This window comes from Juglans regia, chromosome 14 (genome assembly GCF_001411555.2).
Source record: "Juglans regia cultivar Chandler chromosome 14, Walnut 2.0, whole genome shotgun sequence".
Lineage (NCBI taxonomy): Eukaryota > Viridiplantae > Streptophyta > Magnoliopsida > Fagales > Juglandaceae > Juglans > Juglans regia.
Genome location: NC_049914.1, coordinates 23,516,237 through 23,638,506, shown reverse-complemented (window position 1 = coordinate 23,638,506; position 122,270 = coordinate 23,516,237). Strand labels below are relative to the sequence as shown.

At 36.6% G+C, this 122,270-nt stretch overlaps 6 protein-coding genes across 14 annotated transcripts; 3 read left to right on the top strand and 3 right to left on the bottom strand.

Moving 5' to 3' along the window:
• Positions 1-6,035: 6,035 nt before the first annotated feature.
• On the top strand, positions 6,036-10,431 carry LOC109000596 (F-box protein At2g32560-like). The gene is made up of 5 exons (XM_018977528.2): positions 6,036-7,668; positions 7,770-7,849; positions 8,038-8,216; positions 8,620-8,694; positions 9,872-10,431. The coding sequence occupies exons 1-5, from the start codon at positions 6,997-6,999 to the stop codon at positions 10,057-10,059; spliced, it is 1,194 nt and encodes a 397-aa protein (XP_018833073.1). The 5' UTR covers positions 6,036-6,996; the 3' UTR covers positions 10,060-10,431.
• A 5,414-nt stretch (positions 10,432-15,845) lies between these two features.
• LOC109000597 (Holliday junction resolvase MOC1, chloroplastic-like) lies at positions 15,846-25,181 on the top strand. 4 transcript variants are annotated; one of them, XM_018977529.2, is made up of 6 exons: positions 15,846-16,351; positions 17,356-17,461; positions 21,074-21,126; positions 22,763-22,894; positions 23,787-23,859; positions 24,660-25,181. In XM_018977529.2, exons 1-6 carry the CDS (start codon positions 15,926-15,928, stop codon positions 24,764-24,766), a joined length of 897 nt encoding a protein of 298 aa, XP_018833074.1. In that variant the 5' UTR covers positions 15,846-15,925; the 3' UTR covers positions 24,767-25,181. The 4 variants fall into 4 exon arrangements, with proteins under 4 accessions (XP_018833074.1, XP_035541416.1, XP_018833077.1 ...); XM_035685523.1 differs by having other exon boundaries at positions 15,858-16,351; positions 22,839-22,894; positions 23,765-23,859; positions 24,660-25,163; XM_018977532.2 differs by lacking the exon at positions 23,787-23,859 and having other exon boundaries at positions 15,858-16,351; positions 24,660-24,737.
• Positions 25,182-30,062: 4,881 nt separating this feature from the next.
• LOC109000598 (hydroxymethylglutaryl-CoA lyase, mitochondrial) lies at positions 30,063-37,395 on the top strand. 2 transcript variants are annotated; one of them, XM_018977533.2, is made up of 9 exons: positions 30,063-30,253; positions 31,282-31,505; positions 31,949-32,156; positions 32,371-32,550; positions 34,385-34,465; positions 34,550-34,713; positions 35,391-35,527; positions 36,615-36,730; positions 36,923-37,395. In XM_018977533.2, exons 2-9 carry the CDS (start codon positions 31,339-31,341, stop codon positions 37,169-37,171), a joined length of 1,302 nt encoding a protein of 433 aa, XP_018833078.1. In that variant the 5' UTR covers positions 30,063-30,253; positions 31,282-31,338; the 3' UTR covers positions 37,172-37,395. The 2 variants fall into 2 exon arrangements, with proteins under 2 accessions (XP_018833078.1, XP_035541276.1); XM_035685383.1 differs by lacking the exon at positions 30,063-30,253 and adding an exon at positions 30,327-30,902.
• A 2,339-nt stretch (positions 37,396-39,734) lies between these two features.
• LOC109000600 lies at positions 39,735-41,895 on the bottom strand. Of its 3 annotated transcripts, none has more exons than XM_018977537.2 (3): positions 41,879-41,895; positions 41,724-41,784; positions 39,742-41,586 (listed from the first exon to the last, which is right to left on the bottom strand). In XM_018977537.2, the coding sequence occupies exon 3, from the start codon at positions 41,576-41,578 to the stop codon at positions 39,905-39,907; it is 1,674 nt and encodes a 557-aa protein (XP_018833082.1). In that variant the 5' UTR covers positions 41,579-41,586; positions 41,724-41,784; positions 41,879-41,895; the 3' UTR covers positions 39,742-39,904. The 3 variants fall into 3 exon arrangements, with proteins under 3 accessions (XP_035540947.1, XP_018833082.1, XP_035540946.1); XM_035685053.1 differs by having other exon boundaries at positions 39,742-41,580; positions 41,879-41,893; XM_035685054.1 differs by lacking the exon at positions 41,879-41,895 and having other exon boundaries at positions 39,735-41,586.
• A 1,865-nt stretch (positions 41,896-43,760) lies between these two features.
• LOC109018034 lies at positions 43,761-48,519 on the bottom strand. 3 transcript variants are annotated; one of them, XM_019000224.2, is made up of 4 exons: positions 48,199-48,519; positions 44,677-44,747; positions 44,486-44,563; positions 43,761-44,397 (listed from the first exon to the last, which is right to left on the bottom strand). In XM_019000224.2, exons 1-4 carry the CDS (start codon positions 48,308-48,310, stop codon positions 44,341-44,343), a joined length of 318 nt encoding a protein of 105 aa, XP_018855769.2. In that variant the 5' UTR covers positions 48,311-48,519; the 3' UTR covers positions 43,761-44,340. The 3 variants fall into 3 exon arrangements, with proteins under 3 accessions (XP_018855769.2, XP_018855768.2, XP_018855770.2); XM_019000223.2 differs by having other exon boundaries at positions 43,762-44,397; positions 44,486-44,572; XM_019000225.2 differs by having other exon boundaries at positions 43,762-44,397; positions 44,486-44,557.
• Positions 48,520-50,698: 2,179 nt separating this feature from the next.
• On the bottom strand, positions 50,699-121,644 carry LOC109000602 (proteasome adapter and scaffold protein ECM29). Its single transcript, XM_035685382.1, has 35 exons — positions 121,362-121,644; positions 111,853-112,020; positions 111,639-111,728; positions 108,845-108,981; positions 108,627-108,717; positions 107,663-107,745; positions 107,444-107,550; positions 104,689-104,841; positions 103,155-103,219; positions 92,980-93,067; positions 92,802-92,880; positions 92,605-92,713; positions 91,173-91,232; positions 90,914-91,032; positions 90,142-90,523; positions 89,881-90,065; positions 89,709-89,781; positions 82,551-82,701; positions 82,278-82,447; positions 81,256-81,606; positions 77,835-78,002; positions 77,452-77,745; positions 77,022-77,198; positions 64,345-64,608; positions 61,563-61,661; positions 61,297-61,481; positions 57,047-57,382; positions 55,881-56,034; positions 55,548-55,658; positions 55,136-55,303; positions 54,595-54,721; positions 52,262-52,420; positions 52,078-52,190; positions 51,945-52,004; positions 50,699-50,986 (listed from the first exon to the last, which is right to left on the bottom strand). The coding sequence occupies exons 1-35, from the start codon at positions 121,554-121,556 to the stop codon at positions 50,804-50,806; spliced, it is 5,454 nt and encodes a 1,817-aa protein (XP_035541275.1). The 5' UTR covers positions 121,557-121,644; the 3' UTR covers positions 50,699-50,803.
• Between the last annotated feature and the right edge of the window lie 626 nt (positions 121,645-122,270).

Genomic DNA, 122,270 nt, shown 5'->3' with positions numbered 1-122,270 from the left:
GTACCATAAATTGGTTCGAGTTTGCTGCAGAATATTTGGATATCAATTTTACAGCCATACATTTGCTGCAGAAGATAAGGAGAATGGTACAAAATCTGCAGACTGCTGGAAAAACTGTCTTCTGAAAGCTCAAGCAGATCACTCTAACAATGACCAAACACAATGTCCTTGTTCAATGCACATGAATTTGGACAAGCAACATGCTCGAGGCCTAAATCCTGTCTGGTCTCTTATGGATGCAATCCATTCATTAATGGTGTTGAAATCATATGAATGCTAGCTCCTCTTATTAGGTGGTGGGGCACAATAAATTATAATTATAATTATAATTTTTTTTTTCTAATAAATTTAATTTGGTGCTCTTCTTTTTATATTTTTAAAGTTTTAGGCAAAAAGTACAAAAGCTTTGGTCCCTCAAATTCCTATACTCATGTTGAACTGCACACTCAACTTAAAACAAAGGTTACTATCATGATTTGATTATAATTTTTGTCCACTGATTACAGTACTTGAGAGAGATTTTCTATACTTAGAATCATGAACTTCAATCAAGTCCCACCGAAGTTGAGATAAATAATGACATTAGTTAATAATGTAGCTAGAAAAAAAAGATCTTCAATAATGCTTCACTTACTTCATTCATATTATATTCAAAAGAATAATCATTTACTCTTTATCTCTCTCTCTCTCTCTTTCCAGTCACATGTTATATATTCTTGTTGCTTTCAAGTTAAATTATCACTAATTAGCACTCCATAGGCTATGTTTGTACTTGATGGGTATACCAAGTCCTTTCCTTTTCAGCATAAAGCTAGTCATGTTGCATGTTAATGGAGTCTTTAGACTTGTCAGAAGCTTTATCAAAGCATTACGGATGAAAACTCTGGAAAAGCATTTGGAAAACCCCAAAAAGAAGTAATAATAATAATAATAACAAACACACACCTAAAGAGAAAAAGAAATATGTGATTTGTCCATTTTCGAGTCTCAAAATGCATTTTTGGATCAAAAGATGGTAAACTTATTTTTTTGCCTGCTCATAAGAAAAAGAAAGCAAGAAATAGGTTAAGCACCAAAAGGAAAAAAAAAAGGGTCCTATGCCATTGCAAGTTCCCTTAGCAGGTAGGCAGTCGGCCACCTCGCCCTCAGTATCCATATGGACAGGTGGGCAGTTGATCATCCTGCCCCCCACACCCACACCCACATGGGCAAGAGGCCACATATGAACCTCGACGCTCAACCCCGTTGGCTCAGTATAGAGAACCACGACTAATCATGGTTGTAGGTTTAAGCAAAAGAACCATAGCCACAACTGGCAGCAAGTTTGCATAGAGACCCATGACTTGTCATGGTTGTGGTTCTCTTTGTAAACCTACGGCCAGTCTTGGTGAGGAGGAAAAGAGAAAAGGAAGAGAGAAGGGAAAAATGAAAAAGTTAAGATTTTTTTTTTTTTTCCATATATACTTAGGCAGGCGAGCGGGTGGGACTACCCTCTCGCACCCCACCCGCTTCTAACATTTTAATAAAATCGTGTCCACCCGACCACTTGGGTCGAGTGGATTGCCCACTCAGGTCGAGTGGGCAGAATGTTGGGCCTGTCCAATAGGCCTAATCGCAAGAGCCTTTTGTAGTTTACACCAAATAAAATTTGCCTGGTCATCTTTATTTGGGTATGCCCACAATATAATTTTTTACAATTGCTTTAAAATTGGACTAGTGGGACATGATATCGAATGTCATAAAATACTTGTGAATGTTTTTCTTAACACTAATTAATTTTAGATAGATTAGTAGCTCAATAGTCCGACAACCTTTGCAAGCTATTCTTAAAGCTCTATAACAACATGTTGGCTCATTGCATGCATTGTGTTACCTATCCTGTTTTAGATTTCAGTAAAAAGTTACAAACAAGAAACTCAACAACTTTTACAAAATATTAAAAATATATCTTAGAAAACATATTTAAGCAATATTTTCAATTCTTCTCATTTACTTCCCCAACTTCCAATACAATATATTTTTAAAAAATTATTCAAAAGTTTTCAAATTAAAATTCAATAAAAAATACGTATAAAAATTTTTTTTAAAAATTCTCAAAATTCTTAAAATCTCCTTATCAAACATGGCACTAGCGTTTGTCACTACCATGGATTTAAAGTATGCAGCTCCGAGCAAAAGTGAGGGCCACTCTTTAAATTTAGATCTTATTGTTGAATTAAATTGAGATAAATTGAATTCTTTATGAATAATAGTGAGTTAAGATGAGTTTAGATATGGTTAGATGTTAATATGAGTTTATATGTATTTATAAGAAATTAAAAAAATTTGTGAGTCTCACATATAAAAAAGTGTTGAGTTAAAAAAAATTATAGGTTTCATTTATAAAAAAAATTTAAATTAAGATAAATTTAATAATTTAAGAATTAAATATTTAAATATTAAATTCAGTTTAAAATTAAACTAACTTAAACTAAGTTCAAATTCTAAACGAGCGTTAATAAGAATGACTGAATGAGTGAGATCCAAACGCCCAATGATGGGCGGTGCTCGAGACCCTCAATAATTTGTGAATTTAATATAAAGAAGGATCCTTTTCTCTTTTCTGACAAAAATAAAATATATAAATTAGGTATATGCTTTGAACATACAGCTAGAAAACTACCCACATCTAAAAAAAAATATTATAGTTATAAAGAAATTATATAAAAATAATTTCACAAATTGACATAATTTGATGTATAAGATTATAAATTTACTTTTATTATAAAATAGATCTAACGGATCAGATGAAACTACATTAATTTATGAGATTATTTTTATGTAATTCTTTTGTAGATGTAGCAATACTAAAAAAAAACTACCCTCATCTAGCTATAACCAATATCCTTCAAGAGTCGGACTACTTTACTTCCCAGAGCAATCCACTCTAGATGATTGCTAGTTGCTTTTGTAAATTTTTTATTTTATTTTTTTATTTATATTTTTTAAATATTTTTAAAAAATAAAAAAAAATACATCAATACACTTAAAATTAGTTTCTTAATTACTAATTAAAAAAATAAAAAAAATAAAATTTTATCAAATGGTCAAAAAAAACGGTACAACTTGAGAAGCATAGTAGTTTTTTCCGATCCTTCAATTTTGACTGAAAATTGCAAGGGCTGCAATTATTTTTAAAGCAGCCCATTCATGTGAAAGCAATCTAATGATGAGATTCTATTCCCCCACAAAGATTAGAGGACACATACAATATTCAATAACAAAAATGTTTAATAAGATTAAAAAACCTATTAAGCAGAAGAAGAAGAAGAAACTAATCCATGGTTGGTTTCATGTCGAAAGAGTTTGATTTGGACCTGAGTAGCCAACCTTAGTTGAACCATTTGATTATTGAGTTGAAATCAAACTTCAATTCCCTTGTAAATTGGTTGACCCAAGCACCTTTATTTATTTTAACCTAATAATTTGGCTACTAATTAATGAGACTGGCTTTATTAGTTTTCTAAATTTTAATTTGTTTATAGCCACATAAATAATCTTTTATCCATCAAAATAGGTTATATCGTTGGCTAGAAAATATCCTCAAAACTTCTAATTAATCATTGCATGCCGAAGTATGTCAAGGAGAGAGACCTTTGTGATTTGAATAGGAGAAAATGACTAATTACAGAGCTTGAATTATGATGAGTTGCATCTTTTTTTTTTTTTTTATATATATATATTCCCATTAAAAATTTGGAAGGAAAATAAAAACTATGAAAGTCAAGTACTATTATTCTTTTCTTGATTTCTTTATTCTTGCATAATTACTTTACATAGTTTTGATGTCTCCTTTTGAAAATCATTGAGACATTGAGTAGTGCTACATATATTTACTATTATATTTATAAGACTTATTTTATTAATTTTTTTTTAAAAATTTAAATTTAAAATTTTATAATTTTTAACTTATCAATAATTGACATATGAAAAAATAAATTTTTTTATAAATTTTTTTTAAAAAAATATATCTAATATTTTCGAACTTGCTTAAAAATAAAAATGTAGATGACACTTGGAACTCGAAGTAGCTCACATTGCTCTTGAGGGAGATTGGTGTGGAAAGTCTCACAAATTCCATAGTCTATTTAAGTTGTGAAAGCTTCAAAATGGAAATGCTTGGTTCATATCTAACACAAATGTAACATCAATCATAATCTTTATAACAAAGCATATAGGGACTACCGAGAGATTATTTCAATGCCAATTTGGTGGTGTCGTTGTGAAAGATGGCATGATAATTTTATTTTATTTTATTTTTTGTTCTAATGAACTCATGAGTCCATGACCACATAGAAAAGAAAAAAGAAAAAGAAAATAAGAATAAAAAATAGGACTGCCTTGGAAATTGGAACTGAATATTGAAAAAAGAGAAAGGGACATGAAAGCAATGGGCACGTGAAGATCACGTGTGGATAAAAAGCTTGGCCAGATTATTGGTGGATCCCCTCAAAGCTTTCATAGGTTAGTGTTGAACAACGTTGCAGTTCCCAATAACTGTCCAACGCAAAAATCACAAAGACTTTTTATGGGGGGGGTGGCCATTTTTTGTCTCCTCTGTCCCAGGAGCTTTCTGTCCTCTGCAGTCGGCACGATTTCACTCACTTCAACTTGTTTTTTTTTTCTCTCTCTCTACACACTTTGAAGAAGAATGCAATTTCCTTCCGATCTATCATTTAAGCAGTGGTTTAGATTAGTACATGTTTGGATTCGAAAATGATTTGAGATAATTTGAAATGAATTGATATGAATTGATATGAATTGTGAATAATAATGAGATGAGTTATGAATAGTAGTAAGATTTGTAAGTTAAAGTTGCTGAATAGTAATGAATAGTAATGAGATGAGTTGAGATGAGCTGATATAAGCTGAGATGACTTGCGAATCTAAACAAAATAAAATAATTTATAAATAATAAAATAAAAATTAAATTATTTATTATATTTTATATAAAAATTTAAAAAAATTATTTTAAAATTTTAAAAAATTGAATTGTTTATTATATTTTATATAAAAATTTAAAAAAGTTATAATGATGAGATGAGATGAATTAAGGTGGGTTGAGATGAGTTACGAATACAAACGAAGTTACATCCCATGGATTTCATCAAATTTATTTTTAAAATTTGATAAAAAGCACTTATTTTTAATAAATTCAAACTCTTTCTAGTCATTACTCTACATCAAATTAATTATTGAATTAGTTAAAATAATAATATAATTTTTTTTAATTTTTTTTATATTTTACAATTACACTAAATATATGTTAATTAATAATTTAATTTAATACTTAAATTATTATTTCTCAATTTAAATATATTATGGCTCAAAATTGAGAAACGATAATTTAATTAAATAAAATAATAGTTATAGAGTGTGAATAGTTAGTCTTCAAATTTGGAGATGAACTTAAATAAATTGTAGCTCAAAGTTAAAGATTTTAGTATATGCTGAATCAAATGCAGTGATTTTAAACATAAATTTATCAAATTTTGAAGATGATACTTAGTTGATGAATCCAATGACAATACTCTATGGTCCGTTTGATTACACATTTTAAATGAAATGAGATATTTTATTGAAAATTGAATAAAATATTATTATAATATAATTTTTATTTTAAAATTTGAAAAAATCAAAATGTTTATTATATTTTGTTTAAAAATTTAAAAAAATTATAATGATTATATGAGATAAGATGAAATAGTTTGATTTTATGTAATCAAATCAATCCTAAAGTTGTTATTTGATAAAAAAGGAAATCTCGACTTAAATTAATAATATGCATGGATCAACGTTATTTTTTCCAAAATTGTAAGAGAATTAAAAGTGAAGAGAGATAGATTGCCATTGGATTCTCTAAAATCTGGAACAATCTTATTGGCGTCGACACGTAGATCCACTCCAGCAGCATGTTCAACTAATCTGATCTAACCGACCATGGTCCATTTCAATAACATAATAAACGTTCGGTCTCGTTTTCCCTGCCTCGATCTCTTTGTCCACCACTGCTAGCTATTTCGCCCGAGAGAGAGACAGAGAGAGAGAGAGAGGTCTGTGGCTGGAGTAGGATTTGTTGGACTGAGGTGAGAGGGACCCCACACTTCACGTCCACCATCGTCTTCATCAGCCTCTTATCTCCTCTTCCTGCTCACTAATCACCACCACCAACTCCCTCGAGATCCTCTGTCTTTGCTTCTGCAGTATTTTCCATTAGTTTATACGGATCTTGAGGTGTCGGGGGTGTACCTAATTGTGCTTCAAATCCCAACATATACCAGGCCAGATCTGCTTCCACCTTATTATTTCTAAAAAAAGAAGAATTTGTTTGTTTCAGTAGAAATTCAAAGATTTTGGAGATATGGGTCTTTGTATCTAGACTGTAACTCTTACCATTCTATTGGGATTCAAAGTTTCCCAAGTGTCATAAAAAGGCCATATCAGATCTGAGTGCCCCACCTTCACTACCTTCCTGGGTTCATCCAATACACCCCATTAACTCTTTCTCCCTATCTTTGTATGACAGCTGTTGAGCTTGTCTGTACGGTTGGGTTCCTTACTTGGATCGCCATTTTTAAAGCAAAAAAGAGGGAGAGGGAACTCGTAGCTTCTTTTGTTTTCTAGATTGGATTGGCTAAGGGGACTTTCCATTCCACCAAAGTTCGTTCCTTTGAGGTGTCTCTATAGCTGCTCCTCTTTCCTTCTGATTAAACTTTGACAGGGAGGCCCACCGTTAGGTTTGGTGGGCTTTCGTTCAGCCACTAAAAACCCATATGCTGAAAGTGGTAGGAAGATCATTCTTTGCTTATTTGTTAAGGTGGTTGAGAAAGAAGTGAAAGAGAATTCAGTTTCCTCTTTATTTTACCATTGTTTTTAAAGTCGATTGGTTCGTCCTTTGATATTGCCATATTCATTGACGAGCAACCCGTTTACCCTTAATAGGACATCCCTTTCCTAATGTTACTTTACTTCTTGATCACTTGCTTCTCCTTCATCCTCTTTATAAAGTCCCTCCCTCTCAAACCGCTCCCACCATGGGCGGATGAGTTGAGATTGTTGCCCTTCAGGTTTTGGAAAGACTTATCACTCTTCCACATATCTGTGTTGATAAAGAATACTCTACCTAGTTGTTATCTTCCTCTAGTTCCCTACAATATGTCCCTGATAAAGAAGAGTCTAAGTTCCAAGGTGGAAAATGTCGAGGAGACTGAAGAGATGTCGGTGTTAGACTTGCCAGAACTGGCCTTGGAATGCATTCTTGAGAGGCTACCTCCGGCTGCACTTTGTAGCACGGCTGCTGTTTGTAGTTCTTTGAGGGAAAGATGTCTGAGTGACCACCTTTGGGAGAAGCACATGAAACGGAAATGGGATAGTATTATCGGTCCAGCTGCATACAGGGAGTGGCAATGGTATATTGCTTTGAAAAGGGATTCGAACAATCTAAAGCAAGGCAAGCACAAGGGCCTCATGAGGCTTCTATCTCTTAGTTGGCCTTTTTCATGGTTTAGATCGAAGATCAATGATACTGGCAAGCAAAGAAGTTCTTTGCCCGTGGATTCGATCATGGCTTGGTATCTTGCTCTTGAGACTGGCAGGTTCCGGTTCCCTGCTCAGGTCTACAACCGCGAGGTACTTACCATATTCACATAACTCGGCTATAGTTAAGCTTCTTTGAGCTTGAAGTTTATATTGGCTTATTGGTTTTGTTAACCAATTAAGCTGTTTTGTAGAATGGCAATGTTGGGTTCATGTTGTCATGCTATGATGCTGAGGTTAGCTATGACTGCCGCACAGACACCTTCCAAGCCAGGTAACTGGACAAATAGCCTCCTTAGAACATTACTTTCGGTGATTTTATCCTTTTTATCACGTTTTTCCTACGTTACTCTGGATACTTTAATCAGTTGCTTTTGCTTCAAAGAAAAAATTAGGTATTTTTTGAATCAGGAATTAGGAGATATGGTTATTTGATCTGAGCGGTTTACTTTTCCATTGCAGGTACCCACCTCATGGAAGAAGAGCAGCTGCTCCTGAAAATGGCGTGCCGTGGGAAAGGCTAAGAGCACCACCTGTTGATACTCCTCCACACGATCTTCATATCTCTGACAGTCTACATGAGTTACACCCCGGGAATCACATCGAGATTCAGTGGAGAAGAAACAAAGAGTTCCCTTATGGTTTGTTCCATACCTTGCAATGAAACATGGATATACTTACTTTTTGTAAATTTTATCTCGGCAATCATTGGTGGCTACTTGTTTGAATTTTTTATAGATTCCTTTTCTTTGTTTCATTTATTTATTTTGTTATGGTTTATGAGAGATGAGTATAATTAGAAGGAAGTCTTTTGAAGAAACTTCAAGGAAGAATGGATAAACCGGCTTGATATAGAAATCAACTTCTTGTCAATAAGAGCCTTAACAGTGCACAATTAATAGATTATTTAAGTTATTTTTTTGTTGATTTGCTTATACCCTTATCTAAACTCTATTCTAATACTATTTGTGAACCATTCTTAATAAGCAACATCATTTGTGAAGATTGTCCACTACTTAATAAGGTATGCCTTGTATACCGCAGGTTGGTGGTATGGTGTAGTTGGTCACTTGGAATCATGCGATGGGAATGAAAATTACTGCCGTTGTCAGAATAGTGGTAAGTTGATCTCATCGTTTTTCCTTGCATCTACAACTTTATACTCCCCGATACTTCCTGCAACATAAATGAAAAAGGGTGAAGAAAAGAAAGGGGGAGGGGGGGGAAAACTGTAGCTTTTGTTTGTAAGAATCCAAGCTTTCCTATAATTTCCATATGCTAGTTGGACTGAGAGTGTGTTTGAAGATGAAATGTTTCCCTTGCATAAAACTATCTCGGGAGAAAAAAAATACAGAGCGTGAGCAGAGAAAGTTGGTAGGAGAGTTAAAATTGTGTGGAGTTTCAGATGATAACCATCTTGCAAGAAGAAATAACATCTGTAAAAATGTGAAGTTTACTTTCACAGATCACTAGAGTTTTGGCAAATTACCTTTCTTGCCTTCATTTATGCTATATTTGTTTGGTCCACGAGACAGATCGTTGTCAGCATGTCATAATTTCCACCAACGTTGTGATAACTTGAGTCTCACTGGAATATTTATGGCAACTACACTGAAAGAACTCAATGTTTCCAGGAAGCTGTCTTTCGTCAAGTTGTATTTTTTTTCTTTAATCTTGTTATGCGGGCTATGATGGTTGTTGAAAGCTTCCAAACTTGTTTGATTTTTTTGACTTCTTAGCTATCAAACTGTGCAACTTGATAGATTTGCACCTCAAAGTCACATGCTTCTACCGTTCTTTCACAAGAAATTTCTGTACTTTTTCTCAACCACAAAAGAGTAATTCTACAGATCAGTCACAAAAGAGTAATTCCACAAATGAGTTCACTTTAAGCAGGCAAAATATTTTTTGGGCAAGTGAGCAAGTGAACCCATTTTGTGACCGACTTCTGATATAGACAACTTATTTATATAGCTGGTCCCAGTTTCAGTTGTTTTAACCTTACCAACTTCTGCCTGAGGATTATTTGGGTCCATGCTTTTGCATCTGTGGCACTATTCATTAGGCTCTTAAGGTGTTTTGAAAGAGCATGGCAATGGAATAAGGAATTTTGATTTCCCTGCTGTGTTCAAATGGCCATTATAATTCTCTGCTAATTTCAGAAAAAGTTAGGGGAGTTACATAGGTCCTTTTTATCTCTTTTACCTCAATTGCCTCAGTTTGCTGTGATGTTTTGATATGTAATGAGGCCAAATCAGTTTGCAATGCTAATCACAACCTTCAATTTCTGCAACAGATACTTTAGTGCTGGAATTTAACCATTACACCCCTGGTTCGCGGTGGAGACGCACAATTATCAACAGGAAAGACCACAGGGAAGAGGGGAATGAGGCAGATGGGTTTTATGGAGGAATCAGAAAGCTTAAGAATGAGAACGAGATTTCCACATGGAAGCGACTTTGGCCAGCTGAAGTCTTGGAATAGCATGCATTCTATGGAAAAAAGGGGCTTGGAAAACATCACCATGCAATGAACATAGAAAGACTATTCTTTGGGATCAAGTGAAGTAATGGATTTTGAAATTTTAAAATCGGCTTCTTATTCAGTTGCATGGAGATGTGGAGACCATACTACCTTTCATTCCCCTCCCCCTTTTTCTTTTCCACAATTTTTTTTTTCCTGGTAGATATCAGCTTGATTTCATGTAGTCCCAGTCCATGAAAATGGTCTCCCATTTATGCCAAATTAATGTACAAAAGTTACCCCAACAATATGTTGTAATCAGTATAAAATCTCTTCAGGTTTTGCTTGAGATTATGTTAGAAGAATGATAGCTTTGAAGTCATACGGCATCCATTCCATTTCTTCAGATTTCAGATTATCTATTTTTTTCCTGTCTTATTGACAATCAAATGGACATCTTTCTCCTTTTTTTCTTTTTCCTTGAAGTTTCGAAGTCAGAGATGCACGCCTTTCAGACAAGTTTCTTCTACATGGATGAATTTAATTTAAGTATCTTTTTGACAGAGAGATAAGATAATATCAAAATATCATAAACAATTGATAGAACTTGAAAAATAGTGACACGCAAGTGCCTGAACGGGCAGTAAGCTCTTGGCTATGGTGGGAAAATCTCAGAGTCAGGACTTTCAGAATAAGGATGAAGTATCACAAAAAGAGAATGGTAAAGCACCCTTCAATTTTCATACATTTGTGTTTTCTGTATTGGTTTCTGAACAATGTTTTGTGTAAGCAAAAATAGCAAGCCCAAATCTTGTAATCTTGCCCTTTTTATTCTTCTTGATTTTGTTTATGTTTCATTTCAATCACATGGAAACACATTCGTACGTGTTTTGCTGTGAAACTATCAAGCCAACCCAAATTGAGTGCATTTGGATGCTGAGTTGAGATGATAAAATATTATTAGAATATTATTTTTTAATATTATTATTATTTTGAGATTTGAAAAAGTTGAATTGTTTATTATATTTTATGTTGGAATTTGAAAAAATTGTAATGATAAATTCAGATGAGTTTGGGATCCAAACCTACCAGCTTAAGTTTGAATTGTATTGGAATTAGAACCATTGGATGGAGTGATTTGGATTCAGAGATGGGTTGAGATGGTTTGTGAATAGTAGAATAAAAATTGAATTATTTATTATATTTTGTGTGAAAATTTTAAAAAGTTATAATGATGAGATAAGATGAGTTGATATGAGTTTTGAATACAAACGAGGCCGTTTACAGCACACTACATTGCAACTCATCAATGGATTTCATTAAAAATACACGTGTGGTGATAAACTCTAGGTTTTGTGTCAAGAAAATATGCGACTGCATGGCTACAAAAATATGCGACTGCATGGCCTTTTGTAGCCATTTCTCCTTTAGTCGTTTTTATCTTTTGTTCTGTATTAACTTATTGGGATCCTCTCCCACATCGTTTGTATTTCTTTTTAATTTTAGTAAAATTTTTATCTTGCCCATGAAAAAATGAAGAGATGTATTCAAATGAGCTGATATTAGTTTGTTTCTATAAAAAGAATTGCTGACTTGGTGTTACTGTCGTGATCCCGATGTCAAGCTAGTATTTAGAAGGATTGCTAAGAGATTATAGGTGTATCATTACCCATGAATCAGCATTGGCATTCATTAAAATACCAAATTTCTATAACATATATAATTCGGATTGCACAAGTTCTGAGGAATTTTATAGTCAAATGATAGAAAACATTTTGAATCACATCTAAAACATAGTTCAAATGGGTCCAACATCCCTACCAGAGGCCTAAAACTATATCATGGCAGCTATTGAACAATTCCTCTTTCCCTTCCTGAGAGACTGCTGTTTGACTTGCTAGTAACTCCTATAAGAGAAATGTTTTTAATCGCAAAGAGATTACACAAAAATAAACTCATAAACTGACATTGTTTGATGTGATACGTTAGATTGTAAAAATACTATTATTGTAAAGTAGATCTAACGTACCATATTAAGCCATGTTAGTTTATGACTTTATTTTTATGTGACCTCTTCGTGGACGTAGCACTTCTCTTGCTATAAATAGGACACTTATAATCGAACTAATCCGGTTCTAACAAAACATGCACACACCTACAGCTTAATTGTGTTTGTATAATGGAAAATGTTAAGCGCACGGATGCCAGCCTTGTATAATTGTATCCACTTTACAGCCTATTAGACATTAATTTGGTTACAAAATAGAAATTAAGCTTACTGTGAATTGCATTGTTACATAATCATAATGCATTTCCAAAGTGAAACCCCACTTGATTGGCACAAGTTTGCTCCCACAAGAATAATAATAAAAGCACAACATAATAATATTTTTCTCACACAAAGGTTCACACTAATGTTCTAAAACCTTAGTGCCACTTGGTCTGCTTGCACATTCACTGCACATAGTTTGCCCCAAAACCCATGCACATAAGAAGCCTGGGCTTGTATGGTATCACTGCCATCTTGGGAACTTTAGCCAGCGTTTTATCCCCTGCGTTGTCTTGGTCTGACCCAGCAGGCTTGAAGCTGAGTTTCCTAAAAAAGAGTAGCTTCCAAGATGCTGCTGCTGCTGCTGCATTTTGCTCTCTCTTTTTGCCTTCACTTGCTTTGCTCATTGATGCACTCCTGAAAAGGAAGTTTTTGATTTTCTGTCTCTTACTTTCCCTTGTAGAAGAAGACCCAACACCACTTTCAAGCTGTTTGGCAGTCTCTCCTGCTTCCACAGCGTCTGATCCTGAAGATGTGGGAGAATTGGTCTTGCTGGGAAGCTCATTGCCTATTTTCGCAAGTCTCACCTTTCTCGCAAATGACAAACCCTTGGGCTCCGCCAGCTTTATTGGGCTCCCTTCAACTTGTTTCACCTGCAACCCATTTGGGTTCGGACTCGATTCATCCACTGCTATTGGATGGTCCAAGTAATTGTCATTGTGGTTGTTCAAGTCTTCTGCTAGGTCATTGGACCTGATCTGTGGTCTTGGGGCCCTGAATGGGGAAAGCGACCGAGTCCGTCTATAGTTTTTTCCTTGTGCTTTCCCTCTCTTTTCTTCCCTAACATTATCTAATGCCACCGTGAATGGATCAAAGTCATCGTTCCACATGCGCCGGGGAGAAAACGGGAGTCTGAGAACCGAACTCGGAGACGATGAAAAGGTGGAGCTATAATTGCCACTTTTGCTGCCATTTTGAAGACGTGGTGGAAGTTTGAGAGGAGGTGTAAGTGGAAGAACCTTGCCATTACAAAACAGCTCATCAGCAAACGCCATGTTAGCAGTAGGAAGAGAATCCCCACGCTGTCTAAATTGTTGATTCTGTTGCTCTTGATGATCAAATATTGACTTCTCGAAATCCCGGATAACGATCATGTCCTTGGCGTCGAAACGGCAACTAGTTTCGAATTCAAACTCATCAAAAGTGGAATTGGCATCTTCATATGTTCTTGGAGATGGAGGCTCAGTTTCAAATCCAAAGAGAACATGATTGCTTGAAACACCTCTTGTAGGACTAGCTGGCACACTGTAGAAGTCCATGTTCTCCTGCAGATTCCATCTACTTGGGCTGGTGGGTGCACTCACATAGTAAAAACCATTTGGGTTCTCCATTAATGATTGGATAGAAGAAGAGATGGGAAACTGTGGATTTAAGTATATTCGGTACCTTGGAAAGAGGATTGAGTGCAGAGCCTTTTACTCCTGAATTTGAGTGAAACCTGGCCTGCCATCCATATATATGAAGAGCTGGTTCCCATCATACAAGATAATATTCAAAGCTTTAAAACAGGAAAAAAAACACCTAAAAGAATAATCCATGGGAGTTTGATGTCCCTTTCTATACACAAGCTTTCATTCGTTGGATAAAAGTTGTTTGTATATTGTAAATGCATGATTACTTTTTTCTTTCAGCAGTCTATAAAATTATGCTTAATCTTGGTGCTTTTCTATTCATCCATGACCAAATGTTTGTCTTTTTGTGTGTTAAATATTCACAGCATATATGCCACTCGCTAATCATGGTGCTTAGCCTTGTGATGTATACCAGGCCATCTATGTTTTTTGATCTTGCTTCTGAGCAATATATGGTGAGCAAAACAACCAAGAGAATCAATTAAGCATCCCAACCTTGATGTGGCAAATATTTTCAAGTCACGGAGCTGGATTTTGGCGAAACCATGAATATTTTGAACACTTGTAGAACAGTTAGTCCAGCCCTTTATGTTGGCTCGTGACATTCCATTGCAGGCAGCAGCAAGCTAGGCGAGAAGATCAAACATTCACGTACAGTATATAAAGAGATTATACAAAAATAAACTCCATAAATTAATATAGTATGATGTGGTACGTCAGATTGTAAAGTTACTTTTATTGTAAATTAGATTTAAAAAATTTTATGAAACCGCGTTAATTTATGAGTTTACTTTTATATAATCTGTTTGCATATGTAGCAGTTTTCTTGTTCAAAAAGCCATCAACCAACTATATCTAGGATTTGAATGGCAAATCTCAGTTAAGTTTAAATCCATCCACAACTCATAAAGCTCAAAATTGTCAAAACAAATCATATATATTCTCTTCCGTGATTGGAAATACTCTAGACATATTGTTATTCATTGTGAATTTTGTCATCAGCATAGATATAAACTCATATTTCATACTTTGGCTTATCATATTTTATTTATCCTTAATTTCTATCTTAATTTATAGATTAAAAAAATTCCACATCTTTGATAATGTATGGAATGAAAAGTTATATTTGTAAATTAGTGTGGAAGATAAACTCGATATTCTTAATATAACAAAACTTAATACGTTAAAACTAATTTTAAAATTATTTTATAAATCATATTTTATTACGTGAACAATATAGAAAATATATCTTTCATATTGAACCTCAAATGCTTTTTATATGAAGAGTGGCTTTTGTATTATACAAAAAATGAAAATAATTTAAAGAATTGTTTCAAAAAGAAGCTCCATTCAATTATGTAAAATGAATTGTAAAATACATTTAGCTACAGTACCTCGCTACATGTAGCGGATACACTCTCATCCTGTAAATTTTTTTTTATTGTTGATATTTCATTTGCTCCCTCATTTTTATTTACTTTAATTTTTATCATATAAGCAAATTCTTTTTATTGTTCATCATTTAAAACACATATATTTCATTTTCTTCTAAAAATATCTTGGAATTATTTTTAAACCAAAATTTCATATTTGATTTTATTTTTAATTTTTATTTGGCTTATATATTTTTGTTTTACGTATATAAGACTGAATTATTTTACATTGTATATTAATATAAATTGCAAATATAAAAAAATATATGGATATTGTAAATTTATTGTTAGAAATGAATATTTAAAAAAAATAAAAAAATATTTAAATGGTATAGAGAAAAAATAGATAAGCTAATGGATGACATATTGTAAAAATCAATATGTAAAATAGAAAAAGTAAATTTTGATGATGTATTTTAAAGAATAAGATAAATAATCTATTGGGAGTGCTCAAGAATTAAAAATGATGCTACTGTAATGTATTGATAAGTATAAATATATTCTTTTTATTTATTTTTCTTTTAACTACTTTTTAAATATATTTTCATATTATGTATTGATAATTTTTTTAACCATTAAAAAAACAACAAAAATCACAATCAGTCATTTTATCGGTTAAGTAGCATTTCCCTTTACTAGAACTTAAAAAAGAAAACTCCACAAAATGAAATAAATTTAAGATTTCAGACAAATTACATCCCCCGCCCAGTGTCTGCCATTTCGTTCGAACTGTTTCTGTGTCTGTGTGGTAACTTGAGTGTGCTTTTGATGGAATGGAAGCCCTCCAAATGAGACAAGGGCAGCAACTGAACCAACCCTTTTACATGAACTCACCCTCCTCCAAACTCAAACAAAGCTTCTCCTCTTTCAAGCTCAGAGCCTTTTTCTGTACATCTTTGCTATCTCCATTAAATTCAGACCAAGCCCAAAACCTTCTAACCCAACCTCCAATTCTTACCCGAAGAAAATCAAAGAACACTCTTTCAAGTAACGGTGTTGCGGGTAGGGCCGTTAAGTTCTCCGATGCCCAACTTAAGGAGAACTGGTTGGATTCCCTCACCTGCCCTTTCCCCGATATTCCCAACCCTTTCAATGGCAGTTGGACCCATCCGGCTTCAGATTGGGTTCTTGGTATCGACCCGGACATTCATGGTGCATTGGCGCTCTTGAAAAGCGTCGAGTCCGGTTCTTCTGCCCAGGCAAGTAAATGGATTCGCTTCAATTTGCACTTTTTCTTGAAGAATATGTTTCTTTCATTTACTTGTAGTATGTGATACATTTTAGGTAAGTCAATATCTTTTAGCATTAAGAGGTGGATATGATATATTACGCTTAGTGTTTAATATGGCAGGTTGATCCTCAATGGAGTTCTTTTTTGAAAGTGTATGCTTAAATTTTAAAAGGGCATTAGGTAGACGACGCATGTTATTATGGTGCTGTTGCGGAACCGAAAAGTCATAACCAGTATCATAACAATTAAAAACATAATATGTTCGGCGTTTAAAAAAAAAATTGTTAAAAGGGATTCAAGGGAAAAAAGAGAGGTCATGTGTAGAAAAAAGAAAATAACAGAGAATTAGGAAAAGCTTGAAGGAGAGTCGAGATACATTACATGTTACGATTATATATGTATGTATATATATGCACAACATATATATATATATATATATGTACCTATTGACTTTTAAAGAACTTACGGGGAAAGACCTTTATACATCCATTTTTTATTTCATGATGTATGTTATGTAGTGTGCTACAGTTGCACTCTCTCTGTTTTTTTTTTTAAGTAAACTTGCGCTGTCTTTTTAAGGATATTACATTATTTCTAAAAATAAAAAATCTTAGGGCCAACCTTTTAAGTTTTTAAGAAGAAATCAGCCTAGCATTTGGTGCAAAATGCAACCTAGCATCATGGAGACTAGTGGCAAAACTGCAATAATGTGATTTTGATTATATTTAGATTAGCCATATTGTGCTTAGTCTTTATTCCTAAAATCATTGGATGATTGGCTTAAAGCCTTTGGAATCCTCTACACTCATTAGATGATTGCATTTAATCTTGGAGTTTTATTACTTGTTGCTTTATCTGTTTCCATAAGTCTACTTATCCAACAAGTTCTAGGGGCCTAATGGACAAGAAGCTTCTCAAACTTTAAAAATATACTTCTCTGATTATATCATCATAATTGGTCCCATGCTACAGGTATTTGATTCTCCGCACTTGCAAGTACTGGTTGGGAAACGAGTTCGACGACGTTTAGATGCCAAGTCTATTGTTCAGTTGCTTCGCAGTCTTGATGCTCCTAGTGGTATCATCATTTTTTTCTTTACTCTGTTTGTGCATGCTCTCACATGCACCTGTGTATTTGTGTATGTTGTGAAAACATTTTGAAACTGCTCTATTATCTAAATGCTCTATCCTCTATTCATGATTTATGGTGGATTAATATAGCCTTAAAGGCTGGAACATCTGGTTGCTTTCTTCTTGAAATATGTTACTACAAGTGTGGAGATTGGTTATTGATCGGAAGTATGGTTGTGATTGGGGGGGTTGGTGTTCCTAGGAGGGTAGGGGTAACTATGGGGTGAGCCTCTGGAAATTTATTAGAAAAGGGTGGAAGGTGTTCATAAAACATACTGTTTTTGAGGTGGGAGAGGGTACAAAAATCAGCTTTTGGTTCGATGTATGCTGTGGTGAGAGAGTCTTATGTTTTTCCTGGAGTATTCAGATTGGCTGCAAATCAGCAAGCCGCTGTTTCGGATGTAATGAGTCGAGCTAACAGTAATGTACATTGGAATACAATCTTATCCAGAAACGCGCAGGATTGGGAGGTGGATGAAATAGCGAGTTTTTACAGCTTTCTTTATTCCAAGAAGATAGGTGGAAATGGGTGAGATAGCATGTTGTGGAAACGCTTGGGGAGCAGAAAATTCTCAGTTAAATCTTTCTATAAGGTGCTGGCAGCACACCAGCCCAGTGGGTTTCCTTGGAAGGGTATTTGGAGAGTCCCCGTACCCCCTAGAGTTGCCTTTTTTACTTGGACCGCAGCATTAGGAAAGATTTTGGCGGTTGAAAATTTAAGGAAACATTGTGTGATTGTGATGGAGTGGTGCTACATGTGTAAAAGCAATGGCGAATCGATTGAGCATCTTTTTTGCATTGTGAGGTGGCAAGGGAATTATGGGCGGGTATTTTCAGCCGAGCTGGGTTGTCTTGGGTCATGCCCAAGAGTGTGGTGGATCTCTTAGCATGTTGGAATAGGAAGCATCGTTGCCCCCAACTAGCAGCAACGTGGAGGATGGTTCATTTGTGTCTATTGTGGTGTATTTGGATGGAGTGCAATGAGAGGTGCTTCAACAACAAGGAGAGAATTGTGGGGGAATTATGGAATTTTTTTGTATTTTCTTTAGTCCAATGGTTTGCTGCTATTGTATTAAAGGGAGGGAATGCCCATGAGTTCTTGCTTCCTTTTCAACTTTCTAGAATGTAATTAGGTGTCTCTTTTGTATACTTCCTGTGTACGTGGGCTATGCTTAGTTTCGTTTCATCAATAAAGTTTCTTACTTATCAAAAACAAAATGTTACTACAAGTGGACTAGCATTAACTTGCCAATAAACCTATTACAATATATAATTTGGAAGCATGGAGCTTTGCTCCTATAAAGCCACTTCAACTTCTTTCAACTCACAAATTTTGGAAGCCTAAGTACTTATTTTTTCAAGTAGTTGTCTTAAATGTGTGTGCAGATTGTGAGAACCATGACCTGGCTGGTTATCTTTTTCATTTAAACATGAACCGTTCTACCTAATTATAGCTTTCTTGGTTCGGTATTGTTCTTTGCATCCCACTACTTTCTTTGTTTTTAATTATCGAACACATGCTCAGAAAAAAATAATTACCGAAGATATATAGGAGATTATAAAAAAATTAAATTTGGACAGCTTACTATCACCATTTTTAACAATCAAAAGAAGCTTTTGGTTTGTGAGATCTGAGGAATGGTTGGACAGCTGCTTCTCCATTAAATAACTTTAACTATTCCTGCGCATCGCCCGAGTCTGCAAGACTGCGACCAGTTTGCATTACTTTTCAAGCCTTCCTTTTTTGGTTTTCTGGGTTAACATACTCTTGGCGATCTGGCTTAGCCGAGAGGAAAGGTGTCAATTCTTCCTTTTTGGGGAAATATCGATGCCTTATTGAGGTAAATGAGTTCCCTTTATTTTAGAAAAACTTGGATGTGAAACTTGGGTAAGATTTTGTAAAAACAGGGGCTAGAGTGATCATTTTTGTATCCCGAATTTCTATTCTATTTGCTACTCTTTACTCCATCGTTCTAAACCTCACTTTTGTCATATCTGATAAATTGTTACTATTTTATATGCATGATATCTATAGGAATGCATGAAACACGAACTTGATCTCTCGATATTTTTAGCTTGAAGGGCTCGTTTGGACACTTGGGCTGTGTTTGGAAGATGAAATCACCCCAACCCATCTCAAACCAATCATTGATGGAACCCACTACTTTTTCAACTTTCCATAAAAAGTTAAAACTTATTTCAACCTACTTCATACATTCAAATACATATCTCAACCTATTTACATTCAAACACATCTCAATGAGACCCACAAAATACTGTTATTCACATATCAACTCATATCATCTGAGATAACCTCAGCATCCAAACGCAGCCTTAGAGTGTTTCAGAATTCTGTGAATAGTAGTGAAATGATTTGAGTTAAGATGTTTTATTGGGTCTTGGGAAATGAGAGAGAAAATATTGAATAAAAATATTATAAAGTTAAAAAATTGTATGAATATAATTTTTTAATATACTTTTTATTTTGAAGTTTGAAAAAGTTATTGATTTTTATGTTTTGTTTTGAAGCTTGTAAAAGTTGTAATGATTAGGTAATGATTAGATGAAAAAGTTGAAGATTTGAAATTGAAAAGTGTTTTGTATTAGAGTAATGTTTGGGAAGGAAATTGTGAGAAGTTTTGAGAATTTTTCATCTCATCTCATTACCCAAACAAGGTCTAAGGTCTTGTTTGGTTACACAGATGAGATGATAAATCTATGAATAATATTGAGATAATTTGTGAATTGTAGTGAAATGGTTTGAGTTAAGATTTTTATGGAGTTTTAAGAAAGGAGAGAGAAAAAGTTGAATAAAAAAATTATAAATTTAAAAGAGGGTTAAAATATAATTTTTTAATATAATTTTTGTTTTGAGATTTAAAAAAGTTGAATTATTTTTTGTGTTTTGTTTGGAAGTCTGGAAAAGTTGTAATGATTAGATAATGATTAGATGAAAAAATTGAAAAGTTGAAATTAAAAAATGCTTGTGTTTAAATGGTGTTTGGATGTTGAGATGAGATGAAATGAGATGGTTTGAAAGGTTTGTGAAACCAAATCAGCCCTAAGACCTCGTTTGTTTTCACAAGTATTCTCAACTCATCTCATCTCATTTAATCATTACAAAATTTTCAAATTCTCACACAAAATAAAATAAACAATTCAAAATTTTCAAATTTCAAAACAAAATAATATTAAAAAAGTATATTCTAATAATATTTTATTCAACTTTTAACTTTGATCTCAAATCAACTCATCTCATATGTGAAAACAAACCAGGCCTTTAAGTCTTGGAAGTTAGTCAGCTTTTCAGACCTTTTGGGAAATCATAAAGAAAAGATAAACTACAACTTATAGAAAATACAGAACATGCATATATGCTTTTCTCTTTCCTGTTGTTTCATTTAGGATCTTTCTGTGAAGTGCAAACATATGACTGGTAGATGTCTTGTTATCATTGATTTGTTATTGGAGCAATCTTCTTGAAATCATACTTTTATGGGTGCTGTATTTCTTTGAAAGCTCAAGCATCTGTCTAATAAACGGACTGATTCATTGTCAGGAACTACGGCATATATAGAACAATCAATCCCTTTTCCACAAGATGGAAAACAGGTTTTCCTTGTCCTTATCAATAGAAGCTATCTTTTCGCCTTTCCCAGTGCTGTCTTATACCTTTAATCACTTGTAATTTTTTAGTCACCACTGACACTTCCATTGATACAGGTGATTATAAATTTTGTTAATAGAAGTACAAGTGATTAATAAAATTTCAAGATTTTTGAAAATTATAGATGCTAATGTTGAAAAACTCAACTTTTTTACTTTTGGAAGTAACTGAGGTAATTTAAGAATTCTACATGGTGGAATACCCTAAGAATCCTATGTTTCTAGTCGTTGTGGACCGTCTCCAATTTATTTGTTTGTACTTATTCATGTTATTTCTTACAGAAGTCGGGAGGAAAATGATTCACCTCACAGTATATCTCGTTGTGTTTTGTTGTACTCTATCAAATTGTGTAACGTCCCAATAGAAGATTCAAACCACATGGCCTATACTCCAAAAGGACTAGTCAATGATACAATTAGAGCCCCATTGGAACCTTATAAAGAGCAAGAACTTCTCCTTCCCAAGCAATGTGGGATCCCATACACCACCTACCCTTATCCATATCATATGGGGTATCACAATCTACCCCCCTTAAATTCCCGACGTCCTCGTCGGGCCTGTCCATTGTAGGTGGCACGGCTCAAGTCCCACATTTCTGGTTGGGATAGGCTCTGATACCATTTGTAACGTCCCAATAGAAGACCCAAACCACATGGCCTATACTCCAAAAAGACTAGTCAATAATACAATTAGAGCCCCATTGGAACCTTATAAAGAGCAAGAACTTCTCCTTTCCAAGCAATGTGGGATCCCATACACCACCTACCCTTATCCATATCATATGGGGTATCACAAATTGTGAAAAGAAAATTCACTCCTTGTGTAGCAGATGATTCAAGTATGATTTTCTATCTTTTTGGAGGGAAGAGGAGAAAAAATAGAACTTTGGAAATTGAAGTGTAGAGGGAAGACACTGACAAAACTGTAATTGAATGGGGGAAAGAGGAAAATGAAAAGGCAAAGTGTCTCTTTTGCTAAAGAACATATGAAACAACATGCACCATTGATTTATTTGATTAGGCCATTACTCAGAAGATGCTGATCCGACAGATCTTTACTGATACAGATTAGGAGAAGATTCATATATTTTTGTTTATTGAAAATTCTAGATGGAACTGAGGGTGGGAAATATTGGCAGTTTTGGTGCTGCAACTATATTTATCAGCTGTCATGTAGAAGCTTCAAAAGTTTTACACGCATACGTTTCAAATCAGTTTTTTAAACTACATTTTTATGTAGAAGCTTCAAAAGTTTTACACGCTTAATACGTTTCAAATCAACTTTTTAAACAACATTTTTTCTTTCAAAATGGAGTTTGTTAAGTGGAGACATCTTATTCATTTGCAATTAATATTCAAGAAACCAGTACTTCTCTTATTCAAAAAGACCTTATTTTTCTTATTTTCAAATGGTAGTGCTTCAACTTTGTTAACTCACTAATCTGTTCCTGCTTTACCAATTTTGTTCTCTAGAACCTTCTTAGATTGTTTATAGATATTTAGTTTTGCCTGCATTTAATTTTAGCAATCTGTACCAAATTCTCATGCTTTATGCTTATAATATTTTCTTTTCTGAGCTAAGGGGTGGTGGAGTGGAGGATTTGGGTATGGGCTATGGATTGGGATCTTAGTTGCCTCAGGATTTTCTGTTGTTCCAGTGCCTTCTATGCTATGGAAAAAACAATTTGCACCATCCGGAGGGAGGTCTACAAAGGTTTGATCCTAGCTTTACGCACTAGCTCGGGCCTTTTTCATCCTTATCTAATGCAAGTACGCCCCTCTTTAAAAAGTTGGCTCATTCATCATTGTGGACCGTGGTAATCATTATAGGCCGCCTGAATCTTTATTTTTATTTGCTTTCTTGTTATGCCTTCATTTTTTCTCTGAAATTGTGTATTTGCTTTACACTCAAGAGAACACTAGTATGTTATAGTCTCTCCAGTTAAGAATGAAGCAAATCAAATTGGCCAAGAAACCAGAGAGGATACAGCCATTTGAACCACTGCTTTTGCTCTACCATCAAAGACCACTTTACAATTGAAACAAAAAGAAAAACATCTGACCTGAGTGTTTTTTTTTTTTTTTTCCTTTTTTTGGAATTAAAAGTGAAACAAAACTGAACTCCAAGTGAAGTTGGAGCCTCAAGCGTTCCCAGTGTACATATGTGTATTTGTGTATGAATTGTTGTATTTCATCATACACTGACTTTTGCTCCTGCACCTGACCCGTCTATGCCGCAATCAAGAATTCAAGATAGGTGCGGTTCACTATTTCTTTACTGATTAAAGATGGAAATTACACCTCTTACAACGTAGATTGATTGAGTTACAGGCTTGCAATGAACTCATAGCTTACTGCTGACAGATTAGAGCAGACTGTTACCCCCCTAAAAGAAGACTGCACCAACTACCTGCTGCTTACTTCAGTTTTTTCAGTTAGTAGTCTAGGCTAGTGCTCTGGATATGTAAAATTCATGGATTCTTCTTGCATTATATATTACTTTCAATCACTTGTTTTAAATTATTCGGTGATATTTATTTGTGTATTAAGTATAACATTATCAGCTTCCTTTCACTCAATATAGATGGTGGATTTTGACTCAACAGGATGATAGCCGGAGACTTGCATCCACATTATTTCCATCATTAAGTCCCCTACTGAAAAGAAAAAAGGATCATGGTAGTCATACTGTCTCCGTTACTGAATAAAAGCTTTCTTTGTCATATTATTGCTTAATGAATGGAACTCTGGCCATACCTGTGTATTGCCTTGGAATTAGTATTTTGGGGCTCTTTGGAAAGCCTTATATTCATTCATCTGCACAATGGTCTACTGCTTTTAGATAAAAAAGAGGTTCACTGTTGAAATCATGTTTTTTACCTTTTTAATTCACTTTTCTTTTCATAATCATAGAGAAAGGTACTGGAATCCATTGTATCATGGAGTTAGTTGCAGAGAATTATGTAAATAGCTTTTGTGCTTGCTTAACTTGTGTTTGTGTCTAGCCAAGCAGAACTGCCCAAGCCTTTTGGAGAGTCCAAGTTGAAAAGTAAGAAAAAAGAATTTTTTGTCTTTGGATGTCAATCAAAAACTACCAAGCTACAACTCCCTTGTGTATTTAGCGTAGCCAACGGTAACCATCTTGTCCATGATGGCAAGAGAGATCACTTGCGAGTCCTCGGTGACAGCATGTTGAAGAACCTAATACACTCTGTCGGCAGTTTGCATGCATATCCATTGTTTTGTTCATGGTCTATGCTAAATGGTTAGGACATTAGCCTACAGTCAATAGAATACATTTTGCCTTATATTGTACTGTAGCACCAAATGACTTCACAAGTAAATGCCCATTGTTCTGGAAAGAGAAAAATGTCTGAAGATTATTTCTATCAACTGAGCTAATGAAAATTGTTCTTGTGCTAACTTATCTTGGATTATTTTCCCACTTCTGTTTTCAACTGATTTCCCGAAATTTGCAGGAAGGGCCGAGGCTCTACTCATTGCTGCCTATGGCCAGGGCCTGAAGAAGCTAAACTCTTCATGCATTTCAGAAGAATTGGAGCTTAACAATGGCAAGTTGCCCTAGCATCTCTCGTTAACTACATCTAGATGTTGATGTGCCAGATGTGCTGTGACTGCTTATTGAATGAGAAGTGGAGGACTGACTAACAGAGCAGCACAAAAAGACTTCTGTTAGAGCTTTGGTGTTTCTCGCACATTCATGATACCTGGTAGAGGACATATTAACCATTTTTTTCACTCACTTTGCAGTATTTTCATGGGATTGAAGTTCCAGCATCTACATCCCATTGTAAGTTTGCATATTCGAGTCATTAAAAGAAGATTATCTATTCCAACGGCTAAAGTCTCTCCCTTTGGAGGACTCGAACACTGCTGCATAAAAGCATGTTTAGAGAAATCGCGTGTTGAGGCATACATACATGCTAATGTTGATGAAATGTTTAAAGCAAGTATTTCATAGTACTCCCTGTTCGATGTTTTGTAGAATTCATCTTAAAATTATCTCTACGTGATCAGTAATATGTGGATCGAAAATAATGACGACACACCCAAAAAAGATTTTTCATTTTAAAAGACAAAAAATTGAAAGGAAAAATAGGCTCATGGCCAAAAATTTAAAAAAATAAGTACTATAGCGATAAAAATAAACTTATATATTAGTATATATTTATGTAATACGTTAGATCTATTTTATAAGAGAAGTGCTGTAGCAACAAAGAAAATAATGTTAATGTAAAATACAATAGAAAAAAAAAAAGAAAAAAAGCAGCTTACTTCCCCCAAAAAAATATGGATAAAAATAGTGTTCATTAGATAAAGTATATATTCACGGCCAAAAATAAAATAGACATTTTAGAATGACCAAAACTCACAAAACAAAAGGAAAATGTTGGTATGTCTCATGAGTTTGTCTCTTCATTTTGTCCGTTCATGTATTTAATTATTTTTTATTTTTTTAAAATGTTAAGAAAGTGATTTTTAGTGTATTGATGTATTTTTTTAATTTTTTAAAAATATTTAAAGATGTTTAAAAAATATGAAAAATAAAATAAAATGTAAAATTTGTACTAGTGAGCACGTCTAGTGGTCAAAATTGGGTGGCACACTAGCACCACTCTTAAACAAAATCCCTTAATCCACATAAATAAGAAAAATATTTTAACTACAAAGGAATTATACAAAAACAATCTAACAAATTGATTTGGCTTAATATAATTCGTCAAATTATAAAATTATAAATCTAATAGATCAGATAAAATCACGTCAATTTGTGATATTATTTTTTATAATTTTTTTTTTTATAGATGTACCAATAATCCATAAATAAAGCACATCCACATAATCAATTAGAGACAAACTAGTAAGAAAAAATTTAAAAAAATTTTAGTTGAAATGTCAATAATAGTGTCCCCTCCGCACGAATTAAAAATATAAACTTTTGTTGCCAAATTAATTAATTAAAGACGGGTACAATTACATTCACCGCCAAAAATTAAAATAAAATTTTTATAATTTCTTATTATTCATACAATCTCTACACATCATATTTTTTTTAATTATTATTATTTTTTATTAAATATTTAATATATAAATAATAAATAGAAAAATTGAATTAGTTTAAAAAGAATAAATTTAAAAAAAAAATTTAAAAAAATATTAAAAAATTAAAAATTTTTTAAAAAAATATGATATATGAAAATTAAGAAATTGTGTAGGGTTGCTCAAAATAAAAATCAGGCATCTCCACTGGTTCGCTACATTCTTGCTATTTATGTGAAGATCTGATCTCAATGTTGTAGAGCCACTGATTCTTGATTTTCACGTGGGATCTTGTGACCAAGTATTCCCACCGGCCCATTAAAATACAGCCACGTGGAGGGCTTAACAGCCACATGTTTGGAAACGTGGGTGTCTGTCTATTTGTGCTTTTTGTCAATGAAATGAAGGCTTGTGTCATTTGTGGTTGCGGAAACTCGGCACCCACCACCTACGCGCTCATTTTTTAATATATATATATTTTTTATAAACAAATTTTTAATAATTAAAATCCCAACAAAAATGCAAAACGCGTAGAATCCGTCCGCACAGGTTCTGTGCTCTTAAAAGAATAGAGATTGGAATAAAATAAAATGAAATAAATGTTTTTCTTACGGAAAAAATGAGATAAGATGAAATAAATTAAGATTAAAATTAAAAAATTAAATAAAATATTATTAAAATATATTTTTTAATATTATTTTTATTTTAAAATTTAAAGAAATTAAATTATTTATTTTATTTTATATTGAAGATTAAAAAAATTGTAATAATTAAATAAGATAAGATGAAATGAGATGTTTTCTAAAAATAAACAAAGTCTTAGATATTGTTTTGTCTACTTTAAGAGAGGTTTAGATTCAAAACTCACTTCAATTTATTTCATTTCATTATTATAATTTTTTTAAATTTTTATATAAAATATAATAAATAATTTAATTTTTTTAAAAAGATTAAAAGGAAAAGATATGGAATAAATTTTAGGAATATACAGGTGACGTGACGAGGAATCAAAGAAGTTGACTTGAAGCTTGAAGAGAGATGGCATGGTTGTGGCAAATGGGACTGACATGCCTAGTGAAATGGGAAAGGTAATGGGGTCAAGACTCAAGATAGGGAGATCAATAGTTAGGAGGAATATCAAACATGGAAGGTGAATCGCGTCTGCTGTATCATGATGATCATAATTAAATGCTACGACTGAAAATGGTATGGTTGGTTCCTCTCCTAGCTTGTTTCTTTCTCTCCGTACGTAGATGGTCATGATGATCTGTATATAGTTTTCTAACACAAATATATATATATATATATATAACTAAGGATATACATATTATGTACTTTAGAATATTAGGTTTAACTTTACATACCATTATTACATGTTACATGTTCAATCTATATATATATATATATATAAATAGTTGACAAATGAAGACCATATGATAGACATGTATTATTGATCGTTATTGTATTAGTGTCTATAAAAATGGAATTTGTAAACAAATGAAGGCATTTAGAAAAATCTGATCTAAAGCCTTTTTCTTCTCCCCGTCCTCGTTTCCAAAATACTCTCTCTGCAAAATTTTTTTCATATCTTTTGCTTCTAATCCTTTTAAGAATTAATCTCTTATTTGGATTTAGAGTTATATTGGTGAGACTCATTGTCTGTTTAGTTGCCCTAACCTTTTCCAAACAATCCCATCCAACAAACTACGCATTTTGGACCATCGTTACATGTTATACTAAAGAAAAAACTTGAATTGCTACTTCTCTTGCTTCGTGACCAAATTACTTTATAGATAAATGTTTTATATAGACATAAATAAACCTTACACAATAAAAATTATATATTGATATGGTTTAATATGATTCATCAGATTGTAAAATTATTTTTAATATAAAATAGATCTAACGTATCACGTTAAACTATGCCAGTACGTCACATAAATTTTCTTGTATAATAAGATTTGTGTGTAGACTTGATACTTCTCTACTATATATAATCTGCATGAATATCACAGCTGTCAATTTGTGACATTAGAAACAAGTTCTGTGTGTGTGTGTTATATATGGACCTAATGTTTTTGTCATGATATATTCCATATTCACGGAAAACATGCATGATTCAATAACCAAGGGATGTGTGTGTGTGTGTGTGTGGAGGACGTTCAACTTTCACTTGTTAATTAGTTAGATCTGTGTATGTATTGGATTATACGCGTGGCATAATTGAGACCATGAGATTGAATTTTTTTTTTTTGTTCCATTTATTCATCCTCATTAATTCTGGAGAACAGGTGGATGGAATGTCATGGTTCATTGCCAACCCCATGCTCTGTCCATCTCTAGAATTGACCTAACACCTTTTTCGAACTACTACGCGTGCAAATTAAGATGCCTACCCCAAGCTATAACATAAAAGTAAGCAACCTAATTCATTTTCATATCTATACCTATATTTCATTTTAGGATTTGAAATGGAAAATAATAAGAAAAGTGCTGATACAATCATTAAAAAAATCTCATAAAAATAAATTCATAAATTGATGAGTATTTATATGATACGTTAGATTTATTTTATATTTAAAATAATTTTATAATTTAATTTATCACATCAGGCCGCATCAAATTTTTTGAGTTTATTTTGATAATTTTTTTTGGGATTAAAATATTTTTCAAATAATAAACATAATTATAAAATATATCGTAAAAAATATTATAACTCGAAATTTCATTATCATTAAAGAATTGATTTTGAGTGTCATGTTGATTTGTTAAAAAGGAGCTAGCTAGGTAGGCTGAATTGATGGTCAAGACTTTCTAAAAGGGAAGCCTATATATGTGCTTAATATTTCAATGCTCAAGAAGTAGAGTACATGGATTATTGCCTCATAATATTAATTAAAAAAGTTCAAAATATTTATTATAAGTCTATACCTTAAAGTAGTAGGTCATCAGGTGAAAATGGCTGAGTAATTTCACTTGATTCCAATCTTTCTTAGAAGCATTCCACCAATATTCTTTCTCTATAAAAAAATATAAAAAAGCTAAATGAAAAATAAAAAAATTTATTGTCGAAATATAAATATATGTAAAAGTATTAGTGATTGAAATAGATTAAAATTTTATAGATCGAATTTTTGAAGGCATAAAGAGTTAGAGAAAGTGTTTTTCAATATTTTAATATTTAACAAAAAATTATATAAAAAATTTATTTATACGTGTAGTTCTATTATAAATGCCCATAAACAAAATTATAGTAAATATTGTCATTAGAATATTTTTTTTTCTCAATTGAAAAATTTTCCACTTTGTCATGAATTAAAGGAGAACAATAAAAAGAAAAAAATTAAAAAGCTCTTTTGGATAGTAAAAATATTTCATCTCATCTTATCTTATTTCATTATTATAATTTTTTTTTAAATTTATACACAAAATAAAATAAATAATTCAATTTTTTCAAATTTTAAAATAATAATAATAATCTTAAAAAATAATAATTTAATTAATTTTCAACTTATATCTTTATCTCCTTTTTAAAAGTGGTATAGAACAAATTGTAAATTAGAGATAGAGCAATTGAGAGAAAAAAAATTAAAAAGACAAAAATAAAGAGGTACAGAAGAACGGTCGAACAGTGAAGCAGGACAAACTTCCAACTGAAAACTACCTACCTCCTTCCTCTCCCCCACACACACACTCTCTCTCTCTCTCTCTCAAAGAAGAGAATTAAAACCTTCCAACAAGAAATAAATGACCACAAAAATATAGAGATAAAAAGAAAAATAAAATTGGTTTTAAAAAGAAAAGAAAGAGCAAAACATCTTCCACCAAACAAACTCACGTCACGTTTCCTTCACCTTCTCTTCCCCCTTCCGTCTTCTTCGTCTAACTCCACCTAAACCAATTTCTCCCTTTATTTAGATTTTTTTTTTTTTGAAAAAAAAATCCCAATTTATAAACCCCAAATTTTAATATTCTAGGGTTCTCTACCCAACCTGAAATCTTGATTTTTCAGGTCCGTCTCTCTTTTCTCTCTTGGGTATCTCTGATTCTTGTTATCCTATTTTTGGTTTCCCGGAAAGTGGAGGGCTTTAAAAGTTAAAGAAGGAATCTTCATTGAGTTGGGAGTTGGTTTTCCTTTTGAGAATTGGATATTTTGGGTTCTTTTGTTTTGCTCTGTTTTCTTGGCAACCGGGCAGAGGGGGTTTGGGTAGTCTTGTTCGAATATCTGAATTGTAATTGAATTATTTGAATGCCATTGTTTTGGAGCTGAATTGATGTTTTCTATTTGTCGCTTGTTGTTGCGCTTTTGATTGGATTTTGTGTCGATATCTTGCTTTCGGGAGAAATAAATTTTTTTTGGCTTCTTTTTATTTCACGCAAATGGCAAATTACGCTAGCCTACCCTGGTTTTTTATAATTTCTCGTTTAACTCAATGTCCATGAAAGCTATTTGATTATATGTTTCTCTTTTCTTGTTTCTGTGGCATTTTGAAGCTTTGCACTTTGCACCTTGCACCACCCATTTACAATATATGGCTTTTTGTTTGACGTGGTTCGTTACCATTCATTTTCAGCCAGTACCTTCTTCTTATGCATTTACCAAAGATTTGTATCCTTGGATTTCTGATGCTGTTAGGAGAACTTATATGTAGAAATTTGTGGTAATGCATTATCAATCTCACACTAGATGATTGAAATTAAAAATGGCTCTTTGCTATTAGTGGTCACTGATGTTCCCCTGATTTGATGTATCTTATTTTACTTCTCTTCTTTCTGTGGAGACTTGAGAGTAATGCTCCTAATTGGTTTCACTAGCATGTTCAGATGTTAAATTATTTTTCTTGTCCCTATTGAAATCGTGTACTCAAGTTGTTAGAGTACATGATTGAGTGCAAGAAAAAAATGTTTTCATTCATCTTTTACCGTACTACATAAGGTCCTTGATTTTTTTAAATGATCTTTGTCAAGGTGAGTGATCTTTCGTGGTCTGCTGTTGATCTATGCTAACCAGCCAAGGTCTTATTTGAATTTTGCTTGCAGGGCACTTGCTTGTGGTGTGCATTAATTCCAGTTTCTCTTTCTTCTTCTACTTCAACCATGTCGAGTTTGGAGGAACCACTTGGTCTTGACAAGTTGCCAAGTATGAGTACTATCGATATGATTCAGAGGTTCTCTTCGGGTGCTTGCCGGCCAAGAGTAGATGATATGGGAATGGGGAACTGCTTTATTGAAGGAAGGAGTTGCAGCTCATCCAACAGTTGCACGTAAGTAACATTTCATACATTTGTATTTTGTCTTTGCAATCCTTAAACTGTCTTCATTGCATGAGTAACATCCAACAGAGTGCCCTGTTCTTGTTCACTTTTTTTTTTTGTGTGTGTGTGTGTAAAAGAAGTGGCCGCTACCACAGCTTTCTTCTTTCTAGTTGATCTCTTCGGCCAACAACTGAAATGTACTGTATAAACATTTAAGAGTGAAATCAAGAGATCATGGAACTTTTGTCTCTATATACGGAGCAGAATAACAGTTTCATTCAATGACTTTTAGGGCTAATAGTTGTAACTCTGACATTTCTTTCTGTTGTTTTACCTCCATTGCATAGTTATAATTGTCTGATACATCCACCAGCTAGTTTATTAACTTAATAAGAATTAAGTTAACTTAATGTGCTACTTTTAAGCTCTTCTAAACCTCTATCTACTTGCAGTGAAGATTATCAAGAGTATTCGAAGGAAGCATTCCCGTGGAGAAGGCATACAAGAGACATGTCCCAAGGTGATTTTCTTAGTAGAAGGTCTTTGAGCTTAGGCCGAAACACCAAGGTATTTGGAAAGGTTTGTGATACACGGCATGTTCCAGACCATCAATACAACTCCAATTGCAATGGCCACGGCATACGGGAGATGCCAAATAAGGTGATTTAATGTGTAATAATATCTTGTTGAAGATAGCTGTCTCTGATCTGTCATCACATGTAGAATGCTGTAACAATCTCTTGTTGAAGATCTAGGATTCTCTTTATTGAGAAGAAATGTTTATCGTTTTTTCATGGCATCTTTTTTTAATCTTCTCCTTTCACATTTCTTTTAGTTCACATGTTCATTTGATGATGCTTATTGGTTAATGCAGTATTTGAAAGGTATACCAAAGTTTGTAAAGATAGTAGAAGTTGGTCCAAGAGATGGATTACAGAACGAGAAGAATATTGTCCCTACCTCTGTAAAGGTTGAGTTGATCCATAGGCTAGTATCTTCTGGATTGTCAGTGGTTGAGGCTACAAGTTTTGTGTCACCTAAATGGGTTCCTCAGGTAACATGGTTCGCTATGTTAAGTTGACATTGTAACTTTAGTTATATCTTGTTGTAGTTTCATTCTTGTCAGGCCACTTAATTGGCACCAAAATTCGTAAATCTTTCATCGGTGATATCCTCTCTAGAAATTCTTTTATCAGTGCGTTCCCAAAAATATGATTCTTGTAAAGACATGAGGATTCATCTCTATTTTTGAAGGCCGGCAAGTGAACTCTGAATAATTGTGATGCAAGTTATAGAGTTTGACCGCTTACAATGTTTCTCTTCTGAAACTCATGGAGGGGTATATAGTTGCGTAGACCATATGGGTTATTTATGTTTTTGATAGGCGATCTAGGAGTTTTATTGATGGGTTATATAGTTGCATTGACCACTTATTATTGTTTTTATTGTTGTTGTTGTTTTCATAAACTTTATTTCAATATTAGGTATCAAGGGGAAACTCTCTCTTAAGAGACTTTTTACCTTTGTGGATTTGACAGTTAAGTCTAGAAGTGACCATGCATTGGGAGTAGAAAATGAAAAGGATAAGGAAAGGAAATTAGTAAATATTAGACTTTAGCTTTTGGCAACATCTGCTTTTAAAAAACAAGAAACTTTTGGCAACATTCTCTGACTGCTGATGATGCAAGTTCGAGAAATAAAACAAGCTTAAAACTATCTTCAACACTGGTACCCAGTCAATCTGGGGCCAGCCTGGGAGCTGTGACATCCTTTTCTGGCTGAGACAAAGTATTGATTTTGGGTTGCTATTTTTTTTTGGAAGTTTTATAATATCAGTAACCGTTTTCTTGTTTTAGTTTTGGGAGTCAGGTATTTGGTAAGAGTTTTGAGAAGCTCATACTCTTATCTTTAATTGCGTGAACTTTCAAGTGAATAAATTTTATGCTGATTGAGTTTTGCTGCAACTATGTTCCTCGAGGTTGTATGTTACAGTTAGAGTGAAGCATATGGACAGTTGAAGTTTACTCTGGCTACATTCTATTTTAATGAAGTAGAAACATTAAGATGAACAAAAGATACTGATAATGGATAATGATGGGAATTCCCACACTCCTTATCATGCCAGAACCGAATGCAAGAAGCATCACCTGTCTACACGTGATGAAGCCTGAAAATATTTCTACCATGCTCTTGATGAATTCTGAAAATGGTTCCCATCCACACTTAATTCCTTTACACAAGCTTTATCCATGCGAACCCCTCTGTACTTTCATCTCAGAGATTAGCATTTCTTGCCTCTGCTCAATAAGTCATATTCTCAGGGAGAATTTTCCCATTGCTTTCCATTGGAGAGTAAGGATGTAAAATGAAAGGCCAAGTAAAAATCCCTTTTCACTGGCTGTATTTCCAAGAGCACTCTGTATTAGTTACCTTAAATTGCTTTGATTGTTATGATTTGATTGGTTCTGAAAAATGTTTAGCTGTTTTAGAATGACACATGAATGCTACAAAATTATTAGGAAATCTGTTGCTTAGGGCTTGATATATGATATCGTGGCGTGTTCCTTTAGGCTTGTTTATTGCATTCCAGAATTTTGACCAGGCACAATGATTGATCCTTGTGGTTCGTGAACCATTACACATTCTTTTATAGAATGCTTATAAATTTTTGGTGTTTAATTTTTTGTCAAGCATCTTTGATATTTAATGGATTTTTAGTAACTATTGTTTCTAACACATATATTACATCAATAACACAAAGGTCTACTCTCCCTCTCTGTGTGTGGTTACATTGGTTGCATAGTGGTTTTACAATTGAATATAATAAACTTACTCCTCTTGTAACTCACGTTATTATATTCTTTTATAATATTCCATCACCTTTCCAGCTGGCAGATGCGAAGGATGTAATGCGAGGAGTTTGTAATTTGGAGGGTGCTAGATTGCCTGTCTTGACACCTAACTTAAAAGTGGGTAATCTGGAAAACACTGTTTAAAGATTGTCATAATATTTTGATTGTATTTATTTGAACTAATTCATTTACTTCTTCCAGGGCTTTGAAGCAGCTGTTGCAGCTGGTGCTAAGGAGATAGCAGTCTTTGCATCAGCTTCTGAGTCATTTTCAAAGTCAAACATCAATTGTACCATTGAAGAGAGTCTTGCTCGTTACCGTGCTGTTACTCGTGCTGCTAAAAAGCTCTCAATTCCTGTTCGAGGGTATGTCTTATTTTCTATTTACATTGTATATCTCTGTGTGTGTCGTGTTAAATATCGTTCTCCTGTTGCTTCCACATCTTCCAGCACATAAGCCACAAATAGCTTGAGTTGGTTATTTTTATTGCCAATGTATTTTCGAAAAATGGCATCTCATCCCATAAATAAATGGCAATAAGGGTGCTTGAGTTGTGCTTGCTAATCAAAAGAGTCTTTTATTTATTTATAATGATCCCTCCTGCAAGGAGGAGTTCAATTACATGCTCTGCAGGTTCACCATGGACTTGAGCCAGCTCTTTTTGGCTTTTCTCAATATATGATATTATTTATAAAAATATAGTTTTCTTCAGTGTCAATCACTCTATTAAAACACGTGTTTCTGTTTTATGAGAAATCTCCAATCGAGGACATAATATTGTAGGAACTTTATTTTTCATTAGATCCTCAATTGTCATTTCCACTTGCTCTTTTGTTGAAATTTGCATTCTTTTATTGCTTGGTCTTTAGTGAGTAAATTGTGACATCAAATGTATATTTAGCATCAGGGATTTCAGATATTGTTAATCATGATTCTTTTACATGGATTTCATGTGTTAAATGCTTCTATTGAAAATAAATGGTATGCATTATGATCCTTTAAGCAGCTCTGAGATGAATGAGTTGGAATTGAACTTTGATAGGTATGTATCGTGTGTAGTTGGCTGCCCAGTGGAAGGAGCAATTCCTCCTTCAAGAGTGGCATATGTTGCAAAGGAACTGCATGACATGGGTTGCTTTGAGATTTCCCTGGGTGACACCATTGGAGTTGCTACACCAGGTAAATGTTTTGATGGACTTCTGTTCTAAGCAGAAGTCTTTGGTTCTACTTGAACTGATAACTGAGTTGGTTTACTCCTTTTGATTTGCTACGATTGGACAAAAACCTTTTCTCCGCCCAGATTTGTCTATTAACAAGCATCTGATAATTTTCTTTCCTTGTCAAAATGCTGTTTATCCCATATGTCCCATATTTTGGGCTTCTGTAATCATATTGCTTATATTTTACTCTTTTAGTAAAGAATATTTTTTTGTTATAACTTGGCCATTTTTCTTAATTGGATTACATCTCATTCTCTGTTTCAATGAAGCTTTCTAATTACTTTTAGAATAATATTTTGAAGGAAAGAAAAAAATTCATGGAATACAGGGTTTTGGCTCCAATTTTTGGCAGTGAAAAAATTGAGATCACTTAAAGTTTCATCTAACTTGATAACTCTTGTAGTTAGAGATTATTGAATTTTTAGAATTTTCCAAAAGGGATTTGTTCTCAATAGCTAGAACCAATGCTTGAGAACTCTTTCCAAATTCTACCTATAGCTTGCAAGTCAGTTTGTATTTTTAACAACTATCCGCAGGCTCCTGCATGCTTGTCAGTTCACAACAATGGAAGGTTCTATAAATAGCTGATGTTACTTTACATGGAATTATTTTCTTCTTTTAAAATTTCGCCTTCTTTCATTAGAGTTTAATTTTCCACTTACTGTGAAAAATCACTGTTCGTTCTTTCTTATTTTCTTTATACATCAGTTCAAGACCTTATATGGCATTGTCTCTCTTCTTTTCCCACCCCACACCAAAGTTAGTAACAGTATGTTTGCACTTTAACCTTATTATTGCTGTTTTTCAATGCTTTGATGGTGTGCTAATAAGAGGTGTTTAGTGCAGCATTGTTGCACTGTGGAGTGAACTTGCTCTCCATAGGCCCATAATGTTATTAGTTAATGTCCAGGGACAGTACTGTTTTGCTTTCTTTCTTCATATTTTTTTTATTGTGGACGACTATGTAATATGTTTCTAACCTTTGGCTCTGTACTTATCTACTGTCAATTTCGTTTGATCTGTTGTTTTTTTTTTTTTTGGGATAGGGGCTGTTGTTCCTATGCTTGAAGCTGTAATGGCTGTTGTTCCTGGTGAAAAGCTTGCCGTTCACTTCCATGACACTTACGGACAATCTCTTCCAAACATTCTTATATCCCTCCAAGTAAGCCATCAAACAAGGGGAACCTAATCATTCCTGATATTCATATTGTAATGGCGAATCCTTGTTTTAACTGATAAGTAGTAAAATCAACCAGCTGCTATTTTTGTCCTTGAAACCTGGACAATTTTCTTGCTTTTGCAAATCTTTATAATTTCTGCAATGAGCGTACTATTTTTTTCTTTTTCTCTACAGATGGGGATTAGCACAGTGGATTCCTCTGTTGCTGGTTTAGGTGGGTGCCCATATGCTAAGGGAGCTTCAGGGAACGTTGCTACTGAGGATGTTGTGTACATGCTTAATGGTCTTGGTGTAAACACAAATGTGGATTTGGCAAAGCTTATGCTAGCTGGGGATTTCATCAGCAAGCATTTGGGTCGCCCGTCTGGTTCAAAGACTGCCATCGCACTGAACCGAATGACAGACGATGCCTCTAAAATATAAGAAATTTCAGGTAGATATATAAGTTTATATTTATATATTTGAAGCAAGGTCGAGAAGGAGATCTCAAGCTTACATGGCATGACTACTTTCTGTATGCTGCCCCATAATAATAAAAACAAACATACATATTCTGGGGGTAAAGAATCATTGTTGTCCAAATCTGCCAATTATTACATGCAGAATTTGCCAATTTTAGTAAATAGATAGATTACCATATTTAGTTACTATTTTTTCGAACTCATTCGGAAAAGGGGAACAAGTATATTCATATCAAATGATAGATACCTTCTATCATTTGGAGTTATGAATATCAAATTACAATACAACTCTAGCTATGGTTTGGGATGGTCATTACTGTAGCAGGATTTGAATCCAAGCAATGTGAACGGGTATTTACCACACAACTCACCCTCTTTTTGTTGTTAATGTAAAATCAATGTTGGAGAATGAATCGTGGCAGATGTGATGCGACTTTAGAAGATATATGAACTTGAAGATGGTCATTTGGAATGAAATCCTTGAACAAACTGGTAAAACTGGACAAACGTAGATGTCAAACTAAGCCTGAGTCCCACCTCTTCGTACTTCTATGCTGACTAAATTCACAGATATTTTCTAACAAAACGTATGATTTTAGTCACTGCTTTTTTTTAATATTGAAGACTCCTAACAACCTATCAGATTGATCCGTGAATTTCTTCTCAGAAACAATAATATCAAGTAATTTTTTGTAAACCAAAAACTACTCCTTGGAGTTGGAGTGGACTCAACAAGTCACATTAATACATAGGACCCTCCAATTTTGAACCGATGTAATAAAACTCTTTCAAAGAACATGAGACATTCCTCATTCTAGGCGCTTCAAACGTCACCCGTTAAAACTACCGTAGCGGAGCGGAGGCAAATCTATCTATTGCGTACGAAAGACCAATCGGAACAGAAAGCAATGAATATTTTTCTAATAACAAGGAAGCTCTTTGTAAAAAATGTCTCTAATTATTTCTAATACATACCTAAAACATGAAATTGACATGCAAGATCATGAGTAGGGTAAAAATGAACTCAACGGTGTCACAATTCATGGAAGTGGTTGATATCCCAATGATGGCAGAGCTACGTGACTTTGACTAGAGCAAAAATGAATTATGGGGGGAGATGGAAGAGGAGGACTAGGGAAAAAAGTGAGAATGTTATGGCTGGAATACAGAAGATGACAAAGGGAAAGCTGCAAGGTGAGAGGGTTTGAAAGAGGATGTGAATATAGGAGGTCTAAAAAAAATAAAAGTAGAGAAATGGGGGAGTCATGAGGAAGCAACCTATATATTGGCGGAGGCTGTGAGGCAGCCTGCCAGCAGCCATGAAAATCTTAAGCTGGAACTGTCGGGGGCTTGGCAACCCCTGAACAGTTCAATCCCTTTATGTAACAGTAAGGGACATGTGGCCAGACATTATATTTTTAATGGAAATTAAAATGACAGTGAATAAATGTGCATTGACACTGAGAAAGATGGGATTTGAAGGTTGTGTGGAAGTGGACTCGAGGGGTCAAAGTGGAGGTCTTTGAGTTAGTGGAGTAAAATGATTTTTAAGGGAAGGACCCAAGAGCTGAAAGAAAAAATGGAAGAATTAAAAAAGCTGCAGGAGGGTGAAGACTTTTCACAGATGACTCTAATAAAAGCAAAGGGTAAGGAAGTGGAGGGATTGTTGGAACAAGAAAAATCTGAAATGGAAGGTTTGAGCAAAGAAACATTGGCTGCAACAGGGAGACAGAAACACTAGGTATTTTCATACTTGTGCTTCTCAGAGGAGGAGAAAAAATGCTATCGTGCAGATTAAAGATGAGGAAGGGAGAGAGGTACAGAGTGAGGAGCAGATTGAGGGGGTTCTTAGTGGGTATTTCAGAGGGATTTATAGTTCCTCTAATCCTACAATTGAGCATATGGGAAACTGTGTGCAGGGGTTAGAGCAGAAAATTGATGAAGAAAAGAGGAGGAAGTTGGAAAAACAATTTCTACCAAAAGAGGTGGAGAGGGCTTTGAAACAGATGTCAGCTTGAAAGTCGCCAAGAGCAGATGTGTGGTATATGGATGATGAGTAGAAGAATTTAATTAGTTTAAGAAGTATAAAAATAAAAAAGAATTTAAAAAAAATAAAAAAATATATGTGGTGTGTGGTGTGTGTGAGAATAATAAATAGCAAAACTTCTAGATTTTAATACTGATGATGCGGTTAGACTCAAATTATTTGATAGTCTCTAGAGATAGAAAATATATAATCATGTCAGAATACCCCAAATAAATTTACGCCTGAGCAAGTACACTACGTAACAGCTTATATATAGAAGTCCAAGCTGCTAGTTCCAAACATATTTAATCATTACTTTCAAATTAATTGGTTTCAATTAGTTTATCACCTCAACTTTTCCGTTTTTATTATTTTCGATTCATATAAATATTACCTATATATCAATTTTTTTAATTAATTAATAATTTGAACTAACTAGCTAGGCTTTTAGAAAATATAACGACAAATATATATATATATATATATAATAACAAAAGCCTTGGAAATCAATCCTATTATATATAGAAAATAAAAAGATGATCAATCCAAATCATGAAGCCACAGCTTATAATTACGTACATTATACAACTATATATAATATTGCTAGCCATTTTACAAATAATATCACTAGCTAGCTAATTAATAGTCACTTCATCAAATTTTTCCGATCTATATTTCCCCCACACACTTCTTGTACGTGTGAACGGTAAGCTCGCACTGCTTACATTCTATGCCCATACCTTCAAAAGGTTCGTTGCAAATGTCACACGGAGGGGAGAACTGAGTCTTCCGAACAAAAGTGAGGGGATGTTGGTGGCGCTCGTCTACAAAAGTGGTTCCATATTTAATGTAAGGATAGTTTCCGAGAATGCAGTGGGTATGAGCTGCAAAATCGCATTCCCTACAATAATAAAACCATTGCTTTGGGTTTCTTTCTTTCTCGCAAATAAAACAATAATATTCTCCAGAATCGTCTTCTACACTATAAGTAAGTTTGAGGACATGTCTGTCATATTCTTCATACTTAACTTCGACCGGAAGAATTGCACATTCAAAACCCAACGCAAAATTGCATTTAGATTCAATGCATACAAATGCACCGTTGCTATTCTTCGCGCTATCGCAACCATTGCATTTTTCATCAAAAGGCCTTATAGCAAGGTGAAGGGGGTGTTGATGATGACCTTCATGTTTTATGATGTCGGGGATCGAAGAGCACTGAATGTCAAGATCGTAGTCACACTCATCACACCTGTACTGGAAGCCATGGCAAAGATGCTTACAAACGTCACAAATGAAGGTCCTACCAATGTATTTGTTAGTAAACGAGTAGAGAGCGAGCGGGTGTTTGTGAAGTAAATGTTGCTTCTTTATGGGTAGATTACCGCATTTATCATGGACGAGTATGTTGCATTTCCCACTACATGTAGCACAAGTGTAAAATATTGAGCCCGAGATTAATTGCATACACACCTCACAAAACTTGTCATCCTCGAGTTTCTTATCAGTACTGAGGATGAATTTATGTTCCCCTTCAAAGGGTTGTTCATCTTCGAGAATGTCCCAAGTCCCAGCTTCATCCTCTTCTGGGGTAACATTAGTTGCAGAATCAACCGACAAGAACTGGAGATTTACACTCGAGTCTAAGTTGTCAAATTGCTGAAGCACATTCTGTCTCGCACAATTCAAGTGGGCCACGAAACCACATTCTTTACAATAATAAGCCCCATACTTCGTGTTGACCGTTTTACGACAGAGTTGACAGAGTACTTGATCATCTTGCTCCTTCACTTGATGATGAAGATTATATATAAGAGTGAGGAAGTGATCTTTGTGTGCTCCAATTTTAATGGTGCATGCTAATCGAGCACAGAATATATCAACCAAGAGTTGACAGATGCTACATACACGGGCGCGGCGTTTGTGATCCTCACCGCAGATATCACAAGTGAACTGAATCCGCTTCAAGATAGGAACGAATACGTGTTGGTGACCGTCCTCAGCACTGGATTGCCAGTTAGAAGCGCATTTGATGTCAAGGTCGAAATGGCACTCCTTGCAATGGTAAAAGAAACAACTTTTGGAAGATTCCTTACAGCAGCCATCACAAATTCTATTCCCCGAATATATGAGAACGAGAGGGTGGTTTGGGTGTACTGGGTGCTGTATCTTCGGTTGTAGTTCAGTACAAGATTTATGAAGGAAAAAGCTACACTGAGAGCATTTGTAGGCGGCATCCGAGATGGGTTCTTCACACCCTCTGCAAACAATTACTTCATTCTCGCCAACACCTTCTATAAATACTAAGGGATGCTCCATGTGGCTGAAATGTTGGATCTCCATCCCTTTCTCTTATAAGGGTTGGACACGATCAGATAAAAATAAAAGGGATAAATATAAATGTCTTCGGTTTAACGATTACAGGAAGATATTCTTCAGAAAAGGGAAAGAGATAGAGATAGTAAAGTTGGAGGAGATGGTCTCTTACCTCAAGTTGTATGAATCCCAACGTAGATACCAAAGATCAAAAGAATCCTTTTCAAACTACCCTGAAATTCAGAGTACTAACTCAGCAATCAACTATTCCACAAAACAAAGGAGATTATCTTAGAAATTAAAGAAGGTGCAGATGTAGAGTCTTACAGAGAGAAACTCAAATCCTCAAGCACCATTAGATTTGGGTGGGTCAATTAGTCAAATCATATTCTCTGTGCAACGTGCAGGATTAATTATTTAACATTTATGCATTAGTATTTTATGTTTTCATCACAGAGAATCTTAAATGCAATAATACTTTATACCATTGACGAATGGATGATTTTAATCCTCGATCCCCTCTCTGGTCACGTGGGAAGATAAGAAAGATGCTTATATCGTAATACGTAAAAAGATTATAAAAGAGTTCTTAATTCCTTCAACTGTATAGATCTTAGCGATGGAAAAATTAAGTAATAATTTTTTGGTTTATCTTATATTAACTATTTATTATTTTTATTTTAGAAACTTATCTTGTGGCAAAACCTGTCTTCTAGTCAGCTTCCTGTTTGAGGAAGTCAGTCGGTCCCATCCATTAATGAATTACACTTGTATCCATATTTTAACAAACATTAAAATTATTTGGGAATTAAGAGTGTGAGAGTACAAAGAACACAAAGATATTTAAGAGGCCGAAAGAAAGTTAAAGGGGGTACATACCCAAGAATTAATAGCTGCAATAAGATGAATAGTAATTTTTGTTTTCTTGTTTTGAAAAAATAATTATAAAATAAGTGGTTAGCAAATAAAAGAGACAAGTAATGAGAAATCGCAGCACTGAAGCAGCTATCTGTAGAGTCCATGATGGGTCACCAAAATTTGTGGTGTCTAAATTCACATGCAACAACAACCCGAATCAAGGAGATCAAGCACTAGCAGCATTCATTGGAGTTCACGAGGCTCATCTACATCAATATAAGAAGATAAGCATTGAAGGAGACTCCCAAGTTGCCATAAGACTGGACTATTGAAGGCATAACAAAAGACACAAACTTCTTGCTCCAAGATTTTGAAAGTTGGATAGCAATCAAAATACATCGGTCTCAAAATGGATGCATACGCACATTTTATTGTGCAATGAACAGTTTCAAACAACTTCTATGGAAGCATCCCCTTAATAAAAAGGGTAATGCTAGGCTGCCGCCCAGCAATGACCGCTGGGCGTGCCCGCCTAGGCAAGACCCATCCTTTTTATTTTTTTCATTTTATCTTTTTATATTTTTTTAACATCTTTAAACATTTTTAAAAAATAAAAAAAATATCAAATATACTAATAGTCACTTTCTTAATCAGTAAGTAAAAAAAAGAATTAAATATTTGAGCGGTCAAAATGAGAGGACAAAGTAGTATTATTCTAATAAAAATACCAAGTACTTATTGGAATTTCATAGTGGGAACGATCTATCTGTATAATGTGTTTTAAATTTCAGACTCTAAGTATGTATTACTATTTACTTTTCAATGAAAATACTACTTGCCAGAGAAGAAAAAAGGTAACGAGAAACCATTAACAAACTATAAGATGAGTTTCTTTTTTTCACATAATCATAATCGTCAACTATTTTTCATTTGTAACAAAGGGCAAGGATTTGATTAACATTAGAGGACCCTTGCAAGATCAACAATAAAATGAAGAGAACGGCCGAAAAGATCTGGAGAAGGATACAGGAAGAATGGTGCTGGTGTGCCGCCAGCTTTGACGGCTGGGCGTGCCAAAAGTACAAATCTTATTTTTTATTTATTTATGTATATTTTTTTATTATTTTTAAAAAATAAAAAATATACCAATACACTAATAATCACCTCCTTAGTAAAAGAAAAAAAAAATTAAAAAAAATTAAATACATAAACATCAAAAGATGATGTGAGATAGTAGAATCATTCTAACAGGAATGGTACCCACAAAACTTTCGTACTGTATGATTAGCTTCCGTCAAAAATAGGAAGAAAAAGTTACCATCCTCATATATTATTATTATTATTATTATTATTATTAAAAAATTAATGAGAAATCATTAACAACTATAAGACGAGTATCTTTTTTTCTCATAATCATAATCTTTTTTTCATTTCTAACAAGCTGAGGTAGGTGTGAAGTAAATGTTCCAAGTAATTGAGGTGTGCATGGCTTGTGATTCCAGGGCATGCAGTGATATGAAGTCTCTCTAGATCTGCAGTGTTATTGTGCTTGAAAGAGGTAGGCCAGCCATCAGCCATGCATGCAAAGCTTGATATCTTTGACCAACATGGCCTCCTAACAATCAAGTACAGTTGCAATAACGAACGAAGATGAAGGAAAATCCTCGCATTATCACTGAATTTTTAACACTTCCCATCTTGCACGCATTTAGTGGCGCTTCTTACCACCACCCTTTGTTCCTCGATTCTTCTTTCCACGTCCCTTCTTTTTACCCTTTGTAACCACATGGATACTGGAATCACTGTCTCTAGATGAAGTCGTCGGACGCAACAGATGCTTTACATCTAGTACACCATTCCTAAAATGACCTTCACTTGCTTTTAAAACTCTGTCCTCAGGCTTGCGTCTCCCAAAAGATCTTTTAGCACTGTCACCATGCTTGCCTCCAAATTGTCCAAGAATCAATAAATTGTCCAAGAATCAATCGCTAAAAGGTACAATAGTTAGTGAAACTACAAAACTGGTCCTAGTCAGAGAAAGTGATGATACAAAGAACCATAAAAGAAATCAATCACCTCTTGTAGCATCCTCTGCTCTCTTTCCTTTTGTATCTTCATCATTGGTCGTGCAACACTAAGGGGTAGTCTCTGCTTCTTAGAAGACTGTTTCAAAAGTAAGCACCAATTTAAGAAGCTTTAAGATGATGTAATATGACCACAGTATGTGAACTAAAAGTGATAGTAGGAAAATGGCATAGTGTTCCTACCTTCCCACCTAGAGCAATTACTTTCCTATTCTCCATTTCCTTTCTTTCTTTCCATGTCACATGTGAGGAGCCTGGAAAATAGTATTACATTATACAAAAAAGCTTAATTTTTCAGCTTGAGTGTTCTATTTGAACCAATGTGGCAAATTCTGGAACACCTAATACTGATGCCCATACAGTAACATATAGAGGTGACCAATTGCAGACAAAATTTTTCTTTTCAGTAGTTAACAAAGGGATTAATTACATTTTACTCCCTCGAACATTCATTCAATTCACAATGTGCCTTCGAAACTACTAATTGCATCAAAGTGGACCCTCGAACTTTCAACACTTCCTAATCCCCCCTTCTGTCTACCAGCAATGTAAAATCTAATGGAAATTCTCTAAAAAGATGTCATTTTCATCTAATTTATTATCATTTACCATATAAAATATAAATTAATATATGCTATCATTTAATAATAAATCATTAATCATTAACCATATATAAAATTATTTTATGCCTAAGTTACAACCAAGTATGAATAATTTATGTACACAATAAAATTATTTGATATTCATTAATCATATATAAATTAATAAAAAAATATATTTAATGATTTATGATTTAGTATTAATTGATAGCATATATTATTTTATATTTTATATGGTCAATAATAATAAATTAGATGAAAATTACATCTTTGCAGTGGATGTTATGCACATGAACAGCACGTGCAGTAAATTTTCGTTAGATTTAACGCTGTTGGTAGACGGAAAGGGGGGGGGATTGGGAAATTTTGAAAATTCAAGGATCCACTTTGATGCGATTAGTAGTTTCGGAGGCACATTGTGAATTGAGTGAAAATCCAAGGGGGCAAAGTGTAATTAACCCTTTACATAGCCAAAACCGTCTTTCAAGAACTACAGACAGCAGCATTAACCCGACTGCCAACACAAAATCAGCTGTCTCCATGAATAAATGTAATCAATAATGGAAATATTATGCCATATTCACCATGGCAGCATGCTAAAACATCAAAATGATTCACTAAACTAACCATGATCAGCTTACAAAATCCTCTTCTAGAAAATTATGGTCATAAATAGAGGGAGGATCCCTTTGCATTAGGTTTGCACAAAATACAGTTGGATGGAAGGCTACAGGCTCTACATCTAACTTATCTAGATGGTTGACCTAGATATTCGAATGCATAAGATCTTTCTTCTTCTTTTAGTTATCTTACCTGAAAAGTAGTTTTAAGTTAAGGTTATTGCCATAAATCCTTTTTGTCCCAAACTTCATAGCATACATAATTCAATTTATATTCTCAGAGTTCTTTTTCAAAAGGATGATAAAGGGAAGATAGGGAAGTTCTCATGTACGCCAAAATAGCAGTTTGGAACCAGAGGCCAGTATATCAATGGCTATAAAACGCAAGGCCATAAATTAAGAATGACTTACGAATATCCCTCTCTGCCTTTTTTCCCTTAAATTGCTCGCAACAAATTTACCATCAGGAACAACAATTAAATACTCAAAAGGATAATTATAAAGGTCTTATAGCACTCTAAGAAGGTCCACCTTGACAGCATTTGGGTAGGGAGACCCGAGCCACATCTGGGCCTATAATCCAAAAGTACTAGTCAATGGTAGAATTGGAGCCTTATTAGAATCATTATAAAGGGTAAAAAATTCTCCCACCCAAGCAAGATGGGATCCCATACATCACCCACACTCATCAGTTTACAAGATATCACAATCTCCCCGTTTTAAATTCTCAACATCCTCATTGGGTCATTCCATCGTGGGTGGCATGGCTCAAATCCCACACTTCTGCTTGGGATAGGTTTTGATACTGTTTGCAATGCTCCAATAAAGGCCCAAGCCACATTTGGGTCTTAACTCCAAAAGGAATAACCAATGATAATATTAGAGCCCCATTAGAATCATTATAAAGAGCAAGAACTTCTACATTAAAGGCAATATGGGATCTCATACACCACCTACGAATTAGTCAGTATGGGGTATTACAACTTGCATTCCCGTCGGCCTTTGAATTTCCTCATAACTTCTCATGGTCCAATCCAGCAAGATCTGACAAGGATTTCTTGAAGTAGTAACCATCAGACTTGACTCCAAAAAAACACATTGGGAAAGAGTTCTCAAAACTGAACTGTTGATGTTGTTTTTAATATTATCCACAATCAAATGATGAATGCAAAGGCAAATCCTTCAAGTCGTTTAGTCAAATTAAAACAGAAAAGTCAAAAGACAAGCCTAATCCCATTTATCTAAAATATTTCAGAGCTCCTCAAACTATAGCAATACATTCCATCAAATTAATTAAACTAGATAGCACATCCAATTGCAGTCCTTCCTAGACCATAAATATCGATTGAATGCCTTTATTCCCAACCCTGTCCTTTATGATCTCTCATAGTTCTCACCATATAAGTAATTTGAGCTCCACTCAAGGCAACCCTATTTCATTAAGATTTTTCCCAACCACAGTAAATTTCCAGTGGTAGAGAAGACAGTCCACTGCCAACCCACTCAATACACATCATGGGCACATCTAGAGATAGTAATATGACTGTTCTCACAATACTTGCGGTACTAATAATAAAAAAAATTATATATATTTCTAAGAGTTACTTCCAAGTACTATCATATTTTGATATGCATTAATTATTTAATATTTTTTATAAGTAAATTTATCAAATATACTTATAAAAAAAAAGTAAATTTATCAAAGATAAGCTTCATTAGAAAATTAGTTTATGTATAAAATAATGATACTAAAGGTCAAATTGACAAGAAAATATACATTTTTCAAAGCATTTCTAGTGTCCTGATGGACCAAACATGGAAAAAAATAATAATTCCATACGGGACAAACCCAAAAGCCTCATCCGAAAGCCTATCTGATGATAATTCATTTTATGAGGAACCCTGGAGACCATGCAAACACAAACGTGTCTTTTACCCAGTAATTGACTTAAAACCAATTTTAGTCAACGGGAGATAATCTAAAGTTCCTGTGATGCAAGGATACATGTTTGAGCAGACATTCAGTGCAGGAGTTTTTTTCCCATGTAGTGCATGTTTTTAAAGCATCAACGCAGAAAAATCAACCGCATAACTAAGAAACGTGATTTTTAATAATGGTGGAGCATCCACTCCAAAACTTAAAGATAATTTCAATTCCCTATTACACTGCCAAATTTTTTCAACTATAAACAAATTTCTTAAACTAATTTGCACGTTGTCTGAAGTATTCCTAGCCCATTCATAGAGACACCTCCAAATAGCCTTGACCCATTATGCACAACTCATGCTTATATCTCAAGTAAATTGCGAAAATAAACCCACTTCAAGATCTTAAGCTAAAATTAAAAGAACAGATAATAGTTCTCCACGAGGCAAATCTTAGGCTAGAGAAAATAATTTGATATGAAGTTGGTGTGGGAAATTAGGATTTAGAACGTTGGGTTTAAAGCAACGAAGTGAAGAAATTAAAAGCGTAAAAGACCTACTGAAAAGCTCAATGTCCTTCATGATCTTCTTGAAGTCCATCCCTTCGTCCAATGCATCCGTACCGCCTCTCGAGGATCCTCCTCCATCTGCCACTTTCTTCTTCTTGTACATTTTTTCCTTCTTTTCTGTTTACCTTGGGTCCAATGCCCGACTGCGAAGAACGAAAGAAAAACGAAAATTCGAAGGATTTTTAAAAACCCTGAACCCTTGGAAGTCAGAACGGTGCTTGTGGGTCTACCAGATTGAAGGAACAGAGTGCGTCGGTTTGTGTCGGGGACTCGGGATGGCGGGTTAGAATTAGGGCACGCTAAAATCCAGGAGCATTGCTATTCATAAGTTACACATACAGCGCACCATAATTTTTTTTATTATTTTTTTTAAGTTTTTTTTTTTTTTAATTTTTTTGATTTTATTCTTCTTAAAATAATTAAATTTTTCTATTCATCATTTATATATCACACATTTGATAAGAGAAAATAATTAAAAAAATTACAAAGAAAATGATGTGTGGTGTATAAGGCTAATAAATAGAATTTTTCAAAATCTAGAAGAGTAATGGATCATTCTACAAAGACCGATGGTCTACTGATAGAATGATTGATTGTTTTATTTTATTTATTTTCTTTGTATTTTCTTAAATGTTAAGAATTTTTTTTAATATTTTTAAAAAATCCAATATATTAGAAATGATAGATGCAGTTGTAAATATGTAAGCAGTGTAATCATTTTTAAAAAATTGAATAAATACGGAATCTATATGAAAAAAAATTAATTTTTTAATAGTAGACTCTACTCTTTTTTAAATCGACTGCACGACACTTGCACACTTTATGAATATACGTAGAAATTAGATTTTTTTTTGGTTTGAGCTTATTATTTGAATTCTACAAATTCCTTTTAAAGTACCGTTATTTTCTTCATTTTTTTTTTTCAAAACTTTTGTAACTTTGCATGAAATCACCTATCTTTGGAATGCTTAAAAAGATTACCTATATTTTTATATGAAAGATGATTTTCTTTATCTTAATCCTTGTTATCTCAATCACATATATTGACTGGGCAGATTTAAATGGCTGTTATTTAACCAGTTGAACGAAAAAACTACTTGAATTATAATATATCATTATGTGTGACTGCAAATTAGGGATGGGCTTCGACTCCGATGAAGTTAGATTTTTTAGCTTTGAGCTCCTCCGATAAGAGTCAGAGTCCAAAAATAACTCCGATTTCGATTTCGATTTCGAGAGACAACTAACCCTGATTCAACTTCGTTTGCTCAGTATCAGAACGGAGTTAGATTTCTCATTTGGAGCTGAGTTTTTTCTTTCCCAACATGGTAACAAAGAAAGAAAGCTCACTTGGTAGTTTAGCAACTATAGTAAAACCTTGAATATTGCCTTACTTTGTGCTTGTCCAAGATTAATTGGGATAAAGAGTTTGGCTTCCCAAGCAATTACCATCGCTACTTGCTCTTTGCCCCATAATTTGTTAAAACAAACTGGATGTATTGACATCTCACAATTGAATATTAGAGAAAGTAATACCTCATCAAATTTGCTACATTTTATACAAATAATTTTGATAACAATTTAAAATTTTCAACTACATGCTTAGATAATGAGATGAAATAAAAATTCTATGAACAGTAGTAAAATAACTCGAGTTAAAATGTTTTATTAGGTTTTGAAAAATACGAGATAAAAAGTTGAAAAAAAATTAAAAAATTAAAAAATTATTTGAATATAATTATTTAATATTATTGTTGTTTTGAAATTTGAAAAAATTATATTGTTTTTTATGTTTTGATTGAAAGTTTAAAAAAGTTGTAATGATTAGGTAAATGAAACATTTGAAATTAAAAAGTGTTATGTTTGAGTGATGTTTAAAAAGAAAATTATGAAAAATTTTAAAATATCTCGTCTCACCATCCAAACATGGCCTAAGATTATAATAAAAATCGTTTACTAATTCATGTGAAATATAAAAGATCTAAGCGCCTGCACCCATTAGTAAATTGATCCTAGTATTATAGGTGAAAAAATAATTCCTTGTTATCTCGATGGAATTAATGATAGTTTCAATATCTATAATTATAATCAATCCCAATCTTTTGACAAACAAAAACTCTCCCAAATGGGTGAAGAACTTTCTATGAAAACTAATTTTATGTTCATCCACTAGAGGTATTGCATGAATCCTTGCTTGTGTTCTTGTTGGTACAATCTGGTACACCCTACTACAATCCACATCCTAAGAACGAAAAGAGGAGTAATCTCATAATACGCAATATCAATAATAGATGGCAAATATGACAAAGAATAACATCCAAACATTTCAAAATATTAAGTATAAAACTGACAACTGATGTTTCAGAGATGAAATTGGCATTGGAAAATATATTAAAGATCAAAATCGTTAAAACTGTATGCAAATATATATATATATATATATATATATATATATATATATATTGTATTTTTATTTGATGTAGTAATGAGATGAAACGTAGCAAGCAAATGCCATTGCAACTTTCACTAACAGCTGTGATCACAGGTTCATTTACGTTCAGCTGTATACAAACTCATCATGTTTATTGGAGATTCACTATTTCAAGTTTTCAATTATTTCTATACATTTTCTTAACAATGACTTTGCCTCCCCATTCTTCTCCAGCTCAAGCTGATGAAGAAGCTCATCCTTAAACCTTATATCCATCCAATGCATTGATGGAAGGTTTCTGATCAGGTTGGTGATTTCCAAAAGGCACTCCGAAGCAGCAATGTGAACCTAAATTTGGGAGCATGGGAATAAAAAATGCACAAAAACAATCACAAGTGTTGGAAGCAATGTAAAAGATCTAGAGTTGCCAATCCTTTGAACATGAAGGTCAAAACAGCAAATCTTTCGAGACAAGTAAAAAAAGGGGAAAACCATTGTACAGATTAAATGCAAGCGCAAATGCAAACCAACCTCAGAAATTAATTAATATTCCTTAAATGCTGAAACATCAATCAAGATTCATTATATGAGTGTGTCAGGCGAGCTGGTGTTTTGCATGTTTCACTAACAATGCTTAAGAGAAAAAAAGGTTTACAAAAAACATAGGACATCAATTGAAAATTTTAAATGAAAAGAATTTCCTATTATCGAAGCTAAAGATGATGTAGGTGTAGCGCAAGAAGCAACCAATAGAGATGCATCACAAAGTATGCTTGATGTAAAAAAGTAACGATATTGCCCTCTAATCAGAAGAATCGTGGATGCACGTTTTAAATAGTGCATATTAATGCAAAGACTAAAATCAAGCTAAAGTGAACAACCAGAACGCCGCCACCTTTATTTCCCATTATTGAAGTAAAGATGATGTAGGTGTAGTGCAAGAACCAAACAATACAGATGCATTATCACAAAGTTTGCTTCATATAAAAAGTAATGGCATTGCCTTCTAATCAGAACAATTGTGAATGCATGTTTTAAATGGTGCATAGTGATGTTGATAATCAAATGAAGTTAAAGTGAACACTCAGAAAAATAGTTGCTGCCGTTATTTGTCAGTTTTATTTTCCCGAAATACTATGTTCACTGCATCTTTAGTATCAGGTTCCTCAAGTTCCTCACTTGAAAACCATGTAAGAGACAAGGAAGCACAAGAGATTCTATTAGTCAGGTCCAAGGTTTTCCTCAAATAAATAACTACAAGTCTACAATATGCATAATAAACCTAACAAGAAAATGGATGGCATACCTGGGCAATCTTTACTGTGCTTATGCATTGCACTATCTCAGGTGACACAGAGTGAAATAACTGAAACAAGAAGGAAAATAGCGTTCAGACAAGTCATAACAAATGTGTGGTAAATGAAGTGGACTCCGATTACCTCCTGAACTAAAGAAGTTAAGTTGGCATGAAGAGAAGTTCCCTGAGAGTCATCTAAAGCCTTGTTGAGTCTTGAGCAAAGTTCTTTGATTGATGAAAATGCTGATATTTTGACTGTCCATAAAGATACTAACACTTTTAGTGAACTAACCCAAGAAAATGAGAGAAAAGGCCAAGAAGGATACCTGTCCATGGAGAGCCAGGCGAGAGGGAAGTTATGAAGACATGAACTAAATTGTTTTGTTGTTCAACAATATCATTTATTTGTGCCACACGGATGCAAGATGTCATGCAGTCTAATATTTTCTCATGTGGAACAGAAACATCTTCAATTTCATCTGATTCTGCACACAAGCAAGTATGTCAGACTACAAGTATGGTTTGGGACAGGAAATATACACAAGTTACAGATTTAAAGAAACAAAAACAAAAAATTGGCAATTGGCATGATAGCAGGGGATAAACAACAGTCAAGGCTTAGGCTGCTTTTGTCACTTGGATGACTGCTTTTGTCACTTGGATGATAGCCACGGGAGGAGATATTTTCTGGCTGGAGGAAAAGTGTAGGAGGGTGGCAAGACCAACTACTCAAGGTCTCAGAAACTTCCAAGAAAGATACATCCCACTGAGTGCCATAAAGGAAATATATGAATGAGTTGCATCACAAGATCAGGAATTACCACAAAAAAAAAAAAAAAAATACAAATAATGGTACATGACACTATCTTCATTGCCTCCATACCAACAGAAAAGAAAACTGCAAGGTGGATCACGGCACTGCAAGGCAATGTCAATCTAAGGACCTCATAAGGGTTAGACCTTTCTGAAGGCTTAGCAGTGCTTTGACATCTTTATATTTAGCACCTTTAAGAAGTAACTAGTAAGAAATGATCTAAAAAAACATAACCTAGAGATGCACATTGTCTAGTCCTGGGTAACTAATTGCTTTGTTTTAATTGAGAAAAGCAGAAAGAAGAAAACTGGAGAGAAACGTTAATGCTTCATGTTTGGAATAATCAAGAGAATTAAGATATAGGGAAGAAAAATAACCAAGAACTTTCCACAGGGCACAATTCTCACTTGTTGCGTAGTGGAGAATCAGCAAAAGTATGAATGTCAACTATTTCAATTGCCAATTTTCCAAAGTTAATCCCAAAGGAAAAGAAAGACTCTTTAGTACACCTCTCCAGCTGCCTCACTAGCTTTCTACCTTCTCCATCCCGCTTTTTGCTCATCCATTAAGCATTTCTTTCATAGGCATACTAATAGCCCAAGAGCAAACAAACTTCTATTCTGATCATTTCTTTCCTATGCTTCTCATCCCTTCATAGGCATAGCAATAATCGTTTCTTTCATAGGCATAGCAATAACCCAAGAGCAAACAAGCTTCTATTCCAATCATTTCTTTCCTATACTTCTCATCCCTTCCTGCCTTACTTAAATTTCCAAAGACAACATAAAGGCCTGCCTTTAAAAAATTTAAAGAAAAAAGGAGCATTTTAACATTTTTAACATGACAGTATGGGAGAAAAGTAATTTGATGAATAATATACATGAAAATCCTATAAAGCACTTAAGCCATGGCAGTACTTTTTAAGTAACCCAAAATGAAAAGGATGGTTATGTAATCATCCCCTGATCTGGCTCGGGTAGAGCCCAAATTTTCTATTTCTTCAATGGCAGGTAAAAATGAATTCCATTTTAGAGTAGTTGGCAATGTGCAAAAGATGCCCAAAAAGTTGTTAAATTCAATCATGTTTTTCTTATTATTATTTATCTCCTCTCTTTCACCTAACGCTTAGGATTGAAGAGATATTTATTAGGTTAACAATTAAAGTGAGAATCTATCCACCCATAGTTATTTTTTCTTTGGCGCAAACATGATAATTTATCCAGGAAGCAAAACTACCGAAGCCATTTAAAACCACCACGTCCATATGTATACAACAAACAGGCAAACCTTTAGATAAATCATAAAACCCTGTTCTTATCTCAAGAAACTTGTGGCGATAATGATGATTTCATCTCATCTCATTAACACTTCCAGGAGCCAAAGGTCACATCAACAAACCTCTGAAGGAAAAGCTATTGAGAGGAACTCAATGTCTCCTGGTTAGGCATAAACAATAAAATCATTCAAGAGGGAATGCACAGGAAATTACGATAGAACCGCAACTGACGAGAATAAAACTTTTTTTGCTCTTGGTTAGGCAGTATCAGCCCCTTGAAGTATATCAAAATCTGACGGAACCATGACCAAGCAAATGTTTTTAATTTCACCTTTTAGATTATCTGGAAGCAGCTAATATCAAAACTAGCTCAAGTGATGAAAAAGCTTCATGGCGTTAAATGAAAATCATGTTTTCGATATGCATAAGGTGGAAGTAATATTCTTAATTTATTTAACGATCAAATCACCCTTGTCAATACCCAGCTCACTTAACATGAATCAACAAATCTGAAAACGCAATGAAAATTCTAGGATCTGAATGAAAAAAATAGTATTAATGTGACAAACCTGTTTTAGCAGCATCACTTGCCAAAGTTGCTTGCCCTGCCTTTCTGACAACAGCCAAATTACTCATATCGAATAACAGAGGAAATACCATATTAAAGAACTCTGGAAGACTAAAGGCTTTTATAACCTGCCAACAAATATGAGAAGGTGAACTTGTTTATCTTCGCCAATAAAAAATAAACAAGTTCAATCTCAACTAAAAAAATAAGATAGGAACTCAAAAAAGTAGTTTCTTCATCAATCACTGTGCTACAATATCACAACAGCCTATGTTATAGTTGTAAGAAAAGCTAATTGTTCAGTAACTTATGAAATAAATATTTCAGTAGATTGTTTCATGTATCCAGGATAGGAAGAACTGGAAAAAGGTCAAACTGTATATAGAGAACGTTGACCTCAAAAAACTACAGGTAGGGAACAAGAATATCTTTAAACTAGATTCGGTATGATATACAATGTGAAGTGAAAATGATAATAAAAAATCCAGAACAAAAAGGAAACATTTACGAATATAATATAGCAACAATTACAAAATGATAACCTGTTCAAGACAGGAGAAAGCTGCTTCACGGTATTTCTTTGCTTTTTTTTGGCATGCAGAAGATACCAAACTCATAATGGCATTAGGGCTGGCAGGATCTCCGGCGGAAATTGCTTTATGGCAAGATGCAGAGAGAGAACCTAATGCATATAATACAGCATCCTTCCCCTGTCATATAAACGCATTGAATCTCAGTACTAGCAAAGTAGGCTAATATGAAATAGAAAAAAAGTATAACACCATCGTAATATCATTAAGTACATATCAAAGATTGACCACCATTAAACAGTAATTCATATGGCCTTTTTTCTTCTTTGAGATATTTGTTGGGAATATACAGTAAAACACATGGACTATTTTCACTTTGATTTTGTGCATTCTCTTTATTAAAGCTCATGTATAAATTTCATACCTCCCATAATCGACCAGGAACTTCTTTCATAAGAGATTGAAGCAGAACTTGGTGATAAGGAGACATGGATTCACCCAAAACTTCACAAAGTTTGCAAATCGCTTGGGCTGACTACAAGTAGTAACAAACAAATGAACATAGATCATAGGAAAACAGGAATCAGAAATGAAATTTCTTTTTACAAGAAAATATAAATTATTCATGCAATGAACCTGCACACTGAACTCTTCACCACTCCGTTAAAGAGACTAGAGATCGGAACCCAATTTGCTTCTCATAGGAATGTAAACTTAAAAATAAGAAACAGATGTAAGAGATAAAAATAACACATACCTTTCTTTTACTTGCCCACGATGATGATGCAATGCTCTCACTTATAAGAGAAACAATTTCACCCAAGTACAGTTGGAGTGTGACCCGTTCACCACTTGTGTTTTCTTCCCATAACTCCTCAAATAGACCAGAAATATATTTGTCATCCTCAAACCTGCATTAACACATCTTTTCGAATTCAGAAATAATCATTATGCAATTAATTTTATTTAGTTCATTAATTTCAAAACCTTTAAAAAACTTTCTTCTTTGTAAAGCATAATTTCGGTAATAGGCACCCATATGAAGCGCTCTTGCCAAATCTGTGCATGTACAATTGCATCAATGGAGACTAATGTCTCAGAAAGGTATCACTCAAGGGATATCTGAATAGCAAATCATTAGTACACGGGAAAATAAAAGGAGCATTTTTTTTTTTTTTGGTAAGGAAAATAAAGGAGCTTTCTAACAGTAAACTGATATTTTTTAAAAAATAATAAGAAGAAAAGAAGTTTCCCCATGAGGCACTACATTAACTTGTGAAAGGACGGATTTTGTTTTATGACGAGGAATCCCGGAGACCGTGCAACGCAACATGTCTTTTACTCGGTTAAAACCAGACACATGTAACTCATCCCCGTCACACAAATAAGGTAAATCATCGGCTATTCACCGATGGGACGTGGCCCCCAGAAATCCTTTGAAAGCAGACAAAATTAGAGGAAATACAAGAGCAAACACACTGGCACATGTTCAAAGAACAGAAATCTAATACTGTGGAACTGTATGCTAAAAATACATAATTCAGACTGGAAACATTCATATACATGTACCAGCTTCATACACAAAGCTCATGACCAGAAACTAACACCTTCCATCACATCAGATTAAGCAAGAAAAGATTGGGAATATTCAATTAACTAGATAATTAAATGCAAACGGGCAGATATCCTGCAACTTCTAAGTCTCTAAACAACTAAAAATTACATTGTTTTCCTTTTTTCCAAATGGTTCTCTAAACTTCTTGTTATATATAAGCTATATTTCATGTCAAGCTCTAATTAGGCCATAAAAGGATGAAAATAACATTATATTTACATATTCTCAATAATAATCTCTATTTATTTTGGGTGAGAGCAATAATAATATCTCAACATAGATAAAAGGACCAAATGTCTGATTCAGACCTTGATACAAAGATAACTGGGACCATTGCAGCATGATATCCACTCACAACATCTGAGGCCATAGATGAATAGCTTTTTAATAGAATTGCACATGAAATTTGATCATTTCTGTCACCAGTATGCAAAGCTGCAGTTTCTTCAATCAACTTTTGGGCCTGAAGGAGTGATGCATGCTTAAGAACAATGGCACAAGCACTGGCAAAGGCACGCTTCACTGCAACACTTTTCTCTTCCTTAACAACCGGAAACAACAGCCTCAATAGCATGCTTGTATACGGTCTGATATCGGCACCAACATTTTGAACGAGTAAGACAATAAAGCTAGCAATACCAACCCTGCAAATGAGTACGTAACATTTATAAAACATCAGAAAAAAAGTAGGCTCAACTTTATGTTCATTAGTTAAAACTTTATTAATGACCAAGTAAGGTGTTGCCCAAATTCAAAGAATGTGTACATGGTAACCACTATGAAATCACCACTTGTCCAAAAAATTTAAGGTAATGGAAAGAGGTAGATTTTCTTATTTATATTATATATAAACACTCTCCCTCACGTATGGGTCAAGGTCCCCCTCAGTAAGTGAGCTCAACATGTAGAATGTTTAATCAATGGATGAGGTGTAATGTTAGGGTTCAAACTCAAGGTCTTTGCTTTGATACTATATGAAATCACCGCTTGTCCTAAAAGCTTAATATGAAGGAAAGATGTAGATTTTATTATTTATATTACATCCCAACAAAACCAATCAAGAAAATGGAAAAAGAACAGAGGAGTCCTAGAAGCTAGGAATGGAAAAATCAAAGTGAGCACACATTCAATGATAAAGGGTCTTCAAAAAGAAATCCTTAAAATCTGCCATCATTCTTTCTTCATCTTCAACACACCGGCCATTCTTTCTATTCAAATACACCAGAACAAACCCCCAGGATCACCTTTCACAACACTACAAGCAAACCTACCTTTCTGACACACCAAAGCTCCACCACAAAACGAATCATAGATTAGGGAATTCAAAAGGCACAGTCCAACTACACAGGGAGTATACAAGACACACCTAATTAGAACAACAAAAAAGCTTGCAAGTCATCCTCAACCAAAGCATCCTTATAGAAAGCAATCTTAAATAACATTGGGAATGTAGCCTTAAGAGTCTGATCGCCACACCAAACATAACTTGTAAAATGAAGAAAATTGCCCCCATCGCCTCCTAATTCTTTTCCAAAAATCCGACCCAACAAAACCCATTAATCACTTTAGAACACCACCCACCCTATGACCTAGGATATTTGGCATCCACTACAGTCCTCCAAAAGCTTCCCCTCTCGCTATGACGCCAAAGCAATGCGTACATAAAATAAATACTATATTTTTAAGAAAAATATTACGCCTATTCCGATGAAGACACAGAGACAACTCAAGAACTTTTAAGCCCGGTTTGGATACACAAAACCATCTCATCTTATCATTACAACTTTCCCAAACTCCTACACAAAATATAATAAACAATTCAACTTTTTCAAATCACAAAATAAAATTATATTAAAAAATTATATTCTAACAATATTTTATTCAACTTTCAACAAAACATCTCATCTCATCTCATCTGAACTGCGTAACCAAACAAGGCCTTAGAATTCATTGAAATGCATGTGTACAGTAGTTTCAATTTCTCATGTTTACTCGATATAATGAGATTATATTCTCTTTTTCCACATAGTTGGGTGTTTCCTATTGCATATTTCCTCTATACTTGGGTTGCGCCCTCTGCTTTTCAATTAAGATTCCCATACACAACCCTCTTGCTTTCCTGATCTGAGTCTACAATCAGACATTCATTGCTATGATGGCCAAGCCAAAGAATTGCCTTCAAATGACAAAAGTGTTTTCATAGGACGGTGAAAGGGATCCCCAAATTTCTTGTGAAAGTGATGATTTTCTGGTTTAATGATTATGAGAGGCTCCAAATGGTATATTGAGTAATCCTTTTGGAATATAAGTCCAGTTGTGGCATGGGATTTCCTTGGATTATCACACAAAAGGTGCTACTTAGGGGTTTGAACCGAGAATGGCACCAAAGGGATGTGGGAGGTATCTTCGTTGACTGAACTGTGCCAAGGAGCCAGGAGGTGTCTCCAACAGGAAACCTTAATGGATGGCTTGGGTAAGACTGGCAGAGAACGTGAGAGACAGAGAAGGAGAGAGCGAAAGACCGACAGGGAAAGAGACACACGGTAGAAGGAGATGAAATCTTAAAAGGGAAACCAAAATAACTTAATATCTTGGGGGTGGGGCAAAATGGTGACGTTTTAATAATATATAGTACATATATGTATAAAATATTATATTATATTACAAATAATCAGTTTGGTCTAGTTCAAGTGAACCGAGGCACCTAGACCAATGGTCCAACCGATTTTCTCAGCTATTGATATGTTGGGACCAACAATCGACTGGTTCCCAGGAAAAACCAACCAATTCTGTCTGACTTTTCAGCCAGTTCTGGTCGATCTGATCAGTCCTGGGTTTTTTTGTACAACTCTAGTGTTACTTCCTTTACCCAGAAGAGCTTGTGCTACTATAGTTGTTAGATTCATTAGTAGCAGATAAGAATCAAAAGAAGGATAAACAAATAATGAACTTGCACTATATTATGCATCAGATAACACTACAATGTATTCCCCCAATCCCATAATGAGTGACTCAACAGCCAAATGCAAAAGTTTGGAGGAGAGCAAATGTGTCAAACTCACAAAATTTACCTTTTAATGGGTGACCAATACCAAAATTGCAGCAGATACATTCTTTTATTGCAAAGGTATTTGGGGGAAATTTAGAGGTTTATGTAAGCTAATAGGTTTTTGGAATAAGCATATATATGTTCTTTTTTTGAGCAGGCTAATAGGTTTTTGTATCACTAAGAACTTGTGGAGAAAGAAAAAAGTCATTAAATTGCACATTATTATTATTTTTTTATGTCGGGGACCCACCCCTACAGAGTAAACCCCGGTTCCGTGTGCCGCACCCTCGGAAGTTTCCCTACACAAAACTAGTTAAATTGCTGACTTTTCACCAGGGAGTGTGGCCCCAAAATATTGTTTACACCTATAAGGTATTGAACCTTGGACCTTGAAGGGAATGATAACCCAATACCAAGGCCTTCACCACTTGGGCTAATCCCTTGGGGTTTAATTGCACATTATGGGATGGAAGTAGTAGTTAAAACACAGAATTTTTAAACATAAGGTTCGTATTCTATTCAACAGAAATATGATGCAGACTGCTATTTAATTTATTTTTTGGAAGGTAAATATAACTTTATTAAGGTAAAAGGGGTAGAGTCAGATGTACAGGGTGGAAATAAGAGATTCTCTCAACAATTACAATGTAAAGTTTAATCTGATAAAAAAAGTTTAACAAAGGAGGAAACAAAAAAGAAGAGAATGAAACTACTCAAAGAACTTAAACTATTTGCAATTCTACAGACAGAACTATCATATAGAATACCTCAATATCATTGATTACAAAAAAAATCCAACCAGACAATTGTTTAAAGTCATATAATCTACATTTTTTAAACATATTTATGGGAATTTGGGACCAAAATATACATGCATCATCCTCTGTAAAGTCTAACAAAGTTAAATGTATGCTTTGTCGAGGGCCTGTGCAATCCCGGGATTAGTCGGGACTAAGTTCTTGGACACCTGGTGCATATAAAAAAAATGTATGTTTTTTAAGAGACAGGGAGACACTCAGGGAAAAAGTGAAGCTTAGAACCACGCCTGCATTTCTACCAACTTGAAAAAAGATCCACACTAGAAAGTACAAAAACTTTTCCATCAAATGAACCTCGTTTCAGAAGAGGCAAATATATGAAACACAATGAGCCTTAGAAAATTGGTATAGTGTATTGTGGTTCAACTGGAAAGGGTAACAGGAGCTAACTAAAGAATTTAAGACTTGGACCTATTAGGTTAAATAACAAGTTCTACAGGTTATTTTGTGGGCATTATCTTTTGATGTCCAATAGTCTTATCATAGGATAGACATGGTATCAAGTGTGTAGAGGGCTTGACCTAACTTCCATACCCTATCAATTCTTCAATTATTTTAACCTTTTTCCCTTTTGGACATGTGCATTATTAACCTCCTTAGTACTTATCACAAAACTGATATTTGAAACCCTATCCATGTTGTTCACACCAACTACTATAATCTATAATGTAAAGGCAGTGTAACTACATACCTGGTATTAAGGCCTACTCCAGAGCGGACCAATTGAGCGAGACGAGGAATCAGTGTATCTAACGACTCAGTATCTACAACTTTTATGCATAGGTCAAGCGTTTCCCACATGGGAGAGCCTTTTGCAATCGAAATTCTCAAATCTTCCAGCTTCTCTGTTTGGATTCCAACTTTAGCAGCATGCAACTGCAAAAGAAAAATAAATTAATAAAATAGACAACACATGATGACATAAATGCTACAATGGCACAAAGGATTATGTCAAACCTCAACATAATTGAGCCCTTGGTCCTCGAGGCTCGATAAACTTTCTAGCATGCAACAAACCAAATCGGATAAATGAGGACGGAGGGCAATCCCCGCACCCTGTGAATAAGGCAAAAAATCCAAGAGAATCTTCAACAAAAGAAGAAAATGTGCCATAAATAAAAGAAGGAAATCATACACCATGGTTAGTAATTTACAATTATACCAAAACCACATGACAGTTTGAAAGTGGTGCAAGCAGAAGAAATTGCTCAGGCAATGACATAATTGCTAGATTCATTTTGGCAAAAGAAAACCTATTACTATATAATTGAGGTTAAGGGAGTAAATGCGTTTTGCATATCCTTCCCGCAAATCATATATGCTTGGTAATATAACCCTTAATGCATAGAAGCAAGGATATTCTACTTTCCAGATGCAGAAGGCTCTCATACTTAACTGTTATACTATTGATGCTTTGATGACGAGGTTAATCTTTTTTATAGGTAAATTAATGGATGAAGAGGTTAGAATTTTAAGGCCTAGAACCTTATAATTCATAAAAGGCTTCTGACTACTAACCTCCAACTGAAGCCAAAACCCCTAGCCAGGAGATAAATAAATCTCTCTTCTTTTAATGAAAGCTCTGATTTTAATACTTAAAAAATGAATCGATAAATGAATAGTTGGAGCAAACTCCGTTAAATAGGTTAATTTGATACAGCACATCACAGGAGCAGTATCTTGAATTATTATCTCGTCCACTTTTTCCTGTGCTATGCACATATCTCAAAGTGCCAACCCATCCGTTCAATTGTCTTGTTTGGTTTTTTTTATTGGCACTAGGTGTTTGGAACAAAGTCCCGAATAATCCTAGGGGTGCACAGGCTCCGGTGAGGAGTTTTCCGCAAGTGCACCTCAAGTAATTCAAGAGAAAATCCCTTCAGTCCGATGTCCCCTAGAAATTATTTGCACCCAAGAGTGCGAACCTTAGACCTGGAGGGAGCATACCACCAAAACCAAGGCTCTTACCACTTGAGCCAACCCATAGGGATTATTTTGTCTTGTAGACTTCGATTGGAAAATTCCCCTCTGCACACTTGATCTGGTTGTTTACAACAACAACAAAATGAGCAGGGTATGTAAGCCCTGTAGGAAGGAACTAAAAAGAATAGTCTTCATTTTTTGCACCAAGCTTTGGTCTGCTAGCTGCAGGTTTTGATAAAGACATGGGAGTGAAGACTGAAGAGTGTCATTTCAAAAAGAGATGGAAAGGAAACAGGCTAAGATCCATCATGGGGTTTGTCAGATACAATTAGATGTATAACATGATGGCCAAACAACGTGCCCAAGAATATGAGGCAAAACAAATAATGGTGAGAAGGAAAAATAAACACAAAAACAAAAGTAGATGGTGTTAAGCTATAGGAGGAACCATGCCGGTAAGCTTGAGGAAGGAATGATATGATTCAAGTTGAAAGTGGTGAAGGGAAATAAGGGTAAAGAGTGTTTAGAAATGACATGATAGTCATTTAACAAAAAGCCTAAGGGGACTTTGCATGATGGAGAAAATTTCACATAACTGACTCTAGCTGTTAGGATTGACCGTTAGGATTGAGGTTTTATTTTGTTTAATTAATTACAAAATGATGCATTAACAGCCAGCCAAACATGATCCCTGTACCCAGCAAAACCTATTCTCATAAACTGATAGCAAGCAAGCTAGTAGTTGCATTATATTCTAGAAGTGTGAAGTTATTACTAATATATTGGAGATATTTAACAAAATTCCTTAAAAGTATCAGGTCCTTTCATTTGTTGGTGCTATTGCCTAAAGGAAAGTCAACACTAGGCTCAACACATCTAATTCATTGTACTATCAGTATATTATTTGAATGAACTGAGAAGTAAAATCATTCAACCACCCTGCATTGTTATTTTTAATACTGTTTCCACAATTAAAAAAAAAACATACCCTTCCACCACCAAGAAAAAAGGCTTGGTTGTGACACTACAACATCTGTCAAGTGTTTGGTGATGTTTCCATAATACCGGGGTCTGTTTGACCTTTGTGTCTATAATCACCACAAGGATAGTACCATACAACACTAGAACTAGAGTTTTCTCCCATTTTCAACAGAAGCAATCCCACCACAAACTAAAAGTACTTGGTCAGCTTAAAACTAGCAGTCTAGAAGATATCAGCCTTTTTTTCTCTCAAGTTGCCAAAGGATGTATGCCAACTGCATTAATTCAATGGCAGGTTAGTAGACCATTTAGTGTCTGGATTATATAAACGTATACAAACTAAATGAGATATAAATGTATTTATAATTCTTTTTATGATGAGGAATCCTAAAGACCGTGCAACATGTCTTTTACCAGGTTAAGCCCTGAACCCGTGTAACGTGTACCCATCACGCGGATCAGGTAAATCATCAGCTTTTCACCGTGGAATGTGGCCCCTAGAAATTGTTTTCACCCAATGGTTCGAACCTTAAACCGAAAGGGAGCATACCACTAAAACCAAGGCTCTCACCACTTGAGCCAAGCCCTAAGAGTTCACCAGGGTGTTACAATAATGCATTCATCTTATCGCAAATAGATCAAAATATGATGCCTATATACAGGTTATAGCAACCTCTCATATAAAGACCCCAACTGTGTTGAAAGAGTCAACAAAGAAAAAAAATACACATTTTGCAGCACTATTTTAAAGCTAGTACAATGTTAACAGAAAATACCAATTGTTTTTCACTCAAAAAGAATAGAGAGCGTCATGATAATGCCGAACACTGCTAACCTTTGCAAGTTTCATAACAACTCCAATAGATGCCTTCTGGATGCTGTCAACTTTACTTAATATGCCTTCAGCAAGCAAAAAAGGTAGCACAATATCCATTGCTTGGCTTGCATCTGAGATGTCAGTTAATGATGCATCACAAAGTCTCATTGTCAATGAAGATACTGCACGACATAATTTGTCTCCAGAAGTGCGAACTGTCTCTTTTATGTCATCCATGGCTCGAAATGCTGCTGACCATAATTTTTTTAAATGCTTTCTGATCTACATGGAAAAAATATAGTTAATGGATACCACTATTGAGCAAGAGAGGAATGTTTAGAGAATTAGAAACATCACACGGGATCTTTTTATGCATATGAATACAGAGGCTTACTCCTGTTTGTTAAAAAGAGCAGTGGTGAACATGGGTGTGTGTAAAGCAGGATTCTGGTATGCAGCTAACATGATCAGAGCTTTACTTACCAAAAACAGAGATCGAATCAATAGAGTTATAAACTAGTTTTTAGGTCCAAACTACAGAAATGAAATGAGTTTTTCAATCCAACTAGAAAACAAGAATACTGGCCAAGCTATTTGATAGCCATAACCAGAATAAAGTATATAATTGAATAAAAATTCAAAATACATCTTTTTAAGTTAAAAATAATACATCTAAAAAGGCAATGTTCAAAACAAAACAAAAAATGTTGGAGTATGAGTAAAGTACTCCAATGCAATGCAATCATAGAGTATATACTCCAATACACAGTATTTTATGTATTCCGAAGTGAAATTGGTATGTATAAAATTAATAACGATGATGATAATAATAACAATAACAACAATGTTGAATCCAGTAAAAATATGTCCTCCTTTTTTTTAGTATTTTTTAATGGTGCGATTAACTCTTTTTTTCCAACAAATGCGAGTTTATATGTATTAAAAAAAACTCATGCATAATTATCACCAGCACATCTAAGAATTTTCCACTCATTTTTACGTTGGGAAGCCAAAGTTTCATAACCGGCTCTTCCTAAACTACAAAAAACTAGCTACATATTTCCATGAATTGTCTAAATGAGGGACAACGAACTACCTAGTAACTAGATTGATGGATGAAATTTAAAGCTAAATGAAGTTACACAGATATGATAAGAGACAGCAGAATTTCTTCAAAGATCATGTTGCATATAAGACCAAAATAACTATAAATAATGTCTGATACTATGGGCTCTATCTGTCAACTTTTTTTGTTTTTGCTACTGTAGCACCCTAAAAAGCATCTTGTAGAATTGTTGTTGCCTTATCTACTCACCACCTAGAAACATATTTTACTCTAAGTTATTAACTAAGGAATTCTTGAAAAGAAACAGTGAAGTGTGATAACCATAGCTTAGGCACAACTCCCCACTTAAGATACTTGAGGAGAAATTGGACTGGAAAGTTTGGGGCGAGTGAGTTTGGGGCGAGCAAGTGTTAAGTGGGCAAGACATGAGGCAAACAAGTATCGGGTAAGTAAAACGGTGGGCAAGATAAGAACCGAGCAAGTATCAGGTGAGTAAAACGTTAGGCGGGCATGCGGCAAGCAACGTACTAGGTGGGCAAAATAATAGGCGAGCACAGCCTGGGAGAACGAGGTAATTGGAACCCAGAGATTTAAGTGTCCCCAGATACTCTTAAGTTTCGAATGCTCAGAATACCCAAAGTGACTAGAAAACCTTAAGACAATGCATGGTTGCCACCTTTCATGCTAACTGCTTGACACCACACACTTATAATTTTGACACCTCATGCTTTTGTTGCCACCACATCGTATACTTGTCATCACCTGCTAGAGAAATAAAAAGTCTGGAATAAACAAACTTCACCCGGTTCTTTTTACTGGGCGGCGTTTTCACTTTCACATGGCTGTTTGCCCATACTTCCATCACCGAGATCCCCCTCAAACCTCCATAGACTCAGGCAAAACAACAGAGAGAGAGAGAGAGAGAGAGAGAGAGCTTATAACTCCTTCAAGAGAAGTCATCTACACCAAGGACTTTATACGGGTAAGTGCATTTTGCCCTTTTAATTCAGGTTATGATTCCTACGATATTCAGTTAGTGCAAGATTTTGGTGCGATGTAATCTTTGAATCCATGAAGAGTCCGAACTTGGGTGGTGTTTACTGTTTAGCTATTACATTTAACGTACAACTGGGTCTTTTAAATTGTGGCTGTCAAGCAGTGCGTTCAAGTTGAAGTTAGGTTCTGTTTTAAGCTCGTAATATGTTAATGACAGGTGATTACACAATGAATTACGAGGTCAGTAACTTTACTGGAACATAGGCTAAACAATCATATCTTTGGTTGAGTCTCCACTTTTCAGTTGTAGTGTTTAACGTGTACAGCTTGGCCGTAACAGGGAAGCTTGGTAGTTACTACCCTATACTTTTTCTTTCCATTTAGAACTTCAGGAGAGTTAGATGCTTACTAAATCGGTTGGTGAAACGAAATAGCAAAGAGTTGTCTTAAAGGAGACACATTGGAGATTAGAGTTTGTAAGTAAATACAAACAAGTTCTGTTTCTGTTAAATAAGGTTTGGTTTCACCCTATGCTCTGAGTTTTGCATGATTAGGTGAGCATAAAATGCAAATAGGAGGATTATAGGGAATGCGAGCAGTAAAGTTTCACAGGCCATTTAGCGAATACTCTTTTAATTGAGCAAGCTTGTTAATTAGTGATTTTAGCAAGAGTTTTAATCAAAATCTAGCCTTGGTACAAGTGAATAAAAACGAAGTGAGCAAAAGTTGGAAGTTACCTTCTAAATATACTTTTGATGCGTATGATTGCATACTAACTGTGATGACAAAGAATCTTTTACTTAAGTGTGTCTGTTGTATGCTTATATGAAAATATCTCAAGAACATGGCATTTCATTTTTTTTTTTACAAGTAATAAGAAGTTTTATTAAATCAAGTAAATAGGCATAGTCTAAGTACACATGAAGTATACAAAAGAAAACATCTAAATAGAAGCTAGGAACTAGTAGAAGCTAAAAGAAAATCATGAAAATTGTCCCCATTCAAAACAAGAACATTCACCCAAAGACATAAAGTAGGTAAGAAAAACTCTGTAATTCCTCCCAGCGAACGTTCTCTATCTTCAAAGCATCGCCCATTTCTTTCCAACCATAAACACCACATCAAGCATAACGGAATAATGGAATCATCTTCCAAATAGCAGCAATACGATGACTATCAATGGACAGCAACACTGCCCATTATTCTTTCCTTATTCAACTCTTTCCTTATTTCTCTAGTTAATATTTGACAGATTGTAACTTCCATGTATAGGGCTAGAATTAGGCGCACGCATAATGATCTATTTCCATGTATAGAATTGCTTTGTACAGATTATATAATATACAGAATCCTCAAGGCCACGGTATTTCGGCCATTCACACAATATTTTGACATGGTATCAAGAGCTGGTTGCTAAGGTTCTTCTCTCGCTTAAATTTTTTTTGTTTTCTCGGTTTCGTGTTTCGGCGTGTGCTGTTCTCAGTGCCGACGTGAAAGCTTCCTTGTTTTCAGTCTTCTCCTTCTGGATTGGTGTTGTTGGCACCTTCTATTTCTGGTTTGAGCAGTTTCTGCACCTTCTGGTTTGAGCATTCTTAAACACAAGTCTCTCCTGTGTTTTGGTGAGGTCTGTGCTGTTTCTCGGTGAACCTGACGTGAAAAATCTCATTTTTTGGCACTTTCTCAGACTTTCGGCACGTCTGGTTTTCTCGGGTCTAGTTTCTCTGTTGTCACAGCAGACACTTGTGGGATTTTTTTGGTTTTTTTCTGGTTTCTGTTGTCGCAGCAGCCTCTAGTGGGTTTTTCGGTTTGGTCTGGGTGCTCTGTTGTTGCAACAACCTCGTGGGTTTTTTCAGCTTGGTATGTGTGTTTTGTGGCTCTCGGCTTCTTTGTTGAACCGTGGTTCGTGACTTCCGAAACTTTCATTGTATTTTTTGGTCTCTGTTGATTTCCGTTGATGTTTGTTTTTTGCTTTGTCTTGGGATTCCTTTATTTGTGATGGACTATGCACCTGTGTGTCCAGTTTACGGGCACATATTACTCTACTTGGGCATTTCAGTTTGAACTTTTCCTCAAGGGAAAAGATCTTTGGGGTCATATTGATAGCACGGATGTCGCTCAAACATCCACTACTAACAAATCCAAGGATCTCGGGGGAGACTTCATGGGCTGTACTTGACGCTCGGATTATGTCTTAGCTTCTTGGATCGGTGGAGCCACATATTGTTACCAACTTGCAGGCTCATCGCTCTGCTCAATCCATGTGGAAATACTTGAAGATGGTTTATCATCAAGCTAATGATGCTCGTCATTAGCTTCAGTCTTTCCATCCAAGACTACTACTCGGCATTTCAGACTCTTTTTTTTTTATAAATAAAAATATTATATATACATATATCAATAGGAGTAACCGAGTACACTGGACGTATACAAGAAAAACACCTAGCCCATACAAGAAAGCTCATAATGACCCAAAAGCCCATAAAAACCAACCCAAAATACACCAAACCCAAATTGGAAAACTATCATTACACCTCCCCGACCCCATCCCCTAGATTCCTTAAAACTAATCCTCAACCCGAACATCACAAAGCCCTCCCTTTACCCTTCCCTTGACTTGAGCTACCTCCCTTAGGATCGTAGTTAATTGCCCATGAAAGGCATTTCTAACTCTTTGGCATGAGTATACTGATTTGGTTATAGCGGATGTTCTTGTTGCCGCTCTTTCAACTATTCAGACTCTTCATGAGACTAGCCGGCATGATCAAACTACGCCCGGAATATGAATCTGTTCGCTCCTCTCTACTAAACAGATCTCCTGTTCCCTTTCTTGATATTTGCTTTGGTGAGTTACTTCGCGAAGAAAAACAACTTAGTACTCAAGCTATTCTGAAGCACTCTCATGACAGTTCAGGGACGACAACTGTGGCTCATGCTACCCAAGGTCGAGGACCACCTATGAATTCTAAAAACTTGCAGTGTTTCTATTGCAAGGAATATGGGCATATTGCTGTCAATTGCCCTAAGAAATATTGTTCTTATTGCAAGAAGAAGGGTCATATTATCAAAAAATGTCGTATCTGCCCCCAGAATCGTTAGGTCCAAGCATTTCAGACTTCCGTTATTGCCCCTCCAGTAGCGTCTTTTGCAACACATGGCTCTTCTTCAAGTGCTTCCTCTATTCCTGCACCTCCTGTAGTGAATTACTACACACCAGAAATGGTGCAACAGATGCTAATTTCGGCTTTATCAGCAATGGGGTTCCAAGGTAACAATTCTACTAAACTCTGGTATGTGGACTCAGGGGCCTCTAATCACATGACAAATAATCCCACTACTCTGTGTCATATTCGACCCTACATTGGTCAATCTGCTATTCAGACCGCCAATGGTAGTTCTTTGCCCATAACTGCTGTCAGAGATGCCTCTTCTAAGTTCACTGATGTGTTTCTTGCTCCTCAGCACAATTGTGCTGTTAATTTTTCTGGTGATGGTTGTGTTGTGCAGGACTAGGTAAAGGGGAAGCCGATTGTGAAGGGACCTAAAGTGGGGTGCTTGTTTCCACTATTTTTGCTTGTTCCAGCACTTTCTTCAGTTTCTTCTATTCAGTCTTTTGCTTGTAATAATGTTCCAACTCTTAGTATGGTATGGCATCGTCATTTAGGCCATCCCAATACTCAAATCTTATCACATGTATTGAACTCTAGTTTTCTTGGTAATGAAGAACGTCCTTCTTTATCTCTTGAGTGTGATTCCTGCAAACTTGGTAAAAGCAAAACTCTTCCCTTTCCTTTGCATGCTAGTAGAGCTTCGCACTGCTTTGATCTTATTCAAAGTGATGTTTGGGGACCCTCCCCGGTTAGTTCACATGAAAAATTTAAATATTATGTGACTTTCATTGATGATCACAGCAGATTTACTTGGGTCTATTTTCTTCGCTCTAAATCTGAGGTTTTTCATACTTTCACCGAGTTTTTAGCATATGTTCACAATCAATTTTCTGCTTCTATTACGACATTACGCACAGATTCTGGTGGTGAATATTTGTCTACTGAGTTTCAAGCATTCTTGGCTTCCAAAGATATTATTCATCAACGTTCATGTCCTGCTACTTCACAACAGAATGGAGTAGCCGAATGCAAAAATCGTCATCTCCTAGATGTGGTACGTACTCACTTGTTAGAATCATCTGTTCCATCCATATTTTGGGTCGAGGCTCTGAAAACTGCAACTCACTTGATTAATCGTTTACCTTCTCAAGTCTTACACATGGAGTCTCCCTACTTCCGCTTGTTTGCTAAGCAACCTAGTTACGATAATTTTCGTACCTTTGGTTGTGTATGTTTTGTTCATTTACCTCATCATGAGCAACATAAATTATCTGCTCAATCTGTTAGATGTGCATTCATTTACCTCATCATGAGCAACATAAATTATCTGCTCAATCTGTTAGATGTGCATTCTTGGGATATAATGTGTCAAAAGGGATTTGTTTGCTATGATCCTATATTACATCATACACGCATTTCTAGGAATGTTATTTTCTTTGAAAATCAATATTTCTTTCTTGTGTCCTCTATGCCCTCCTCTTCTACTGTGGTCCTTCCCTCCTTTGAGCAGCAGTTCTCAGATCTTCATCAAGTCAGCTCTCGCTTAAATCCAAGTATTGTGTATACAAGACACTCTCGCCCAGAGTCTCTTCCGGTGGCTCTCCTCGAGTGTCGGCACCCCTGGATAGGTATGGGTTTACTTCTTCCAGTTCTGGCAATTCTATTTCAGCTCTTACTGTTGCATTGTCGAATTTTGATATTCTCACATCCTACTCACAAGCTGCCAAGCATGACTGTTGGCAACAAGCTATGCAGGAAGAAAGTTCCGCTCTAGAGGCCAATCACACCTGGGACATTGAGCCATGTCCTCCAACAATTGTTCCTCTGGGTTGCAAATGGGTTTATTCAGTCAAGGTTCGATTTGATGGAAGTTTGGATCGTTAAAAAGCTCGGCTTGTTGCACTTGGGAATAATCAGGTATATGGTGTTAATTATGAAGAAACATTTGCTCATGTGGCTAAGATGACTACTGTTCATACGATTCTAGCTCTAGCTACTTCTAATGATTGGCCACTACATCAGATGGATGTCAAGAATGCTTTTTCACGGGAATCGTAAAGAGTGTATTTATATGAAGCCACCCCCAGGATTGTTTTCTTCTTCGACTTCACATGTATGTAAGCTTCGTTGCTCCCTTTATGGTCTCAAACAAGCTCTGAGGGCCTGGTTTGATAAATTTCGAACCACTTTATTATAATTCTCATTCAAGCAAAGCAAGTATGACACTTCCTTGTTTCTTTGAAAATCAAACATAGGTATTGTTGTTCTTTTGGTTTATGTTGATGATATTGTGATTACTGGTTCCGATTCTATTTTATTTGGCCAGCTCAAGACTCATCTCTCTGAGTCCTTCCATATGAAAGATCTTGGGTCTCTCACATATTTTTTCGGTCTTGAGGTGCATCGTAGTCCATCTGGTATTTCTCTCAACCAACATAAGTATGCTAGTGATCTGGTGGCTACAGCCGGCCTGCAGGACGCCACCTCTGTTGATACTCCCATGGAATTGAATGTCAAGCTTCGGAAAGAAGAGGGTGGCTTACATGTTGATCCCAATTTATACCGGAAGTTGGGGGGTAGCCTTGTCTATCTCACCATTACTAGACCGGACATTTCCTTTGCAGTACAGCAAGTCAGTCAGTTATAGGCTGATGCTGAGGGCACTTGGGCCTTTCCTTCAGGCACTTCTCCTCGTGCGGAGATACACGCCGTTTCAACACTGGTTGGTGTGCATTCTTAGGTGATGCATTGATCTCCTGGAAGAGTAAGAAGGAAGACAGAGTCTCTAAGTCATCTACCGAATCTGAGTATCGGGCGAATTCCGAAATCTTCGAGGTTGTTGCTGAGCTTCTGAAATTATTTGGCTTCGAGGTTGGCTTGCTGAGCTAGATTTTTCTGAGACCGATCCTACACCTCACATGCTAATAATATGAGTGCTATTCAGATCACGGCCAATCCTGTCTATCATGAGTGCACGAAGGATATTGAAGTCTACTGTCACTCCATCTGTGAGGCATTTGAAGCTCGTGTTATTACTCTTCCACATGTTTCCACTGAACTACAAATTGATGATATCTTCACCAAAGCTCTCACTCGCCATCGACATTGCTTCTTAAGTAGCAAATTGATGTTTGTTGATCAACCTACATCAATTTGAGGGGGGCTGTCAATGGACAGCAACGCTGCCCATTATTCTTTCCTTATTCAACTCTTTCCTTATTTCTCTAGTTAATATTTGACAGATTGTAACTTCCATGTATAGGGCTAGAATTAGGCGCATAATGATTTATTTCCATGTATAGAATTGCTTTGTACAGATTATATAATATACATAATCCTCAAGGCCACAGTATTTCGGCCATTCACACAATATTTTGACAATGACTACCCTTAATGCTTTTCCAACAAGCCAAAAGATCCACCATCGTCTTAGGCATCACCCAAGCAATACCCGTCCTACCAATCGTCCCAAATTGTCTTAGCCACCTCACAACGAAAAAAATAAATGGTCAACAGATTCACCATCTTTCTTACACATGAAGTTGTCAAGATGTTCCCAAGAGAAGCCAACCAGAAAAAAAAAAAACCTTGCTTGGCACCATGGATCTCCAAATGCACTTCCAAAGAAATTGACTAACATAATGGCAAGTCAACGCCTTGTAAAATGAACTAACAAAAGTTTTGGAATATAGCGTGCTATCAGAATCTCTCCATACTGTTTCAATGAAGGATTCTCAATGATCATCAACTTCTTTGTTTGCCATTAACACTAAAGATGGGTTACTCAAAACTGATCCTTATTGAAACTAAAGTTTTCAAGCTCTTTATGGAAGGTAGTCGATTGGTGCGTATTGTAGTGCGAGGTAGAAAGGTGGTGAATGAGTTGGCTTTGGGATCCTCATCAGTGAAATGGGTGGTGCAATATTGGAGGAGTGTACTTGCTCAAATGGAAAAAAAAGGAATTTTACAAAACCTCCCCTGTAAGTAGCAGTGCCTTCATCACACAAAGAGGTTCTAATGCTTATGGAAGATTTCTTACTCTAGTGGAATATAGAGAGGGTGGAAGAAGAAGCCTTAGCATAATCCATGAAGAAGTGGAATGGAAGGGCTGGAAAAAATTGGCAATGGAGCTTCGTGAGGTGCATGAAAGCGTGGGAAAATCTGGGAAGAATTTATCGAAAGGGGCTGGAACCATCTAACAAAAAGACTCGGTAAAGGGCCTTGTTTAGTCGTACGCGTAGGCTGTCTTGACTTCATGTGATGGTTCGGCCATTATATGAGTTCACTGTAGGCCTAAGGAAGCACTGGGAGGTTTTAGGGAGGGGGGCGCTTTGTTCAGTGGTCGTGGTGCAAAGCAGCTAACCTTAAATAGCCTCAAAATGGAGGTTTTAGGGTCCATTTGGTAACATGACTGTTCTAAAGTATTTTCAGATATTCTCAGATATTTCCTTTCCAAACATTACTCAAACACAAAACACTTTTCAATTTCAATTTTTCAATTTTTCAATTTTTTTATCTAATCATTACAACTTTACCAAACTCCCAAACAAAAACAAAATCATATAAATTTTCCAAACTTCCAAACAAAAATAATATTAAAAGATTAGATGAAAACAATTTTTTAACTTTATAATATTTTTATTTAACTTTTTCTCTCATCTTTCCCAAAACTCAATAAAACATCTTAACTCAACCCATTTCACTACTATTTACAGTTATAATGAGATATTCTAAGTATCCAAATGGGGGCTTAGAAATGAGGGAAACGGTAAATAGTTTTATCCTAAGGGTAAACCAATGATACAGGTTGGGCATAGAATCCAGCAAATATGGCCTCAAGACCCGTAACCCAGCGTTGGCGGGCTAAGCCCAGGAATGGGCCCAGCCCTTTCGTCAACCCAGCCTCCAGAACTGAGAAATCACCGTTGGAGCCAATGAACTATCGAACGGGACATCACAGAATAGGATGCAGGACGTGGGCGATTTGATGGATGACAACCTGGTCCGCCGTTGAGGTGGCGACGGCACCAACAATACTTGAGGAAGTCATACCTGTCTCGAAGATACAAAATGTTGCCGGAATTGTGGCCTCACCAAAATTAAATTAAAACTAAGTTTAGGAGAAATAATAAACTTATTAATATGTATCCAAAATTTTTTTGTTATACAATATTAGACTTCTTAATATAGAATCCAAATTGAAAATAGAACAAAAATTAATTAAGGTTGACGATCTAGCAGAAAAATAGTTGAGAGGTTTTATCCTCTAGACTTCATTAAGCAAAAAAAAAAATTATTCAAGGTCTCAATTATAGCATTATATGTTTAATGTGACATGGAAATATCTAGATTGTGACAGGGAAAAAACTATTTAAGGTCTCAGTTGTGGTTGGGGACGGCTCTGAAATTCGTTTTTGGCATGATCCATGGTGTGCTGGTAAGACTCTCCGTGCTGTTTTTCCAGATCTTTTTCGTATTTCTCAAAATGAGGATGGCTGAGTTTGTGGATTGTTCCAATGGATCTCCGCAGTGGAATGTTCTTTTTTCTAGAGCTGTAAATGATTGGGAAATGGGGGCTGTTTCTGAACTGTTTGGTTTCTTGTATGCTACTCAACTTGGGAGGGATAGGAGGGATAAGATGGTCTGGATGCTGACTGGTAACAAGAAGTTTTCAGTTCGTTCTTGGTATAAGACGTTGTCTAGGCCGAATGCCTGGGGTTCATTCTTTTCCTTGGAAGAGTATTTGGAAGAATAAGGTGCCATCAAAGGTTGCATTCTTTCGCTGGTCTACTTCTTTAAGGAAGATTTTGACGTTGGATAATCTCACGAAGCATGGATTAATTGTTTTGGAATGGTGTTTCTTATGCAAGAAAAATGGTGAATCAGTGGATCATCTATTATTACACTGTGATGTGACCAGGTGGTTATGGAATGAAGTGTTCAATAGGAGTGGTACGGCTTGGGTGATGCCTTGGAAGGTGGTAGATCTTTTTGCTTGCTAGAGAGGTTTAAGGGGAAAAGTGCAAATTGTCGTTCTTTGGAATATGATACCTTTATGCCTTATGTAGTGTATTTGGTAGAGAGGAATGGTCTATGCTTTGAACATAAGGGGAGGGCTCGGGGATGAACTTAAAATATTTTTTCTTTAATTCCTTATTCCTTGGGCTTCGGCTATTATATTTAATGGAAATAGTATCCATGATTTTATTGTTTCTTTTTCTAGTTCCTGACATGTAATAGGTTCAGTTTTTGTATACTTTCTATGTACTTGGCTTTGCCTTGTTACTTGTCTTAATAAAATTTTTAGTCATAAAAAAAAAAATATCTAGATTTTACATGAAACTTGATAAACTAGCTTACATACTAGAAAGAAAGATGACTTTCTAAGAGATCCCTTGAGAGTTTCTATGAATATTTCATTACAAAAATAATAATGAATAAATATTATTTCATGAAACATTATCGTTAGAAATCTGAAACATATATTAATGAGGGTACCATGGATTGGGAGTTGGAGGTTATCACAGAGTTCTATGCAGCACTGTATTCCGTACATATGACTGAGGGTACCATGACAAGATGATTTGGAGCCCTTCCAAAAAAGGTAAATTCACGGTCAGATCATTTCACAAAGTTTTAACGAGCCCAGGCATGCCCACATTCCCATGGAAGAGCATTTGGCAGACAAACGCTCCTTCAAAGGCAGCTTTTTTGTTTGGACAGCAGCATTGGGCAAAATTCTCACCACAAATAACTTAAGGAAACGTCGGGTAATGGTGTTGAACTGGTGTTTGCATGTGTAAGAAAGATGGCAAATCAGTCGACCATCTGTTTCCACATTGCGAGGTGGCCATGACCATGTGGGATGATATTTTTACAAGACTTGGATTATCATGGGTCATGCCTCGTAGACTAGTGGATTTTCTAGCAAGCTGCTACATTGCTTGACAGGAAAAACTTCTTGCCCTTTATAATGATTTCAAGAAACTCCAAATGTAACATCGACTAGTCCTTTAGGAGTATCAACCTAGGTATGTATCCATCACTAGTGCTTAGTGGTTATTAGGTGTATGTTGTATAGACTTACTGTGTACTTGGGCTATGTCTTTTACTATCAATAAAGTTTTACATTTATAAAAAAAAAAGATATGGTTTGGGCTTTCCATGGGTTATTACAGTCCTCATTGCACCCTCCACACACAGTGAAAGAGAGCTCTCCCCACACTGCATGAGGGATCTCCCTACCACCACACAAGGATCTCCCCTCATCCTATGGTGTGGACAGGATAAGCGAGGATCTCCCTTACTGCAGATGGCACAAGCCCTCTTTGCAAGACATAAGAGTATGGAGGTAGGTGATCCCTTCATGCATAAGATGAGTTACCAAATAAGATCTTCAATTACATTCTAAATCAACATCCTAATAAGCACAGGATGAAATTTTGAACTAAATTCCAAAATCGGTAGCATAATATCTACTGATGGGCCAGTAATTGCTTGAAAATAATTGATAAAAATCTCCTTACCTGATCAAATTTTCGTCCTTGGATGATATCTGCAAGGGCAATACAGGATGCCTCACGAGATCGCCAAAGCCTTGACCCACATTGTACCAACAAATCATCAATAATGAGATCGAAGTTTTCATCAATTGTTTTCTTTGAGTCTGTCACCAGTGACTTCCAGATGAGGGCCATTGCATCCTTAAATATTCCGCAAACAAAAGTTCATGAGTAAACAAGAAGAGATTGTTATATATTTTGTCATATCATTTGAAATAAGTGGGACGTAGAAATGCCACTTTTGGAATCATACACAAGACTGCCAAAAATACTCAATAATGTCGAAATGATGTTGATACATTATGAAATATGTAATTTTTTTTTTATCAGTAAAAATATGTAATATTTATAGTGTGATAATTTGTTGAACTAGTGAGAGCCCTCAACAATGTACCTGCACATTTTTGTCAGGATCATATTGGTAACGAACAAGCCTAGGAATCAACAAACGTAAGTGTGGCTTAATAGCATCCCCAGCTTGCTTTGCTATCTTAGAAAACCCAAAAGCAGCACCCCTCTTAGAATTTAAAGAAACTTGATAATTAGCAAGATCCATAAACTTATAAATTAAGTCTGGCTGCCCCATCTCATTTGCTAAGCTGCAAAGCTCCTTATATGTGCTCAGCTTCCCTCCACTAAGACTTTCACCAATAGCACCATCTTGAAACACTTCAGAATCTTCAACAAGCTGCAATACAAAAAAGCTGGAACCTTAATCTTAAATGCACAGAGAGAGAGAGAGCGAGAGAGCAATACAATATCAGAATACCAAAATACCTTGATGGCTCTTTTCCTCTTCCCTGAACCAGTCAGATTGCTTACAAGTGCATTCACCAAATTTTTCTTCATTGCTGCATCACCAAGTTCATACACTATACTCATGCCATGTGAGGCCAACTCTTGTGTGAGTTCATTTTGTTCCCCAAGTAGTTGTGAGAAAGCCTCCTGCACTAATACCAAATTATTCAACCCTCCAATCCCAATTCTGGTATTACAAGAAGCCAGAAGCAATAGAATGTCCTAAGAACAAATGGCATCCTCCACTTTTTTTTTTTTTTTGATAAGAAATTTCATTGATCAAAACTAGGTAAAGCCCATGTACACAGGAAGTATACAAAAGAGACACCTAGTTACGTTCTAGAAAGCTGAAAAATGGCATCCTCCACTTAACCATTTGGTGTTAAAAAACAATAAACAAAACACTTGGCTGTCCATATTTCTCATTGACAGCTTCAGCATTTGCACTATTTACAGCAGAAAAGATATCTTTTTGCAGAAAATATCATCACGTTCAAACAACCGAAGAACTGAGAATCACCTTCATGCCTGAGCCTGAAAATTTCTAAACTTTGAAGGTGTTTTTTGAACACCAATACAAAACCTGTCTTTTCTGACAACTCATTTATAGAAGATTGGAAAACTGAGAAACTCATCCCTACAATCAATCTACTACAAATTTTTTGATGGGTAATCAAGAAGATTTATTTATAAGAGAAGGCATAGCCAAGTACACACTACTACAAATTTGTGGTAAGTAAATGATAAATTTATGCATGCTGTCCATTCTGACAATCTGAGTTCCGAGTTGTAATTTTAAAAACATGTTTATAACTAATCACATCATATAACTTGATCATACTTGGAAATACACACTGATTACTAAAAATAGATTTTTAAGACCATGTTGAAAGCCAGGAGTAGAATAAACCCAGCGCTGTATACACCATAGTCACTAAAGGCCATAGGTCGTAACCCAGTTTGAGTCATTGCTTGTTTAAGGCACAAATTGGACTCAAAGAGAATGACACCACAGTCACAAGGCTGGTTACACATCTCGCACTTTCACACACATGCTGTCATGTATACAGACACTTGACCATGACAGCCTAAAAGCTCAATTTTAGGCCCGACAACAGACCTGGACAGAGACCTTAGAAGGACTATAGGACCCCACAAATGAACTAACTAGCCCTAGCACAATAAACCTTTCCAACCACCTAAACAGTGGGATATACATGCTAGAAGTACTAACTTTAAGGGAATTTTAAGGGCCTTGAGTCTAAACGATGGTAAGTATAATCTAGCTAAACAGGTATCATTGCATCTAGTACACAACTTTCATGTTTAACATGGGTAAATGTTGTGATTAATCATGAATGAAAGTATAAGTTTCTTTGAAAACACATGTAGAAACCAAGGAAATCATATCTGTCCAAGTATGCTATGTAACAAGGGACTTTCAGCATTAGCAATGCCAAATCGTAATAGCTACAGATGTTTTTATTATGTTGATAAGTGTGGAAGTTGAGCAAGCTAGGAAGCAAGGTCAGTATACCTTTGTTTCTTCAATTTCAATAAAATGTTTCTTTTCGAAATTTGTGTTTTAAGTAGTAAGCTTTTTCTTTGGCAGCCCTATTTATGCATAAAAAATATGAAAGAATGAGAATGTAAATTGTTTGTGCGTATGCTTCCACTATGTGATGTGAATATAATAAATACTTATGTTAAATGATGAAAGAAGGAAAGGAAAGGAACCTGATATGACTGTATGAGCAACATAAATGAATTTTAAATGTTTTCATCAACCTTACGCCTGTTGAGCAATATTGGTACGAGAGGATCATGTGCAGACGGCAAGCCATCTTTTACAGTCCACCAAGAATGGCTAACTCAAGAACACCTAGTTTATAGAGTGATTTCCATCTCCTCGACTAGGTTCCACCTATGGCTGCAGGCATGGAACCATGATGTTCAAGTTCTTATACTTGGGGCATAAATGTGCATTGCCAACCAGAGATGAAGGAAATGGTTTGTGATATGTGTGATCGTTCTTGAAGTCTATGCATGGTATTTAAAGGTGAAGATTTGTTTATTATCTTGTTTCCTGTAGGATGTATATACTTACTGAGTACTTACAAAAATATTATTTATCAAAATGTATATACTTACTAAGTATTCACTCACTTTATTTTTATGTTTTAAACATCCCAGGTATTGAGGAGATTGAAGATGGGTCAGTAGGCTAGACTTAGCATTGGAGACCATGATCTAGCCTTTAGAGTAATTCTATTATTAGAGAGTTTTATTTATGAGGACCTATTATGACATTAAGAAACTTTATCAACTTTTCAGCGTATGGATTTTCCTAAACTTATGATTATTTGAATTTTATTAATAAAATTTTCTATTATGTTTAATTGTTTACGGATCTTTTATAACCTGGCTCATGGAATGGAAATGAAAGCAACATATCTAACCCTAGAGGGAAAGGGGTGTTCTACTTACAGTGAAGCCCTGAGCAGAATCTTATAGAGAATCCTAAAGGCAAGCAACGTCTACTCCCTTGGTTGTGCTCTACGAAAGAAACTGAGTACAAGTGGCATTGACTTCAAGAATGAAACTTCAACAAGGGTGCACAATGGATCTCTGTTTTATTCTAAAAAACTATTTTGCACGCTTCAAAATTCTTAGGCAAAAGCTAAAACAATTCAACCTCCTTGCAAAGGAGATGCTCATTTCAAATCAATTACTCTCTCCCAACCAGTCAAGGTAAGAATCTTGGAGAGGAAGGCACTTGTGAAGCCATAGTCTTATTAGAATCTGCCACATGCACTTCATGCATTGTCATAAATGCCGTACCTCAATTTTTCTTAACTTTGGTCAATTACATCAATGGAGGCTACTCTTTTTTAGGTCCATACTCTTAAACGAGGGGAGACGAGCATAGCAAAGAAGGGGAAATGGTCCTATCTAAATCTCTTCGTGTTCTGCCATAAGAACTTAAGCAAGTGTTTCCTGGATTAGGAGTTGTGGAAAGGACTTTGATTTTCTTATCTTTACAAGTTAAACTTAGTACCCCGGACTTCAGTGGACACAGTTTTTCTTCTATGATATATGCTGGCTTCTACTTTTTCAATAAACAGAACACAAACAATAATGACCAGTTCAGCAATCACTATTTCTTCATTCTTTCCAATTTCTACAGTTTCAAAACTTTTAAATTCCAATGTACGGCCATCTCATAAAACTGCAGCACTGCAGAGATCATGTGCGAACTGCCTTGAAATTGAGTACACATGCTGCAGTCAGAAGACCAGAACACTTGGCAAAAGTCCAGTGCAAGCGGATAACTCTCAAACATATGAAAGAGAAAAAAAAAATGAAGGTGAATATGTTGACTTCTAGTGCAAGGGAAAACCTGAATTTCAGGAAGCATTAACTGTATGGCCTGTTGATGGCCACAATATATTGTTAGTGATAGTAGCCAGACAGTTCCGGCACAGCGCTCTTCTTTTCTGGTACTGTATAAAAGATCATCAAAAAGCTTTCGAGTAATTGCATCTCTAACCATGATGCTATAATCTTCATTCAGCTCAATTTTCCCAGTAGAACTATATTTTGAGAGAGATGCGCTCATATCTCCAGTAAGGAACTTCGAAGCCATGGAAAGAGAAGTATAGTTCGTTTTGAGAATCACATCAGCAGTCACAGGTACACCACCCCATATAAACGATAGAGCCTCCCCAGAAGCAAAGAGGATATCTTCAACCTGTACAACCCCAAAAAACGCGATTATTAGTGGTTTTCCAATCATAGAACTGAACAAAACCTGCCGAAGTCGATCAAATTTAAAATAGAGGTGTCAAGAAATAAAAACAAACTGAGAACCAAATTTCATGTGCAAGTATATAAAATCAGAAAGTAAAATGTGCAAGATAAAGAGGAATGAAATTTCCATATGGGCATTCATACTCCTGTTTTCAAATACATTTGCTTCCGATGAGAACCAACTCCTAGACAGCACCCCTCAAGACATATATAAGCATTTCCTCATTTTCTGCGAAGTTTATTTGACTTCAAAAAATTCAATAATATTTTTGCAACCTTTACCTTAGGTAAAGTAAATAAGATAATAAACGTCGTCTCAATTGTTATAGATATGGCAACTAAGGCTGCTGTTTCCGTTATTATATAATTTTAAGACACAAGGTCTCGCCCATATAATATTGAATAATTTATGGATTTAACCTAGACCAACCAGAATATACACATATTTGGTTGGATCAGTCTGCTGTTGACTGGAGTAATTTTTTGTGAAGCAAAAAGAGAAATGACCATCTTTGGCCTGGTTTTGGCATTAAAAAACTGGAAAAACGATGCTCATTTCACTACTTATGAATGTACTGAAGCACAGTCAGTACTAAAAGGAAAAAAACTCACCTTAGATCGGCTGAGACTGAAAATCAAGTTGAGGGCAATATTTAGAAGTGAAGATGATGTTTCCTTTACACAGATATGTCCTATGGATATAACAATCTTTGGGATTGCTTTGATATCATCACCAGAGAGTAGCTTCCTCAACTTTTCTTGTAAAACCATCAGAACATCAACTGCAGTGTAATAGATGGGTTAATGATATCTCAAGTCTTGGTGCAAGAATATTGCAACTGCAGTTTAATACACTAGATTTCAGCAGAGGGAAAAAAAATTCACCTGAATTAGAATCAATAATAACTGGGGGCAATGAAACACTAAGCCCAATATGGCCTAGTGCCTGCATTGCAACTGAGGCCAGTGGTGCGGTCTCAGAAATAACAACATCAACCAGGCACTTAAGTGTATTCTGAAACAATGACTCTGGAATCTGCCAAAAAATGTCGGACAAAACTACAAACATAAGTGCTGAAACAGAAACTGATTTTCAATATGATTTGCTAAATTAAGATCCATTTATTTCAAGCTTTTCTATTTAAAAGAACAATCCCTCCCTCCCTCTCTCTCTCTCTCTCTCTGATTGCTGTTCGGTCCATGGTGGTTCTCGCTGGAGACTCTTGTGTTGCCAGTTTTCTTTGTCCTTGTTGTGATTTTAAATTAGTTTTGGCCCGTGGGATTGTTTTTTTTTTTTTCTTTCTTTGATAGGTAAGTTTGGCCCATGGGATTGTTGAGTAGCAAATCTTTTTTCTTGGCAAACGAGGGTTTTTCAGTTTTACAAATAACCAAATGATGCAGAGGGGCAAGCTCTCGAACCCTCTCCCTCTGCCTCTCACTCTCCCCCGCTATCCCTCTCTCCAGATCTCCCACTCTCCCCCTCTCCCTCTCCCTCTCCCTCTCTCTCTGTGATGGCTGTTTGCTCCATTGTGATTCTCGCCGGAGACTCCTTTCTAGCCATTTATTGTGATGATTTCATATTAGTTTGGTCTATGAGATTGTTGAGTAGGGTACCCAATGAAGACAATTCTTTCGAGTTCTGGGCAAAGGAGGGGTTTTTAGATTTACAAATAACCAAATGATGCAGAGGGGTAAGTAAGATTGGTATCCATGAGTATGTCTGTGTGGGCTGGCTTCTAAGGATAATGAAGACGTTGCACAAGGGTCCAAGGAATTTGTGAAATCGTCTAGGGTGGGAAACAAAGCTTTTCTTGCCCGACGGTGTTCTAATCCCAAATCTCCCTATAAATATCTCCCTTCTGCGTGTTACCTAGAAAAAAACCATAAACCAACCAATCCAACACCGTGATCGATTTTGTGTTCAAAATTTTAGGAAGCAACACTACAAGGTAAGTAACTTGCTCATAAATTAGGATTAACGTACGTTAGTTAGTTATATATATTATTATTAAAGCCAATTCTTCGGAAGCCAGTGTTTACGTACCACGCATGTCATGATATTTGCAAGCACGTCATTCATCATGTTTCATTCTACATATTATATTTATGTATGTATTATGCATCTCACGTTGCAATAAGACATGTAAGCTTTCATAAAATCAAATGTAAGATAAACTCAAAATAGCTAATCAGATGGTCATTCAGATACATGATCCTAATGCGAATTTATGGGTGGACGTGCAAGCCACGGACCTAAGCGTGGTCCACCATAATATGCTAGAATATTATTAGTGGCTCCCCTTGCGGCTGCGGAATGTCGGGCCAGTGTACAACCTTGCACACAGGATTAAGTGTGTGCTAGTAAGATAAGTATGATAAGTAAGATAATTCAAGATAAGTCATGCATAGCATAAGAATGCGTATGAATGATCATGATTTTAAGTTCTCAGCATGAAATGTTTTATGAAAAAATCTTAAAGTATGTTTACATTATGATGAGTTTATTACTAAGCCATCGACTCATTTTAATTTCTTTTATGTTTTTAAACCAACCCAGGTCAGAATATTTATGAAGGTAGAGCTGCAGGACAAAACTTAGTCAAATGAGGCATGACAGTGGCCTAGATCATGTACATAGAGTTTAAGTTATGATTTTTTATGGTACAGTTTTTGAGAAATTTTAACAAATGCTTCCGCACACTCTCAATATTTTTTTTTATAATTAAACGATTGTATTAATAAAAATAGGCATAGCCCAAGTACACAATATGGTATACAAGAGGTAACACCTATCTAGGAGGGGGAAATGGAAATAAGAAAATCATAAAGATCAAGGCCACTAAAATCAACAACTTTGGCCCATAAAACCAAAGTTCTAACAAAAAATAACCTCAACTCCTATAGTGTGCACTGCTTGTCCTCAAACGTTTGGTCATTACGCGCCTGTCATACGCACCACATAACACAAATAGCTACCATCTTCCATATAGCTGTAATTTGTGGAAAACCGCCTAGATTTGTCCAATTGGCCAAAAACCAAACCATTGTAGCAGGCATAACTCGAGCTAGCTCTAACCATTTGAATATCTCATCCCATAAAGCTCTGGCAACCTGACAATGCAAGAGGAGATGATCCACAATGTCACCATTGTTTTTACACATACAACACCAGTCCACTATGATCACCACGCATTTCTGCAAGTTGTCCATCATCAAAATCTTGCCCAAAGAAGCTATCAGCTCTTTGAGGGCTCGGTTTTATGGAAGACGAGTTGAAAGAAGTCCTCAAAGCTATCAACTTCCCAATCTTGGGCAGCCCTAGTAAAGATCACATTCCATTGGACTAGGCCCCCAGATATCTCCATGAGTTCCGCCACTGAAGCTTCTTTCTCACTTGCAATTCTGAAGACTGAAGGGAATGAGTCCTTAAGGGCATTTTCTCTGCACCACAAGTCATGCCAGAATTTTATTCTTGAGCCATCCCCCAGCACAAGTCTAGTGTGGCGGGCAAACACCCCCATCCTCATCTAATGTGCCTCGACACTCCCACTCAATACGCCCCTTGTACCTCCCAAGTGCTCCATCTCCCCCACATACCTCCAAATTTACATTCAATCACCGACTTCAAGAGCTTTCGGTTCTTGATTGTATCGCCACAACCATTTCTCAAGGAGAGGCCCAATTGAAGACCCTCAAATTTCTAATGCCCAACCCACCAGAAGAAATTGGGGAACATACCTTATCCCACTTAACCAAATAGAATTTGAATCATCCCCTAGACCACCCCAAAGAAAATCTCAATGAAGTTTCTAAATACGGGCCGCCACACTCACTGGAATTGAGAATAATGATAAAAAGCAAGTTGGTAAATTTGACAGAGTGCTCTTGATTAACGTGATCTTGCCACCTTTCAACAAGTACAGTCTCTTCCAACCTGTCAATCTACGTTCAATCTTCTCAATTATTGTATCTCAGGTAGGTAAGGCCCTTGAGGCAGCCCCCAGAGGAAGACCAAGGTAATTCATGGGGAGAGATGAGACCTTACATCCAAGAGTGCTGGCCAGCTGCTGAATGTTGCGGATGTTACCAACTGGAACCAACTCAGACTTGGCTAAGTTCACTTTCAAACCAGACAGCCTCAAAACAGAGTAGAACTGCCCTCAGTGCCTGAATATGGCTTTGTTCTACCTCACAAAAAAGTAAAGTATCATCTACGAACAACAGGTGAGAAATGTTAAGAGAATCACCAACCGAAAATCCAACCACATAACCTCTGTTAACCAAGCCGAGACCATTCTGCTGAATGCCTCCATAACAATGACAAACAGGAGTGGGGACAAAGAATCCCCCTGTCTTAACCCACAGGAGCTGTTGAAGAAACCCACCGGACTGCCATTCAACAACACCAAGAACTTCATTGTTGATATGCACCATTTGATCCATGAGCATCATCTCTCCCCAAAGCCACACCTCTCAAGCAAGTAAAATAGGAACTCTCAATTAACATGATCATATACCTTCCCCATATCCAGCTTACAAAAGACACTCGAGTTGCCAGATTTGAGTTTACTATCTAGGCATTCGTTGGCAATGACAACTGAATCTAGAATTTGCCTGCCCCTTGCAAATGCGTTTTGGGGTTTCGTAATGATCAGCCCCAAAACCTCCCCAATGCGATTTGCAAGCACCTTGGAAAGAATCTTGTACACCCCATTCACAAGACTAATGGGTCAATAATCCTTCATCTCCAATGCCCCAATCTTCTTAGGAATGAGCGCAATTAAAGTGGCGTTAAGGCTTTTTTCAAATTTTACAACCGAGTAGAATTCCCGGAACACCTGCATTAAGTCCTCCTTCACCACATCCCAACATGATTAAAAAAATCCCATAGAAATGCCATTTGGACTCAGTGCTTTGTCTTTGACCATCCTCCTCACCACCCCATGAACGTCTATCTCCTGAAACGACCTCTCCAGCTAAGAAACATGCTGGTGGTCGATGGACTCAAAGGCTAATCCATCAAGCTTAGGCCTCCACCCCACCTGTTCGGACAACAAATGTTCAAAGAAACCAACAATATGTTCTTGAATCACAAGGGCTTTTGTGCAGACAGCACCATCTATGTTCAACATCTCTATGGCATTAGTTCTCCTATGCAAATTGGCCACTCTATGAAAAAATTTCGTGTTTCGGTCGCCTTCTTTCAACCACAATGCTCGTAATTTCTGAGCCAAGAGATCTCCTCCAATAAGGTAACCCTCTCTAATTATGATAATAATTCAGTCTTCCGGGAGCTTTCTTCCATAGAGAGAACCTGCCCTCCTGTACCCGCTCTACTTCCTGTAACTCTGCCACCATAGACTTCTTACGTTCAGCTATATCACCAAAGGATTGGGCATTCCAAAGCTTTAAATCTGTTTTCAAAGCTTTTAGTTTGCCCTCAAAAATGCAACTGGGGGTGCCATGAATCTAGTATGAGAACCACCATTGTCTAACCCTTTCAACAAAAACCTTCTGTTTTCAACCACATATTTTCAAATTTGAAATACAGAGTCCCTCCTTGAATACCACCACAATCCAACAAGATAGGAAAGTGATTTGAATAGAGGTGAGGAAATCTCTTTTGGCATAGCTCTGGATAATGTGTTTCCCACTCCGAGGAGACTAAAAATGTCCAATTGAGACCACGTTTGATTGTAGGACCATGTGTATGTTCCTCCCATAAGAGGAATGTCCACCAGGCCTAGCTCAAAGATACACTCCGAGAATTCCATCATTGCTGGCCGCAACCTAATTTCTCCCGATCGTTCACTTGGGATAACATTGAAATCTCCGCCAATGCACCATGGCAAGTCCCACCAGCCATGCACACCCGCTAAGTCGTCCCATAACAGTCTTCTTTCGCTGTCCAAGTTCGGCCTGTAAATACCAACAAAGGCCCACCTGAAATTATCTTATGCACTCTTAAAGGAGCATGTCACTGTGTATTCCCCGATGTACTCCTCAATTTTCTACACCACCCTTCGGTCCCACATAACTAATACTCCTCCTGAGGCCCCCACTAATGCAAGGTAAGCCCAATCTACATATGGACAGCTCTATAAGCTACGAAAAATTCTTCTTGAAATGGCTTTCAATTTAGTTTCTTTTTTTTTTATTTTTTTTTTATGTCGGGGAACCTCTCCAAGGCAGGGCCCTTCGGACCCACCCCTGCAGAGTAAATCCCGATTCCGAGCACCGCACCCTCGAAAGTTTTCCTACACGAAACTAGTTAAATCGCTGGCCTTTCACCAGGAGGTGTGGCCCCTAGAGATTGTTTGCACCCAATGGGATTTGAACCTTGGACTTGAGGGAAGCATACCCCCAAGCCCAAGGCCTTTACCACTTGAGTCAACCCCTAGAGGTTTCAATTTAGTTTCTTGTAGGCACACAATGTCCTCCTTCCACCCACAAAGCAAGTTTTTTATCCGAAGTCGCTTATTGGCCTCATTAAGCCCTCGGACATTCCAGGATATGATTTTGGGCTTTATAAAGAAAAAGCTGGCACCTTCCTTTCCGATCTTGCTTTGCTTCAACTTCTCTCATAATTAATAGACCAAGTCAACCTCTTTAGCCCCTTCTGTTTTTTTTATCCTCATGTCTTAATCTGATCTCGTCCAGCTTCGATGGCCGTAAGCAAAGCCATGAATTGCTCCTCAAAACCCGAGCATTCAAGCCCCACATAGTGTTGGATTTTCAACACCATATGTAAAACCCAATCGGAAGCTCGAAGCTAATCTGGTACCAGATAATTTAGGGGTGTGGGCTCCCCTACCATGTCAATCTCGTCCCTACTTGCCCCCTGCAACTCCACCGACACTCCCATCTCCCCCTCATCATAGAAGGACCTGCAATCCTCCTGAAGGAAGCCTTGTGTCGAAACTAAGGATCTGCAATCCTCCTGACCCTCCCTCTCTTCTGGTATAAAAATAAAGCAACGTCTACCACCACCATCGTACTCCACTAAAGCCATGTAGCAGCCACGGGCATTAGAACACCTCTGCGCAATGAAGCTTTTGTTCCTCTCCCTTGTCGTGGTGTAAAAATCCTTCTTTTCGCCCCTCAGACAGTCCTCCATTGTTTTGGCTAGCCACTGCACTGTGGTCATCCCTAGCCTCATCTCTTGCACTACCTTCCAGCTCCTCTCAGTGATAAACATGGAGCTTCCATCCTTCGACAACACAAACTTTTGACTCTATGACTAAATGTTTTGGGGAACCCATTGTCATGCCAATCACACCTAAATCTCTAATATTCAAACCTTAATCTCGCCACTAATACCTCCATCCATCATTGAAAAATTCATGCGTGAAAGAACCCATTGGTATTGCCGCTAGACAGCATTTTGAAACCCCCATTTAAGATTTCAGTATTTTAATTCAAAGCGACTCTATTTATTATAAGGAATCTTTGTACTTCGTTTCCTTCAGAATAAAAGAAAATATTTATAGGTTAAGTTCAATAGTAGCACTCCGGCTCCCGAGAATTTCTAAAAGTGACTTTATTATTAACCCGGAGAGTGGAGTGTTACAAAAAGAGACCATCAAGTAAAATTGGGCACATTTCAGGACCTTAACAAGAAAAAAAGGGTCCATTGAAGCTCTACTGATTTTTCCTTTTATAATACGTTCTGATTTTGATATTTGGTTTTTGTTTCGATTGATTTTTTATTTTGTACGGCTTCATTGTGGAGCGGGGGCCGAGGCATATGGCCACCCCACCCAGGTCGGGGTGCGGGCAAGGAGGGCAGCTACCCTCCCATATAGGACAGGAAGCAGCCCTGGTTGACACTAAGCTTTCCAGCAGATATTGTTTTAAAAGAGGGCCATAATGGTAATCCACCATAAGACATACGAGGAAAACACCCATGGCAACCCAGCAATGCTGCCAAATTGCCAGTGATAACCTCCTTATACAAGGTGCCCTCAATTCATAAGGAAAAAGATAATGATGCAACAGAAAGCATTAAAATATATAAGGTAGAAATGCAAATGTCCAACTCACAGTAGGCACTCTAGACGTACAAGCTGCAGTGATGTATCCTATTGCGCATAATGCTCCATGCTGAGTCTCAAACCTAAAGCAAAAAACAGAATAAATAAAGATTGAGATATTTAATATGATTTCCATTATCGGCAGCATATATTAAATTCCTTACAAAGTGCACGCAACAAACCTTAACTTTTGTGTTCCAGTGATCAAAGTAATCAGCTCAGAAATAAGATCAGTTGATGCAGATATAGGAAGAGCAGAGGAAGCTATTCCAAGTAAGCGTGCAGCAGATTCACGAGTATCCAAGTCGACATGACCAAGTAATTGCTTTAGCCAGGATGATTTTAGAGCATAGTGTGATTCTATCACCTATAAAGAGCAATAATATGTAAGAAATAAAAGATAAAGCAGAAAGAAGCAACCAAGCAAGAGAATCTGAGCCAACCTCAGGAACGCGAGATGCAACTGCTACCAATGCCTTGGAAGCATTGGCATGCAACTCAACAGAACCTTCAAAAGACATAGCATGCTCTAGTAGCGAACACATTGCCTCAACTGAAGACCGAAATTCAGATGATCCTTCTAAATAGTTGTTCATCTCCAACTCCGACTCAAAGCACTTCGACAAAAATTGAATCATAACCACATATGTTTTTGATGTAAAAAGAAGCTTTTGTTGCCTGTTTTCCTCTGAATTCAACAACATAGGCTGCTGTTTAACAATATAAGCCAGCATGTCACCAAGCTTTGGATATTGAAGGACAAGATTTTGACTTTCTGTTCGCCCATCATCTTTAGCTGGAAAAAGGCCCTCTAGTGCCATTTCCCTAAATAACCAGAGGCAAAAAGAAAGAGGATGCCAATGTTATAATTTGTTGATAAAATCAAATGAGGATGCTGAGTATATCTTGTCATCTGAAAATGCAAGGGAACTACATGATAAGAAAACAACATATCATCATAGATCACTTAACAATAAAAAATAACGACAAGAACAACCAGAAGCTAAGTTAAATTTCTTACACTGCACAAAATAAATAGTACACAACTATGGCATACACATCTAAGAATCAGAACAATTATAATCAGATACTTACCATATATACATGTATATATATACATATATGAGAGAGAGAGAGAATTTGCTGCAAATAGAATTTTTTCTACTACAAAAGCAAAATGATTACCTTAAAAAAAAGCAAAATGAATAACATTACCTTATATCCAACTTAAAATCTGCTGCCCCAAGCATACAAATAAACCTACTTGGGCAATGTTGCAAATCATATAAAGATGTAGCCCATCTCAGAGCACAGTATCGTACTTCACTTTGTTCCTGTGAAACGCCAAGAAATTAGCCATCAATGGTGGAGTGGCAAGTTACCAGTGAAGCAAAAATCAAGAAATTATTATTCTTAAAAGGTAGACCAGAGAGCAACAGACAAACAAAGTTCGCCAACTGAAAATGCACAATACCTCTTGAGAATATTTCAGCAAAAGTGTCTCCAAATCCTTTAACACTGTTGTGGGGGCTCCCTGCCACTCGGATGATAAATCAGCTTAGATCAATACAAAGGGCAGGTGAGTGAAAATTACCAAAACGAAAGTTATTTTGACCGACCTAGCTTGGATATTAAATTATCAGATATTCTCAGCAAGCTAATTTTATTCAAGAAAATCTCAATTTTAAGGTACATCATAGAACAAGATTGCACTGGAAAGCAATAAGCATTCATGCAGAGTAATCCACTCATATTTCCCTTGAATAAACATTTTAAGTATGCGTGAATTAACTCTGAGCAAGCTATGAGCATACTACTGACCAAAAAAAGAATCCCACTAAGTTTTTATTTCAGCTTTTGGCTTTCAATGTGGCCTTCGATCTTCACCCCTCCCCCAACCCCAAAAAATAAATAAATAAATAAATTCAAGAGCACTGACTATTATTAGGGTTGGATTGATAACAGGTTGTATTAAAGAAGAAGAAGAATGAAGTGATACGCTAACAATAAGGAGTGATGTTGATCACAAGTAAAAAGTAAATATTAACTTAAATAAATATAAATTAACAGCATATATATTTTAGATACTACTTATCAAAAAATACTAGAAATTTTTTATGTGTTCTTTGTTTAGATGGTCTTCAGCTATTGTACTTAATGAAGGGGCTGTCCATGAGTTTTTGTCCTGGTTTTCCAAGTATTAGAATGTATTTAGGTGTTTCTTTTATATACTTCCTGTGTACAAGGGCTTCGCCTATTGCATTTGATGAATAAAATTTTTACTTACAAAAAAAAACTTATAAAAAAAAAGAAAAAAAAAAAAATATATATATATATATATACACACACACACACACACATTAGATACAAACTTGAGGATCTACATGTGAACCTTGTAATGGTGACGTGCTGGTCATACTAATGTCCAAAATAGACAGAGCTGACATGTGAACCTCTATCGATCAGAAGCACTATTGAACAACATAATCAAATACTATGTTAAAGATCTCCAAAGAAAACACCTCTAAGAACCTCAATCTTCTTTCTCACATTAACACGTGACCTTTCCCTACACATATCGGCACAACCTTCAACATTTATTTATTTGTTGATCACTTGCCTAACGAAATTCTGAACTGTGGGAATAGGGTGGAAGAGTTATAAAATACACTTGATAAATAAAAAAACTTCCCTACCATCGAACTGACCATTATCACAGAGGAAACAAACAATCCACATAACCACAAATAAATTGCAAAAACTGAGATTAGTGAAGCATTAGCAAGAAACAATAGCTTGTGAATAAATTACAAGATCAGGAAGAGATATGATTCACTTCAACAAATTTTTTTGATAAGTAACATGATGTTAATGGTCAGGAAAAAAGTGGAGAAAAACTAGCTAACCTTGTATGCCGTAGCAAGGGAATTGGTTGCTTCTTGAATAATGAAACGAAGAGACTGAGGCTCCACTTTCAATGCCTCAAAAAGACGAACGGCCATGTCAATCTTATCACTAAGGTGAGAGAAAAAGTTGCCATTAGAGAAATTATATATGCAAAGCTTAATTAGAAACAAAGAAAGAAGAGGTGCAGGTGATAAACCTGAAAAGGTGAGGCATGCGCTGTGAAAGCAATCCAATTGCTTGAAAAGCAAAAGTTTTAGTGTCCCTAGCAGTAGCATCTGGATGAATTTAGTAAACTAAACCAATCAGGTTGAATTCAATAAATACTTATTATATACATATAGAACAAGTCAAAAACTTCAAATGCAAGAGAATACCTGATTCTGAAATTGAATAACTGTCAAGCGACTTCAGAATTCCAGTGAGTATAACAGGGCTGATAAGCTTGAGCTGCTCAATTTTTGCCTGCATAAATTAAATTTAAAAATGAAGTGGGAAAAACAATGTCAAAATCAGAACTCATACTTACATAGATTAAGGTTGCGTTTAGTTCCCAAACTCAGCTGAGCTCAGCTAAGTTCAGTCTAACTTTAAGTTGAGACTAACATCTAAACACTCAACTCTCAAATTCCTAAACTCATCCCAACTCAAAACATTCTTACACATGGGACCCACAACATTTTTCAACTTAAAACATCTTTATACGTGGGACCCACAACCTTTTTCAATTTCTCATAAAAAGTACTAAACTCATCTTAACATCCAAACGCACTTTAAACTCAGTTTAGATGGACCCCACATAAGTCCCTCGACTACTCAACTCACTAGTATTTATAAATAACTCAACTCAGCTCAGTTCAACTCAACATTCAAACGCAGCCTAAGGGTCAATTTGGCAACACAAATGTTTTCAAGTATTCTCAAATATTTCATTCTCAAACATCACTCAAACACAAAACACAACTCAATTTTCAAACTTCAACTTTCCCAAACTCTCAAACAAAACACAAAAACTAATACTACTTTTTCAAATTTCAAAACAAAAATAATATTCAAACAATTTTATAAAATTTTTATTCAACTTTTTCTCTCTCCTTTCCCAAAACACAATAAAACATCTTAACTCAAACTATTTTACTACTATTCACAGATATACTGAGATATTCTAAATATCCAAAAGGATCCAAAGACATATTTGTTATAAATCAGCATATATTACATCAGGTTTGGGGCACAAGACAAAACACAAAATTCTCAACTCATCTCATTATTATACATTTTTCAAATCCACATACAAAATATAATAAACAATTCAACTTTTTCAAAATCTCAATACACCTTTTTCAAATCTCAAAACAATAATAATACTAAAACATAATATTTTAAACTTTAAAACAAAACACAAAATTCTCATCTCACCCCCCAAACCTGCCATCCAATAAATCTGTGTTTTTGTAGAGAGAAATAGACTACCATGTTTGGATGCGAAGTTTTTTTACATTTTTTTTTTCTCTCAAAAGTCTCAACATTTCTCATAACTTTATTCACAAGCGTGCAAAACTCAAAAACTTTATTGCTCCTCATCTCAACATATGTTCACTTCTTCAATCAAAAAGCATTAAAAACTAAAAATAAAATACAATGAATCAGGTTGGCCACCACAGGCCCACCTTGTGGTGGTTGAGCCACCATCGGCCACCCAGTGGGTGGCTCAAATCAAGTGGCCACCCCTCGTATGTGACCCTGTTGTCACCTCGATAAGTTTTTTTACTTTTAATTTACATAATTAGTTTTTTTCTACAATGTTCCACAATTCAAACATATCATGAGGTGGAACCCACAACTTTCACAAAAAACTTTATCTCAAAGTTTTTGCAAAAATTGTCATACTTTTTCTCCACTTCTCAACATCCAAACAAGCAATAAGTATCTAAATATGAGAAACTTAAAACATTGTGGCTTAATGCACATATGGGCACACAGAATACATCAAAGTGTGTACATTGCTGAGCAACCTGTACGTACTAGATCTTGCATTTTTCAGCAGAGATAGACCCTTATAAATTTCAACTGATATTGAGTGTCTTAGTAATCTCATCTTACTTTCCATTTTTCCCCTTCTACACTAATCAATTTCTTCTTTTTCAGCTTCAATCCAATTTCAACCTGAACTTCACTTGATTTTGTACAAGTTTCTGTTTCTTATCTATGACTCATCTTCTTGTCATTGCCTTTTGCATCTTGCCAGAAACAATGGCAAGGAAAAGCAGCAAAGGACCAAACTTGAAAAGTTCTATGCTCTTCAATACGATCTACTGATGCTTCATCCAAAAAAGCACAAGGAAAAATTTACCATTAGGAGAAGCAAACTAAAATGATGCAGATTTAGAAGAGACCACCAACTAACAGGTTTTTTGCAATGTCCTTGTCAAGAACTACTAAAATTAAGGGTTAATATCAACTCTAGAAGAATCATGGGCTTCAACAGAGACATCCCAAGAGAGGGTAAATCAAGTACCTCCATAATAAACCAATAACCAAGGCCCAAGTCGGCCTGTAGCATTCTATCCCATTAGGGAAAGCTGGAGTAGAAGTCGCCACCTTTTTTTATAAGTAAAGTTGAAGTCACCACCTTAGGAATGTGTCTTTTTTCATAAGCGCTAGGGGGACATTAAAGACTTTATGTTAGCCTGACATTCAGCATTAAAGACAAGGTCTATTGTTCAAGTTTATGGTATGTACCATATTGATACATTTGCTAAGTGTATTACTTATGGTAGGGGACAGTGTTACCATTGCAGAGAAGCATGGTCAAAGGTGGTCCGATGTGCCAAACAATACTCCAGAATTTAAACAAAAAATGATGGTGGTGATCTGCTTAACGTCGTCTAAGTAGAAAGTGAAGAGCAGAGTGTCTTAAAATGCTTGAAGGAAGACTTGGGAATTTTGAAGAAGACGATAGAAGCACTTATGTATAAAGTGGATATGGGCCTGGGCCTCAACATGGGCCAACGAAAGAAGAGACTAGAGAATTCATGTGGTGGGTTGTTTATAAATGGGCCGAAGCCAATCAGGCCCAATAAAGGGTCCTCAACTCACGTACCCAGGAAGAAATGGATCCTAAAATGGGTCAGGCTCGCTACCTTCGAGAGGGGTTCAACATCCACAACCTTGAAAGCGCCACCAGAAGACCAACAACTCCAGCCAGGGGTGAGACAGAACCTCCCGTTGGAAACACTTGGGATTACATCCAACATTACTTTGCCGGCATTGACGTCGGAAAGTAAGGAGGTAGGTCCATATGAGACGGCGACACAAATCCTCAAGCCACCGCAAAGCACAGCATGGTGGCACAGAAACACGTGCAAGAGTTATCTGGGCTGATGATCGTTGTTGCCGTGAAGTCGACAATACCAGCGTCAAAGAACAAGCTCTTAGCCCAAATAACGTCGTCTGTCGAGGAGAGGGAGACAGAGCTCCCAAGAGGGCCAGTGCATTGTGGGGTGGCACAAAAACTTGTGCCAAAGTCATCTGGGCTGATGAATTAGCCTTGTTGTGAAGGTGACAGTACCAGCATCGAAAAATGACATTGTAGCTCAAAAACACTCGTTGGTCGACTCCGAGGTTGACGAAACAGTGGGAGAAATTCTGTGTTGTGGGGAAGGTCGAAATGGAAGGAGCCTTGGTGTTATTTGAGTCTGATGGGGGCAGTGGGCAGCAGCAATTGCCATAAATGGTGGTTGAAGGGAGGGAGTACACAGGGATGGGCAGGACAACAAATGATGGGGAACAACCTATTCCTTTAAACTCGTTTCACCCCAGCGTGTCAAATTAGGTTAAAAAGTTATGAACATCAAGCATTCTATAGGGATCATGTGCGAGGGTTTCAAAGCATGAATTCATGGATCACGTGCGAGGGTTTCAAAGATGAATTCATGGCATCACTCACATCTAAAGAGGCTGGATACTCACATTCCAGCTCCAACACATCTCACATTTCAGCCAAAAAAAAGAGCGAGAGAACTGAAGAGGCTTACTTGGGCAATAAATGATGATGTAGGAGGGAGGAGCTCAAACCAAGGGCGTCTCAAGAAAAGGACAAAGATGGTCTCTTAATGAAATCAAAAATTATATCATGGAATGTAAGTGGGCTGAATGAGAGTAACAAACAGCTCCAAATTAGAAACTTACTCCGACAATGGAAGGGTGATATAATTTGTTTACAGAAAACTAAATTGGAATTTATAACTAGAGAAATAGTTCAAAGCTTATGGAGATGCCATCATGTTGGCTGGTCATACTTGCCATCTAAAGGGGCATCCAGGGGTGTTTTAGTTATGTATGATATAAGGGTGGTGGAGAGAATGGATGAATGTGAAGGAGAATTTACCTTGGCTTGCTCCTTTAAGAATATAGAAGATGGATTTCTAAGGGCATTTACAGGAGTATATGGCCCTAATCTTGATTCCAAAAGACAATTTTATTTTTTTTTATTGGCACCGGGTGTCGAGGAACAGCATCCCGACTAATTCCGAAGGTGCACAAGCTCTTGGTAAGGAGTTTCCCACAAGTGCACATCAGGTAATTCAAGAGGAAAATTCCTCAATCCAATGGAAAGAATTGGCAGGGCTCCTTAGTTGGTAGGAGTTACCAAGATGTATAGTGGGGGACTTTAATGTCACCGTGAAAGATCGAGTGTGTATCACATTAACCCCGCTATGAGGGATGATTCAGACTTCAATTTTGAACATGAGCTTATGGATATTCCTTTAATTGGATGCATGTTCATGGTCCAACAGTCGTGAACACCCATCTTGGTCAAGGATTGATAGGTTTTTTATAGTTCCAGATTGGGAGTTACATTTTCTGGATGTCCATCAAAAACGACTACCCAAGCTATGCTCAAATCATTTTTCTATCATCTTAGACAGTGGAGGCATCCAAGGGAGCAGAAGGTTTTTTTTTTTTTTTTGATAAATAAGAAGTAAATTTTATTAATACAAATGAAATAGGCAAAATCCATGTACACAGAAAGTATACAAAACAACACCTAAATACATTCTAGGATCCAGAAATTAAAAGCAGAAAACCATAAACATTGTTTCCCTTAAGCACAATGGCTGAGAACCAAAGCAATAAAGTGTACAAAAAAGTCCTAAAGCTCTGCCATTGTAAGCTCCCTATCTTCAAAGCACCGTGCATTCCTTTCCGTCCAAATACATCACATAATGCACAACGGAATCATCTTCCACATTGCCGCCACTTGGAGACAGCCCTGAATCTCCTTCCAACAAGCAAGTCCACCACCCTCAAGGGCATTAACCAAGCCACACCTACTCTTCTAAAGATCTCATCCCACAATACTCGTCACCTCACAATACAATAATAAGTGATCCACTGATTCTCCATGCTTTTTGCACAAATAACACCAATCCATCACAATGAGCCCCCTCTTCTCAAATTGTCCATGGTCAAAATATTCCCAAGAGAAACAGTCCATACGAAAAAAGCTACTTTGGAAGGCACGTGAGACCTCCAAATACTCTTCCAAGGGAAGGTAGCATTTCCTTGTGATACCAATATTTTGTAATACGACCTCACTGTAAACTTCTTGCTACCGTTGGGCCTCCACTGCATCCTATCCCCCATGTGCCGTTAGAACTCCCATGGAGTATATCAAACTGAAAAGTTCTGAAACAATATGCATTTCCCAATCATGAATATCTCTATTAAATAGGATATTCCATTGGTGAGAAACATGAGAAAACGTAACCAGATCCGCCACCAAAGCATCCCTGTTAATTGAAATGCAATAGAAAGCTGGAAAAGCCCTATCAAGAGTGCGATCGTCACATCAAACATCATGCCAAAACCGAATTCTGAAACCCTCACTGGCCACAAAATGGATATGAGTTTCAAAACTCTGTCAACCCCTCCTAATAAATTTCCGTAAGCACAAGCCATACCCCACCCCTCCCCAAGCACTTCCATGTCTAAGGTCAATAACTTCGATCCAAAGCGAATACCCCTCCAAGTGGTACCTCCATAGCCATTTCCCCAATAGGGCTTTATTGAATGTCCTCAAATCTCACACCCCCAAGCCTCCATATGAGATTGAAGAGCAAATTTTATTCCAATTAATAAGATGGAATTTTGTTTCCTCCCCGACTCCACCCCACAAAAAAGCCTGAAATAACTTCTCAATCCTATTAGCCACCCCTGCAGGCAAAGCAAATAGAGATAAAAAGTAGGTGCGAAGGTTAAATAAAGTACTCTTAATTAATGTGAGTCTACTCCATTTCGATAAATACATCCATTTCCAACCAACCAACCTTTTTCCGACTTTCTCAATAACCTCATCCAATATGGCTCTAGCCTTAAATGGCGCCCCCAACGGAAGACCCAAATATTTCATAGGCAAAGAAGACACTTCACAACCAGGAGACTCGCCAGGCTATTGATACTAGGTACCACACCCACCGAAACCATCTCGGACTTACAAAAGTTCAACTTACAACCCGACATTGCTTGAATCTAGCCATTGGTGCCACAATCTAGCCACAATCCATCTCACAAAAAAGAAGAGTATCATATGCAAAAAGGAGATGTGAGATTATGATAGAGCCATTGGTGCCATTTCCCACCGAAAATCCAGATAAAAAACCTCCCCCAACTGCAACCTTAACTATTCGACCAAGTGCCTCCATAATAATAACAAAGAGAAAAGGAGACAACGGATCCCCTTGCCTCAATCCACGAGAACTGTTAAAAAATCCAGCAAGGGTGCCATTAACTAGCATCGAGAAGCAAGCACTAGTAACACAATGCCGAATCCATGAAATTCACCTATCACCAAAACCACACCTCTCGAGAAAGTAAAAAAGAAATTCCCAATTCACATGATCATATGCATTTTCCATGTCAAGCTTCCACAGAATACCTGGAACTCCCTCCCTCAACCTACTATCCAAGAACCGAATCAAGGATTTGTCTCCCCCGAACAAACGCATTTTGAGGCTTATAAATAATTTGTTCAATGACCAGGCTTAATCAATTAGCAAGAACTTTCGAAATAATCTTGTATACCCCGCTCACAAGACTTATAAGGCAGAAATCCTTCACTTCCGTAGCCCCATGTTTCTTCAGTATGAGAGCAATAAAGATCGCATTGAGGCATTTCTCAAACTTCTTAAAAGAATGGAATTCGAGGAAAACCTGCATAACATCACATTTCAAATGTTCCAACATGCTTGGAAAAATCCCATCAAAAAGCCATCGGGGCCTAGTGCTTTGTCTTTGACCATACCACCAATCACTTTATAAATCTCATCTTCTTCAAAGGGTCTTTCCAACCAACTCGCACTCTGCAGATCAATCGACTCAAACAACAAACCGTCAAGATTCGGCCTCCAATTAGCCGGTTCCGTGAGGAGATTCTCATAATAATGCACAATATGGTTCTCGATCTCAGAGGGGGAAGAGAGCACTTGATTACCTTAATGAAGTATCTCAATGGCATTATTGCGCCGATGTGAATTAGCCATTTTATGGAAGAACTTCGTGCATTTATCACCTTCTTTTAATCAAAAGACCCTGGATTTTTGTTGCCACGAAGTCTCCTCCATCAACAACACCCTCTCCAGTTCAGTCACAACCAAACTCTTCCTCAGCAATGCCTCCTTCGAGGTATCTCCCATCTACTCCCTCCCCTCTAAATCCTATAGCTCCTCCATAAGGGAAGTCTTCTAATTGTCAACATTTCCAAAAACTTCCAAGTTCCATTTTTTTAAATCTTGCTTCAAAGCCTTAGGTTTACCTACAAGAATGAAACTAGGAGTGCCTGTGAAATGATAAGAAGACCACCAAGATCTAACTTTATCTACAAAGCCATCAGCAGCTAACCACATATTTTCAACTTGAAATACTGGTGTCCCCCATGAATGCCTCCACAATCTAACAGAATAGAAAAGCGATCCGAACAAACTCGGGGCAAACGCTTCTCGGTGGGAAACGATGATTATGGTTGTATTGATATTTCTCATTTGCTTTTTGCTGATGATACTTTCATCTTTTCTGGAGCAAAGCATGGAAACATTCAATCTTTGAGGGCTCCCCTCCTTTGTTTTGAAGTTGTCTCTGGATTGAGAGTGAATCTTGTCAAGTTTGAATTAGTGCCGGTGGGGGTTGTTCCCAATGCAATGAGTTTAGCTCGCCTCCTGGGATGTAAGATAGCTTCAATTTAATCAAGTTTTGTTAGGTAAATAGTTGTGGCAGTACCAACAAGAAATTGGGGGGGAGCTATGGAAGTCAGTTATTGATTCAAAATTTGGGGAGTCTTCGGGAGGATGGTGCTCGAATGTGGTACGTGGACCATATGGGATGGGTTTGTGAAAACACATTAGAAAAGAATGGGAGACCTTCCTAAGTCATGCACATATTGAAGTAGGTGATGGTTCTCAAATCAAATTTTGGCACAATAAATGGTGTGGTGAACAAAGCCTCAAAGAAACATTCCTTGACATATTTTACCTTGTACGGGCAAAGGATGCTTCAGTAGTTGATCTCTTGTTCTTTTTTCATGGCTCCTCCCAATGGAATGTAGACTTCATTAAGATGGCACATGATTGGGTGTTGGAGGTTATCACCGAGTACTTCTTACTCTATTCTGCCAGGGTGACTGAGGACACCATTGATAAGATCAGCTGGACCCCTCCAAGAAAGGTAGATTCACAGTTAGATCGTTCTACCAAGTTCTAACTAGCTAGGGCATGACACCTTTTCAATGGAGGAATATATGGAAGATGAAAGCCTCTCTGAAAGCAACTTTTTTTATGTTTGGACAGCATCCCTAGACAAGATTCTTTCTATAGACAATTTGAGGAAACGTCGAGTATGTCAATTGGTCTCAATGCCCTTTCCATAGGGTTTTCTCTTATTATATAGAAGAAAGATTTACATAGGGTTGTCAGTTTTTCTATCGCCGAAAGCTATACAAGGTAGGTTAGCACCGAATGCTATACAAGGTCAGCACCGAATGCTACATGCCATCTAGATATATTACAAATTCAACTCTTCTTACAAATTAAATTAACCATCTCAGTAACAGAGTAATGGTGTTCGATTGGTGTTGCATGTGTAAGAAGAATGGGGAATTAGAACGTGAGGTGGCCAGGACCTTATGGGATCAGTTTTTTGCAGGAATAGGATTATCCTAGGCCATGCTTCATAGGCTGTTGGATTTTCTATCAAGCTGGAGAGGACTCCAAGGCAATCCTCAAGTCGCAACAATATGGAAGATGGCCCCTATATGTATGTGTTGGCGCATTTGGAAGAAGCAAAATAGAAGTTTTGAGGATCGTGAGAAGACAATGGATGAGCTTAAAGTTCTTTTCTTTAAAATATTGTTTATGGGCGGGGGTCCTTGACTTTAATGGGAAGAGGATATTACAAGGTCAATCATTTTGCTTCTACCCAAAGTTTCAAGAATACTTTGTCTTTGGATTCTCAGATTCTTGCCTCCAACATAACCAAATAATAAAAAATTTGTCGTGTACAAGAAATCTTATAGTTCTAATTAAATAAATTGGCTGCACAAAGCTTCAATTGCATATGATTCTGGAGGTTCACCATCATTTAAAGCAATGAACACATGTTGCCAAAATTGGAGAATCTATGGTTAGGAGAAGTCTTTCTTCCAGATACTGAGTATTTAAGATTTATTTATGGGACATGGTCGCCATGCAAAAGGTTCTAAGTAAGTATCTTGATCTGTTGACAATGCAGTTCTAGCTTAACTTAAAAAAAGCGGCTACACATTCGAATTAATTCACCTGATCTGAAATTCCAATATTGTAATATTAGAATTTTTATGGTAAACAGAGGCATGGTGGGACGGCCTCTTTTTTACTTGTTAACAAAATGTAGAATGCAAGTCATCCCTTGCTCACAATGCAAAGAGGTTGAGGTAAGGTACAGCAGGTGGTTGGTGAACTATAACATGTAATTTAAGCATGTATATTGCTCCAACCTGAACTAGGAAAAGAATTTATGATACTACATAACACCCACCAAACACCAAATTATCTTTTTTCTGTAAGTCAAAAATTTTATTGAGAGACGAAACACAAAAGCAAAAAATTTTATCCCAACCAAGCAGTGCCACCTACGATGGACGGGCCCAACGAGTACTTCAGAAATTTAAGGGAGATTGTGATACCCCATACTGAGTTATAAGGGTAGGTGAGTATGGGATCTCATATTGCTTGGGAATGAGAAGTTCTTGCTCTTTATAATTGTTCCAATAGGGCTCCAATTATATCATTTACTAGTCTTTTTGGAGTGTAGGCCCAAATGTGGCTTCGGCCTCCATTAGGGTGTTACAGCCTGCAAAAACTACAATCTAGTAACTAGGACCCCTAGCAGGACCAGTGCATATTTAGTTATCAAGTCCATTTCCAAATATTCTCGAAACACCCCAAATAAGAGATAGACACACACACAGAGAGAAGAAGAAAAAGAAGAATAAGAAGCAGCTTAGCCACAAGTTCCTTACATGTTTAAATACCCACACAGTGAATTCCATCCCCAATTGCTTCAACCTTGATGTGGTACCACTTCCTATCACATTTTAAGAATTCAAGAAACCAAGAAAAAATTAGCATAAAAAGAAGAGCAAGCTTGCTATTACACAAGAGTAAGAAATTACAAAAACTTTCAAATGAAGATGGAAGTATATATGCTATTTTATGACCAAGGTGTCAAAACAATGCAGCTAGGTGATATCATGAAATATAAAAATATAAAACACTACCTGATATATATATATATATATATATTATGTGTAAAAAACTTATTAATATTAAAATAAGAATAAGCATTGTCCAAGTACATAGGATGTATACAAGAGAAAATACCTAAATAAGAAGAAAAAATAGAAACAAGAAAATCATTAATCAAGCCCATTAAAATCAATAGCTAGTGCCCATAGGAATAATGAATTGAAGAAGAGAGATCTACATTCGTCCATCAAGCATTCCCTATCCTCAAAGTTTTAATCGTTTTTTTCCTTCCAAATAGGAACCTCTTCCAGACTAGCAATTTGAACAATACCATGAACTTCTCCAGCCACAAGAAGCTCAACCACCTTTGCAGGCATGACCCATACTAACCCAACTCTTGCAAAGAACTCAACCACCTTTAAACATCTTCACATTTCAGATCCCCAAACCATCCCTAAGATCAGACAGCACTTTGTCCCAATTAACTAAATGAAATATAAATTCTTCCCCTAGTCCACCCCAAAGGAAATTGTGTTGTGAGTTCTCAATGTGATTTGCTACACCAGCCGGTTGTGGGAATAAGGATAGAATGTAAGTGGGCAAATTTAGAAAGAATGCTAGATTAAGGAAGTCATACCACAACCGACAACATCCTCCTAAAAGCTTCCACAACAATAACAATAAAAGATCAAATAGTCACCCTACCTCGGCCCTGGGAACTATTAATGTGTATGTATCCCTTTCAAACTAGGTATTTTGCAATTATGATTGTAATAGGGTCTTGTAGTGGATTTCTTTTCATGCACATATTTAGTCTTCAATTTGACATATAGAGAAAACAGTCAATGGTCATGTAAATATATGTTTCATGGTTCATATCAAAATGTGATGATGAAATGTTGAGAATTTAAACTTAGAAAGATTGCCAAGTCTCCTTCAGACATATCAAAATGCGACGCCAAGTCCCTCCCTCCCTCTCGCCGTGCGATACCACAGGGTGGGCAGTAGCAGGCGGCCCTAGGGGCCAATCCGCCCCCCAACATCCAGACAGGGGCACCCACCTATGGGGGGCGGGGCCAGAGGCTGGCCACCCAGGAGGTGCAGCTAGCACCCCTAGATCTACTAAAATGCAAATGAGTCCTCAATTTTCAGCTTGAATCAGCTCAAACCAAAAATGTATGACTGTGAAACCAAAAAAATAATGATCCAGCAATGATTCTTTCAACAGGAACGGTCCCCAAGTTTTAAAAGGAACCGTGCCAAATATTGGCAAATACTAATTAAGTTATAGGAAGGAAAGCCAAATACCATATATGCAGCCAAATATACACTGCAAAGTAGATGGGAAACTGTTTGCAGCTGTTATAGAACGGCAGAAAATAGACATCAGTCTTGCTTTAAGAGCAGGATTCCCAGGATTGACTCTTAATTCTGGAGCAACATCTTTCACTCCAGCAGTACCTGGAAATTTGTAATCATGTGTCAAACATGTACTAGAAATGAGCTGGGAAAAGAGAAACTCATGAAAGCAGATGATGAAAAGCAAAAGCATTAACAGAATAATTTTAACTCGAAGCATCACAAGTACAAATGTTAGTAATTTTAAGGTCCCGTTTGGTTGTTAAACTCATCTGAGTTCAACTCAGTTCAGTCTAATTTTAAGCTAAGTCTAACATCCAAACGCTCAACTCTTAAATTACTAAATTCATCTCTTTTTTTTTTTTTTTTGATAAGTAACTAAACTCATCTCAATTCAACATTTTTTTACACGTGGGACCCACAACCTTTTTCAACTTCCCATAAATACATCTAAACTCATCTTAACATCCAAACACATTTAAACTCATCTTAGGTGGATCCCACAAAACTCACTCTACCATCTCAACTCACTACTATTCATAAAGAGCTCAACTCAACTCAACATCCAAACGCAGCCTAAATAGAAGCATCGCAAGCATAAATATAAACTCCCTTGCATCAAAGTATCAACCAAAGCACATTGTATGATTATTGTCGGATACAAAAAAAAAAAAAAAAGGTGAATAGATTGAAGAGATATGGCGGATGATAACTCAGCCTCTCTCTTTTTTAAAAGAAACAACAAGATGTGTCATCAATTGTACTCTATGAGACATTTAATGATCAATTGAAAAGGCAATTTCAAATTAGGTTGTGTTTTATTAGTTGTTAAATTTTTTCCATATTTGATGTGGGTAGAAAAAATTGAATGGTAAAAAGATTCATGGGACAAATATAAATTTAGGTGGCTTTCGCAGCTCAAAGTGATAAATCATTTATTTTTTTCAGTCTTGTTTTCCTTTGGAGTTCTTTTACTTTTAAGTTTGATGCAGAGGACCATTTACACCATTGACCTAATTAAAATTGATATGTAAATGAATATTCAATTTGACATGTTAACCCCTATGGGTTGGCTCAAGTGATAAAGGCATTGGGCTTGGGGGTATGTTCCCCTCAGGTCTAAGCTTCAAACCCTCTTGGGTGCAAACAATTTCTAGGGGTCATCGGACTGGGGGATTTTCTCCTTGAATTACACGAGGTACACTTGTGGAAAACTCCTTGCCAAGGGTCTATGCACCCCCGGGATTAGTCAGAATGCTGTTAACAGACAGCCAGTGCCAACCAAAAAAAAATGTTAGTGGTGCCGATGGTGCATTTTCCATACCAACTTGCAAATAAGAACTTTCTTGCCTACATCACTACTAACACTTTAACAATGTAAACCAAATACACATCCACACAGAGCAACACAATTGCTGGCCTCCTCTTAATTTTGGACCATTGATGCCACTCCTTTGCTGTCCACCATCTCGGATCTTGTTTCATTAATGTCTCCTTGATTAACCCCATCAAATATCAAAAATTTTCTCTTGACCTGAGAATCCTAACCCGTGTGGCTCAAAATTCCTCACCATGATTTATAAAACCCTGAGCACTCCCCTAACAAGCAAACTATGCAAAGACCCCACATAAAAAATCCCACCCTTTTTAAATATTGTACTTTTTAAAAAACATTACACAATCAATAATATCAAGGATTTGGGATATATGTGGGTGACCGACAATAGATTTGGATCGATAAGGCGTTAATCAAGATTTTACTCTCACATCCCAAAAAGCATACAAAAAAATGATGATCAAGAAAATCCACCAGCCTCTAAGGCATAGCCTTATACAAAGACCGAACAGAGAATTTCCCAGTCCTGGATTGAATCCAAACCATCTTATCAGCAGCAATACTACCACTACTCAAAAGCAAGCTGAAAAAATCTGTAATTGCACCCCTCTTAATCCTAAGTAGCTCTTTGAAAACTAACATTCCGCTGCATAAAGCCACTGGAACTATCATGTAGAACAGACACCAAAGCAACCTGTTCAAGCGCAATCCAATAAAGTGCTGGAAACGTATCCTTGAGAGGCCTATCTCCACACCAAGTGTCATGCCAAAATCTAATTCTGGAGCCATCATCAACCACAAATCTTAAATGTCTAGCAAAATCCCCCCAATCAACTCTTATATTTTTCCACAAACTCACACCATGCGCACCCTAAACTTCGTTGGAGCACCAAACCCCCCCCCCCCCCCCCCCCCCCCCCCCCACCCAAAAAAAAAACCTCCCATGTCCTGAATCAACAATAGCCCTCTGCAATGCCTCCCCTTCTTTGTTGTATCACCAAAACCACTTCTCAGAGAGAGCCTTATTAAATATCCTCAAGTTTCGAATCCCCAATCCACCACAAGAAATTGGGTAGCATACCATATCCTAGCTAACAAGATGGGACTTGGCCTTATCCCCAAATCCTCCCCGCATTAGCTGATCAACTTATAAAAACATATCACATCAAATTCAATTAAAAAAGACAGATTGTGAATCACATACTAATAAATTGTAAAAACATTATTTTTATAGGGATAAGGGATTCATAGTGGGAAAGATATGAGTGATAGAGATGAAGACAGAGAGAAAAGAACATTAGTCAATCAAATTATAACAAATTCCTCACATCAAATTCAATTTAAAAAGATAGACTATAAATTGCATACCATTAAATAGTAAAAACAGTCTATTTATCAGGTTTGGATCATCTAAATTAGCACCAGAACCCTTCTTCTTTAAAAGCTCTTCCCCTCTCTTAACAACGGGCTCCTGCCTTGAATTTGTCAATCAGAAAAGAGCACATAATTGAATATATAAAAAAATACAGAAAACAAAAGGATATTTTAATAAACTATAATAAAAATAGGAGGGTAACTATTAAATACCAATCTGCACAAGCGGCCATGTATAGAGGATAAGCAAGCTCAGGGGCCAACTCCATAGCTTCAACAACATTCAAGATCCCCAACTGCTTGCAGAACACAAAAGAAATAATATAGGTCATGATAGAATTCTAGAGACTGGCCCATCAATATGCACACATTCATGTATGCATACATTTATGTGCAAGGAAGGACCGGATGATGCTGTTGAAAACTAGCTAGACAGACAGCAGCCACGATGAGGTGTATTTAAAAAATGAACATATTCATTATTGTTCCAAACTAATCCTATGGTACAATCCGTTCCAACTGTGAACCTGATTTGGTAAATATACAGTTAAAAAAAAAACAGCAATTGTGTTTTTCTCTCTTACAAAAACATGTATGCAATAATTTGGAATTAACAAATTAGAAAGTGAGAACCAATTGTAACTATATACTGTCTTAGCCAAATCCATAGTTCACCAACCAACCCCCACGATTTGAAAAACCAAATTTTAACAAGCCTATTTTTGGATTTTATATACAACCCACATGCTTACATAAAGTCAACCAAAGATCAAGAATTTTTTATCATATGTTTTAAAAACCTAAGTTTAGTTTTTATGAAAACCAATTCATTGATTAGATAGATATCTGGAATGACACCATTTGCTATTTAGTACACACGTTGGATAAGTAACAGGCTATTGTTCCAACAATGAGTTTGCAGCAAAAGTATACATCTTACTGAAAGTTATTACACTGTATAACTTGGTATAATGGATGTGTGAGACCCACACACTTGTGGGGCACACTTAGAAAGCTTGAACAAAATTACCTCCCAACTCATTTATCCACTCATGGCAATTAAGCTACTAATACATTTTTTTCCCAGAGCAAGTTCACCTATTAGGATTGTACCATCACAAATAAGACTAAACGCCTATTTCATAATAAAATCATCTTTTACCCATGATAAACTCACCTTCCTCGTTAAGAGAATATCGTTTTTCAGTTCATGTTTCCCAGCAACACGATTGGCTTGAGCAATCGAAAGTCCAGGTGGGCATCCTCCGCTGAAAAGAAACATAAGTCCTCACATTAAATTATGACATTACAAACAACATGTCCAGTAATTATGTTTTTTTATAAGTAAACATGTCCAGTAATTATATGGTACTCCAAACTAGACTGATTTCAGACCTTGTAGATGGTGATTGATACAAAATTGTATGAAAGCAAAATTCAATGAACATCTCCCTATCCTGAGAATCGTTTATCAATCTATACTTTGCAGCAACTTCATTGTCAATGTGATTTGAGTGACATTCACCAATCACCTGAAATCAAGCAAAAACTAATTTTTGTCAATTTCCCAATAATTGAATATGTCCTGTCTTAATGTCAATTGCAGTCAGAATCAATTGCAAGAATCCTTTTCATTATACTCCACTATGTTTCAGGATTTTCAGCGGGGGCTGCTAACCATGGCTCCACCACTATTTCTCATCTCTTGTTTGCAGATGATACATTGCTGTTTTGTGAGGATAAGGCAGGACATATTCAATTTTTGAAGGCCATCTTACTATGTTTTGAAGCGGTATCCGGATTAAAGATAAATCTTGCTAAAACGGAGATGGTTGCGGTGGGTGAGGTAAGAAACATTAGAGGATTGGCCAGCATATTGGGATGTGGTTTCTTCGCTGCCATTGAAGTACCTTGGTCTCCCGTTGGGAGCAACTTTCAAAGCCAAGACAATTTGGGAGGAGGTGTTAGAGAAATTAGAGCATAAGCTGGCCAGGTGGAAAAGGTTATACTTATTGAAAGGGGGGGTGGATCACACTTATTAAGAGCACTCTATCTAACCTTCCCACATATTTCTTGTCTTTATTTCCCCTTCCGGCAAACATTGCATCTAGGATTGAGAAACTCCAACGTAATTTTCTGTGGAGTGGTCTAGATGATAAGTCTAAATTTCATCTAGTTGGATGGGATAGAGTGTGTACTCCTTTGAGAGATGATGGGTTGGGGGTCTGTAATGTTAGGCTCTTTAATAAGGCTCTATTAGGAAAATGGTTGTGGCGATATAATCATGAGAGGGAAGCCTTATGGAAAGGGGTGATTGATGCGAAGTATGGGAGTGTAAGGGGGGGTTGGTGTTCTAATGAGGGGAGGGGGGCTTATGGTGTTGGGTTGTTGAAGTATATAAGGCAAGGGTGGGAGGTTTATTCGAGTAACAGTAGGCTATGTTTGGGGGATGGCAGCAGAATTAGCTTTTGGGACGATGTGGGTGTGGAAGATATGGCTCTTTTTTGTTTTATAGGTAATCAAAGATATTGTATTCATAGAAATAGGCAAGGAGATATGGCTCTTAAGGATGCTTATCCTAATATTTTCATAATTGCTCGAGATAAAGAAGTTATGGTGGTTGATGTGAGGGTAATTAGTCATGGTTCACAGGTGTGGAATATCAACCTCACTAGGGAGGCACAAGATTGGGCAGTGAGTGCGCTGGAGGAGTTCTTCAACCTGCTGTATAACATGGGGTTCCAGCTGAAGAAACGATGGAATGGAGACCTTCTAGGAAAAGGAAATTCTCGGTACGCTCTTTCCGCAGAAGAACATATGGAGGAGAAAAGCACCTCTCAAGGCTACGTTCTTTGTTTGGACAGCAGCTCTAGGGAAGATCCTAACCATTGATAATCTTAGAAGGAACTTATAATTACAGACTTGTGTTGTATGTGCAGAAATAGTGGGGAAACGGTAGACCATTTACTCTTACACTGTGATTTTGCAAGGGACATATGGAATTTCTTTTTCGGCAGAATGGGACTAGCTTGGGTAATACCAAGAAGGGCAGTGGAACTACTAGCTAGCTGGAGAGGGATCACAGGGACACACAGATTGCAGCAGTGTGGAAGATGACTCCTATTTGTATCTTCTGGTGTATTTGGAAATAAAGAAATGATAGATTTTTTTAGGATCATGAACGCTGCTCGGAGAATTTAGAAGTTTTTTTTGGAAGACTTTATTTATGTGGGCCATTGCTTTAGAGTTAAATGGTCTCAGCTTCCATGACTTTCTTGTAACAGTTTCTAGTTCTTAATTTGGTGTACTCATATGTATACCCCTAGTGTACTTGGGCTATGTCTATCTTTATCAATACAATTACTTCTTGCTTATCAAAAACCAAAACTCAACTATGTTTCAATCAAAATGAAGTTGGGACCAGTCACGGGAAGCACTTTGCAATAATCAGCGCGGTACAACTTTTTTTGGTCTTTTTTACAATGAAAAACTCATTCTTAATCAGCAACAAGCTGATTGAAGAGCTATTGGTGGAGAGGCCCCTTCAATAGATATCAGTGGGTGATTTCTGGAGTGCAATACCTTATGCTTAATGTTTAGTATTTTGAGGGAGAAAAATGCAAGGATAATTGATTTCTTGTTTGAATTGGTAAGTTCCAAATACATTCACTCTCAATCCTACTCTTATAGAAGGGAGGAAAAACCATTTAAGCTAGAGGTCAATAGTGAGAAAGACTAGAATTTCCGATGGATCCCACAAATGGAAACAGGAAAAAAATAGCGAAGGAAACAACCAAAAAACCAATACTTGGAGGGGAATTGACAGGAGAGATTTGATCAGGCAGACTCTCAAGTGACAGGCTTATTTATATGTTGGAATAACAGTAGCCCAAGTTAAGCCCGACAAGCAGTGGCCACCACTAATCCAAAAAGCAGAGAGATCTCATCCTGAACGGTGCTCAGAAAGGTGCATATGTACAAGCATCATAAAATTTGAAACAGTACATTGTAAAGGACTAAGAAGCAGGAGAAAGATGAAATAGGCAACACAGCTTAAGTCTTCCTAATGCTTCATAGTATCACAGCTAAATGGTAACTTTAACTAAGCCTGAAGCACCAATTTATTTCTTAAGTACAGTAAGCCTGAAGCACCTAGTTATTTCTAAAGTACGGCAAACCTGAAATATACCTTGGTAGCAATTCTCAGGATAATCTCTTGGTGCTGATGAGGAAGCTTTGAAATGTTCACCACAAGCAGAGGAACCAAATCTTCCTTTTCCTATTACACAAGCATCAAGTACCATCCTTAACTCCAAAATTACTCCAACATCAAGATGTTATTCCAAACCAAATAAAAGACATGATTTCCCAGGAAAGATTAATACCAAAGAAAGAAAACATACCTTTCCGTGTACACGTTCAAATGCCATTTCAATATACACAATGCAAAAATTCCTAACCATTGGAGCAGCATTGGCTTCTGAATATAATTTCCATAACTCTAACAGTGGCAAACCAATCTCAAGCTGATGTTTCACCCTCTTGTTCACATGACTCAAGATCTCAAGCACCTATAACAATGCAAAGAAACTTTTCATTTGGAAACTATTAATTAAAATACCAGAGGTTACATCCGTTATCCTACATATATGGAAAAAGAAAATAATACATTCAGAAAAACATACAGAACACCTTGGAAGACATAAATGTTGCATGTGTAGCAAACATATTGTTATCTGAATTGACAAAATCTCTTAACCAACCCAACCCAACTAATGAATTCCCAGGTAAACCATCTAGAGAGAGGAATACCGTACCCTCTCCTCCCTTCCCTTCCCATCCCTTCCTACAAGTAATAATATTTAAAATAAAAAAGAAGCTTCACTTACGCAAGATGTACATAAGAGGTTCTCCTAATGACTATTGCCTAAAACTTAAAGATATTAAAAATAAAAAATATCAACGTCTCTCATACAATTCTGTGCTTCGTCTTAATGGCGTTTGCGGGAGTTTGATAGTGGGATTTAGTTTAGCAGGGGAGGATTCTTTGCTTTTAAAGGATATTAATCCTAGTATGAGATGTTTATCAATATTGAATCAAAACTGTTCGAGGTGGCTAGGGATGGCAGGTACGTGATTCTTACAGAGAAGGGTTGGAAAGTGATAAAAAAGATGAACTTGAGTCTGGAACAGTACGTTGGTTTTATAATGCATTGGAGGTGTGCTTGAAGAGGGAGGGTAAGGGCTTTTACTCTGCATATAGGGATGGAGATAGGGGCTACATTGCGCAACGGTGTTCCAACTCGCGGGGAGAATACATGGCGCTGGTGGAGTATTGTGGAGGGGGTCGTCGGAACTTTGTCTTCATACCAGGGGATAAGGATAGAGTGGGATGGAGAAAACTAGCGATGGCGCTGAAGGAAGCTGGAAGTGGTGGTGGTTGTCAGTTACCACCAATCACGACTGTGCAGAATTCAAATTTGCGCTCGTACAGTGATGTTTTGCGGGAGAGCAGAGAAGTGGAGAGGTCTCGAGACGTGAACTGCGCAGAGAAAATGGGTTTGGTGAAGAAAGGTCCTGTCACTTCTGCGGGTAATGACCTGTTGCGGGATGGAGATGGTAGAGATGTTGTTGCGCTGAAAGAAGAAAGCGTGTTGAAGGCGTTAAGTGATATGGAGGAGCAGTTGGGAGAGTTAACAAATAAGGTGGGATGGCTAAAACGGTGTGTTGAATTAAAAGGTATATCGGGACTGGGCTTGGGTCATGGACGGGATATTGAAGATCAATGGGCCAAGGAAAACATTGGTAAGGGGAAGGGCAAAATAATAGGCCGTGAAGTTGGGTTTCAGCCCAACAAGACCCAAAAACAATCGGGCCCTTTTTGGAGGCAGACATGTAATCGGGCCCGAGAGGAGGTTGGAGGCCCATCGGGGGGTGGAACTGAGCCGCCGCTTTCGGTGATGCCACAGACAACCTCGCCGAAGGTGGTAGTCCCTACGGCGGAGGTAGTGGTACAGGCAAAGGTTTCGAAAATCGCACAGAAAGGTGCGACAGAGGCAAGCGATTTTATGACGATGTCTCTGGGGCCTGAAATTCATGCGAGGGAGGAGATGGGTCCATCCCACTCGAGTGGGTTGTTACAGGGGTCAACGACGGGGGATTCTCAGACACATTTGAGTATCGTAACAGTGACAGAGCCATTGCTTCCGGAGTTGCCTCAGACAACTTCACCGAATGTGGTAGATTCTACGGCAGAGGTAGTGGTGCAGGAATATGTTTCGGATATTGCACAGAAAGGTGCGACGGAGGCAGAGAGTCCTATGGCGACGTCTTTGGGGCCTGAGATTAATGCGAGGGAGGAGATGGTTTCATCCCTCACGAGTGGGCTGTTACAGGGGTCAACGACGGGGGATACACAGACCTCTCTGGAACAGAAATATACGATGGAGACTGGCAGCACTTTTAAGAAGTCCTTGACGGCTGGTGGCACTGGTTCAATCTTTACAGATGGATTGCTACAGAATTCAGTTATGTCTCAAATGGTTGTTGGAGAACTCCTTGTTGGGCAGAAATCAAATCCAGAGGTTAATGAAGTAGTTGGTTCAAATAGTGATGGAGAAGCAAGTTTAAAAGGTATTAATATGCAGTTGGGGTTTTGTGAAGGGGATTGCATGGATAAAAGAGAGGCTGAACCATTAAGAGTGCTTCCTCCTAGCCCCAACTCTAATTTTATCCCTGATTGGGTTCTCAAGAAAGTGGATGAATTGCAATTATGTACTGGGGTGTCTTGTACAGGTTTTGAAGAGCAGTTTTGGGCTCTCATTATAGCCATTGAAGAGAGTAGATTGAAGACGGCTACAAAGAGAGATAGGGAGCTTAAAAGATTACAATGTTCTATAAATTATGAAGGGAAGGAGGGTAGTTGCAGTAGGGATAGAACGAAAGGGAGGGGTATGACCATTGTCCATGAAACCTAAAATTCTATCTTGGAACGTGCGGGGGCTTAATGAGCGCATCAAACGCTCTCGCATAAAAACTTTGTTGCAAATGTGGAAGGTGGATATAGTGTGCCTTCAAGAAACAAAATTAAGATATGTTGAGCGAAGTCTTATTCGTAGTGTTTGGGGATGTCCTTATGTGGGATGGTCATATTTGGCGTCGGAAGGAGCTTCTGGGGGGGTGCTTTTGATGTGGGATAAAAGAATTGTGGAGGTGGTGGAGGAGTGTGTTGGGACTTGCTCGGTGGCTTGTTTATTTAGAAATGTAATTGATGGGTGGGAATGGGCATTTGCAGGCATTTATGGACCAAATCGATATAGAGAAAGAAGAAGGTTGTGGGAGGAGTTAGCGGGTGTATATTATCTTTGGGATGTGCCGTGGTGTATGGGTGGGGATTTCAATATCATTCGTTTTCCAAGCGAGCGATCAGGGAATAATGGCCACTCAATAGCAATGGAAGAGTTCTCCGAGTTCATGTTTGACTTGAATCTTATGGATCTTCCCCTTGCTGGGGGAGAGTTCACATGGTCTAATAATAGGGGGTGGTCGAGACTGGATAGGTTTCTTGTTTCTCCTTCTTTGGAAACCCACTATTCGGAGTTGTATCAGAAGAGGTTGGCCCGGGTTTGCTCGGACCATTTCCCAATTATGTTAGATTGTGGAGGTATTAATAGGGGTCGTCAGTATTTCAAGTTCGAAAATATGTGGTTAGTAGTGGATGGCTTTGTTGAGAAAGTTCGTTCCTGGTGGTCTTCTTATCAGTTCTCGGGTACCCCTAGTTTCATTCTCGCTGGGAAACTTAAGGCATTAAAGCAAGATTTAAGGAGGTGGAACATGGAAGTTTTTGGCAATATTGAAAATCAGAAAACTAGTCTATTAGAGGAGCTTCAGGTCTTGGAGGAACAGGCGTTAAGGGGAAATGCTTCGGAAGAGGCACTACTACGGAAAAGGGTAGTGGTGACGGAATTAGAGAGGGTCTTGTTGATGGAGGAAACATCGTGGCGCCAAAAATCCAGGGCTCTTTGGTTAAAAGAAGGGGATAAATGTACGAAGTTTTTTCATAGAGTGGCCAATTCTCATAGGCGTAACAACACTATTGAGTCCCTTCAGTCAGGTAATCAAGTTCTTTCTTCTCCTACTGATTTAGAGAACCATATTGTGAACTACTATGAGAATCTGCTAACAGAGCCGACTGGTTGGAGGCCAAAGCTCGATGGTTTGCCTTTTCAGTCCATTGACATGCAAAGTGCAAGTTGGTTGGAAAGACCTTTTGAAGAAGAAGAGGTACAGAAGATCATTAGTAGCATGGCCAAAGACAAAGCACCTGGACCGGATGGGTTTTCGATGGGGTTTTTTCAACATTGTTGGGAGATAGTGAAATGTGATGTTATGCGGGTCTTTTCTGAATTCCATGCTTTCCAAAAATTCGAAAAATGCTTCAATGCAACGTTCATAGCTCTTGTTCCGAAGAAACAGGGAGTGCTGGAAATCGAAGATTTTCGTCCCATTAGTTTAGTGAGTGGGATTTATAAAATTATTTCCAAGGTGCTGGCTAATCGTTTAAGTGTGGTTATGGAACAAATCATTTCAAAGTCTCAAAATGCCTTTGTACGGGGGAGGCAGATACTTAATTCAGTTCTTATTGCTAATGAGTGTCTAGATCAGAGGTTAAAGGAAGGTAAATCAGGTATACTTTGTAAGCTTGATATGGAAAAAGCCTATGATCATGTAAACTGGGATTTCCTCCTTTACCTACTTGGGAGATGTGGTTTCGGTAACAAGTGGATCTCATGGATACGATATTGCATAACTACTGTGCGTTTCTCAGTGCTTGTTAATGGTAATCCGGTGGGTTTCTTTTGTAGTTCACGCGGTCTGAGGCAAGGGAATCCGTTGTCTCCATTTCTTTTCGTTATTGTTATGGAGGCACTAGGCCGGATGGTGAAGGCAGCTGTTGAAGGAGGCTATATAACGGGTTTTGTGGCAGGCAATGGTACTTTTGGTTCTGTCATGATATCACATCTTTTATTTGCAGATGATACACTTCTTTTGTGTGAAGCGGAGGTGGGTCAAATACAAGCCATAAGGGCACTCTTGTTGTGCTTCGAGGCGGTGACGGGTCTAAAGGTTAACTTGGGCAAATCCGAGATGGTGGCGGTGGGAGTGGTGCCTCATATCAGTACACTAGCAGAAACGTTGGGGTGCGTAGTGGGTTCTTTGCCAATGAAATATTTGGGCCTTCCTTTGGGTGCCACTTTCAAAGCCAGAGGTATATGGGAAGGGGTTATTGAGAGAGTAGAGAAACGATTGGCAGGGTGGAAACGGTTGTATTTATCGAAGGGAGGGCGACTCACTTTGATCAATAGCACTTTATCCAATCTACCAACTTATTTCTTATCACTATTCCCGTTGCCGGTAGGGGTGGCGCATCGTATCGAGAAATTATTCTGGGAGTTCTTGTGGGGTGGTCTGGGGGAAGAAACTAAATTCCATCTTGCTAGTTGGAACAAAGTTTGCTCTCCAATTTCGAGTGGTTGTTTAGGTGTGCGCAATTTGAGGACTTTCAATAAAGCGCTTTTGGAAAAATGGTTATGGAGGTATCAAGAAGAAGGGGAGTCATTGTGGAAGGAAGTGGTAGTTTCGAGACATGGAGGTGCTTGGGGGGGATGGTGCACTAATGAAGTAAGGGGGGGTATGGTGTGGGTCTATGGAGATATATAGGAGGGGGATGGCAGTGCTTTGAAAATAATGTTAGATTTGTAGTCGGTCAGGGCACTCGCATCAAGTTTTGGCAGAATGTTTGGTGTGGAGAGCGTTCTTTTGAGAGAGCCTTTCCAGCTCTATATAATATTGCGGCTAACAGGGAGGCTTCTATAGCGGATCTATGCGTGATTGCTCAAGACTCTTTTCAGTGGAACATTTTATTCACTCGGGCTAATCATGATTGGGAGCTGTCTATTGTTTCAGAATTTTTTAGCGTGATATATTCCTCATAAAGATTAACGACACAGGATGATAGGCTACAATGGAGGGGCAAGGACAGTAAGAAGTTCTCAGTCAAGACATACTATAAAATTCTGGTATCACAAGGTAATGAATATTTTCCGTGGAAAAGTATTTGGAAGTCACGCGTACCTTCCAAAGTGGCTTTTTTTGTGTGGACTGCGGCACTTGGAAAAATTCTAACCACGGATAATTTAAGAAAGAGGGGACTCATAGTAACAGACTGGTGTTATTTGTGCAAAAAAAATGGAGAATCAGTGGACCATCTATTATTACATTGTGAGGTGACGAGAGAGTTGTGGAATGGAATATTTCGTAGGGTAGATGTCGCATGGGTTATGCCGGCAAAGGTGGTGGACTTGCTTGCTTGTTGGAAGGGTCTACAAGGTTGTTCACAAGTAGCTGCAACTTGGAAGATGATCCCGCTGTGCATTATGTGGTGTATTTGGTTGGAAAGGAATGCACGTTGCTTTGAAGATAGGGAGCGATCGATGGAGGAGCTTCAGAATTTTTTTCTACACACTTTACTAATATGGTTTTCAGCCATTGTTCTTAATGGAAACAGTGTACATGAGTTCCTAGCTCTAATTTAGTTTTTTAAGAATGTATTTAGGTGTTTTCTATTGTATACTCCCTGTGTACATAGGCCTTGCCTATTTTCATTCATATTAATGAAAATTACTTTTTACTGATCAAAAAAAAAATATCAAAATGAAGATCATTAGTCATAAATCATCCAATGATTGTGGAAAGTGGATTTTAGGCCATTCATAGGAAGCTTTGAAGGCCCAGTTATCCCTTTCTCTTGCTATAATCCCTTTAACATATGGTTATCTGAATTGACTGTGCAGAGGAACAAAAGAAGTTTTGAAGATCAAGTGCGGTCAACGGATGAGCTTCGAAAACTATTTTTCAATATTTTACTCCATTGGTCAATTGTAATTGATTTTCATGGCATGTCTTTGAATTCCTTGTATCTCCAAAATAGAACGCTCAGGAGTTCCTCTTGTATATGTCCCGTATACTTGGGCTCTTGCCTATTCTTTTGACCAATAAAATATTGTTTACCAATTAAAAAAAAAAACCCTTAATCTGAAGCAGTACAGCATTCCAAATAAAACTACTTATAACGTTTCCAAGCATCCCTTTCCAAATAACATTCACAAACAAACCCCAATAAAACCAAAAACAAAAAAAGTAAATACCATCAACAACCACTCTTTTCCAATAGGCTTATGTATCAACAATCTACCATCCTCCACTTCATGAACAAAGAAAAAAATTTAGAGTGGCCTTCTTTTGATGAGATGATCCATAATCAAAATTCTATTAAATGCAACTATCTAAGAAAAGAAAACAACTTTCTAGGGACCTGCCGTATGCCAAACACTCTCCAAGGAAACAGTGAAGTATTAAACAATCTAAGCATTATAAGTGCATACATCAAATCTACCATTTAATTATTTTATGACAAAAATTATAGAACAAGGGCAAATCTACCATTTAAATTTAGTCTTCAAACCTTTTTATCTTTGCCCATCCCCTTAGGAAAAGTGAAAAACAAATTGGAACAAATAGTGCATGAACAGATTCTAGTTTCAAAACAAGAAAAGCACGCACAAATTTGGGTTTCCTGACTGAAGTTTCACACCCAAACAATGTGTGACACACTCCCATCCTCCAACAAATAATGAACAGGACAAGGAAAAATAATCAATGTGCCACTTCCTACACCACACATCATTCCCAGAACAAATATGATATCATGTCATATCATGCACTACCAAGATGTCAAAAAATCAGCAAACTCTCCCAGCCACACCCAATGCTATTCCCCAAATTACATCAGCAATGCCTCGTCGAGGTGTGTGAACCAAATTATCCCCCTACTTCACACCAAACTCATCGCTAAAGATGATCCCCTCCCCCACCAAAGCAACATAACCACTTCCCTAACAATGCTTAGTTGAAAATGATCGAATTTCCAGCCCCCAAGTTGCAAAGGAAAACAAGTTGTAATATGATCCCTAAGTGGAATGTCTTCTTTTCTAGAGTGGAGCTAGCTTGGGTGATGTCATGAAGGGTGGTCGATTTTCTAGCAAATTGGATAGGCCTTCATGGTAACCCACATATTGCAGCGATCTGGAAGATGATTTCGATATGCCTATGGTGGTGTATTTGGAGGCAGGCAAATGAAAGAAGTTTTGAAGATCGTATAAGCATCAATGGAAAACCATAGAACATTCTTTTTAACACTTTACGCCATTGGTTGATTGTAATCAATTCTAATTGCATGAACTTTCAAGACTTTCTTGTATCACTAGATAATCGTGCATAAGTGACGCTCTTGTATATGTACTGTGTATTTGGGCATTGCCTATTATCTTCAATAAAATTTGTTTACAGGTCAAAAAATTCCCTTAAGTGGAATCTCAACTCATTACTTACCTAGCTACATTAAATATGTCGCAACCTTTTCAATCTACTAGCAGTATGACTGAAAATATCAAGAAAGAGAGGATAGAAGTAAATAGACCAGATAAGGCACTATTGGTGAAAGTGGGCCTACAGCCTTTAAGTAAACATGACCTTTTTCATATCACTCGGCATCTATCTGTCTCCATAACTACCAATAGCCTTTGAAGGAAGTACCCAGTGGCAAACCCGAATAGGTGATTACTCAAGCATCCTCTTCATTACCCAATTCACAAGCTAAGTTCGCTACATCATTCATCAGGCCACCAGAGACTAGGTCACTCCCACTCAAGTTCTCCCTTAAGCCTAGAACAACTTCAAATATAGCACAACATCCAAATAATTATTAACCATTAACGTGGTGTCTTTGGCTGGAAAGAAATGGGAGATGTTTTGAAGAGAAGGAGCGCTCTTTTGAAGATCTTCGAAACTTTTTCTTTTCTACTTTGAGTTTGTGGGCTAAGATCTTTGTAAGGAATGATGAGAATGTACTGAATCTATTTCTGTTTTAGTTTTTCCTGTTTTCTAGAGTGTAGTGGGTATTTCCTTTATATACTTCATGTGTACTTGGGCTATGCCTATTCGTGATAATAAAATTCTTATTACTTATCAAAAAAAAAATTCTTAATCATCAGTAATAGCACCACAACCACAAAAACAGTATGGTACAATTGGCAAGCACCAATTGTGAATCGTCACAATACCACCAGTTTCATTTCTGAATCGAAAGAAAGAGTCTCCCTCAACATTATAGTCAACATCCCACAGAGAATTTTCAGAACAAGAAAAAATAAAAGAAGCAATACAAGATCACCTTCAAATCCTTCAGCTACTGAATAACTTAGTTGGATAAACATTAACCAGCATCTAAAAATCAAGCCATATATGATCATAACTTATCCCTTCCATCTTATCCCAAACCCGGACCTTCTAAACAGGTTAATAAAGTAATCCCAGTTTACACGCTAAAAGCACATTACGGTTGCCAATAAAAAAGAATCCAAAGTCCAATGAACTTGTATTATGTTAGTAGAGTAAGTGCTATTATCATATGTTCTGTGCTCTCTCTCCTCCCACCCATTGGAGTTTGATTTGTAAAGTCAGTACACTTCCATACCGGATAATGAATAGAATTTGCATCACCTATCCAGTAAGGTTCAATGAACTGAACTATACAGATATATAACCTCAATATACATATGAAATGGTTAACGTCGCCAAAAGGGAAATTCATGGCAATAGCAGATGAATAAAAATTTTGAAGAAAACAAAAAAATAAAATAAATTGAAGCAGCATCCTCCAGAATCCCAAGAGTAAGAATCATAAAAGAGAAAAAAAAATCCCCAAAAGTTAAATCATACTATGATCTATCAACACCAGCAGAAATTCCCGACAGCATAGATTGTATAACCAGTACAGTGAAAGAGTAGAAACCTTGTTGCGGACGGCAGGGGATTGAGAGGAGAGGGAGGAAATGGTAAGAGGGAGAAGCTTGGAGAGCAAGGGTTGGAGTTTAGAGTCGTCACAGAGAGCCAAACGAGTCAGCATTCGATCCAACAGTTCTTCTCTCTCTGAATCGGAACTTGCCACTGCTGTTGACGCAGCTGAAGATGACGACGAATCCGCCATTTCCTTTTCTTGCAAACGAAGACAACGAAGCCCAGAGGTAGATAAAAGAGGACTAGAGGAGAAAGGAAGCGTTCCGCTGCTTTATACTAGCTTGATTTCCCTTCTATCAAGTTTTCTACGCAAAGAGAGATTTAGAAAAAAAAAAAAAAAGTTCTATGCAAAGAGTGCCATGTTTGGTGGGCCGCAATGGCGTCAGCTCATGTTCAAGTAGTGGTCTGAAAATAAGATCGAATTATGGGTTTGAGACCGTAACGAGGCCCTGTAAAGAGCTCTGGGCTTCTCTATGTCCCGATCGTCGTGTACAAGTCACTACCCACCCGACCAGTGGGGTTGCAATTTACATAAATACCATTTTTTTAAAAAAAAAAAAAAGAAACAACCTTATAACAATTAAGAACGGAAATTTCTTCTGAGAGTTCAGTCTAAGAACGCACACCGTTTATCTTATTACGTGACAAATTGGGTCTAAAATTAGTAAGAATAAATCGACGAGTTCGAGCTTCTTTGTCGTGCGACGTGTCGTCCTACTCTCTCTCTCCCCTATTTTTTCTTTTTCTTTTTGAGCAAATTCTCAAACGGCAATGACATTTTTCACGATTGATCGCCGGTTGACAAGTTGAGCAAATATTCAGTGCAGAACATTATAGCTTCAGCTGCAACAGGTTCTAAGCAACAAGTTAATGGCTTTTCCACGGTAACCTGGGTTTTACCTTC

Coding starts and splice junctions, on each gene's coding strand:
- LOC109000597 (XM_018977529.2), top strand. CDS start 15,926: ATGGAAGCCCTCCAAATGAGACAAGGGCAGCAACTGAACCAACCCTTT. Junction 16,352..17,355: donor AGTCCGGTTCTTCTGCCCAG/GCAAGTAAATGG, acceptor CCCATGCTACAG/GTATTTGATTCTCCGCACTT. Junction 21,127..22,762: donor TTCCACAAGATGGAAAACAG/GTTTTCCTTGTC, acceptor TTCTGAGCTAAG/GGGTGGTGGAGTGGAGGATT.
- LOC109018034 (XM_019000223.2), bottom strand. CDS start 48,310: ATGTACAAGAAGAAGAAAGTGGCAGATGGAGGAGGATCCTCGAGAGGC. Junction 44,748..48,198: donor GAAGGACATTGAGCTTTTCA/GTAGGTCTTTTA, acceptor ACTATTTTCCAG/GCTCCTCACATGTGACATGG. Junction 44,398..44,485: donor AGCAGAGGATGCTACAAGAG/GTGATTGATTTC, acceptor TGTACCTTTTAG/CGATTGATTCTTGGACAATT.
- LOC109000600 (XM_018977537.2), bottom strand. CDS start 41,578: ATGGAGATCCAACATTTCAGCCACATGGAGCATCCCTTAGTATTTATA.
- LOC109000598 (XM_018977533.2), top strand. CDS start 31,339: ATGTCGAGTTTGGAGGAACCACTTGGTCTTGACAAGTTGCCAAGTATG. Junction 31,506..31,948: donor AGCTCATCCAACAGTTGCAC/GTAAGTAACATT, acceptor ATCTACTTGCAG/TGAAGATTATCAAGAGTATT. Junction 35,528..36,614: donor CATTGGAGTTGCTACACCAG/GTAAATGTTTTG, acceptor TTTTTGGGATAG/GGGCTGTTGTTCCTATGCTT.
- LOC109000602 (XM_035685382.1), bottom strand. CDS start 121,556: ATGGCGGATTCGTCGTCATCTTCAGCTGCGTCAACAGCAGTGGCAAGT. Junction 108,982..111,638: donor TCCTGAGAATTGCTACCAAG/GTATATTTCAGG, acceptor GCTTGATTTCAG/GTGATTGGTGAATGTCACTC. Junction 92,714..92,801: donor CGCATGCCTCACCTTTTCAG/GTTTATCACCTG, acceptor CTCTCACCTTAG/TGATAAGATTGACATGGCCG.
- LOC109000596 (XM_018977528.2), top strand. CDS start 6,997: ATGTTACTTTACTTCTTGATCACTTGCTTCTCCTTCATCCTCTTTATA. Junction 7,850..8,037: donor ACAGACACCTTCCAAGCCAG/GTAACTGGACAA, acceptor TTTCCATTGCAG/GTACCCACCTCATGGAAGAA. Junction 8,217..8,619: donor AAACAAAGAGTTCCCTTATG/GTTTGTTCCATA, acceptor TGTATACCGCAG/GTTGGTGGTATGGTGTAGTT.